The following is a 131,445-nucleotide window of genomic DNA, read 5'->3' on the forward strand; positions in this document are numbered from 1 at the left end:
GGGTCGTTTGAGGTCATTTGAGGTCCTGTTTGGGGTTACTTTAGGTCATAGGGGTTACTTTAGGTCATTTGAGTTCCCAGTAATTAATCAAGGGCTCAGATGAGGACACAGGAATTAATTCTTATGAGCTGGGGCCAAAGGGGAAGGGACACGTTGGTGTCACCCATCATTTGCCCTCTGCCCTCTCAGGGTAGTGACAGGGGTGGTTATTAGCTTTATTAATATATTTATTAATTAGTAGTGTTAGTTCATTAGTGTTTGTTATCATCTCCTGTCTGCATTAGCATCTACAGTATTGGTATTAGCTATTAATTAAATGACCAATAAATTCTAATAGTAAATTCTATTTACAATATTATTTTTTGAGATGCAGTGGTATTGCAGCCTAAAACTAGGATTATGTATTTTTATTACTATTTATTATTATTATCATTAGTATTATTATATATGTAAATATATAAAATAATAATTAATATGTTTCTATTTATATTAGAATGAATAGATTAGCATTGGCAGTAACTAGTGCATTATTAGCAGCCACAGGGGCAGAAATGGATCCTGCTGGAACCTCCATGGGATTATGGAATGCCCTTCCCACCCTTCTGTCTGTGGGAACAAACTCCACCACTCAGCTTTGAATCCATACTTTATTTTCACATATATAAAAAAAAAAACCTTGCAAGTATCGGACAACCAAAAAAAAAAAAAAAAAGAGAAATAAAACTCCTGGAAATGTACACACAATCCAACAAAAATATATATAAACCAAAGCTTTTGCTCGGACACCACGTGGAGCAGGCGGGGACAGCTCCCCTCTGGCAGGGCTGGGACAGCCAGGGGACGAAGCCTTGTGGCCAGCAGAGCTCAGAGGAGGGGACTGAGAGGCAGGAGGGGCTGATCCCTCTGGGGTGAGGCAGGGGAGGCTGGCACAGAAGCTCAGGGAAGGTTCTTGCCCTTCTCCTCTCCTCCCCGTGGGGCCAGAGGTGGCAGCAAAGCACAGAGAGGAGTTTGACCTGGGGCTGGCAATGGCTGAGCGCAAAAAAACCCTGAGACGTCACTGACTGGCCCTGTCCAATGTTGAATTTAAGCCTGTGGGAGCTCTGGGTCCTGCTGTTGCAGCATCCCTACAATAAACCAGATTCAGTGGGGAGAGAGAGCCCTGCCCCTCGAGTCAGCACAGCTCCAAACCCTCCAGCCTTTCAGGAGATTGGCACCCCTTCCTTGCTCTGCCAGCTCCTCTCCTCCTGTGGGATCACAGCACCGCTGGGATAAACTGACCCAGGAACATTCAAAGGCAAAGCAAAGCACTCAAACCCTCTCAGAAGCTGCAAACACCTCTCTAACACACCCCCCCTTCCACTCCTCTCTCCTCCAACCACTACACCTAACTCTCCTCCTGCACCCACTACAGCTAAGGTGCCTCAGACATCCCAAAAACTGAATTTCACCAGCCTCTCTGAGCAAGGTCAGGGTAAAAAGAATGTGTCAAAACCTTCCCACAACATGTACAGAACAGATTACCTGAAAAAGCCTCAAATCCTTCCACCAAGTAGGGATTAATGGGATATAATTCTTCCTAATATTGCTGTGGCTTCTCTGGAGTAGTAAAGCGAGTCCAGCTTTGCTGCTAAGGCAACACCTGCGAGCCCAGGGCTGAGGTAATGGCCAGGTGAGTCAGGGAGGTGTCCCCAGCACGGTGACACTCGGCTGGCCGTGCTCCCCAGGGGCTGGAGCAGGGGTGGGAGAAGGCAATCCAAGAGCAGGAAAGGTTTGAAGGAAGAAAGCACTTAGTAGGTTTCTTCTCTAGTTTCTCAGATCGATGTATTTCTCGCTCTTCAGTTCCGCCAGAAGAGAAAGGGAGAAGGAAAACACACAGTTAGGGAGGAACACAAACCCAACCCTCTGCTGCAGGGGTGGCAGTGGCACACACAGAGGGTTGGGGACAGCTGGGGCCCCCCAGGGTGGCACTCATCCCGAGGGGAGGGGAGTGTGAGCTGTGCAGAGCCAGGCAGGGGCTCTCTCCTGGCCCAAGGCGAATAAAAGCACAGTGGGCTCAGGGCTGCATCTGGTGGCTGGCGTGGACAGTCGTGCCCAGCAGTGACACTGTGAAAAGCTGCTCCACCCCAGGACAGGGGAACACACATGCCCCAAAAGACTCATCCCAAGATCTCTGGCTCAGAGGAATCATTCCTGCAGCCTCTGCTCTGACTTCTGGCCAGACATCTTTCTATTTTAGTTCCTTCCCCTCGGGGAGCCTGGCTGCTGCTCCACGGAAGGGGCAGAGCCCAGCAAGGCACTGCCTCGAGCAGAGCTTTGTCACCTCCCAGAACTGTCCCCTCCCCTCCCTCCCACGGCCCCCCCGAGCGCTGCTGATGGATGATGGAGGCCCGTGCAGTGCCGGAGGAGGGGAGCAAAGCTTTACCTGGGTGCAGCCCCGGCCCCGAACTGCGCCCGCAGCCCCGGAGCGGCCCCGGGCGGTGCCGAGCTCGGTCCTACCTGGTCAGCTGCGGCTCTCTTCTCGCCGTTGGCGCCCTGCAGGAGCCCCTCCTCTTCGGAAAGTTTATCTGACTTAACTTCAACTACAATCTTGTCTTTACGGGCCTCTGGCTTTGTGCTAGAGGAGGGAGGTGACAATTTTTGAGATGCGTTGGCAATACCCAGGAGGGCTCGTGGCTGGCCGAGCCCTGGGGCTCCATCTCAAGGGACCAGAGCGCTGGGGTCAAAGAGACTCCAGCTCACAGAAAGCTTTGGACTGCCCAGGGAGGGGGCCCTTGGCTGCTCTACCACTCTGCTGTCTCCTCCCTGCACGGCAGTGCCCTGTGGGAAGCTGGAAAAGCCACCAAGCCCCCGGCGCGGTGCCCCCGAGGCCGCACTCCCGCCCGGGCAGGGAGAGCTGGAGCGGTGAGATGGGATGGGATGGGAAGCATGAGTGATATCAGGCACCCCCAGCCCCACAGCCCCTGGGGGATAGGTGGCAGTGCTTACATGTCCTGCTTCCCAGCACGGCCACACGGGATCTTGCCTTTCTTGTGCAGGAAGTAGATGACAGCGCCCAGCACAGCCACCACGAGGATGGCCACGATGATGGCCACGATGATCACCCCTTGGCTCTCTGCTGTGGACTTTTGATCTAAACAAAATGGGGAGAGGAAGAAATTAATGTCCCACTGTGACCCCCTCCAGCTTCTCTTCTGTGTTAGGAAAGGGCCCTTCCTCCCAAAAAAGCTCCAGTGCTTCCCCAGCTGCCTGCAGGATGCAGATTTCAGCACAGAAATGCTCTGCTGGGGCAGTTTCTGTAGGAACACAGAAATTCTGCTCTGGATTGCCATGCCCCATGTGCCATGGGAGGGTGGATAACAGGAATTCCTGCAAGGCACCAGGCCAACCCACTCTGCTTCCTTGCCCAGCAGGTTTGGGCTGCAAGAAGCTGCACTTGGTGGCCTGGCTGAGGACAAGCAAGCGGCTTCCCACCGCTGGGGACAGAGCCTCAGCCTCCTGCCTGGCTTGGCAGGGAGAGAAGCAGTGCAGAGCCAACAGCCAAGCTCCCTCCCCAGGCTAGAGGTGAGCATAACTCCTGTCCTGATGGACACCAGCAGCAGACTGACCTTTCCTGATGGAATCATCTGGAAGAGCAGGAAGGGAGGGAAAGACACCGAGCTCAGCCCCCCCAGGGCAGCACGGCACAGCCGGCGCCTGGGCCAGGGGGGACTGACACTGCTGGGGGGGCTCTGGGACAGAAAGCAGGGCCTGACACTCACCCACCACCAGCTGGATGCGCTCCTCGCTGAAGCCCAGCCTGTTGGACACACGGCACATGGCTCCCGCCCGCAGCAGGTCGTGGCTCACCCGCACCGTCAGGTTGCTGGCGATGTGCTGGTTGTCCACGTACTCGTGAGCCTGGGCAGGGCAGGCAGGGCAGGGTTCAGTGCCTGGGCAGCCCCTCAGACATGCCAGGCTGGCCGCTCCCAGCTCTCACCGTGCCGTTGATGCTCCACTGCACCGTGGGTGGGGGGAAGGCGATGGCCTTGCAGGTCAGGTTGATCACCTCGTCCTGGCGCACGTACAGCGGGGAGCTGATGGCCACGATCCGCGGCTTCCCTGGGGGCAGGCAGGGGACATCAGCACCCACAGCTCCCAGGGAATGGCTACAGGGCAGGCAGGGGTCAGCCAGCACCCACAGCTCCCAGGGAATGGGTACAGGGCAGGCAGGGGTCACCCAGCACCCACAGCTCCCAGGGAATGGGTGCTGGGCAGGCAGGGGTCACCCAGCACCCACAGCTCCCAGAGAATGGGTGCTGGGCAGGCAGGGGTCACCCAGCACCCACAGCTCCCAGGGAATGGCTACAGGGCAGGCAGGGGTCACCCAGCACCCACAGCTTCCAAGGAATGGGTGCTGGGCAGGCAGGGGTCACCCAGCACCCACAGCTCCCAGGGAATGGGTGCTGGGCAGGCAGGGGTCACCCAGCACCCACAGCTCCCAGGGAATGGGTACAGAGCAGGCAGGGGTCAGCCAGCACCCACAGCTCCCAGGGAATGGGTGCTGGGCAGGCAGGGCTCTCCCAGCACCCACAGCTCCCAGGGAACAGGGGCTGGGCAGGCAGAGGTCACTCTGCACCCAGGGGTCACTCTGCACCCACAGCTCCCAGGGAATGGGTGCTGGGCAGGCAGGGGTCACCCAGCACCCAGGGGTCACCCAACACCCACAGCTTCCAAGGAATGGGTGCTGGACAAGCACAGGTCACTCTGCACCCACAGCTTCCAAGGAATGGGTGCTGGGCAGGCAGGGGTCACTCTGCACCCAGGGGTCACTCTGTACCCACAGCTCCCAGGGAAATGGGTGCTGGGCAGGGAGGCAGGGGTCACTCTGCACCCAGGGGTCACTCTGCACCCACAGCTCCCAGGGAATGGGTGCTGGACAGGCAGGGGTCACCCAGCACCCAGGCCAGGTCTTACCCTCGACAGCCACGGACACCTTCTTGCTCTGCTCCAGCCCTGGCACGCTCGGGGCCATCACCTTGCAGCTGAAGGTGTTGGACTTTTCGAAGGTGAGGTTGCTCAGGAAGAGTTGGTTCCCTTCCACCAGCTTCTTGCCCTGTTGGGAAGGAATGTCCCCAGCAATGAGCCCTCTGTGCCCACGTCCCAGAGGGGTGCAGCAATCCCACACACAGCGAGGGAGCCTGCAAGCACAGGACCTCCCTGCAGTCCTGGCCAGGAGGTGACAATATTGGGGTGACAATGCAGGTCCATGAAAGAGGGAATCCTTCCCCTGGCCTTTCAGGAGAGATGGAACAAGATCCTGACTCTGTCTGATTTGCTGCAAAGCCCAGGCTGAGCCTGAGCATGACAGAACTGGCATGATAACTCACCTTGTCATCCCTCCATTGGTATTTCAGGCCCACAGGGCTGTGGGCATCACAGCTCAGCATCACACTGTCCCCTTCACGAAGAGTCGAGGATGGCTCCATCTTCACATGGACCCCTTCAATGTCTAGGAGAGGGATGGAGACCAGGGCAGGATGAGCAGAAGGGACAAAACACCCACCATAAGGTCCACAGGGTCTGTTCCCCTCTCTCTTACAGTTCACAACGAGATCCACATCCTCCTCTATCTGCGACATATCATCCAGGTCCAGGGACTGGCACCTGTAGGTGCCACTGTTGGTCTTGTTCACATCGTGCAGCTTCAGGACGCCGCTGTCAGGCTCTGCCAGCCATGTCAGATCCTGCCACTCATCCTCCAGCTGCAGACAGTGGGCACAGAGCAGAGTCCTTAGCCCCACACAGGCCCCCTCCCACCCAGCCACTGCTCCCCCTCCCCAGGATCCTCCGGGCAGGGGACAAGGAGCAACCAGGAGATGTTTGCCAAGGTCCCCTCCAGCCTCACGTTTTTCTTATAGAAGCTGAAGACGGGTTGTGGGTTCCCATCAGCCTCGCAGACCAGTGTCACATTGTCCCCTTCTTTCACCAGCATCGAGGATGGCACCACCTTCAGCTTCAAGTTCTCGGAGGGGTCTGGGGACAGGGATGGGCAGAGTCAGCGCCCACCCCACTGCAGGGCACCGGCGCGGCCCCCCCGGCCCCAGACTCACAGAAGATGTTGACCTTGACCTCCTGTGAGTCCAGGGCGTGCCTGTGTCCCCGCAGCCAGTAGTGCACGGTGCAGTGGTAGCGGGAGTGGCGGTCCTGGCGCGTGACGGGCGCGTACAGCGTGCTGCTCACCGTGTACAGCCCGCTCGACTCGCGCGTCAGCGTCGACGGCATCAAAACCTCTGCGGGGGACACAGACACACGGGAGGGCTTAGACACACTCAGTTCATGAACAGGCTCTTCGTTAGGGTTTTTTTCTCTTGGGAAGCTGAGGAGCTTCAGCTTCTCCACGTTTTGCTGCTTTGGAATGTGATTTGGAGAACTGACCAATGACAGCCACCTGTGTCGAGGCTGTGAGCAGTCACAAGATTTTATTATCATTCTTTCTATTCCTTGCCAGCCTTCTGATGAAATCCCTTCTTCTATTCTTTTAATATAGTTATAAATTATAATTTTCTTTTAATATATATCACAAAATAATAAATCATAGAGCCGAGAGTCTCGTCTCTTCCCTCGTTCTAGGACCCCTGTGATCACCACCACACTGGCTCCCTGGGGTTCTCTGGCTGCCAGCCAGCCCCCAGCCCCTCTGCTGAGCTGGTTGCCCATCCCCACCCGACTCACGGTTCTCCTGGGCGTGCAGCTGCTCCCCGTTCTTGTGCCACGTGATGTTGGGAGGTGGGAAGCTGTTTTTGCTCACGCACCTGGCAATCTGTGGTGGCAGAGACAGCCGTGAGCACAGGTCAGGGTTAGCAGGCAGCCTCCCCGTCCCCTGTGTGCAGCCTCTCCTCACCTCTGGGATTTCACTGCTGTGCACAGGGATGCCTCCTGAGTAGGGCTCAATCTCAGGGGTCGTGGGCACCTCTGGAAAGAGAAACCACCCCACACATGTTAGGAGGGATGGGTTGGGATGGGATCCCTGCCAGCCCCCAGAGCAGCCAGGCTTGCTGCCCTCCCATGTCACTCACTGTAGACCCTGAGCTCGGTGCTGTTCTCGCCCACGCCGTAGCTGCCAGCTCCAACCTGGCACATGAAGGTCTTGGGGTCCTGCAGTGTCACTGCACTGATGGACAGGGACTTGTCCTCCCCCAGTGACAGCCGCTTCCTGTAGTCCGTGTCGTCCTCCAGGACCCCGCTGGCCGTGACGTGGTACAGCCTCACCTGCTTGTTGCTGCGGTCCACCTGCAAGGTGAGGGGCCAGGCTGGGCTGGGCAGCCCGGCAGGAAGCCCTGGGCTGGTTGCCCCCCCAGCCCAGCAGCCAGAGCTGCTCTCCCAGGCCAGCACTCACGTAGAACCAGTCGATGTAGGTGTAGGAAGCATTCTCGGGGATGTAGAAGTTGCACTCGATCCTGGCTGTGTCCCCCACCTCCACCTCCACCACAGGTGGCATGGAGATCTCCAGCTTGCTGGCTGCAGCTGTGGGGCAGAATTTGCTGTTAGGAGCAGGAAGAACAGGGAATGATGTGCTGTCCAAGCACAGCCTGTGCCCATCTCCATCCCCCAAAAGCTGTGGGGCAGAGCCGTGCCTTGTGCTCTACACACTGTGTCCCTGCCCAGCAGGAGTGACAGCCAGGACCCCACTGTCTCCTTCAGCATCCACAGGGAGCCCACGGGCTCAGGCCAGCAATCCTGTACCCAAAGAGGGGACATGGCATGTTGTGCCCCCACCAGCTGTGTCCCCAGGACACAGAAGGGAGGCAGCACGTCCCCAGCCACCACGGCCTTGGCACTCCCAGGTCCCTCCACAAGCTTGGACCCTGCCACCCCAGCAGGAGCCCAGCAGGTAAAGGATCCATCCCTGCAGCATTCCCAAGGCTTCCCCTGGCTGCTGCTCTGCTCCCTGCCCAGCTCTGCCCACCCACGGCACAGGGCCCATCCCTGCACCCCACCTTCCTCCCAGCCCAGCCACCCACAGCAGTAATGGAGCTGCTGGCGCTGCTCCAGGGAGGATGGGAAAGGTAATGGCTATTGATCAGGGCAGGACAGGGCACGGAGCAGCTTCCCAAGGGATTGGGAGCAGAGCAGCCTCAGCCGGGCAGAGCAGACACGAGGGCGGCACCACAGCAAGGCTGGGAGCGTCACTGCCACCATCCCTGCCAAAGCAAAGAGGGGTCTGCAAGCCCTGGGCTGGCACACGGCCCTGCAGAGGGGACAACAGCCTGTCCCCAAGCAACAGAGCCAGCCCAGGTATGGGAGCAGGGGACGAGAGGCTTGGAGGAAGCAGCTGTGTCAACATCTCCCTTGATAGCGCCCGCTCCGTAACAGCCACCACAGGGCGACTTCAAAGGGCAGCGCCGTGCCCACAAATTGCTCTTTGTTTGGAGTGGGTTTGTGGTGGCACAAAGCCAAAACACAGCCAGGAGCCCTTCTGCCACAGCAAAGGCCCCGACACGCAGGACCAGCCACCTCAGAGCTCCCCAACACACAGGGTTTGGCCCTTGCCCATCCCCTCAGCGTGTTGCAGTTGGCACAGAGAGATGAGAAATCACAGCACAGCAAAGAAGGTGCTGGAAAAACAGGTGAAAGTCCCAGAGATAAGCACGCAGCAGGGACAGGAAACTGGCTGAGAGTACAAAGGGAAAAGATAACTTTGCACAGGAGGCAGCTGCCCACCTGTACAGCCACGACCTGGCCGCCTGCTGCAGGAGGGCACCTGCACAACTGGGCAAGCCTGGGGCTGGGGCGTGTGCCTGCTGACCCCACACTGCCTCCCCTGAGCCCTGGTGCTCTGAGCTGCATGCAGCCAGGCCAGACTTTGCCTCTCCATCATTTCAGACCTTCGGCAAGGGCCCCAGGCAGAGCCAGCCCCTGGGAGAGCAGCCGGCCCTCCCCCTGACCCGCTCGGCATGAGAGCCCTCAACCAGGCAACGGAGCAACCGAAACCATGAGCTCAGAGCTGGAGAATGGCTGGCATCCGGGGCTGGCATGAGGATTACAACCCTCCCAGCCATCCACTGCCCTTGAGGAGGCTGACACGGCCGCTGCAGCCCCCACCCCGCCTGGAAAAAGGGCTCACTGCTCCCCACCTCCTCCGGGACAGGCTGGAAGAGGGACACAAGGGGACACTCACAAGGTCCCCCACAGTCCTGTGGACACAAGGCTCGCTTCTACAGCTCCGAGACCTTTTGCTATGTGCGTGGGCAGGCTAAAGAGGCACTGGGCACAGCCAGCCTGGCACAGCAGGCCCCGGGGACTTGGCAATCCTCCCTTGTGCCCAGTGCAGCTGCAGGTTTGGTGATGGAACCTGGGGACATCCATCAGCCACGCGTGGAGCAGCCCAGCTGCAGCACCGAGCTCCATCCACCCCAAGTGCCTGGCACAGCTCCAGCCGGAGACCTCGAGATCTGGAGAGGGCGTCTGCAGGGAGCGAGCAGGGAAGGAAGGAGAGCCCCCGTGCCTTTTCCATCTGGCTGGCGGACAGCCGGCCGGCAGCCAGAACTCCGCAGGAACAAAGATTTGCTTTTAGAGCTGGGGAAGGGGGTGGGGAGCAGCACAGTCCCTCGCCAGCCTCCTGCAGAGCCGAGGTGTGTGGCGAGAAGGCGAGAAGTGCGGCTGCGTTGGCGGCACGGAGCCCCTGGCCCGGGGCAGGAGGAGAGAGAGGCACCGCAGGGCTCTGGAGCCGCACATGGGATGCCTGAGGTTTCCGTGGGTTTCTGTTCCCCTCTCAGGGAAACCAGCTGCGGCCAGATCCCGCCTGCTGCCGGCACAGCCGCACATGCTACCCCCTCCTATTCCTTCAGGAAGATCCACCAGCCGGGGTGCCCCAAAAGAGCATCACCCGCACCCTGTCTTCTTCACTGAGAGAAGAAAGAGGGTGCAGAGCGCCAGCCCCGCAGGAAGCAGCACCACCAGCAGCGCCCAACACCTCCTCACACCAACAGCCTCCGCCCAGCCCGCACCCTGCCCGGGATGGGGACGGGGCCAGGGCTCTGCTGCAGCGGGGACCAGCACCTTGCGCCCCAAAACACTTGGGCACAGACCCAAAACTACCCCACCACCCTGTCAGGACCCTGTCATGTGCACCTGGAGAGGCAAAGCTCTCAACCCCAGCCCGCAGCTGGGTGACAACATGCAGACACCTCTCTAACAGCCAGACGGCGGTGCACAAAGGGATGGGGGGCTCAGGCAGCCCCGGGGTGTGCTCAGCCCCCCATTCCAGCAGCGCTGGCTGGCCTGGGAATGCCTTGGCTGTGGCCCCTTGCGCTTCTGGGAAGCATCAAGCCTTTCACGTGTCTGGGCTTCCAAATAAACCGACGCCGCCAACCATTGAGAGACTCCTGGCTCCGCACATGGGCTGTGGGAAGGGGATCCCGGCACAGGACGGGGGTGGGAGCAGCCTGCTCTAGACTGCGCTCGGAGCCTGCCTTTGGCTCCAACACCTCGGCCTGGGCAGGTTCCCAGCGCCGGGGCCACCTCCGCAGCTCAGCGGGGCAGGGAGCAGCCAGCGCACCGGGACCGCTCCCGGGGTCCCGGCGAGCGGAGGGCAGGATGCGGGGAGCGGGGCAGGGCAGGAAGCGCAGCCACCCCCCGAGGGTGAAAATGGACTGGAAAGTGGATAAAAAAAGAAAGGACGAAAAAAGCCAAGAGAAACACAGCGCTCAGGGGAAAACTCCTTAGAAGGAAAGGGGTGGATGCTTCCTAACAACAACCAGCTCACCCCGGTGCGCGCTGGACGCACGTGGGTCACCCCTCAACCTGCGCTGAGCTGGGGGGCCGCAGAGGGGTCCCGAGAGCGGGACGGGGCACGCAGACCCGCCCCGCCTCGGATCGCGGGGCCGTCCGGGCGGGGACACACGCTGGGAAGGGCCGATCCCACCTGGGCTGCCCCGACCCCGCGATCCGAGCATTCCCGGAGCCGCGCCAGGCACCGCCCGAGGGGCGCAGCGCTCCCGGCTGCCGGCGCCGGCCCCGCCGCGGCTCTGCGGGGACACCTCTCCGGCGGCCACCTCGGGGAGCTGCACAGAGGCGAAGTGCAGCCCCGCACCCCCGCTGCAGCCCGGTGTCCCCCGGGGCTAAGGGCATCCCCGCCAGGGCTCCGAGGGACCCCGCGCGGCACCCCGGGGCGCTCCGCAGGTGCGCGCGTCCGCCCGGCCCCAGCCCCGCACCGCCCGGCCCTTCCCGCAGCCACTCACCGCAGCAGAGCAGGAGGCAGCAGCCCCAGCCCAGGGCGAGCCCCGCCGGCCGCCGCCCCCCAGCCATGCCCGCCGCCGGCCGCCCGAGACTGAGCGGGGCCGCGGTCTGACGTCAGGCGGAGGAGGAGGAGGAGGAGGAGGAGGAGGAGGAGGAGAGGAGAAGGAAGGCGCGGTGCCTGCCCACCGCCTGCAGCCGCTTATCACCCCCAGCAGCAGCCGGGTGGGCGCCGTCGCCGCCCAGCCCCGCAGCGCGGTGTCCGGCCCCGCACGGCCGCGGGCAGCGCTCGGCCCGGCCCCCAGCCCAGCCCGGCCCCCGCCCCGCTCGGACCGGCCCCAGCTGCGCCGGAGGGGCTCGCAGACCTGCCAGCTCCTGCCTGTCGGGGCGTGCACGGGCTGAGGCAGGCAGACAGCCGGGCGCTGGAGGTGGAATCACTCAGAGACCCAGAGAAGGGGGCTGAGGCGTGGGATGTGTTTTTCAGAGTGTTTGGGGAATGCCGGCGACGCGACAATCCCTGAGAGTCCAACGTGCAGGTAGCAGTGGCGATAATCAGAAGTGACCTACTGCCCTGCTCAGCCCCAGCCCCACACTGCCCTAAAGCCCGGCCACAGCTGGGGAGTCACCTTTGAACCCACGAAAAACAAGGACAGACTCAAAACAGGGAGGCAAAACACTCTTTGTCATTGTCTGGGCTCCAAAGGACACCTGGGGGCAGTTTGGGCTGGGGGCGGAGCAGGCTCGTGTCCAGGCGGGCCACCAGGGTCTGCAGAGTTCGCACCTCAGCCCCAGCTGAGCCTCGGTGTCCCCCAGCCCCGCTGGGAGCCCCGTCCTGTCCCCGAGGCGGGGCCCCAGGGCATCCCAGCGATCCGCGGCCCGAGCCCCCGCGCAGCTGTTGTTGAATGGGGCGGCTGTGGAGAAGCTGTTCCCCGCGGTGGCCGGGGCAGCAGCCTGGCCAGGGGCCGGCCCGGGGGCGGGGGGGTTCGCCGAGCTGCACAAGGCTCCCTTTATCCAGGGGTAATCACCCAGCCCGACACAGCCCGGCCCCTCCGGCAGCCCGGGGCAGAGCCGGGAGGAGCACAACAAACCCCGCCAGGTGCTGCGAGTTGCCCACAGCCAGCCACGCAGCACACCCGGCCCCAGCGCCCCTGCCCTGTCACAGCCTGGCTCCGTGCCTCAGTTTCCCCGGGTCAATCAGAGCCAGGGGGGCTGTTGGAGGACAAAGGTTTTCTTCGCCTTCAATGCCGTTTTGCTTCCCCATTCACAGGACAGCCGAAACTCCCTGATTCAGATTCATTCACACATGGGGACAGACCCAGGGCTGTGACAGTGCCCTCCTCTCGCTCTCAGCCCAGACGCTCTGAACTTTGGCACATCCTTTTCTCTCCTCCACTTGCTTTCCCTGCCGCACTCCCGTCCCCCGGCAGCAGGGGCTGCACCCCTCCGACCCGCCCCGAGCCGATCCGCGGCTGGGCTGCAGGTTCCCCCGAGGCACAGCATTCCTCCTGGGAATGCCCAGGCACCTCTCCCTCCTCCAGCCCCCTGTGCTGGCCCCCAGCCCCAGCGCTGCTCCCCGGCCGGTGCCATGCAGCAGCCCTTCCCATGCCCTCCTCCTCCTCCTCCTCCTCCTCCTCCTCCTCTGCATGGCTGACCAGCACCCCCCACAAGACTTTCCCAGCCAAACACACTCAGTGATTCATCGGAAATGATTAAGTTTTTTCCCCAGGAGATCAGTTGCTTAAAATGGCAATGCTGGGCAGCGATAAGGCTGAGAGCCCTCAAGCTGCTGCTGGACAGGGGAGGCCTCCTCCCTTTGCTGGGAAGAACAAGTGCAAGGGAGCTGTGCCATCACCCACGGGATGCTCAGGAGTGGCTCTCCGGCCTCACAGCCTCGGTTTTGGGATGCTCTCACACCTCATGGCAGGAGCTCCCCGTCTCTGGTGGGGAAATCCACCCTGAGTGGGTACCCCGGGCTCAGGGACTCCCTGACAATGTTCTCACTCTTCCCCTCCCTCCAAAGGGCAGGATGCAGCACCGGAGGAGCCTCAGGCTCTGCTCTCCTTGGAGCAGGGAAAGGGATTTTCCACAAAACAACCCTCAGATGCCACCCCTCAAATGCCACCCTGAGAAGGAAGGAGGCCCAGGGGAAAGCATCCACCAAAGTCAAACAAACAAAACGGGAGAACTCGGCTGACACGCCCCTAGTGCATTTTGTTCTGGGGCTAACTTTTATTCTGCGTTAAAAATAAAGCAGAACGTTGCTAAGAAAACCTCTGCAGAAAATTCCCAGCAGTTGGAAAGGGCAATGCCACTCCCTGGGGAAAACAGGCTGGGGAGCATGCCACTCTCAGGCAGCCCCCTGCTCTCTCTGCATGGCTCTGCCTCCAGTTGGTCGGGCTGCAGCCTGCTTAACTTTGAAGAAAACTCGAGCTTTTTTCCCCCTAACAAATGAATAATTCTGGGGAAGAGGGGCAGGATTGGAAATCAAGGCACGAACAGATGGCATGAAATCACCCCGCCACGCTGTGTGTGGCACCCGGCGGGCTCGGGGACTCTGCGTGGGGAGCGTGGCAGCCTGGCCACCTTCATCTTCCCTCCCTGCTGCCTGATCCCACGCCTCCTTGTTTGTCTGCTCGCTTAATAGATTTGGCTGCAGTCCCCACTCGCAGCGATGCACACACACCGTGCATGAGGCTCCTGTGTCGCAGTCCCACGCACACAGCTGGGCTGGGAAAGCCAGGGAGCAGAGGTCTGGACCCACCTGAGGCACAGAGCAGCTCCCACAGCTCCCACTCCCTGGTGCTGGAGGGATTTTGGTGCCTGGGCCCCCACAGCTCCCAGCACTCTCCTCCTCCATCCCTCCTGCCACCTCTCAGATGAGGCTGTGCCTGGGCAGGCAGTTCTGCCCCTGGCAGAGGTGAGGCTTTGCCAGTCCCTGGCACAGCTGCTGGAAATCTGGGATCCACAGGACCCTGCCCAGGGCAGGGCTGATTTCCCGCAGGTTGGGGGAATGATCTGGAAATGTGCAATTTCATTTGCCTCCCTCCTCTGGCTCCTGCTGGGCCTGTCTTTCTGCAGCCAGAGGGGAGTGACGGCCAGCACAGAGCCAGGCCTGGGGCCGTGCATCCCAGCACACAGCACAGCCCCTTCCACCTTGTCCTGCACTCCCAGACGATCCCTGCAGGTGAGGGGACCTTGGGATGCTGCCAGAGGGAGCTGGCCCAGCGCGGGCTGTGCCTGTCCTGACACGCAGCTCGTGTGTCCCAGGTAGGACGGGGCCCTGTGCCTTCCCCGAGCCCTGCAGCCAAGCCCAGAGAAGCTGGGGTGGGCTCTGGGGGTGCTTGAGGCTGCTGTGCCAGCTGCCCCTGTGCACCCTCACCAGTGCCCATGAGATGGGGGCTGGCCCTGGTGCCCATGGGCTGGGGGCTCGCCTGGCTCCCTGCAGGTCTCCAGGGTGGATGGAGGGCAGCTGTGCAGAGTGGAAGGCTCTGGCTGTGTCCAGCCAGGCCTGCACCTCTTCACACAACACCGTCAGGGCTGCCAGGGGCCCCTCTCCCCAGGGAAGGGATGGGATGTGGGCCAGCACTGAGCGTTCCCAAAACGCCCAGGAGCTCCAGCTGCTCTCCTCGCCCTCGGGGCACCTTCTGCCAGTCCCTGCTGCTGCATTTTGGGGGGCTCTGGGGCTTACACAGGGCTTTGCACTCTGGGGTGAGTACAGAAACCCTCCTGGGCTGTCCAGCCTTTGGTTCTCTACTCCCTGGGTGCCATGAGGTCCCTTTGGGGCACCCCTGTCCCATCTCTGTTCACCTCTAGGAGCCCTCTTCAAGTTCTGCATCCTCCAGCTGAGGAAAACGAGGAAAACGCCTCCTTCCAGCCCCCTTCCTCGGCTTGGCTCCCAGTGGCTCCTTTGTGTCTCCTCTCTCCTTCCTCTCCTCTTGTGCAGGGCCTTTCTGAGGGGATTATTAACCATGGCTACGGGGCCTTTGTTCAGGAGGGGCCAGAGCGGGAGCCTGGAGGAGCCAGGAGGGTGGAGAAAGGAAGGACAGGAGCGGAAGAGGGGAAGGAAGGTGGGGAAAGGGGGGGGGGGAAAGGAAGGTGACATCTGGATGCCTGTCACAGAGGAGGAGAGCGATTTTTGAAGCAGCTGTGCGGGGGTGGCCGGGGCTGGGCGGATGCAGGGCAGTGGCAAAGCCCCAAAAAGGAGCTGGGCTGGCAAGGGTCACCCAGCCCGGTGCTGAGAGCTCAGCATCCTGCCCTGCTGATGGTGCTGCTGACAGAGGACACAAGCAGCAGCCCAGGGTTCCAGGAGGCTTTGAGGGCTGGTGGGTGGCTCACAGGGGAGGCAGGGAAGGCTGTGGAGCTTCCCTTGCTCCCTGCCTCGGGAGCTGCGTGCGGGGTGGATGGACAAGGACAGCTGGAGAGAACCTTATCCAGCTGAGAGCCACTGCCAAGGCAGGGGGAGAAGGAGCCCTCTGCCCAGGGCTGTCACTGGGCATCCTGGGGGTGCAGGAGCCCCAGGGCCCGGAGCAGGTGCAGCCCTGGGACAGGGTGTGACAGCCACGTTCTGCCCCGGCTCACACGCCTTCAGCCGGGCTGGTCACGTCCGTGTCCCAGGCTGCTCTCCCGGCCTGGGAGCACTGTGGGCACGGAGCAAGGGGCAGGATTTGGGGATGGGTACTGATGGGGGAAGCCAGGAGCTATTTATAAACCATCCTTTTCCTTGGGAGCACTTCCGAGTGCATCTCCCCCAGCGCCCGGCCGGAAAATGGCCCCATTGTGCTGGCGCCGGCTGGGACGGGGCTGGGCACTCACCCACACAATGGCAGATGATGGGTCCAGGGCTGGGCACTCACCCACACGATGGCAGATGATGGGTCCAGGGCTGGGCACTCACCCACAGGATGGGCAGATGATGGGTCCGGGGCTGGGCACTCACCCACACGATGGCAGATGATGGGTCTGGCTGTGGGGTCTGGCTGTGGCTGCCCATGGGACAGCGAGGGATCCTGGCCACGCTCATCCAGCACTTGCCAACGCCACGGCTGCCCAGAGGAGTGGGCAGGAGGAGCAGCCCTGCCCTGTGCTCCCTGTCACCCGGCTTTTCCGGCTCCCTGCTGCCCAGGAAGGGAGGAGAAGCCCGGATGGGGACACAGCATCACTCCCCGGGCTTGCCTGCAGGGATTTCTTCCTCCTGGCTCTGCCGGCAGGGCTCCCCCGGGGCGGTTCATCAGGATCATCTGCAAGAAAGCCTAAGGAGAGATTAGCCCCGGGCTAAAGGCCCAGCTTTGGGGGACCCCCTCTTGCAGGGGATCCTTCGGAGGCCTTTAGGGAAGGTTCCCTGTGGAGAGGGGTGAGGGCAACTGAGGGCTGACTGTGACAAAGCAGCAAGCAGGGCACAGTCCCACCAGGGCCCTGGGGAACGGTGGGGCTGGGCTGGACAAAGAGGAATTTTTTCTTGCAGGACTTTCCCATGGAAGAGGACTTGCCTTTCCCAGGGCTGTCTGGCCAGGCTCCAGCAGGAGATAGATATCCCAGCTCCCATCGTGGGGAGGCACAGAGCCCTCCAGAAACACGGTGAGCAGCCCTCGTGCTCCTGCTCTTGCACAGGGCTGCAGGGTGAGCAAAGGCAGAGAAAGTTGTGGCTGCTGGGGACAGGGCTGGGCTCCCTGCAGCTCCAGATCCAGCCTTATGGTGTTCCCTGCCCACGGGGTTCGTGCCGTGGGGGATCCTTCAGCTGCCCCTCCAAGGCCAGAGGAAGAGTGAGCCGCAGCATCCTGGAGCGGAGCCCGAGAGGGGCCGGGGGATTTTCCAGAGCGGATGCAGCAAAATGAGCCATTGTTCCCGCCTGGGCGGCGAGCGCGGGGCTGCAGGAGCCCGCCCCGGGCTGCCAGGGCAGGGCAGGGCTGGCCTGGGGGGACCCGAGGTGAGGCAGGGCCCGGCAGGACCGTGCTGCCTGCCCCAGGCTCTCGGGGTTGCCACACGCCCTGAATCTGCAGGGGAGGGCACCCTGGGCATGGTCCCTGCTGCACAGGCAGCTGGGAGCACTGGGAGCACACTGGGAGTGCTGGGAACACACTGGGGGTGCACTGGAGTGATGCCAGCAGGACCCACTCTCCAGAAATTCCCTGGGGATGAGCCCAAGGATCAAGGGAGGCAGGGCGAGATGCTGGGGCTGGGGAATCCCCCCCGGCACGCTGGGCTCCAGGGAATCACTCAAGCCCTGGGACATCCAGCCCTGGAGTCGTTCCCTGTCTCCCTCTGCTTCCAGATCAGCCCAGAAGGGCTCGGGGCTCGGACTGAGGCAGCCCCGGAGCTGGCGTCCCCTGGCTGCTGTTTTTCTGGGATGCGGGGTGAGCTCAGCTGCGGGAAGACGCTCAGTGATGGGGCCGTGATGCAGCAGCCCCGGGCCGGGCTCGGTGCCAGCCCCGGGCTCCCAGCAGGGCAGGGCTGCGGGAGCCGCACTCGTGCAGGGCTCTGAGCAATCAGGGTGGGCTCTGGGGACCCCCGATGGCAGCAGAGCTCTGTGCCCAGTGAGGATGAGGAGGGGAGGGAGCTCACAAGGGGAGTACACCCCGTGCGCTGCCAGCAGCTCCACGGGCACGGCTGGGAGTGCATCCCAGACCTTCAGCAAGCGCATCAACAGCCGGGGGCTGTCCTTGAGAGGAGGGGTCCCATCCCCAGCCTGGCTGCCAGGCACCTTGGTGGGGAGCTCTGTGTCCCCGCAGAGCCCCGGGAAGGGTTTCCATCCAAAGCCCCACTCTGCTCCAGCCAAATCACCGTCCCAGCCTGATCTGCTCCCAGGTGTTCCCAGCCCCCTGTGCCCCTCTCCTGTAGGTCTGGACGCCCAGGGCTGGACATCCTACCGGAATGAGAGCGGGGAGAGCTCCCCTGCATCCCACGGAGCACGGAGAAGCCCTGCTCTGGAGCCACGACCTCTGAACGCCGCAGCCGCTGCCCCCCAGCCCTGCGGTGGGAGCCCACCAGGGTGCCCCGGGCTCGGCAGGGCACGGGCGGGCACCGGGAGCGGGGAGGGCGAGGCAGGTGCACAGCCGGAGGCAGGGAATGAGCAGAGCACGCCCAGCCCTTGGCTCGGCTCTCCTTTCCCTTCTGTTTGGGAAAGCGATGAGAAATCCAAACATTACCATAAATGCTGAAAGCATCCTGCCTCCGTCACTGGCGTGCGCTCCCTGGGGATGCAGGCACCGCTGCCTCGGAGCCACAGCGACAGAGCCAGACAGCACGACAGAGCCCAGGCACGGACAGACAGACAGACACGGATGTGCCACCCCAGCCCCTGCCCTGCTCAGAGAGCCACCTGCAGGAAGGTGACCCCAGCCCCCTCGGGGCTGGTGCCTCGCTGCCCGGGGCGTGGTGCTTCCCCCCGTGGCCCCACGCTGGCTGGAGCCTCCCGGGCTGCACATGGCTTTCCCCTTGATCATCAGGCACTGCACTCACCCTCTCCTTCCTTAAAAAGCCTTGGGCTTCAGGCCTGGATTTTCCTGAACTTGTCATCACCTTCAGGGCGGCAGGGCTGGACCATCCCCTGGGGCACAGCAGAGCCAAGGCTTTGACAGCCCCACGCCCTGGCTGGGGTCCAGCAGGGAGGGCAGGACCTGCTCCAGGGCTGTAACCTTGGTCTGAGCCATGGCTGTGGCTTTATGTTCAAACCTCCTGCAGGAAACTGCTTGGCCGGGTGACCCTGGGCTGACTCTGTCCCACACAGGCCCAGGGGATCCTGCTGGCAAGTGCAGATCTTCCCTGTGCCAGGGCTCAGGCTGGCACAAACCCCTCTCGTGCATGGCACTGCGGGTGGTGCACTCCCCCTGTGCTGTTTGGAACCAGGGTGAGGGGGCTGGTTTCAAGCCCTGCCCATCCTGTGCACCGTGCCTGCTCTGTCCTGGCTCCTGAACCCCATCCCGTCACTCCATCCCTTATGCAAGCTCCCTCTTCAGCTCTCCTGGAGCTTCTTTAGGCACTGGATGGGTCTCCAAGGTCTCCTTCTCCTTCTCTTCTCCAGGCTAGACACCCCCAGCTCTCCCAGCCTGTCTCCAGAGCAGAGCTGCTGCATCCCCTGAGCATCCCTGTGCCCCCCTCTGGGACTGGTGGGACAAGGGGGAATGGCTTCCCACTAACAGGGGGCAGGGTTACATGGGATATTGGGAAGAAATTCCTCCCTTTGAGCATGGGGAGGCCCTGGCACACGTTGCCCAGGAAAGCTGTGGCTGCCCTATCCCTGGGAGTGTCCATGGCCAGGAATGAGCTTGGATCAATCCGGGATATTGAGAAGTGTCCCTGCGCCGTGAGCTTTTCCTCCTTATGTAGTGATCGGGGCAGATCCACTTCCACAAAGAGATCAGGAATTGCATGGACAGTCTTCATTCTGCAGTTAAAACACTGCCAAAACCGACCTGGCGCGCGGTGCAGCGAACGGTCCGGGCAAACGGGCGCTGCTGGCCCTTTAAATCACCGCAGTGGGCGTGGCCTCCGCTGGAAGCCGCGCCCCCGTCGCGCCACCGTCGCATCCTGCGAACCGACCAATGGGCGACGAGTCCGGGCGGAGCCCCCGCCGCTGATTGGCCGCGCTCCGCACGGCGGCGGGTGCCAAGATGGCTGCGCCCATGGCGGAGGGGCCCCGCGGCTGAGCTGCCGTACGGCCCCGCGGGGACCATGGACGTGCTGTTCGCTCTGCTCCGCGGGCTGCGCCTGCTGCTCGACCTGCTGCTGCTGGCGCTCGACCTCAACTTCTTCCTGGTGTCCTCGCTGGTGTCCGCGCTGCTCTGGCTGCTGGCCGCGGCCTCCAGCCTGCCCGCGGCCGCGGCGGCGGCTGCGGCGGCGTGCTGGGATGCGCTGGTGCTGGTGCGCGGCTGCTGCGGGGCCATGGACGGCGTGCGGGCGGCCGGGCACCTGGCGTCGCACCTGGCGTCGCACCTGGCGCTGCGGGGCCGGGAGCTGGCGCAGCGCGGGCTGGGCGCCGTGCTGGGCTGCGGGCAGGCGCTGTGCCGGCAGCTGTGCGAGGCGCTGGCCATCGGCACCAGCCTGCTGATGTACCTGGTGAACAGCCTGGTGAACGTGTGTCTCATCGGCACGCAGAACCTCTTCACGCTGCTCGCCGCCCTCTGGGACTCGCTGGCCGGGCCCGTCGTTAGGGTGGCCGAGCTGCTGGCCGCCTTCCTGGCGCACGTGTCCAGCGGCGCCATCGCCGTGTCCATCCTGCTGTGGTCGCCCTGCCAGATGGCCGTCGAGCTGCTCTGCTCGGCCACCGAGCTCTTCATCAGCGTCTTCTTCGTCAACGTCTACGGCCTGGGCTTGCTCCTGCTCATCGTGGTGGTCAGCGCCTTCGCGTTCAACCCCGGGCTGCTGTGGACGCTGACGGGATACCTGCTGGGCTACCTGCACACGCTGCCCTCCTTGCGCCGCCTGCAGAGGGACGTCTGGCGGCTCTACCAGGTGGCCGTGCTCACCCTGGGAGTGGCCGTGACCTCCCAGCCCTGGCGGAGGCTGGTGGACTGGATCCAGCAGGTGACCAACTGGAGCCAGGGAGGCAGGATGGGGAACCAGGGCAGTGACCAGCGGCGGGCCGTGGGTGCCCCCAGAGCCCCGGCCGCCGGCAGGGTGACCCTGGGCCAGCTGCTGGCCGAGCTGGAGGAGCAGCTGGATGCAGAGCAGGGGCCGCAGCCACGGCCTGCTCTGAGCCGTGCCGGGGCAGGGCAGCGTCCCCAGACAGCCAGGGAGGAGCCGGGCACGTCCTGGTGGAAAGGCCCGAGGAAGCAGCGGCTGAACGCCAGCGCCGGGAACACTGAGGGAGCCCCCGACAACGACCCCTGGGTGCTGCTGAAAGAACAGGAGGAGCGTAAGAAATGTGTCATCTGCCAGGACCAGACCAAGACAGTCCTGCTGCTGCCCTGCAGGCACCTGTGCCTGTGTCAGGAGTGCACGGAGGTGCTCCTGCAGCAGGACATCTACCAGCGCAACTGCCCCCTGTGCCGCCAGGTGATCCTGCAGACCCTCAACGTGTACCTGTGAGCCCACGGGGGGCTTGGGCTGTTTTCCAAGGAGGTCAAGGGCATCACCCTATCTGCACTTCCCAGGACTGCCTTGAGCAGCTTCCAAAGAACTGTGAATGGTGCTGGAAGGGCAGAATTCTGTGGGGTGTCTGCTGGTCATTTTTGCTGCCTAACTAGGTTGTAGCTCTTGCTAGCAAGCACAATACTGATCCCTGCAGCGGGCTGGAAGAGTTACCTGGTTTTTTGTTGACAACTTTTGCTGTTTCAGGGCCTGTTGCCTCGAGCCTGCAGCCTGAGATCCAAAGCAGAGCACAGAAAAATGCTGTGGTCCCTCCTAGCCAAAGCTGATGGAAGGTTACAGGCTGTGCCCTCCTGGCAATTGCAGGGGCTGGTGCAAGGCAAGGGAGGTTTTTTCCCAAGGTCTCACTAGAAAATTACCTGGCAGGCTGCATCCAGGCCTGGAGGAGCTCCGTGGGAAAAGGGAGGAGTGCCCTGTTTGAAGGCCCAGGGAGAGCCAGGGGCACACTTGAGTTTTTCAGTGTTTGCTGAACCTGGCTCTCAGCTGGAGAACAGGGATTTTGGGTACTTACTTCATCATCCCAGGGCTTTGCTTTTTGAGGGATCTCTCTTGCCAGGACAGCGTGGAGCTGTGATGGACTCGGGCTCCCTGCAGAGCTCAGTGCTGCTGCTGCTTCCACGCATCACCTATGCAAGACTAGCGAGCACACGTCAGCTTACCTGCACGGGGAGGCTGCAGGGCTCACTCCTTCTGCAGGGCTGCTGGTCCTGCTTGGGGAACTGAGGAGTGGCCCCCCAGCCAGTGCTCCCAGCCCTGGCAGTAGCAGCAGCCCAGATTTGAGCCAAGACTGGAGAATCCTCTCCAAAACCCACACATCTACAGGCTAAGAGTGCCATGGAGCAGGGAGGGTCACTCCAGAGCTTGCTGGCTCCTTCCCAGGCTGGGCTGGCTAGAGGGAGGAACTCTCTGGAAAGAGAGGGAGCACCCAAAGCTCCTGGGAGCTCACAGACATTCCAGCTCCAGGCACAGTTTCTGCACATCCGTGCTGTGGATCTGCAGTTGTGTGCACGGAGCAGTACCAGGACCACGGATATCTTGGGTTATGGCAGGGCTGTACCTTTGTTTTGTCTTGTTGTCTGTCACCTATGTAGCTATTCCATTCAGAAGTGTCCCCTGGAGTCCAAGGAGTGCATCCCATCCTGGCTGGGGCAGGCCTGAGATGGCTCATCCCAGCTTGGGCAACCAGCACCATTCCAGAAAACTGCTGGGCCTCAAGAGGGCCTTGCACCAAAAAGCTTTTCCTTTTCCAGCTGCTTGCCTGAGGTCAGCCACACGCCACAGCCAATTTTGGCTGGAGCCAGACCGGAGAGAGTCTTGACTCTGGACTGCAAGCCAAGAGCCTGAGGGCAGCTGGCATGCTTCTCCTTCTATTTTCCTTCTTGATTAGCAATTTAAGCCAAAACAGAGGCAGCAGACAGGCCAGGCTGTGCTGGGAGATGCCTCTGGGCTATAAAGCTGAGCTCTAGCAAGGAACTATCTTCTTGCTGAGTGGCTTTGCTCAGAAAGGCACTGCCAGGGCTGGTTGCTCCCACATTTCCTGGGAGCTGGAAGGATTCCTGGCCCAGCCAGGCTCCTGAGCACTAATTGGTGTTAGAAGGGCTCTCAGCTGCTTCCACTCCACTTCAAAGAGATGCAGAGCTCCCCATTGCTCAAGCTCTTGTCCCTGTGCCTCCCCACACACCTCCCTCGTTCAGCTGGCTCTCTCCAGCCACCAACACTTGGGAGCAGCCAAACCCTCACCAGAGGAGTGTGAACCCAGGCTCTGGCTTGTCCCAGGCACTTGCAGGGGAGTCAGGGAGCTGCAGCTGGAGTCACTCAGGAGTGGGACTGTGGGCCTGCTTCTGGCCACAGGCAGCAGCATTCCCTTGGGACCAGCACATGGATCAGGGGGTGCAATGTTCCCTACATGAGTTACAGGCTGGGGGGGAAAGGACACCTCCCCAAAAGTGCAGTTTGTTCCCTTAAGCCCTTTTTTTTATTAATATTATTGTAGCAGTCACGCTTGTTTGTTTAGGGCCTGTTTGCTGTTTATAAGAGAAGGCTTTGCCTTAAGTTTAACTCTTTGCACTATGGACTAGATCCTGAGCAGATTAAAATCTCCTTTACCAAAAGCTGGGCTCTGCCTCATTCTTGGGAAGGGTTTTTTGGAGAAATGTGTGTTTGTGTCTCCTTTATCCACCCCTGGGCTCCATGGAAAGCCCATCACTCCCCAAAAAGGGTCAACATCACCTGCAGGCTCAGGGGTGTTTGCCCTCAGAAAAGCAGTGCTGTGGGATACCCTGGAGCCAGGGAAAATCCAGCACCCAGGAGATGAATTCACACCCAAACCCACTCTGGGTGGGCTTCTTAGAGCTGCAGCCCCCAGCTCCTGCTCTGCCAACCCACAGCAAGAGGAGATGGTTGTGAATACACCTCACCAGAGGACAGGGAGGAGGGGCTGGGGTCTCCCAGGCTGGCAGGAACATGTTTGGGACATGTTCATGCACATATCTGAAGCCTCAGACTGTCCCTGGGATGGAGGCAGCACAGGGCTGGGTCTTGCCTTGCAGAAAGGCTGTGGCAGGCTCAGGGTTACTGTCAGCATTTGCTGCACAAGGAGCTGCTCCCTGGCTCGGATCTGAGCTCCTGACCGGTTGCTTTGTGCTTGTAAGCACTCTCTGCTTCCCCAGCATCCTCATAAATTGTTTGGAAAAATGGCTCAGCACCCTGATGGGCAGAGACTCCAGGAGTCCTGGCTTGCCCTGCCCTGGCAGGGCCATGCCAGCTAAGAGGCTCATTTCAATCAGGATGGAAACCAAGAGAGGGGAGGTGGGAGCTGCTGGGAGGCCAGAAAGAGGCAGATATCTGCTCAGGCACAGTGAGGAGGGCAATGCTGGCAGATGCCTGATAACTGGGCAAACTGACACACTTCTCGTGCTCCTGGCGTGTGACCCGAGGCTGGCTGGGCCCCTGGGGAGGCTGCAGAGGGGGCAGGAGGGTGGGATCAGCAGGAGAATGTCTGCCCTGCCCTGCACAGGCAGGCTCTCCCAGCCCAGCAGCCCGGGCAGGGGATGGGGAGGGTGCTCGGCCACCTCAGGCCACTGCAGCCCAGCTTTCCCAGAGAGGACAGGATGTGCAGGACACAGCCCTCCCCCGGGAGCCATCCTGCACACACTTGGCTCAATCTCTGCTCGAGCAGCCAGCAATTGCAGGAGGGAAATGCAACCACCTCCGTGCTAATGGACGAGTTTGTGAGCTCTGCCTGCCTTGGCACTTCGGGTTTTGGTGCAGGGCTGCACAGCCTGGGCCACTCCAGGACAGGAGATTTGGAGTCCTCGGGGTATTCCCTGCTCCTGAACACGCTTGGTTGGCTCCCACACGAGCCAAGCAGGCTGCTCTCAGCTCATCAAAGCGCCCAGACCCTTCCCCGAGGAGGGAGGAGCGTGATGCTGCCGGGTGACCCCAGTTTAGGAGCACTGGGGTGGTCGGCTCTGGCAGCCCGCTGAAAGCAGGAGCCCCCAGGCGCTGGGAAAATCCCTTTGTCAGCCCAGCTGCAGCTCCCCGTCCCTAATGAGCGGCTCGGCACAGCCTGGGGACAAGAGGCACGGCCCGCCTGCCAGCAGGGAGCGGGCGGGACAGCCGGGAGCGCAGATGTGGCACAGCAGGAGCGGGGATGATACCCGGGCGGCAGGGAGGGAGCAGGTGAGGATCAGCAGCAGAACCACGGGGGGCCTTTGGGCTGCTGCCGGCACCAGCCTGGGCTCTCATTAGTGAGCCAGCACAGGGAGCCACAGCAGCGACCGCGGTGCCTCGCAGGGGACACGGAGGGGCTGCAGCTGGCGGGGACACCGAGGGCACCCAGGCCAGAGCAGCGTGCTCGGTTCTGGGGACAGCAGGGTTCCCAAGGTCTCGGTAGGGGGAGATTCTCCTGCCTCTCTGAGCAGCCTATGGCAGGGTTTGATCAGCACCTCTCACCCCGGCTCGTTGGGATGGACCCGAGTTTGGAGGAGCTGATCCTTGATCCTCCTGGATGCCTCTCCTGGTCATGGGATTCTCCCAAGGACATCCCTGAAGGAGCCGGTGCCTGCTCTCCTGAGCCTTTTTTTTGGTCCTTTGCCCATCCCACCCCCACGTGAGCAAGGACTGTCCCCTCCCCTGCCATTCCCAGGTTAAAGGTCTCCTTACCAGCTCAGCAGTCCTGGAGATGTCTGGGAGTGTTCCCTGCACCTCGGCAGTGATGGGGCCTCTGAAACTGGTCCAGAACCAAACGTTTGGGTGGAGCAGGAGCCATCCTGCTGCTGCCGGACTCACCAGGCTGCCACTGGGGCATTTCCATGCCCTGACACCACGTGCAGCTGTAGGGTCTCAGACATGATCCAGTTGATTTCTTTAATCTCTGGTGCCTGCTGACCCCCTCAGGTGACCTTGGAGTGCCAAGGACACGAGTGCTGCTCTGAAAAGAGGTGCTGACATTTATTTTTGTTTTTAAAAACCCTCAAAGCAACCACAAAAACCTCAAAAGAAACAACAAAACAACCCCACTGCTGCCTCTGTAAGCTGCACTCAGCACCTGAGGGCTCAGCCTGGCTCTTATATAGGCTCCTCACTTGCCCCGGCTGAGGGATGCTGGCCCCTCCCTGCTGGAGCAGGGTCTCCAACCTCATCTAACTCGGGAAAGCTGGCAGAGCTCATCAAAAGCACCTGGAGCTTACTAGGAACTTGTCAGTCTCCTGTGGCTCTCCTTCCCTTTTCCTTTTCCTTTTCCTTTCCTTGCCCTATTCCTCATCCTCCCTAGGCAGCAGCAGACGCCCTCAGGTTCTCACAGAGGGTCCCCCTGATCCCAGACAAAGTGTCCACACAGCCAAGAGCATCCCAAAGGAAGCAGAGCCCAGGAACTGTTGTGGCTGCCTGTGCTGAGCCTGCTCCCCCACATCGTGACAGGGACCAGGCAATACTCCCAGCCCCCACCCACCTCGTCCAGAAAATTCCCTTTCCTCCTCCCAGAACAGCCATCGATCTGCTCTGCGGCGTTGTTTGCCCCCTGAGCAGCTCTGCTTACAGGAAAAGCCATCTCCAACCCAAACAGAGGCTCCCGCTGCAACCCGACCCCGGCGCTGCCTGAAGGGCCCGCGGGGTGGCTGCAGCAGAGCCCCTCTGCCCCCCAAAAGGGGCACGAGGTGTCACCCAGCACCTCCACAGGTCCCCGCGGGCCGGGGGTGGCCCGGGCAGGCTGCAGCGATGTGCCCGTGATCCTCAGTGCCGGAGCAGGGATGCCCTTGGGGTGGCACTGGCCTGTAGAGGGGCACACGCAGTCCCCACGGCTGGTGCCAGCCTGCTGCAGCCCCCCGAGAGCAGTGACACGAGGTTTGCCCATCCCGACGGGCACAGCTCTACTCCTGAGGGTCCATCCGGCACAGATGGGGGCAGCGGGGGATGCGGGGCAGGGGAGGGGTGGCTGTCCGGCTGCGTTCCGGGTTCCTGGGCTGGGGAACGCTGCAAGGTCCCGCTGGCACGGCCAGGAGGAGAGCCGGTCCCAGCTGGCACCCTGCAGGCGGGCAGGGCAGCGTCCCAAGCCCATTAAGGGGCTCGGCCGCTGGCCAAGAGCCCCCTCCCCGGCTGGTCCCCATCAGGGACCTATTTTGGGCGAGGAATGAGGAAGCTCTTCATTCCCCTGCTAAAAATAGCGACCTTTCCCAGCGGCGGGTCACCGCTTTCACACTGGGGCGGGGGGCGGGCGCGGGGGGCTCCGCCAGCCCCATTCGGGGACCGACGGGCCACCCCCGGAGCCGTGGCTCTGCTAGCCCCGGGCAATCCGCTTCCCCCGGGGTGGCCCTGACATCATGGGGACCCTCCCATCCGCCGGGACTCGGTCCTCGGGGGGACCCCGGGGGTGCTCCCGCCGCGCTCCCGAGCCTCGGGGAGGTGCCGGGGGCGGTCGCAGCGCCGCGCTCATGACTCAAGGACGCCGATGCCACCATCTAGCGGCTCTCGCTGGCCCTGCCGGGACATCCCGACACGGTGGCCCCGGCCCGGAACCCCCGGGCAGGGCTGCGCAGCCCCCTCGTCCCTCGGGGGTCCCGCGGCGCACGGGGGCGCGCAGGCAGGCGGCACACGCGGAGCTGAGCAGCCCTTTATTGAGGGGAGGGATGGGGCAGGACCCGCGGCACGGGCTCCTGGCCACTCAGCCCGGCTTGCCCTGCCCTGGGGGTGCCCGAAATAACAGCGAGCTCTGACCCAGCGCTGCTCCAGGGGTGTTCCACGGCCCCCGCGATGGCACTGGGAACGCTTCTGCGTCCCGAGCAGGGCGGGGGTCCCTCTGCCCCGGCTCCCACCGCCCTGGGGGCTGGGAAGGGGCACCTGCCCGGCCCCACCCGCAGCCGAGGGCGGGCTCAGGCGAACACGGCGGAGTTTTGCCAGTAGGAGTAGACGAGGAAGCCGGTGAAGGTGCTGTCCGTCTTGACGCTGGCGTAGAAGCCGATGTAGTCCCCCACGCCCACCTGCACCCACACCTCGTCCTCGGGCTCCAGGCGGACCAGGGTGCCCCCCGAGAGCGAGGTGGGCTTGGGCCAGTTGCCGTAGTACTGGAAGAAGGAGGCGATGGAGTGGCCGTTCTTCATGATGTCGAACTGCAGGCTGGTGCGGTACACGGTGGCGTGCACGGCGAAGTAGTACAGGCCGGGCACCTCGCAGGTGAACTTGCCCGTGGCCGGGTCGTAGTGGCCCTGCTCGTTGATGAGCACCACGTCGAAGAGGATGGGCTGGTCGGCCAGGGGAGGGCTGCGGGACTCGGAGCGCTTGGCGCTGAAGGCGGAGCGAGGAGCCACGGCGCACTCGCCCTGAGCTCCCTTCTCACCGTGCAGCCCGTCCACACCGGGGCTGCCCACCTCCCCGCGGGGACCGGGCACTCCTGGGGCAGGCGGGAGGGGACAGCATCACCTCTAAGTCACCTCCACCCCTCCTGCCCAGTCCCAATTCCACCAGGGATTCCCTGCCACAGCAGGGAAGCAGCACGACTGGGGAGGGCTGGGTGCGTAAGTTAGCTCAGCATCAACAAATCGTTGGAGAAACCCTCACAGGCTGGGGGAAAGCCCAGCCCAGGAGCCAGGGCAGGGATGATGCAATTCCTGGTGGTCCCTCCTAAAGCAGGGCTGGAAGAGAGGGGTGGCATCGGGGATGGGGACAAATGCAGCTTCACCTGTAACAGGGAGCTGCTGCCTTTTACAGAACACAGGGGCACCACGGGCAGGGCCAGAGGGGTGGTGGTGGCATGGGAGGGGCATTTCTGCAGGATCCATTCTCTGGCAATTTGTGCCAGCATGCAGGACTCTCCCCCTGGCATGAGGGTGCTCCGATGGGCAGGCAATGGTAAATCCCCCTCCCCAGCTGGGATCTCTCCTTCCTTACCAGGAGGGCCCATGTCGCCCTTCTCCCCTGGCATCCCCATGGCTCCATCCCGGCCGTCTCGTCCGTCTCTGCCTGGCAAACCCTGCCCCCCGTGCAGGCCCGGGGTCCCTGGGATGCCTGGCTGCCCTGAGCACAGCCCAGGGATCTTGTTGTCTTCGATCTGCAAGGACCTGCTGATGAGCCCGAGGAGGAAGAGGAGGAAGAGCTGCTTCATCTTGTCCTGGAGGGGCTGGAGGGGGGCAGAGAAGGATCACAGCTCTGGGGATCACAGTGAGGGGGGTTGGGAGTGCTTGGCAGGGAGTGTGGGGGGTCAGCAGGGGACATTCCCTCCCTTCTTTTCCCTTTACCTTTTGGGCTGCTCCCCTCAGTGAGGCCCCAGGGCTGCCTGCACCTGCCACAGCATCCTGCAGCCCCGGGACAGCTCAGGACGCGTGTGGGGTGTGGGTGCAGGGCCAGGGGCTGTGGCAGGGGCTTTGTGTGTGGCTGGGGGCTCTTCGGGGTGGGCACTGCCCCATCGTGCCCAGCTACGGGGGAACGGGCAGGGGGATTTAGGGCTGGCAGCTGGTGAGCTGTGAGCGTGCCTGGGCTGGGGTTGTTGCCTCTGAGGGGTGCGTGGTAGGACGGCAGCTCGGAGAACGCGGGGCTGTCGTGGCCCTGCCCTTGGCAGCATCCCGGCTGCCGGCGGCTCCGCTCCACCCCCGGCCGGCTGCAGCATCCCCGGCCGCGCCGGGACCACCCCCCTGCCGGGACCACCCCCCTGCCCGGGCTGCCCCCAGCCCTTCCAACAGCAGCACAACGAGGGCCGAGCCCCGGGGCCAGCGCTGGCCCCCTCCCCGTGGCCTTGACCCAGAAAAGCTGCTCTCTTCCCCCTCCACGACGGCAACAAAGAGGAAAAGGAGGAGAAAAGCGTCTCTCCTCCGCCCAGGCGCCGGAGCCAGGAAGCCAGGGAGTCCCAGCTGCCCCCGGCTGGGTATCCCCACTCACTGTGATCCCGCGGCTCCTGTCCGGGACCGCACCTCGCTGCTCGCCGCTTCGGTGGAAGGGCTGAGGCTCTTCCTGGCCACTTGGCTCTGACGAAGGCCCTAAGAGAGGCAGCCTCTCCACCCCCCCCTCCTCCCCACGTCTCTCCTCCCAAACTCCAAAGGAAATCAAGGGCCTTGGGAGCCAAAAGCTACAAGACAAGGGGAAAAAGAAAAATAATCCCATGATGTCGGAAGTGTTGTAAGCAGGGGGAAGGGAGAGCACTGCAAACAGCTTGGCCTGGGGAGGGGAGGCACAGGCTGGGAAGCACCTCAGCTGGACACGGCTGGGCACCCGGGCAGCAGGATGGAGGGGAGGAAAACAGGGACAACAGGCAGCAGAGGGAAAGGAAACAAGATAAAGGCTGAAGGGGGGAGAAATCCAGCAAGGTGGAGAGAGATGCAATAGCAGAAAGAAGAGGGAGCTCTCAGGGTGTGCGGGTGCCCTGACTGGCAGGGGAGCTGAGGCCAAGCGGATGGCAGAACACACAGTGCCTGGCAGTGCCAGCCCTGGGGGCACACAGGGGAAGCCGCAGGATCCATCTGGGCAGTCCCAGCACGTTGGGCTGAGCGTGCAGGCAGGTGGAAGGGCGGGCAGAGCAGAGCTGTGCCCGTGCCAGGAGGCAGGGCTGGCCCTGGGGACTGTGGAGCACGTGGAGAAGCTTTCGAGGCGCTCCCAGCTTGGCTTTAACTCGTTCCAGCGCTGAGTGCGTCCAAGGGACACGGTCACACGCTGGCCAGAGGGGCGGGACTGCGGCCGGGGATGTCCCTGTGCCCAGCAGCAGCTGGGACATGCAGGGGAGAAGGAGCTGGGTGGGCTCAAACGCCCTGAGCTGGGTGGGGGTGGCAGGTCCGTGCTGGGTACAGGGGCAGAGCAGTGCTGGCACAAGTGGGTCCTGAGCCCAGTGACCCCTGCCAGGCTGGGGATTTCTCCACATGCTCAGGCCAGTGGGAAACACGATGCCACTGCTGGCTCTCTCCTCCCCGTGCCAGAGCCTGCAGTGGAGCTGGGGACATTGCCAAATGTTCCTTCCAGAGCTGGATACCCACGGGCAGGCTGGGTGGTGGCAGGGAGCCACCTCTCTCCTCTCTCCCAAGGTGTGAAGGGACTGTTGTTTTTGGCCAGCTGGACACTGGTTTGTGGCCAGGGGTGTTGCCAGGCTTGTGGCCACCAGGAGAGCCTTCAGCCAGCACAGCTGGCTCAGCCAGCACAGCCAGCAGGGCCACCACTTTTGGTGGAACAGGATCCCTTCCCTGCACCATGGGGCCACCAACTGGATCCCTCTGAGACCCATCCATCCCCCTGAGACCCTGCAAGCAAGCCCCCAGCCCAGTGAGGGCACAGCCAGCTGCCCACTCTCCCCTGCAATCTCCCCTGTGCCCCTCCATCCCTGCTCAGATCCCTTGCCCCATCCCTGGCTTCCCTCCCTCCACCCATTCCTCAGTTTCCCTAGGTTCTGGCAGCACCCACACACAGACCCCAAATGAGTCCCCTGCTCCTTGGGTTTGTCAGCTGCTCACGCTGTTTATTCTGCTGGCTCTGGGGCTGTGGGACACGGGCAGCCCTGGGCTCCTGTCCCTGCAGCCTGGCTCACCTCTGCCCAGCCTTGCTCTGTTTGGGGAGCAGTAGCCCCTTTCCCTCGTGCCCCTCCAGCACAAGCCTTTCCCTGTGGGATATGTCACCTGCTCTCTAGGGAAATGGAGCTGTGGGCAAGCCCGTGGCATCCAGGGACCTAGCCAAGCACTGGGCACAGTTGCTGACCCCAGGGCAGCTGAGGGGCCACCCCAGCAGCTGGGTATTTACTCAGGAGGAGCACAGGAGGGACAATTTCGGGGGGGGGGAAGGGTGGCTTCAGCCCCTGCTGCTCTCCTCTGGCCGGCTCAGGGCTGGAAGCACTCTATGGGGTCGCTGGAGTCGGGCAGGATGTTGCAGTTGATGGGCCAGAGGATGCCGAGGAGGCCGAGGGACTGCTGGCAGCGCAGCTCCGCCGCCAGGCACACGGCCCGGCAGGGCTGCAGCACGCCCCCGTCCGGGGTGCACTTGGGCACGAAGAGGCTGCAGATGAGCAGGCGGAGATGCTGGTAACACGGCAGCTCCATCAGCGTCTGCGGGACAGCGGGGACAGCGGGGACAGCGGTGTGAGCCCGGTGCACCAGGTGAGGGCAGCCCTCAGGTAGCCCCTGGCCAGCTCACCTGGTAGTCCTGCAGCACCTCGGCGGCTCCCTCCTGGTCCGGGATGGCCAGCCAGATGTTGGGGAAGGAGGTGGCGTTGTAGCCCAGCCCCAGGCACATCTCCACCTGCACGGGCTCACAGACAGACCCTGCCACAGGGAGAGGGGTTGTGCCAGCAGCAGGGCTGCCCACCGGCTGTGCCAGCTGGGCTCAGGGGGGCTGGGTGCTGGGTGGGGCACCCAGGGGTGGTGGCACTCACCGAAGGCCGGGTAGGACACCCCGGTGCAGTTCAGTTCATCAGTGCCATCGGGGCAGTCGTGCCAGCCGTCACACACAGACTCCAGCGCCTGGCACTCGCCATTCCCACAGGAAAACTCGGCGGGGTTGCAGGTCTCTGGAAGGAGAGAGGGCAGGGTGTGGCTGGGAGCCAGGGTGTTCCCATGTCTTGACACCCTTGTCTTGCTCACTGGCCAGGGGATCTGGCAGATCCAGCTGGGGAGACCCCAAATTCCCTGGGTTATTTGGGGCAGCCCTCGGGTCATGGATCACGCCTCTGTGCGGGTGAGCCCTTCCAGGTCCCATCCCCACGGCTGTAAGGTTATAGGGTAAATCAGGTGAGAAGGGGACCCAGAGACCTTTTGCTCCAAGCAGGGCCAGCTGTGGAACAAAAGCTGTTTTTCCCAGGTTTTTATCCCATCTGGCCTTGAAGCCCCCCAAAGATGGAGGTGGCACAACCCACCCTGGGCAGCCTGTGCCCCCGCTTGGCTACCCACTCTCTGTGGCATTGCGGGCTTGGTAGGTGGCAAAGAATCCATCATCTGCAACTCCCTCATCTGCCACGAAGAGCACGGTCATGACGTGCCGTGAGGAGGTCAGGGCGGGTGGCAGCTGGTGGCCACAGAACCTGCCGAGGTCATGGCACAGGAGATGGGGTCAGGGGGCTGACCAGCACCTCCCCAAACCCTGCCTTCTGGCGGCTCCTTCCCACCAGCCAGCCCCGTGCCTCAGTTTCCCCAGGTGAGACACGGCCCCAAGGTGGTGCAGCAGGGCTGGGGGTGTGGGGTACCTGCCCATGAGGCTGGCGGTGCCCGTGCCCGCGCTGTCGTGCACCTCCACGAAGTCGAAGCTGCAGTCCTCGTGCGACTCCAGGCTGAAGTTGTGGAAGTGCAGGTCGATGACGTGGCCCAGGGGCACGGAGATCTGCCAGAGGCACAGCTGCGGGCGGGGGGGCAGCCGGCGACACCCGTGAAGCTGGGCAGGGGCACCCTCCAGCTCTCCCCGGGGCCGGGGTTGCCTTTCTCCCTGCCCACCCTCACCCTCACCGCGCTCCCACAGCCCCCCTTCTCTCACCTGCTGGTGCGGGTATGGCTGCGGGTGGTTCGGGGTGGACAAGTGCCCCTCCAAGGCGGTCAGTGGCCCCCCACATTCTAGAGGGACACACACACACGCAGATTTACCCCTGCCCTTCTCCCTTCCCTCCATCTCCCCGCTCCCGCCCATCCCCGGTGCCGCGGGGGCTGGGGGCTGCGGGCGGGGGTCTGTCCCGCCCACCTTTGTGTTTCAGGCTGCAGTTGGCCTCGTCGCTCCGGTCCGTGCAGTCGTGGAAGCCGTCGCACACGAAGCCCAGCTGGAGGCAGAGCCCCCGGTCACACAAGTGCTCGTCCCAGGCGCAGCTCTCTGCACGAAGCCGCAGACATCCAGGCTGGAGGGGGGGTTCCGCCGGGCACCCTCCCCTCCCCGCTGGCTCTCCCCACTGCCCCAGCAGGGAGGGACCCTGGCAGTGCCCTGGCACTCACTCTCGGCAGGGGCCACGGCGCGGTAGCGGGCGCTGAAGCCCTGGGCGCCCACGCTGCTGTCAGACACGAAGGTGACCCGCAGGCGGTTCGAGCCGGTGTTGAAGGTCGGGGGAGGCACGTTGCCACAAAACCTGGGGGCACAGCAAGGGCTGGCACCTCTCTCTGCTCCCCCCCATCCCACGCTCCACAGGTGTGAGGAGCCCTACCTGGTCGGGCTCCCTCGGGCCGGGGCAGGGGCAGTGCCACCGCTGCCCTGCTCTTCGTAGAGCTCCAGGCGGTCGAAGAGGCAGGAGGCCGTGCCCTCCACGCTGAACGTCTCCATCCTCAGCTGGATGGCGAGGCCGGTGCCCACCTCGATGTGCCAGATGCAGAGGGCATTGGGGGGGTAGGGGCCGGGGTAGTTGGGGGAGCTGAAGGAGCCCTCGGGGCCGCGCAGGGTCCCTCCGCAGGCTGAACGAGGCAACAGCGTGGGAATGAGCTGGAGCAGGGCACCCCCGTCCCGAAACGCTGCCCCACTCGGCACTTACCCGGCGCTGCTGTGCGGGCCGTGGGCAGCCAGCTCTCGGTTGGGGTGGCAGCTGTTCTGGGGGCCGGGGGGTCCCTTCGGATGGGGGCTGTGGCGGTGGTGGCAGTGCCACGGGCGGGCAGGGCCGTGGCCGGGGCACCGGGTGGATGTGGGGACGTCAGCTCTGTGGCCAGGGAACAGCGGGGATTGCTCAGCCCCAGCGGGGAGGGATGGCTGCGGTGCAGGGAAGGGGCTCAGGAAGCCCTCCCAGCCCTGTGCTCCCACCTAACCCACAGGTGTGCAGCTCCCGGGGGATCCCACACCGATGGGGCACATCCCACGGCCACGGAAATCCCCCTTGCTCCTGTGCATGGGCTCACCCTTCTCCCCACAGCGGGCAGACCCCGGGCTGTGCTCTGGGTGCCCCTCTCCCACCCTGAGCCGGGTCTGTGTCCCCCACCCCAGGCACAGCCCCCTGCCGGCTCGGCACTCACGGTGGATGACGATGCCGAGCAGGAGGGCGATGAGGAAGAGCAGGATGGCGCTCATCAGAGCCACGCAGAGCCAGGTGAACTTGCAGTCGGCGCGGTACCTCCAGCCCACCTGTGCCCAGAGCTGCTGGCCTGGAGGCGAGGACAGCGGGCAGAGCGCTGCTAAGCCATTCCCCCGGCTCCCGGCACGGCTGGCTCAGCCCTCGCTGGGAGCGTCCCCGCGGGGTCGATGTGTCCCCAAGCAGCCCCAGAGCCCCGCTCCTGCAGCCCCATGGACAGGGGGTGTGTACAAACCCCCAGGCTGGTACCGAGGCCGTCCCGGCGCGGTGCGGGGCCGGTCCCATCCTTGTCCGGTGGATGCTCCGAGCTCGGTGCCGCCCGGGGCTCCTCGCCCTCAAAAACGGGGTTGCAAAACTCGGTCTGTGGGACAGCGAGAGCAGGTGGCACCCTGAGGACCCGCGGAGGAGACACGCGGGGACCATCAGTGGCACCCTGGGGACCCGCGGGGACCATCAGTGGCACCCCGGGGACCCGCGGGGACCATCAGCAACACCCCCACCCCTACCTTGCTGCCGTCCAGAGCCTCGGGGCAAAGCGTGATTTCGGTGAAGTCTTTCATGGCAGCAGGCGGTTCCCTGCGCAGCCTGGCTAAAATCCTGCCCAGTGCCCTGTGCCCCCCAGCCCCACCGCCCGCTCCTCCCCAGCTGCCCCCATGGGCCCCGGGGCGGCGTGGGGACCCGTGCTGCACGCTGCGGGGCGGGGGTGGTGGCAGTGCCACCTCTACACGTGGCAGCCCAGCGCCGGAGCCCACCCGAGGGCCATGCCCGCCGCGCCGGGAGTGCGGGGAGCCCCGGGAGGCGGCAGCAGCCCCAGTCCCCTCCGCAGGCCCCTTCCCCCTCGCCCCGTTAATCCAGCTCAGCTGAGGATGCCGAGGTCAGGCTCTGGCACGGAGAAACAGCGTCTTAAAGGGGAACGAGTGCTCGCAGCCATTCCCCGGGGAGCCCATCCCCAAGGGACCCTGCTGCTGGGGTACCCACACGGCACCTTGGCTTTCCAGCTGCCCGCAGCTCCTCTCTGCTCAGGGCAGCGCTGAAGGGGCTGTGTTGGGGACCCTGGGCTGAGCGTGTCCCTCCTGCCCTCGCTGGGTGCCTGGGCCCTGCCAGCTGCATTCCTGCTGCCCCTTAATGCCCGTCTCCGTCCCTAAGCAGGGGAGAAAGGGGCCATTGTTCAGGGGTTTTGAGGGAAGAGTGTGGGCACCGGGGCTCCGTGGGGCTGGAAAGGCTCCTTCTGCCACCTGCAGCCACATCTCCCTTGCTCCAGGCGAGCCCGGAGCGGTTCTGCTCCATGGCTGCTCCTGGGGCTCCACCAGAGGCAGCTCCCCACCCTCTGCCAGACCACCCAGAGACAAAACACACGCACCCAACGCCCTGTTCAAGCTCAAATTTATTCCTGCACGAGTCTCCCTTGTATGAGACACTTCCCACCCATCTTGCTTACACAGTAAACAAGCCACCTGCCAAGCAGCATCGCTGCCCCAGCCCAGCTCCTGCCGCGGGCAGTCCCCCCCGTTCCCATCCTGCCCCCCGAGCCCCGCTGGGATGCCCCAGGCTGGGCGGGATGCTGGTGCCAGCGCTCAGCCCGTGCCCGCAGGGCATCGAGGGCGAAGCCGGCGGGGTGTGGGTTGGATGGAGCTGCCTCGAGGGCTGGGATGGTGCCCGTGTCTCCTCCCGCTGCACCTCAGGCAAGGCAGGACGGGGAGGAGAATAAATTAAAGGCTAAAAAGGCCACTGGCATTTGCTAGCTGGAGGACAGAGCAGCAGGGCGGGTCCCCGGGCACCCAGGAGGGCTCCTGATCACAGGGAGGAAAAAGCCCCGATTGCAGATGGTCCCGGAAAGCCACCGTCCTCCCCTCCCTCTCTGTGTGACCCCCGCGGCCCCCCCGCTCCCCTAAATGGTTTAAGGCACCGTCGTATGAGGAGGCAGGTAAAAACCTACCCGGAGCAGCCCCGGCACAAGTCCCTGGAGAGGCAGGAAGCAGCGGGGGGCTCCAGGTTGAAGCAAAGTCCATTATAAATACATAGAAATTCCACAAAATATTTTCCTCCCTCCTGTCCGTGAGTCTGGGCTCAGGCTGCTTTGAGGAGTGTGTGTGGGGCAGCTGCAGGGGATGTGCTGCCTGGGCCAGGATGGAGGCCACCGGAGGGCTGGAGTCCTTTGCCAGGAGGTTTGGAAGTGCTGGGAGGAGTTCGGGAGCAGTTCACAAATCCTCTGGGACGGCCAAGCAGATACAGGAGTGGCAAGAGGTCAGGAGGGATGTGTGAGGCTCTCCTGGGTGCTGTCCCAGGGGAGAAGAGGTCCTGGTTGAGTCACTGGGACAGGTGGCCCCATTCCTGCAGAGTCCCTTGCTCAGGATTTTTATTACACACCAAAAAAAAAAAAAAGAAAAAAAAAGAAAAAAAAAGAAACAAAAAGGATAAAAAAGAAAAATAGGAAAAAAAGAAAAGAAACTAAAACCCCAAATGCCAGCAATCAGAAGGTGCCTGAGCTGCCTGAGCCCTGTCCTGTCACAAGTCCCTCCTCAGTTCGGAGCTGGGATGTCCTTGCCCGGGCTCTGCTCCTGGCTGTCCCCAGCCTCCCTCTGCAGCCACCTCGGGGGTGTCTCCTCTTCTCCTCCCCCTTGCTCCGGGGGGTTGAACGCCGAACTCTGGTGCAGCCGGCTCTGAGGGGTGGCCCAGGGCTCCCCCAGGGAGGCAGGGCTGGCTACATGCGGGAGGACGGGCTGGCCAGCTCGTAGAAGAGCAGGTAGGCATCGCTGCTGCGCACGTGGCTCGAGGACATCGGGGTGACGCTGCAGAGAGGGGAAGGGGACAGCTGTGAGCAGCAGGGATGGGATGCCCTGAGCAGGGGGGTCCCTGCTCGCTCGTCCCACCCCAGGCTCACCGGGAGTCGTTGAAGGTGTGCCACTCGCTGGACACAGGGCTCTTGCAGTAGGCTGTGTAGTGTCCGCCCATGGTGGTGCCCGAGTGGTTGGAGACGGCGTAGAGGTTGTAAACGGCGTGGTCTGTGGGGAGCAGGGGGGCTGCTCAGCCCTGCTGCCCCACAAAGTGCCAGCACAGAGCCCCCTCACACCATGCCAGCAGCTCCAGCTGCCTGGATCCCGTGCCCCCCACTCCTCATGCCGCTGCCCCCCACCAGCTGGGACACGAGGAGCCCAGCAGTCCCCAGGAGCTCAGGGCTGGGATTAGAGGCAAGCAGGGGCCGGGACTCACTGCAGCTCTGCGAGGCGAATTCCCGCAGGTCCAGGTCCTTCAGCGGGAAGTTGACGAAGGTGGTGAGTTTGCTGCTTCGTATCCTGGACTCGGAGAAGCGCTTCAGGTCTGGAGGGTCACGTCAAGGAGCCAAAGGGACAAAGGGGAGGCTGCAATAACCCATCTCTGCCCCCCCACAACAGCCCCTGTCCCCATCCCTCTGCCTGAAGGATACGAAGCACCAGGATCTTGGGGAACTTCTGGATGCTGAATTTTTTTGTGCACCTTGTCCTGGTTTTACAGCGACAACACGTCTGTGGGAGAAAACAGCACAATCAGGAGGGTGAGGGCACTGCCCACAGTCCTGGCAACGCAAGCACAGAGGGGAAGGGGCCCAGCCTGCCATGGGAGTCCCTCTGCCCTGTACCGGTTTCTCATCCCCATCCAGCACGTCCTCTTTGGTGAAGAGCCGGAGGCAATCCATGAGCGTCACCTCCCCGTAGCCTTTCTGTGGGAGTGCAGTGATGGTTAGGGACAGGCAGTGTGGGACAGGCAGTGTGGGACAGGGGTCACTGGGGCTCCCTCACCTTGGGGATGGGCAGGGACAGGTCCCAGAAGGGGTCGAAGGCGGTGGAGCAGTAACCGCACTCGCTGCAGGTCAGAGAGCTCTTCAGCTGCCCAACAAAGAGGTCTGGTGGGGTGGGACAGAGCAGGGTGAGAGCCCTGGTTCCCCCCTCGCTCCCAGCCCAGCCCTGTCCTCCCTTCCCCCAGCCCTGCTCACCGCTGATGCGGCTGTCCTCCCTCTCCTGGTACCTCCTCCACATCTGCCGGCTCTTCTCGTCGTCACTGCAAGGAGGGGGACACAGCAGGGCACTGAGCATGGCCTGGGGGACACCAGCCCCGCCACCCAGCCCGGAGGGACCTGTGAGGTCACTGTCCTCGGGCTGGCCTTGCGGGCAGTCAACTCTTCTGGGGCTTGTGCAGTGCCAGCACTTACGGGAGGTGATCCAGGGTGTCGGTGCTGGCCCGGGGCCGCACCAGCACACGGTTCACCTCGCTGTGCAGCCCATCCAGCAGGAACCGCAGGAATTCCTGAGCATCCTGCTGGCTGCAAGACACGGGGCACGGCCAGTGAGAGGCTGCAGGGGGCTCAGCTCCCCCCACCACGCTGCAGCCACCCCTCCTTACTTGTAGCCGACGAAGCGTGGGGCATATCTCTGGATCTGCGTCTTGAACTCGGAGGGGCTCAAACTCTCATTGGGGGAGGAGGTCCAGAGCAGCTGAATCAGCTTTGCAAACTCTGCAGGCAGAGAGGTGGGTCAGCAGAGGAGGTGGCACGGCCACGTCCCCATGGGGACAGCTCAGGGCCACATTCTGGGGTCTCCACTGTCTGGGCAGTCCAAGGAGGAGCATGGAGCTCTGGGTGGGGGTCCCGCAGGGTGTGGGGTGTCGCGGGGATGTGCTGCAGGAATTGCTGCAGGAATTACTGCAGGGAAGCCCCCGCAGCCACCAGGGCTGGGCAGTTACCTGACATGAGCGCCGTGCGCATGCGGCTGTTGTTGTTGAGGTCCCGCAGGTACTGGTTCTGCAGGCAGTAATCCCGCAGCTCCTTGGTGTTGCTCAGGCACTGCAGGATGGAGTTCATGAAGCACTGGGGGAGGCACAAGAGAAAACCATGGCAACGGGAAGCAGAGGGAGGCAGGCCGTGGCAGGGGGACACCTGGGCACAGGACAGGGGAAGCTTCTCCCCAGGCAGGGCCGTGGGGAGAGGGGTGCAGGGAGCTGCCAGGGTGAGGATGGGGTGTTGGGGGAGAGGTGAAGGGACAGGGCTCCCCCTGCCCCACAGATGTGCCCGCTGTGAGCCACAGGCCCGGGGACACACTCACCGTGTTGCCGAGGTTCCGCAGTCCGGTCAGCCCCTGCACGGCCTTGGAGCTCTGCAGAGAGAGGGAACAGTGCTGGGAGGGTGGCGGGCTGGCCATGCCTGTGGGCAGCCCAGCGAGGCCATGGTGCCACAGAGCTGCCTGTGGAGCAGACCCTCAGGTGCAAGGAGAGGCCCCATCCCGCTGTGACATCATGGGCAGAGCCAGCACCGAGCAGCTCCCTGGGCCAAGGACCTGGTGACAAACCATGGCTGGCCTGCCCCATGCTGCTGGCCCAGGACTATGCACAGGGCTCAAAGTTCTCCCTGCCTGGCAATGCTTTTGCCCTGTGCCCTGGATTGCAGGTCAGGCTGGCAGCCCAGGCTGCCTCCCCTGGGGACACCGGGGCACGGCAGTGCCCTGTGCCTGCCCCACGCTGCAGGAGGAGCACAGTGCCCTGTCACTGCATGCCTGCCTCATGCCAGGTGTCATCCCCTCCAGGACACCCTGCACGAGCGCAGCCCAGACTTTGGCACAGCTGTCTTGCAGGATAAAGTCCACCTGGGAAAGTGCAAGCCCAGCCCTGCGGCAGCCAGCCCAGGGAGAAGGGCTGTGTGCCCAGTGGTGCCTTCCCAGCCCTGGCTGTACTGCACCTGTGCCATGGGGTGGCAATTCCAGGTGCTTTTCCCTGAGCCAGGAAAAGCAAAGATGGGCATGGGCAGCTGGATGCTGGGGCTGGGAACCATCATCACTCTTTACTGGAGAGACCAAGAGCGCAGAGGGGTTTAGGGGTGCCACCACCTCTCTGCCAGCGTGCAGGACAGGATGCTGGTGGGGGGCACTGGTGGGAGCCCAGGGGTCCTGCTCCCCAGCCCTGCACAGGGGAGCAGCAGGTTGAACAGGAGCAGGGTGGGGGTCTGGCAGGGCCTGCAGGGGCAGACTGCTGATGGTGCTCCTCCAGATGCCCAGGATTTAAGGATCCTTAGGCAAACGCCCCAGCTGCCCACCTGAGGCTTGAGGAGGAGGAGAGGAGGTGAGAGGAGGGGAGGGGGCCCAGCAGCTCCGAAATAGCAGCAGCTGGTGTGTGTGTGGGAGGTGCTGAGCACCCAGCCCTGACAGCAGCCCAAAATAACCCAGATCCAGTTACATGTGCTCCTTAGCGACGGCGCAGGCATCACCCACCGCGGCAGGGACCCGCACCAGCGGGGACCCGGCCGCCCTGCGTGGGCACACGTGGCTCTGCCAGACTGACCGGCTGCCCTCTGTGCCATCAGGTGCCCCCGCAGTGCCCAGAGTACAGGGATGTCCCCAGATGTGGCTGCCCAAATGCCAGGGGGCTGTCCAAAAGTGCCAGGCAACTTCTCAGTGCCTTCTTGGGCTGGGGACAGGCTCAGCTGGGCACACGGCGCCAGCAGGATGTGACAGGTCAGTGCCACGCCACGGCTGGAGGAGCTGGCCTGGCCCTGGTCCCTGAGCAGATGGCAGCAGGAGAGGTGGGCCTGTGTCCCAACAGCCTACATGCATCCCTTGGAGGATCTGAGCCCCAAGGCCCTGCTCATGTCCCCACCACTACCCCAGGGAAGGTCACGGTGCCAGGGTTGAGCAGCAACCCCTGGGAGCTGCCCCAGAGTGCCCCAGCCCTCCCCACCAGGACATGCTTGTCCAGTTGCCCTGGTTGGCCAGGAGGGACCAGCCAGTCCTGCCCATGTGGGTGCGAACCTCCCCACAGATGCTGCATTCCCCCACAGCCAGGTCCCAGGCTGTCCTCCCAGAGCCTGGAACAACCCCAGGGGAGGGCTGGGGCTGAGGAGGGGCTGCCAGGTGCTCCCCTAGCGTGGCACAAGCCCTGTGTGCACCGAGGTGTTATTTCACCCTCTGGATTTCCCTCCCCTGGGTGACTCAACTCCAGCTAATCCCCCTCTCCCGTACAGGGCTTTATCTAGGACACGACATGCTCAGAGGTGGTGAAGGAGAGCCGGCTCACGCGGCGTGGCTGGGGACTCCCCGAGGCTGCACCGCAGGACGGGGACAAGGGACAGGCGACGGGGACAAGAGACAAGATCCTGACCGTCCTGCCCCATCCAGATCCACATGCCAGGAGCCTGTTGGGGCAGCAGGAGAACCAGAGCAGCCAGAGTTACATAAGTGCTCAGACCTTGCCCTCCTTGCCCCTTGTTCTGCCATCCCTGCAGGAGAGATCTGTCCCGGTACTGTGGCCCTGGGGACAGCCAAGTTCACTCCGATGGCACTGCCAAGGGGCTCAGCGTGGCCAGCAGACCCTTCCTTGTGGTGGGACACGGGGACCTGGCCAAGGTCACCGCAAGGGCAGGGCTGGAGAGGAAACCAGGTGTCCTGACACGTGCAGTTCACCTGCTCCCTGCCATCCTGTGGGACACCGGGACACGCCGTCCCCACGGGCAGCTGGGAGGGCACCCACCCCCAGGCACCCCATCCTCGGGCACGGGGGATGGCACAGGGCACTCCACGCTCCCCAGGGCGGGCAGGGGGTGCCCCCTTCTCTGCCCCCAAGCTGGGGGATGGGGGCTGCGGGCATCTCCTACCTTAGTCTTGTTGAGGACGAGCCCGACAAAGGTGGAAACCAGCAGGGACCCTGGCATGGAAGTGCGGGGCCGCAGGTCCTTGTGAAGGTCGGGAAGCGCGGGGGGCTCCTCGGGCAGCGTCACCGTGTAGGAGTCCCTCATGGTGGCCCCGGCGGGCACCGCACGACGGCGGGGAGCAGCCGCGGGCAGCGGGGTGCCAGGGGACACCGACCGGGCTGCCCTCGCCCGGGGCCGGCTGCAGCCGGGGGCGCGGGGTCAGGCGCGGAGCCCCCCGTGCTGGGCGTGCGGGGCCGGAGCCGGTGCCGGCTGCGGGGCTGACGGCACCTGAGCGGCTCTGACATCAAATGGGTGGAGAGGCGGCAGCCGGGCTCGGTGACGGCTCGGTGACGGCTCGGTGACGGCCAGCCCCCGCGCACCGCGTGGTACAGCGCGCCGGGAGCCAGGGGGGCCCGCGAGGGGCGGCTCTGCCCCGGGGACACGCTCCGGAACGGGGCGGCGACACCTCCCCGGCTCTGGGGGGATGCGGGGGGCCGCGATGCCCCCTCGGCATCTCTCTTAGCGGGGCTCCTCGCCCTCCCGTACCCCGACACCGTGCGCACACCGCGGGAGCAACGGGGAGCCGGGGAGAGGCGGCAGCCGGAGCAGCGCCTGCCCCCCCAGTGCTCCCCCCGTGCTCGCAGCTCGGCGTGCCCAGGGCTGGTGGCACCGGCGGTCTGGCCCCGGGCACGTTGTGCTCCGGGCAGGCACTGAGCAGGGAGCGGGGCTCCCCAGCTGGGGGTAACTCGCCAAAATTGTCTTGGTAAAAGTGGGACAGTCCCACAGTATGTGGGTGCAGGGGGTGCCTGTACCCAGAGAGGGGCTGCAGGCTGCCAGACATGGTTGTGGGGCTCCTGGGCATGTGCCTTTCCTGCAGCGCCAATGCCAGGTTTCCAGGCAGTGACATTTTGGGGGAACCCCCCTCTTTGGGGGCTGCATGAGCGTTGAGCTCAGAGGATATTTCAGTGCCTTGCGCTGGGGAAAAACTCCCCGCAATTCCTACGTGGAGCAAAGACCCCACCTGGTGTCTCCCCTCGGTAAACTGAGGCACGGCACGGGCAGGGCTCCAGCTCTTCTCCTGCAGCAAGGGCAGATGCGGAGACTGGCAGGGAGCCCGGGTGTCCTGCGTCCTAGTCCTGCGTCTCCCGCTGCTTCACCCCTCTGACCGCGGCAGGACGAGCGCCGGAGCCCTGCGCCTGCTGTGCGTGCCCAGGTGTTTCTCTGCCTGCTCAGGGAAATTTCCATGGGCAACCAGGGCAGGGAGTGCGGCTGGGCTGCTCTGACAGAGGCACAGCCTCCAACCTCACCGAGAGGGCTCTAAGCAGAGCCTCCTTTCCTCCTCTGGAGCCCCCAAAACACCCCCATCCAGAGGCAGGAGCTGCTGAATCCTGCTGCCTGCAGATGCAGCCTCTCTGTCAAGCGGAGCTCGGCACAGCCAGCAGAGGGGCTGGCTGGGGACGGAGGGAGAGGAGGGAGGAAGGGAGAGAGACTATTTTTGGCACCAGCAAAAATATCTGAGGAGGCATCTTGCAGCGTTATTCATCTGCAGGGCTCTTTTGCATCACAACGGGAGGGCTGTCGTAACCGTGGCCTGCGCGTGCTCACACGTGTGTACATGTACACACCCCGCACTGTGTATGGCATACACACACGGGGACACAGTGTGCACGCCGTGGCACACGCCCTACTGCCCTGCCTGGGTGCCCTGCCTTACCCAGGGCACAGCCTGGGCCTCCAGGCTGTGGCACAGCTCCCCAAAGTCCCGGGCTCCTGCCAGCCTGCCTGGCAGTGCAGGTGGTACCACAGGGGCAGGATGGGCACAGCCAGCCCCGAGCGCTGTGCAGGGAGCTGGGGCAGCTCTCCCCGTGGGGATGCACCATGCTGGCCGAGCCGGTTCCACGGCAAGAGGGCGGTTCAGCCACATCCCGTGTTGAACCTCGTGCCCCTGTGACATCGAGTGCCCTGGGCCAAGGACCAAATTCCCCTCCAGCCAGAGAGCAGCACTCAGGCTCTGTGGGCAAGGCTGGAGCAAGAGAGAGAAGGAGAGACCTGGTGGGATGGCATCACCCAGAGCAGGTCCCTGCCCTCAGCTGGCCCCTCCGCAGCGGTGACCTTCTGCCGCGGGCAGAGGTTGCCACAGGCCCGGTTGGCACCGCGGCAGCAGGCAGGGCCAGCCAGCACTGGCAGCGGTCCAGGGACGTCAGCTGCTCAGGATGGGACTGCAGAGAGCTGCTGGCGGTTTTGTGGGTGGCCCTGGCCTTCTGACCCTATGTACACCCGGGGTGGTTAATGGGCCGGCACAGCTCCAGTCCTGCCCCTCACCAGACTGCCCTTCCCAGGAGCCAGCATGGCCCTGCAGCTCCGCAGGCACAGCCCCTCACTGGAACCACACCTTCACACACCTCCCTTTGCCCACGGGGTAAACTGAGGCACGAAGTGATGGTGAGGGGAGGGACACATGGAGACACCCTCAGTCCTGGCTGCAAACCCCTCTGGACGGTGGTTTCTGTGGCGCAGAGGCAGGAGGCGGCGGTGGAAAAAGGGATGGGAGGAGGCGTGGGGCCAGCCCCGCTGTGGCCTGGCTGCGTCAGGAGCGGGTGCTGCTGACACTGCCCTCGGGGCTGGGCAATGGGGCAGAACGGATGGCAGCTCCGGGGCTGCAGCCTGTGCTTGTTTCCGGCACCTGGCACGGCCGCAGGCAGCCAACTCTGGTTTACGACCGGGACGTTTGCGTCCCGGCTTGGGAAAGGGAGGGAATAAACCACAGCAGTGGAAAATAGCAGGTGTGCCCATCAAAGCACCAAGGAAACCTAAGCCAGTGTCACTGACCCGGCCTGCCCTGGCATGGGTGTCTGTCCCAGCGCCCTTTGCCACCTTTGCCACCCATCAGCCCAGGCTGTGTTCACGTGCAGACTGTGGGTTGGGCTTGCACAGTCCCTGCTGCCCCACAGGCACCCCATGGGAGCAGGCTGGCACCCCACACAGCAGTGTGTGGCCACATGGAGTGGGGACTCTGCAGTGGCAGTGTCGGCTTTAGCGAGAGCCAGTGGCTGCAGCAGCTGCTGGATCCCCCCTTGGTGCCCCCCAGCAGGGCTTGGTGTGGGAGGGGGAGGCAGGAATTCCCTTCCACTGCACTGATCCTCCACTGCCCTGACTCACCAGCCCTCTCCCTCACCCCAGGACTGGGGGCCAGACATGAGGCAGGTGGGCAGAGGGGGTCCCACACCACAGCAGGGCACTGCTGAAGGTGGTTCTGTGGGGGAAGGCACTGGGGAAGGGGCACAGGGAGGGATGTGGGGACACTGGCTTCAAAGGGAAAAATTGCTGGGGGATTCTTTTCTGCTTCCCTGCGAGCAGGACAGGATTTCTTGTGGTTCGGTGGATGGCAGTGGGACAGAGACGCAGGGAAGCAAAGGGCAGGTCAGACCATGGGGGAATGGAGGGTGACTGGAAAGACAGCGGGAGACAATGCAGGCAGAGCCTGGCCAGATCTTGGAAGGAAACCTGAGTGGAAAATTACCAGGCTGCTCCCCTGTACGGGCTGTGTGAGCGGTGCCTGCTCCCGGCCCGGGCTGGGGCTCTGGGGACGCTGCAGCACTGATGGGGACACGGGCACCGAGTACCTGCCACCACGTGTGGTGCTGCCCAGAGCAGCACTGCCATGGGGAACCCCCTGCTGACACACAGGCTGGGGCACAGGGCCCCAAACTGGCAGCAGTGGATGGTGCCAGGGAACTGGCATTGCTGTGTGTCACTGTGGCAGAGCCAGCACCAGCCAAACCAGCTGTCCCAGCAGGATGAGTGCCCAGCCTGCTCATCTCACCTTCCCTATCTGGGATGAGGCAGCAGGAAATCCTCGTCAGCCCCACATGGGAGCCATCACCTGCTGTCACATGCATGCAGAAAGTGCAGCGGGCACAATCCTGGGCACAGGCTGATCCTGCCTCCTTGGGGAGCATGCCCTGCAGCACAGCCCCTCAGAGGACACCCGCCCGCCCGCACACGGCTGCCTCAGCAGCTCCAGCAGGGACTGCTGCGCCAGCAAGGGCATCTCAGAGGGTCACACGTAGAAACTGAGGCACAGAGCAGCACACCCAGGTTCCCAGGCAGAGCGCGGGTGCCTCGGGAACCTCAGCTCACCACAAGCACAGCCCACATCCCCCCCAGCACGGCTGTGTCCCCCACCCCAGGCAGCCCCGCGTACCGTGGCGTCCTGGGCGGACGCGTCGCACTGCTCATCGCTCCTCTCGCAGGGCTGGCTGGCACAGCGGGTGCCCGACGGTGGCAGGCTGGCCTGAGAAGGGCTGAGGTGGCCGGTGGAGAGGCTGCCGTGGTGGCTTTTCCTCCCGTAGCTCTCCAGGTAGCCACGGACATAGTCGGAGTGAGTGGCAGCCTGGTAGAGACCCTGCAGGTTGCCGGGCTCCGGCCGGGCGCGGGTGCTGAGCGCGCCGGCCGCGGGCAGGTAGGCGCTGTCTGACGTGTGCAGCCCCGAGAACTCCCGCGCCAGGTCCGAGTGGCTGATGGATTTGTGGCGGCTGAGGGGCGCTGCGGAGGGCAGGTAGCCCGTGGGGCTGCCGGCGAAGGTGTAGCAGGCGCCCCCGCTGAGCCCGGCGCCGGGCGGCCGCGGCTGCGTGCGGAGGTACGAGGGGCTCAGGCGGATGCTGGGGTCGGGGTACAGCCGGCCGCTGTCATAGCCGCTGGTGGGGGACAGCCCCCCAGCGTGGTGGTAGCGGGGGGAGGGCAGGTAGCTGGCTTTGAAGCCGATTTTGTCGCTGTCTGCGTAGGCGGTGGACAGGGTGGATCCATAGGAGCTGTAGGAGCTGTAGCCGCTGGGCACTTTGCTGTAGGTGCTCTCGGCGTAGCGGGAGGAGTCCACGTATCGCTTCAGGGTGGAGGAGAGCTGGGACATCCTGCAGGCTGGGGCTCAGCAGGCTGTCCTGGAGGCATCGGCTGCAAGGGAAGAGCCCAGGGATCAGTTCCACAGACCAACAGCACAACAGGGCGCCCAGCAGCTCCCACCCAGCAGCTTCTGCCTTCCCTGGAGATCCTGGGAGACAGAAGGCATCCAGGGGCTGTTGGTGACAGTGTGGCCATGGCTCCTGCCACCTGCCAGCCTTCCTGGAGAGCCTGGGACAGCAGGACCCGTCTGGCACTGCCACCTCCAAGTCCCCAGGCACCTCAAACCACAGAAGGGAGCCCCAGGGCACCCAACGTCCCCATAGACGCCAAGGAGCTGCAGGAGTTACCTCTGTCCCAGCTCTGGCATCCCTGCCACACCATCCCAGGGCTGTCCCACTCTTGGGCCTGGAGACGTATCCCCAGTGCCTCCTCCAGGTGGGAGGCAGTGCCCTGGTCACAGGATGATGCTCAGGCCCAGCTCTGGCTGAGACAGGAAGCTGGGGTGGGCTGATCCAGCCAGCACCTTCCCCTGGTTACTCACAGGGAGCGCTGGGGCTTGGCAGGGGGCTGGCACTTCAGTGAGAGAGAAACTGAGGCAAGGCCAACATCTGAGCAGCTTTCCTGTCTGCCTGCCATGGCTGTGCCCTATGTGCCCCCATCAGTAACTCAAGCCGAGAGTCCTCCTGGTGAGGTGGCAGCCGTGCTCCTTCCAGCCGGGCAGAGCCAGCACTCCGTCCCCACAGAGAGCTGGTGGCTCCCACACAGGGCAGGTGAGGAGCACACAGAGACAGAGACAGAGGCCCCCAGAGCACACACAGAGCCAACCCGGAGCAGGGACAGGGCAGTGTGACAGCCAGCAGTCCCCAAACACGGGCTGTCAGGAGCTGGAGGAGAGTTTGTCCTCAGCACCCCGGCTGCCAGGCTGATGGCTGGATCCCTACCTGTGCTGGGGCTGTGGGTGGCACTGGGGCAGGCAGGACCCAGCCGAGCTCCTCTGCCCTGGCGCTGCTGGTGCTCAGCTCCCGGGGTGACTGGTGTCCCTTCCCTGGCAGGACAGTGGCTCATGTGGCTCCGAGAGTCTCCAGTCACCCGGGAGATGACCCTGATTCAAAGGCTTTTCCCAGCCCAGCCGGGGCGGGCTCTGGCCCAGCTCCAAGCCAGGAGGTGCCGGAGTCTGTGCCTGGCCCGTCCCTTGCAGCACCGAGGGTGCACCCGGGCTTGGGGACGGGCGCTGGATCGCGGCACGAGGAGCCACCGCGGGTCACTGCCAGCCTGGCCCTGTGGGGACAGCCTCCTGCTCAGATCCCCGCATGGAAACGCCCCGGGAACGCTTCTAGCAGGGGGCGGTGAGAGACAGCAGCCAGCCCCCGTGGGCTCCTGGCGGGCAGACTGGCTTTGCAGCCAGCCGGCTGCATCCCAGGCGCGATTTTAACTGCCCAGGGAACAGCCATCCCACTGCGGAGAGGGAAATATTTACAAGCAGCAGCGAGGTGGAGCGCACAGACCTGTTTGGGGATGGAGGCTGAAGGGTGAATAATCTGCTCCCGGGCAAGGGAGCCACGAAACACCCGGCTCGGCTTTCCCAGCCGGGCTGCGGCCGCCCTCACCAGGAGCGGGGCTCTGCCAGTCAGGATTTGACATGGACAGTGGGGAATTTCGCTCAGAGGGAGTGGGACCCCTGCCAAGAGACTGGCACTCGAGTGCCAGGATGGGAATGACGGAGCCCCTGGGCTCCCAGGGAGCAGCACATGCCTGGCTGCCTGCCCTGCTGGGGCACGGAGCAGCCTGGCACAGCGACTGCCCCTGCTCCCCCATCCTCCTCGCCAGCAGAGATGATCTTGGCTTGGGACAGTGCCAGGACAGCCCCACGCCATCATCCCCTGCCAGGTGCCCACGCTCTCTCCTGGCACTGGCAGCATCAGAAGAGCACCAGTTTGGGAACAGGAGGGCAGCAGGAGCTCATGGCACCAGGACAGGTATACACAGGGCAACACCTGCCCTGGGGATGCGGAGCAGCCAATGGAGGGATGCAGGGTCAGGAGCCGGCACCGGCCCCAGACATGGGAGCTATCTCATTCCTTGGGAAGAGAGGCCTTACCATGGAGGAATGTCACATCTGCCAGGCTTGCCTGTGCTTCCAAGTCCCCATGTCACATCCGAGCAGACCCCAGGGCGGCGGGAGAGCAGAGCGTACCAGGAGCCAGAGGAGCTGAGGGGGTGTGAGAAAACCCCGGTTCCTCCCAGCGCTTCCTGGGCTGCCTGGCCCCTCCCTACCCGTCATTGTGCTGAGCTTTCCTGCTGCCTGGCAAAGCCCTGGGGCCGGCACGGCTGAGTCAGGCCTCCTGCACCCTCATCATCCTCCCGGGGTGTCAGGGGAAGCTGAGGCACAGGAATGTCCGGTCTGCGCTCACGGGGCCAGGCAGGAGCGGTGCCACCACATGGGAGAGGGACACCACGGGGCTGCTCTGGGCGCTAGGGAGTCCTGCCCTGGCCTTCCCTGGGAATCTCAGCTCAAAGTGAGGAGGCAAAACCTTCACTCTGAGGCAGAGAAGCAGAGCCCTGATCTGTCTCCAGCTGCTGTCCCGCCCGTGCCCAGTGGCAGGTGTCTCCTCTGTCCTGCCCATGCCTGGTGGCAGCTGTCCCCCTCAGTGGCCACAGAGCCCCAGAGCGGGCTCAGCTCAGCTTACACAGCGCTGGCTTCATCCAAGGTGTCACAGCACAGCTGCTTCTCGCTTACGCAGGCTCAGAGCCGTGTCCCCTGTCCCCTGAGACAAAATGTCCCAGCCTGGAGGTTACGTGGGAGCTCCCAGGATTCTGCCGTGGTGGAGGCAGAGAGGGGACCCTGTGTGAGGCACTTTGCACACTTCAGGGTACAAGTGCTTTGGGGTTGAGGGGCTCTGTGTCCAGCTGAGTGTGCCAGTGGGGTGGGACAGCCTCCTGCCCATACCCCAAGGCACAGAATCCCTCCTGGTGTCCATTTCCCTCTAGGAAGGATGACCCCAAGCAGCCCTGGGGGGAATGTGCCACAAAATGTTTGCTTCCTGGAAGGGACTGGAGTGACCCTTGTTGACAGATGGGGACTGCAGTGCCTCTGTCACAGCCCAGCTCCTGCGTTGCCCCCCACGACTCCCACCCCCCAAAGTGATAGGCACTGCCCAAGGTGACACACCCAGCTGGGGCCAGCCTGGCCAGGGCCCTTCCCCTGCCAGCCCAGGGCCTGAGAACCCCCCAGGCTCACCCCACACGGCCGGGAGTCACCGCCCTGGCCCCGCTCCGTGCTGCTGACACATCCCCATCCTGCAGCAGAACCTGCTGCTCGCCGGTCCCGGGCCACCCCCCGGGCAGCAAAACCCCAAACCCACCGGGGACCCTGACGTAAGACCCAGGGCATCAGATACTGCTTTGAGGTCTGTGGGTGGCAAAAAAAAGAAGGGACCCTCGGGCAGGTGCTCTGCCCACACCGGGGGACGAGGAGGGTGCTGGGGAGGGCTCAAAGCCAGGATTTTGTGTGTGAACTCAGCACCTTCTCCCTGAAGAGAAAGCTCTCCCCCGTGGTGTTATCCAGCTGAAGGAAGAGGGGGACAGTTTCTTCTGTCTCCGTGTCCCCCTCCCCGGGGCGGTGTCCCCACCTGCACTCACCTGCATGTGGCGCGGGCGGCCGATGGCTGCTCAGGGCACGGCGAGGGGCCACCAGCCAGGCATTTGGTGATGCCCTCGGGGCTGATCCTGCCTCCCTGGGGAGCTTCTCCCGGCGCCGGAGGTGGGCGATGTGGAGATGGGCAGCAGCCGAGCCCTTCGCAGGGGACAGGACACCCCCAGATCAGCCCCTCCACCCTGGGAGGGAGCGCAGTGGCCGGAGGGGGCCGAGCCCGAGGGCTGTGGGGCCACGTAAAAACACCACCGCAGAAATTCAGGGCTCAGGTTACCAGCCAGATAAATATAGTGTCTTTATCTGACCTCACAGGGCGCTGAAATGCTCCTCTCGCATTCCAGCTTGGGGAGGCTTAAAGGGGACGCGAACCCGGGGGCGGCGGTGGCCCACGGCGAGGGGAGGCTGCGGGGGCAGCGGGGGCCGTGACAATGGAGAAGGAGGACTGAGGGTAAGCGTGAGGAAGGGGAAGATTTGAGGAGGGAGGCAGAGGTCCAGGAGGGAAAGGATAGAGGGAGGGTTAAGGTAGGGAGCCGGCAGGGGGAACACGACTTGGTGTGTGAAGGGCAGGGAGGCACAAAAAAGGGGTGGTCGTGGCTGCCAGCAAGGTTTGGAGTAGAGCATCAGGGTGAGGGGAGGAGCTGGACTGGGTTTTGCCCCCATTGGGGTGAGCTGTGGGGAGAAGAGCCCGCTAAACCTTCAGCAAAGGTGGGCATGGGGCAGCTGGCATGACGTGGTGATCCCTCATGGATCCATGGGGGCACCGCTCCGGGACGCCTGACCCGCCCAGCCTACGGCACCTGCGTGGCCGTGACTCAGCGAGCACCTGCCGGGGATAATGGGAGGGATGTAATTAGGGTGGCATCTTCCTCCCTCCCTCCTTCCCTCCCATCTGGCTCCAGCCCTTAAACAGGGAGGGACGCGTCGGGGCGTCGCTCTGGGAGGTGGCGCAGGGTCACCAATGGTGTTAGGGGGTGGTGGCAGGCTCCTGCTCGTGACTCCTGGTGCCAGGGCAGCGTCTTGACCCTGGGCAGGGCAGTGTATAGCTGCTCCAGAGGACACAGGGGCTCTTGGCATCCCCCCAGGGCATGGGGGGCTCCAGCAGGACCCTGGTGTGATGGGCACAGGAGCTTTGGGGCACATGCACGCCCAGGCCCCCTCCCATGGCCACTTCCATCCCTGGCAATTCTCTCCCCAGAGGATGGATGGGCCAGGACCAGATCTGGTCCCCTGCTTTGCCTCCCTGCTACCACCGTGGGCAGTAGGCAGCCTCTGGGGTGAGCCAGGGGTTTAGAGACAGGGATGGGGACAAAGGGTCTGGGTGCAGGGGCCACGCTCCAGGTGGGCGGGGGGGGTTGTCCTGCCCAGGAAAGTCAAGTCTTGCCCCTCTGCCTGCTTCTCTCCCGCAGGTATTGGGGTGCTGGGGGCACAGGGGGGTTGCCTGGGGGGCTGTTCCCCTTGGCAGGGTCCTGGTGCCCAGCCCCACACAGCCCCTGTCCCCACCGCCGCACACACGGGCGCCCGTGGCTCCAACACACAACCTAGGTAGGGTTTTATTGTGCAGACAGAGGAACACTCCTGGATGGTAAGGTGTTTTTTGTGTTGTTGTTGTTGTTGCTTTTCATAGGGTTCTTTTTTTTTCCATTTTTTTTTTCCTTTTCCCTTAACAGAATTTCTCTGACGACAAGCTGTGGAAACAACTACAAATGTTCACAAAAAAATGAGACTCGAGCCGCGTCCGCGCTCTGCCGCTGGGCTCTGTGCCTGCCCCGGCGCTCACCAGCACGCCCAGCGAGCTGGGCACAGCCAGGCCTCTGTTGGGCACGGCCTCAGCAGCACTAGACAGCAAGCAAGCAGGCAGGGATGGGCAGGGGACGGGCACGGGGGTCGGCAGCAGCTCTGGAGAGGAGAAGGAGTGGGGAGCAGCTGCTGTGTATTGCTCTCAGCCGTGGTGGCACAGCCCGGGCTGCACGGGTCGCACAGCTGGGGTTCACCCCATGCACCTGGATGCTCCTGCCTGCCTCTTCCTTTCCCTGTGCCCTCCCCTGGGTGAGGCTCCTCGGGGTCCCGTGGGCATTTGGGCAGCCCTGGGCTGGCAGATCTGAGCTGTGCTGGCCATCCCTGTCCCTGCCCTCGCCAACCCCTGGCACCATCCTGGCCTTACGGAGGTTGTGGGCTGCTCTTCGGTCCTTTGCTGCTATTAAAGGGAGACAGGGAAATGCTGAAGGTAGGAGGGAGAAGGGAGGGGGCACATGGGCTCCCCCAGGAGCACGGTGGGATTTGAGGAAGACTGCTCTTCCTCTCCATGAGGAAGGATTGGGGTCCCCAGATGTTCCCTTAGGGAAGACAAGGAGCCAGTGCAGGGAAGTCCCTATGGGGACCCTGGGATCACACTCCCAGAGGGGAACCTCCTCCTCACCAGCCATCCTGGGTGCAGCTCTGAGGGCCCTGGGGAGGGCAGTGGGGCTGCGGCTAGCTCAGAGAGGCTCTGCTTGCCTCCACTGGTGCTGGCAGCAATTCTCTCGTCACAGCTAAGGGCTGGTCCCCAGGGAGAGCGAGTGGTGTCTGGCTCGGGCAGCCCAAAGGTACCAGATGGTGTCTGGAGGAGACCTCACTTCCAGCTCAGCTGTAAGAAACAGATTAGGAAAAACTTGTTGCCAAAGCACATTTGCACTGAGCCTGTTCCCAGGGCCCCAGAGGAGCCCTAAGGAGGCAGGGGGGGTTCATGGTGTCTCCTAGACCTGCTGCCCTCTCTCCTCCCAGCCTGCCAGGCCCAGCAGCGTCCCATGGCTCCTCTGTCCACTGAGACAGGAGTAAATTTGTGCCCTCTCCCAGCCATGGCAGCTGAGGCTGAGAGGAACAGGGTGAGGAATCAGTCACCTGGGTGGCAGGCAGGGCGGCTGGGGACACCAAGAGCCCTGTCACCTCCAGGGGCCACGGGCACAGCACCCACCACGGGCACAGCACCCACCACGGGCACCCTCTGCATGCTCTCGCATCACCCCTCTCTCTTACCTGCCGATCCAGCTGTCTTTCCCCAGTTGAGAACAGGCAAACCCCAAGAGTTAAAGGGATGGGACAAGCGAGGCTGAGGCCTCCAGTGCTCCCAGCACAAGCAAACCAGCCAGCCTACGGAGTGGGGAGGCGCGATGGGAGAAGCAATGCTGCCTAGCAGAGCCACCATGCTTCGGAGCGGGGCGCGTGTGCGTGGGATGGTGGGCCTCGGCACGGGACGGTGGTTAGCATTAATATACGGCTAAATAGAGATAACACAGAGAGGTTTCACGGCTTCCAGGCGCTTCAGCTTCTCTTTCCAGGGGCTGCGAGGAAGGCGGGGTGGCTGGGGTGCTCGGTGTGTGCGTGCGTGTGTGTTTCGCCTGTCACAGGGACACGAAGTCCACGGCTTGCAGGAGAGGCAGGGAAAGGAGCAGCAGCAGGAGCCACGAGGTGTTCTGGATCAAGAGGCTGAAGCCGGCGCATTTCTCCAGTTTGTCTGTGAGGAGAAGGAATGGGGAGGGAGAGAAGAGAGGCAATGAAATCTCTTGGGAATGGGCCTCAGGCTGGGAGTTCTAATGGTACTGGAACAGAGGTTCTTGCCTTTGCTCCGTCACAGAAATGCAGCATGCCCCATCCTGGCCTGTTTCCCTCCCAAGGTGTGGTAGCAAAGATTTTTTGGGACCCTGAGAAGCATAACCCTGCCTGTGCCTGACTGAGGTGACAAGTGGATGGGCACCAGGTGAGACAAAGGTCTCTGCATCTAGAGGAGTGCTCCTGTGTGCTGTAGGTGTGGAGGATCCCCACTGTCCTCTCCATGGGAGGATATCTAGGCAATGTGCCTGAGGTTGGACCCAAAGAGAGGCAGGAAAAGTGCTGTGAGAGGGGGTAGAGTGAGTCCATCTGTGGGATGAAACCCACCTGAAGGGCATACAAGGGTCAGGACACATTTATGGAGCTCAGGGAGTTGTGGTGCTCTTTGCTGGCCCTGCCAAGCCAATGAGCAGGTGGGAAGGGCTGAGGCCAGGTGCCGCTGCCTGTCTCACCTTTGATAACAGTGATGTTCTTTATCTGGTTGCCAGTGTAGTCGTTGGTGGCCCTCAACTCGCACATGTAGATGCCCTCATCGCTGGTGGTGAAGCTCTGCAGGTGGAGGCACACCAGGTTCTTGTGCATGGTGACGTTGGCTCGGCTCCGGTAGATGTTCTCAGAGACGCTGATGGTGCTGTGGATGACGTGCTTCCTGTTGTCCTTGGTGATGCTGAACTCGTAGGTCAGGGGGTTGTCGGTTTTGTTCTCATAGCGACAATCCACGCGCAGGTTCTGGCCCAGCAGGCAGGCACTCAGGTCCTTGATCATCTGGCAGTGGGCGGCCTGGAGGACTGGGAGAGGCAGGAAGGGTTGGGCAGGGAACAGCGAGCTCGGGGAGGCCCATGCAGCCTCCAGGCTGCTGTGGGCCGAGCAGGGAGCAGGGAGGGATGTACCTGTCAGGATGACAGCGATGCCCACGGTGGGGTTCATCTTGCTGCTGAGGTACCCGGTGGGGGCTGTCTCTGAGAGGGGAACCTGGCCAGGGGGAGAGAGAGGCAGTTAGTCAGGCCACTGCCCCATGGGTGTGGGCACTCGGTGGTGCAGGCTGCCCTTCTTGCACAGATGATGCTCTAGTGTCTGCTCCTCCTCACCAGTGTCTGATTCACTGCACAGAGCTGGCACGGCATCCAGCTGGGGAATCAGGCACTGTGTGTCTGCCCAGCATCAGCTTTGCACATCCCCAGGCAATGCCCCATCCACACTTTGTTTTCCCTGTCCAGATCCCCCAGCAGACATTAAATGAGCATGGCCAGACCTGCAGCAAGGCCTGCATGTCCAGCCTCCTCCCCCTTTTGCCCCATGGCCAGCCAAGGTTTGGACAGGTGAAACCAGGCTGCGCCCCAGTGCCTGCACACCTTGACCAGGGGTCTGTGGCTCACAGTGAGGGGGCTGCCAGCTGAGGCACCCTCTTTGGGGGCCAGTGAGCGCCTGCCCTGCCAGTCCTCCAGCAGCTCCAGCGGGTGAGCTCAGCAAGGATGAGTCATTGCGATGCAGTGAGGGAAAGGGGCCAAGAGCAGTGAGGAAGAGGGACACAGCAGCTGGACAGCGAGCCAAGACCACTGAAGGATGGCATGAAGCCTCCAGGAGCTGAGTTCAGCCTGCCTGGCCACGGGCTGGAAGGGGTTTGGGTGGCACCATCCACTGTCTGGGTCCCTGCCCGGTGCCTGTCTTTCTCCAGGCTGTGTGTGTGGGTAAGGGGCCCGTGATGTGCCATCCAAACACCAGGGCTGCTGATTCCAGTCGTCCCAATGCAGCCACAAGGAAACAATTAAAGGTTTGCAGCCTGGCCAAGCGGCTGCATGGGGAATCCAGCCGCAGACATGCGGAGTGGAGGGACAGCGTGGGGGAGCAGCGAGGCAGCCAGGCTGAAGGACACACCAAGCATCCTGCAGTCAGCCTTCCAGGCTGGCCATGTAGGGCCAGGTCCAAGAGGGGGAGCTGATAAACCAGCCCTTCGTGAATCCAGGCTGGCAGAGGGGACAACAGACCCTCAGTTTGCTCCCTCTGAACCTGGCAAAGCATCCAGGGAAAAGCTGGGAATTGCCTGTACCACAGCCAGCTGCATTTTTCTATTTCGCAATTTTTGTGTGTTTCATATAACGTTCTGAGAGGAAATACCAAACCCATTTGCTCACCCTGAAGCTCTGAAAAATCTCTTTATCCAGAACCCTAACCCTTGGCCAGGAAGAAAAATTCCCTTCTCTTTGATCTTGACAACCAAGAGGTTGCCAATGGGGTAAATGCTTTAACCTCTGGGTTCCTAGAATCTGTTCCCTCCATCCCTTGCTTTGTCATTTCCTAGCACCAACCTGCTCCCTTTTGAATGTCCTGGGACACTATCTAGGTCATAGCCAGGCTTTCCTCCAGAAAATCCATGCAAAGAAGCTCCCAGAGAGCAGGTTTCCCCCCCATCTATGTGCCCAAACACTCAGATTTTCTAGGTTTTGGGTTGATAGCCCTTGGACCCCTCTTCTCCTACCAGCAGTGCTGGGAGCAGAGCAAGCCAGGTAACTCTCACTCCTGATCCCAGGGTTTTGGCGTAGGGACAGGGCTCAGGGGGACAGCGGCATTCGAGGGGGTCCAGCTCTTAGAGGGCAAAGTCCCAACCTGCTTGGGGTCACACCACGGCGGTACCTACCCCCTTTGCCCACCAGCGTGACAGGCTCAGGGTGGCAAACGAGCTGCGGGGATGGGGAGGGGGGCGTGCAGAGGCAGGCTGGTGGGCTGACGGAACGCAGAGCCGCAGGAGCCTGGCTGCGCCGGGGGGCGGCTGCCAGCAAAGGGGGTGCATGGGGACGCGGTGCGCAGAGAAGAGCGATCGGGCGACCCTCGAGAGGGGCAGGAGGGCTCGGGGTGGGCGAGCTCCCCCCTGCAGCAGCGCGGAGCGGGAGCGCGGCTGCGGTGCGGGCGTGCGCGCGGGCGCGCCCACCGGGAATGCCGCAGTCCCGAGCCGAGGGTGGGGGGCACCGGCACCGGGGCGAGAAGCTGAGCCCGTCCCCTCCTCCAGCGCGCACCGTCCAGCCGAGCATCCCCCGGGCGAGGGGCGAGATGCCCCCGGTGGCACCGCCGCGCCCGGCGGCTGCGGACCCTCCCCCGCCCGTAGCCCCGCGCTGTGCCCCGAGCCCGGAGGCTGCTCCCGGCCCGGCAGCGTGCGGGGCGCTGCGGGGCTCTCGGTGCCTACCTGCGGGCGCTGTCCGGTGCTGCCCGCTGCCTGCGGGGCTGCCGGCGCTGTCCGGGGCTGCCCGGCGGGCTGTGGGCGCGGCGCTCCCGCAGTCTGGGCAGGGCTGGGCGGGCGGACCCAGCGAATGGGGACCAGGAGGCGTCACTGAGGCTCGGCCCCCGGCCCTGCGGCGGGGGGCGGTGCGGGGGGGCCCTGCCTCTGCGGGACTCGGACGCCCCCGCCCCGGACAAGGGGCGCGCACTGATGCGGAAGGTGCGGTTCGCCCCCCTTATGTTCCCCAGGAAGGGCGACGCATCCCCATCGCCATGGGAACATCATTTTGCGGAAGAGCTGCCAACCTTCATCTTCCCCAGCAGCGTGGGAGGTGTTTTGCTGGGAAAGGAGGATGGTTGGGAAGGAGAAAAGGAGCTCGGTGTGGGCTTTGCTGAGGAGGGGACAGGTGCCATCCTCTGCCACCAAATGAGTGCAGCTCAGGTGCTCCAAGAGGCCACTCTGAACCAGGTCACCACAGGTCTCCTCCAAGTGGGAAGTCATTGTGAACCAATGATTCACAATTCTGAAACAAAGAATCACACAATCAGTTAATTTGGGAAGGATCTTTAACACCATCGAGTCCAACTGCTAACCCAACACTGCCAAATCCACTGCTAAGCCATGGCCCCAAGTGTCACATCTACAGGCTCTGTCTGTGATGGCACTGGACACAGACCTTCAGTTTTCAGCCCAGGTCTGGTGACAATGAGGACACAGCAAGGTTTTGCTCCCCAGAGGCTCCCATCAGCATGTTTGGGAAGGGGATAAGCTGCTTCTGCCCAGGAAAAATAGCTTTGGATCCAGAAAGCAGCCTGGGACAAGACCCCTTCCCTGCTCTTTGGCAAGGTCATGGCAGCAGAGGAAGGCAGCAGCAGGGAGCTGTTTTCCCTGGAAGTTTGGGTCCAGAGATATCCCAGGAAGGCACAGAGACACACGGGATGGCCTGCCCCTGCTCTCACCTCCTCCCACAGCCCTGGCTGGGCCCTGCTAAAAGGGCTGACACTGGGAAAGTTGATATAAAAGTCATGTTCTCCTCCAGCAGAACCCGATCCCAGGTGACACTCAAGTGCTGAGGTTTGCAAGCTGGTTGTGCAAGGGGTTTTGCTAATTCTACAGAAGCTTGGCTCTGGCTGCTCTCTCACCACATGGGCTGCAGGTGTTCTGGCCCAAACAGGGACAGCCCCCCAAGCTGGCCAGGGGGCCTGTGGTGCCCTGGGAGTGTTCAGCAGGTGTGCTGCCATGAGGAGGGCAAAGAGATGACCCTTGTGGCAGTAGGGTACTGAGGGCACTGTGGCAGCCTGACACACCATGCTGCTGGCTCAGGCTGGCAATGGATGGGAAGGGAGGCATGGCAAAACAGGGAAAGATACCGAGACTGGGAGCAGATGGATGCAAGGCAAAGAGACAGACACAAGGCATGCTGCAATGTTGTCAGGGGGGAAAAATCACAAGCACAAGGTCTACATCCAAACACAGCTGTGATGTGGGGCAGCACATGTAACCACACACACACACATCGGTCCTTTTCACATTTATCCTCACATCTCCACAAGCTGTGTCTCCTCTGCATCCCCACCCTCAACCACAGCTATTGCACAGTGAACCAGGGAATTCAAGCTCCAACAACTGGCTTCTAGAGGCACGCAGGGGCCCAAGTCCCACTGTGAGAGATTTGGGCTCTCTTTCAGTCTCTGGTTGTGGAGACAGGAATGAGTGTGCAGTATCTGGGCAGTGCTGGCAGCCACTGTCCTGCCTAGGTATTTGCAGGAGGATCCTTGCAGAGGTTTTCCCTTTTGCTGCAGATTGCAGCCTGGCTGCTGTCCCTAAACCAGAGAAAAGCACCTAAATCACACCCAATGCAGAGGCCTCCGGATAGCAGCCAAAGGAAAGGGGTGGGGAGGAGAAAACCTAATGGAGAGGGGGGCAGGCAGTGTTTGCAGTGGCAGGTGTCAGTCAGGGAGACAGACAGCAAGAGGGACAAGGAGGCAGCCAAACAGGCACAGTGCAGCACAGCAGTGCAGACACCAGCAGGAGCGAGTGGATGCGGCAGGACAGACAGACCAGCAGGGAGAAGCAGGGCACAGACAGCTCCCCTGGGAGCTCAGAGCAGCCAAACTGCCCCTGGATCCTCTCTGGAGAGAAAGCCAGGGCATGTGGGGGTCCCTGGGGGGAAATTCACTGCTCCCAATAGCTCAGCAGCTGCAGGAGGCAGGCTGGGAGCAGAGGCTCTGAGGGGCACCATGACTCGGGTGTCTGGTGATGCTGCAGCAATTAAAACCTGGCCTTGCCCAAGGACATCCTGCTGCAGGAGACACACTGCTAGGAGAAAGGTGGATGCACATCCTTCCCAAGAGGAGCATCTCTGCCCTGCCCTCAGCCTATCCCAAACACAGGAATTGGAGAGTCTCTCCCTTTTCCTCCTGCTCATGAATCACAGCACAGCAGCACACCCTGGGTCCTGCTCATAACAATGCCCACACACCAACCATTTGCTCCTGCATTGCCAGTTGCTGGGGAGAGGTGATGTAAGGACATGGACCACAGGACCTGGGGGCAGCCGTGCTGTGGAGAGACCCCTGACACCCTCCCCAAGGCCATTAGAGCTGGGGAGTTGCAGCATGGAGGAGGTAAGGGAAGGCATCCGGGAATCGGTGGTGGAGCTGCAGAGATCACAGCCCAAGGAGTGACTGATGCTCACCTGCCTCACGGCTCAGCCCCTGCCCCAGAGACAGGAGGGCTGCAAAGAGTTTGCTCCTCTCTGCACTAAGCCAAACCCAGGCCCTTCCCACCCCACCTTTGAGGGACAAGGAAGGGAGGCTACAGAAGAGCTGTGCCCTTGATTGGAGGGACAGAACGGCCCTGGGGAGCCCAGCAAGGCCCCACAGATGCTAAATGTAGCACGGCCCAGATATGAAGCCCCTGGGCTTTGTGGCAGTGCTGCACAGAGCAGGGGTGGAGGAGACTGTGCTCCCCTGCTTCCTGCAGGCAGCCCAGAGCCAGGGAAATCAGGGGCAGGCAGGACTCCTGCTGCAGCACTGCTTGGGGTCACATCAGCCTGGCAAAGGAGAGGGCTGGCACAGAGCCCCAGCCTTGGTAGCCTGTACCTGCTTTGTGCCTGTGTCCTGCATAAAGAGAAGCCCCAGAGAGTGAAGATCTCTAGCAGTGATCAGGGCTAGGGAGTGCCTGTGAGCAATCAGCTCCAGCCCTGCACTGACACACTTGCCAGCAGGAACATCCCTCCCTTCCCCCTGTTTGCTGCACACTGTATCCTGGAGCTGCCTAGCAGCTCCTGGCTCTGTGCTCACAACCAGTCACATGAGTGTCCCAAAGTGGGAATGTTGTCAAGGGGCTTCTCTGGGAGGCTGCCAGCACTGAGCATTCCCTACAGTGTAGGATCCTCCCCAGTAAATCCTGCTCCACCTGCACTGCTGCCTTCCCAGCCTGCTGGGATCCACCAGACAAGACACAGCAGTGGAGCTGTCCTGCCCAAGCAGAGCAGAGCCATTGTCCCTGCAGCCTGATATCCATCTGGAGAAGGGGGTGACTATCTCTGCCTCCAGCTAAAGGCCACTAAAATATCTTTGCAAGTCTTAGGAATCTTTGTGGGAGCCAGCCAGCGCACGAGGAGCCAGCTCAGCCTGGAAGAGGAGGTTGACTGAGGTAGAGAGCTCTTAGTTTGCTCCATCTGCTCTCCAGACTGAGTGGGAAGGGTGCTTGGCTGCCTGCTCCAGCCTCCTCCTCACCGCCTCCCATCACATCCTGTTAATTCTCGGCAGGGGCTGGGTTTTTTTGGGAGAGCTGCTTTCTGCACGGTGCCCTGCAAACCTGATCTCTGCTGAGCTGCGAGGGAGACTCATCCCTGCAGGCAGGAGAGGCATTTCTGCCAGCTGAGCAGGGCAGGTCTGGCAGGTAACTCCTGGCTCGGTTTGCAGGGCTGCAGGGTCAGTAGCCACAGGACCCGTGTTCCAAGCTCTCTGCAAGGTGCCACATCCCACGGGCTCTTTGGAGGGGAGTGAACCTGGACAGAGGTAGAATTGGGAAAAGGTGTCACTTCAGATGGTGAAACTCCCCTCTGCCACCTGCTGAACACCTGTGACACCACCACCCTCACTCCCTTTAAAATGGGGAGTACCTGTGGGACTGATACAGGATGTGTAGCCCTGGAAGCTCCAAGAGGGAACTGATTCCCAGATAAACCTTAAGACCCTTTGTTTTAGGGAAACTTACTCATGTTGGTCAAGGAGAAGATGCTGGGGGCCTCCAGGAGGTGCTGGACAGAAAGAGGTGTAGAGCACAGCACCATTCCTGCTGCCCATCCCCAGCCATGCTTTCCCCTCTGTCTCAGGAGGGATGACTAATGCAAGTTACAGAAAGTGGAAATAGCTTCCTTGATTATTCTCTTCCTATCTGCTGGGCCTTAAGGAATAGAGAGTATTTATTAGCATTCCTTATTTATGAGGGAACCATTAGGCCAGGGTGGTTAACTCTCACCACACAGGTTCCTGGGGATAGCACCACAGAAGAACCACAGGAAGCAGCTGCCTGCAGGATCCCCCAGTGCTGGGAAGCCCCAAACACTGGAGAGAGGCAGGTTAAATCCAGTCCAGTTAAATACAGTCTAAACTTCCTCCTGAGGGGCAGCACCAATCTCTCTGCTCTTTGGTGACCAGGGACAGGAGGTGCAGGAATGGCTGGATCTGTGCCAGCAGAGATTTAGGATGGATGTTAGGAAGGGAGGGTGGTGGGGCACTGCCCAGGCTGTGCTGGGAATGATCAGGGCTTCAAGGCTGGCAGAGCTCCAGGAGTGTTTGGACACTGCTCTCAGGGTGGGACTGTTGGAGCTGTGCTGAGGGAACTCAGTGACCCTCCCCACTCAGGATATTCCAAGATTCCATAAATTAAGGCAGTATTGCCCTGTCCTAGCACTGCTCAGGGCTCAGTCCTACCCTGAGACTCAATGACCCTCCCCACTCAGGATATTCCAAGATTCCATAAATTAAGGCAGTTTTGCCCCTTTCTAGCACTGCTCAGGGCTCAGTCCTACCCTGAGACTCAATGACCCTCCCCACTCAGGATATTCCAAGATTCCATAAATTAAGGCAGTTTTGCCCATCCTAGCACTGCACAGGGCTCAGTCCTACCCTGAGACTTAATGACCTTCCCCACTCAGGATATTCCAAGATTCCATAAATTAAGGCAGTTTTGCCCCTTTCTGGCACTGCTCAGGGCTCAGTCCTCCCCTGAGGCCGTGAGCCCTGGCTGTGACCCGGGCAGTGCTGGCAGGGCAGGGCTGTGGCTGCACACACAGAGCCTCCCTTGAGCAGCCACCAGCTGCCCCTGCCCTGGGGTTTGTGTCATCGGCTCCAGCGCTCCCTCCTCTCCCCATTGTTAGCAGGGACAATGGCACATGTGCAGGGCGGAGGGAGAAGGGGCTTCCCCTGCTCCGAGGAGCCCTCCTGCCCCAGCCCCAGCCTGGAAGAGGAGGAGGAGGCAGCCCTGCCTGCCCACATCCTGGGCTGGGGCTCCTCCAGGCACTCGGCCAAGCCTTGCTGCTTCCCTTCTCAGCATCACAGCCCAAACACCGGCAGCCCTCCAGCCTCATCTGCTGTACATGATCACTTCAGGGAATTCCTCCCAGGCCATAATGACAAATTGTTTGGAGCAGAGGGGGATTTTCAAGTGCTTCCCAGGCAGCTCAACACCCCTTTGTTGTCTACTGCAGCTTAGGCTGGAGAACCCACAAGTGTCTGGGCTCTCACAGCAGAGAGCCCAGACACTTCTACTGTCGCCTTCAGGGACAGCAAGTGGGTCACTTCACATCCTTGGGGAGCAGGTTTGCCACAGGAAAAGACACCCTTAAGAAATTCCTTCCTTTTTTTTAAAAGTCCAGGGCAACCCCTCTGCTTTGAAATATTAGTGTAGGAGAGACTGTGGCTATAGACAGCATTCCATAAAGAGGCACTGAGCTTTAGAAAGGAGAATCCAAATGTTAGAAAAAAGTTAGAAATGAAAGGGGGAAAAAATCCAGGATTGTAGCAGTGAGAATTTGCCCAGGCACACAAAGACTGTGCTGGTGAGTGCTCATCTCTCTGAGCTATTACTTCTTATCCATTACCATTAATTATTTATTATCTATTGTTTTTATCAATTACTTACCTTTTTATTAGCTATTATTATCTACAGAACCTAAAACTCAGCAAGTGGAGGTTCTACCACGTGGAGACTTCTTTACGTTTGGCCAAGAAGCACAACAAACATGAGTAAAACCAGGTTTTGCTGAGTTTGCTCTCCTGTTGCTGAGGAATTCACAGCTGGGAACACTAAGAATAAACAAGAAAAGGCAACACATGCTTAATAAATCTCCCTTAAATGTTGAGATCTTCATTGCAAAGAGCAAACACCTCCTGTCTGTATTTTATGGAAGAAATGTCTCCCTGTGGCTGAGGGAGCTCGAGCATGTTCCAAAGCAGAAGCTACACAGCATCTGCTGTAACATTTATGCCTAAGGGGTTTGAGATCCTGCCAGTCAGCACTTGATTACAACTCACTCTCTTATTATTTTCAGATAAGCCACAGAAATCTGCCCGTAAGATGCCAGCTGTAGCAGGGCAATGGCACCTACCTGGACACCAAAATGTGGTAACAAATCTCATTTAGGAACACCAAGGATGGGTAAACACCTCATGACATCACAATCTGCAGCTGCAGGGGAAAATGCTAAAGAAATACAGGACAAATGCAAAAGCACGAGAGAAGGAGGTGCATGAAGAGGCTGAAAAAGCATTTTATTGAGGGAAGAGAAGACGGAGGAAGAGAAAAAAAGAAAGTGACAGCTGCTGCTCCTGGGGAGAAAAAAAAGAAGGATTTTGTGAATGCTGAGACAAAGCAGGTTGAGAGACAGGACCACCACAGCCTTTGTAAAGTTGGGCTTTTCTCGAGCCGCTCGGAGCCTTCGGCCGGCTCAGCCCCGACTGAGCGCTCCGAGGGCGCTGGGGGAGCAGCGGGTGGCGCCCCCTTGCGGCACGGGAAAAGCGGCGCAGCCTGGCCCCGCCCCATCGATCTAACTAACCAAACATCGATCTAACTAACCAAATATATATCTAACTAACTAACCAAACATCGATCTAACTAACTATCGATCTAATTAACTATCGATCTAACTCTTGATCTAACTAACTATAGAACTATCCATCTAACTACCAAACTATCCATCTAACTAACTATCCATCTAACTATCCATCTAACTAACAAAACATCGATTTAACTATCAATCTAACTATCGATCTAATTATTGATCTAACTATCAAACTATCCATCTATCAATCTAAAAATCCATCTAACTATCGATCTAACTATCCATCTAACTAACTAACCAACCAAACATCTCTCTAACTATTGAGCTAATTAATGATTGATCTATTGATGTAACTATCAATCTACCTATCCATCTAATTATTGATGTAACTATCGATCTAACTATTGATATAACTATCAATCTATCGATCTAACTAACTAATCAAACATCAATCTAACTACCCATCTAATTAACTATCAATCTAACTATTGATCTAACTATCAATCTAACTATCCATCTATCTATCCAACTATCCATCTAACTAACCAAACATTGATCTAACTAACCAAACATCGACCTAACTAACCAAACATCGACCTAACTATCAATCTATCCATCTAACTATCAATCTAACAATCGATCTAGCTATCCATCTATCAATCTGACTAACTCACCAAACATCAATCTATCGATCTAATTAACTATCGATCTAACTATTGATCTATCAAACTATCGACCTAACTATCCATCTATCAGTCTAACTAACAAAACATCGATCTAACTAACCAAACATCGATCTAACTAACAAGTTACTGTTAGCTGTACCCAGCATTAGACATGTAACATTATCAAACAAAGTAACTATAAATTTATTGTTATCTTATAGTTATGAATGCCAAAATGTTAAAAGTGTGCGCTGTATGAATTTATTAAAATCCAGTGAATTAATTTATAGAGGTATTACAAACTTAAAAGAGAGAGTTAATTACTTACAAATAGATAACAAATAGAAATATTTTTTTCAAAAGTTTAATTAAACATTATTAAATAATTTAAAGTTTTGTTGAAAACTGAATTGTTAATTTTGTTAGTAATTGTAATTATTATTTTGTTGGTTTTTTGTTTGCTTGGATTTTTGTACTAAACTTTGATAAGACCCTTTGGAACAAGTATGTTTCTCAGCTTTTTGCCCAAGGATTGACTTATTTACTATGCTTATTTACACACAAACATAAACTATATTTATGTAGTTCTTTACTGTTGGAAGAGTGGAAGGTGTTTGTGTGAGCCAGTTATGACATGATTTTTCATTTTATTCTTTCCACAGAATAGAATTTTTTATGCCATGGTTTGGTTTTTTTTTAATATCATGAATCTGTTTTGAAGAGATTCAGATTTCAGTTAAAAAATGTTGGGCAAGATAATCCAAAAAGCAATGTTTTTTTAACTTGAAGGACATACTGATAGCACTTACTTATTTCTGAGGTTACACATTAGTAAATTTAAAAATAAATTTAAAGCAAGTTTTTTGTAACCAAGGGAAAACCTGAAAATTCTGTTGGTGTAAATCAGAGGCAGGGATACAAAGAAATAACAATAACAAGAAAGGCAGGGAATAAATGAGATGAAAACATTGCTATTATAATCATGCTGCACACACACACACGGGGGAAGGCTCTTCTTGCAAAACACACACTTAAGAAAGCGGGGATTTACTCAGCACCACAAACAACATAACCTGCTGTTTACTACAGGAAGAGTAAACAAACACTAGGAACCAACCCACAGCTTCTCTCCATGCAATTCCTCTCCGTGCTGCGTTTCTGAAAATATATTGGAAATAAATCACAAGAAGCTCCTTTTGGATGAAGCAAGGCGTTGTAAATATGAATTAATCATGTGTGAAGGGCCAACAAAGAGAGCCCGTGTGTCCTCCTCACGCAAAGCAATGATTTGATGGAGCCAGCCTCTTCCTCTTAATGACACACGGATTGCTTTTGCTTGGGAGAGGACGAGGGAATCGGAATCCCGGAATGGTTTGAGTTGGAGGGGACATCGCACTCGCGGGGTGTCTCCATCCAGGGAATTCAGAGTGAGAGCAAAGGCAGGGCGCTGATCCTGCTGGGAGCCACGAGAGTGCAGCATTGCCCTTCGCTAGGATGGGGATTCCTTGGAGCTGGACACGAATTACACAACCCACAAGGTGCAAAGTGGAAATACAGAATACCGGCCGCTGGTAGGGCGGGTTTTGGTTTATTTTTATGTTTTAATGCTTTTTTCTTTTCAGAGCTTAGCCTGGTATTCCCTGGTGGAGTAGAGAGAAGTGAGCTTTATGAAATGCACAGCTCTATTTTGTATACAAACTCTTAGGCCTGACTTACCCAAGTGGGGCTTTAGTGGAGATTTCAGTGGGGAGGAGAGCTCCCAGCTGTCTGGAAAGTAGGTGGGAATTAAAAAAAAAAAAAAAAAAAGTTAAAATCTGCTGATCTCTCAGCAGCTTAGTAGATGAAATGATGAAAACAAGTTCTGAATTCTGGCAGTAGCGTGCAGGGAGTGTGCCAGGGGCTCCTCCAAGCTTTATGGTTGCATCAAAGGGGTGGGAGACACTCTAGTGGAGAATGCTGGCAGGGAAAGAGAATAGAATCACTGAAAAGCCCGACTGGTAGAGTCATTAAATAACAGAAAAGTCTTCTTTCTCTGTCCCAGACTTTTCAGAGTCAGCAGCATTGCAGGCACATCTGTGTGTGGTGTGAAGGAGTGAGCGGCTTAGACCTGGGAACTCTGCTGGATTGTTTATCCAATGCTAATATGTCCATCCTCTGCAGGTGTGGACACCTGACCCTGTCTGAATGGCAGTAGACCTCAGTGTTGTGCTTCCTCAGTGCTTCCTGCCTGGCTGCAGCTCAAAGTACCTTGAGCTACAAAACAATTTCCAGCCCCTTGCTAAACACAACAAAGAACTGTCCATCGATCACTTAAATGTTTTCCAGTCCCCCATCTAGCCAAACTCTCTCTCTTTGGCACCACTTACTACTCTGTAGACCTCAGCCAGCAGGGAAAAAAAAATTGTTTCCTAGTTTACAAAATAAAAAGAAAAGAATGATTCTCTGCCTCAAAGGCCTGGGGACCTTGTTTACCCTCCAGGCTGGAGTGAGTTTTTATGGGCAGGTTTATAAAGCCCAGCTCTGTGGCGCTGACAGACCTTTCAGCACAGCTGCTTTAACACCTCTGCTCTGACAGGAGCACCACTGTGGATCTCAGCAGAACAGACAGACATTTTTGGCTATTGGCAGGCTCCTCTGTACTGCAGAGACCTTTATCTTGCTAAGGGAGCAGAGCCCTTTTAGTGTCTTGATGGGGAAGGGGCAGGAATTCGACATGAACAAGGCCAACCCATTCCAGCCCTGCCAAAGCTGCTGTTTTGCCCTGATTTTTTGAGGCAGAAACCTGGTACAGTGTGTAAGGGAGAAGTGTTGGGATGAACCTTGTTCTAGAGCTGTCACCAGCAGTGTTCTGTCACCAGTGTCACAACAAACTGCAAACCCCTCAATGTTCCCTGTGCCCCCTCTGGCATGGGCTCTTCTGCAGCCTTTGGTTCTTCCTTATCATAAATCCTGTAGGATTTAACTTCTAGCTACTGATCCTTTTGACAGTAATGGACCATTAACTAACTAGACATAAAATTGAAAGTGTAAATCCCTCTGCCTTGGGGAATTAGAAAGCAGGTTTAGGATGCAGGCCATGAAATGCAGGAGTTCATTGTAATGGCAAATGAGGCCTGATTAACTCTGCCTGCCTGGCACCCTGGTCTGTGCCAGCTGATGAACAGGAGACCAGGAGCTGAGGCTGGTGCTACAGAACATTTGCAAGGACCAGGGGAAAGTCTTTAGACTTGGTGCTTGAGCTTCTTTATCCCATTGCCAGAGCCTTCCCTGTAAGACAAGGAGGGAGTCTGGGCTGCTGAGGAGTTATCTCCAGACACTGATGCTGCTCTGATTGGAAGTTTGGTGTGTTTTCCTTTGTTGGGACAAGGAGAGAAGGGAAGGACAGAGGTGAGGGTGCCTCTGCCCCCAGGGAACAGCATCAGGGAGAGGGATGAGGTGGTGGAGCAGCTCTGCAGGCTGGTGTGTACCAAGCCCAGTTCCCAGCCCTTCCTGGGGCCTCCAGTGATTTCACAGGGCTCTGCTCTGAGTCTGTGGGAGCGAGTTTGCTTCTCTCTCTCTTTTCACTAGACCTTCAGATCAGTGCCCACTGATTAAAAAAGTTAATTACCTTCCTCTTGCAGAAATCACTCTGCTTTCAAGGTCTCCCAGGCCCTTAATTGAGCATCTTTCTTTGACAGAACTTTTGATTGAATTGCAGTGAGTCACCATCAGAGCCAGGACAGCCAGGTCAGATGAGGATGTCTTCAGGGAGCCAACGGGGCTGGTGTGCTGAATGGAGGGGTCCCAAACTCCTCAGGAATATGAATGGAGAGGTCCCAAACTCCTCAGGAATAAGTCACTGCATCAGAGAGAAGAGAGGGAATGAGGTTCAAAAGCAGGGCTGGGTGGAGGCTGCATTTCTGTGACCTCCTGGGAAGCAAAGTGCCTGGTGGCCAGTGGTCCCTGCACACCACAGCCAGCCCCACCACCTCTGTGTGCTTCTGCATTCCCCTCCTTACCCTGGATCCCGTGGCCACGCTCCTGAGCTGAGTGCCTGTGCCATTCATCATGCCAGCAGCACAAGAGCAACTGGAAAAAGTGTCTGGAATTTATCACCGATGGCAGGAGCTTTTGTCTGTAATAAAAAACATTTTCTCCCTCCTCTCTTCTGGAGCTTTTCTCCTTCCCTTTTCTCATTATTATTATTATTAAGAAGCTTAATGCCATATGTCTTGCTGTTTCATAAATAACCCCTGTAATCAAACAGCACTGGGTAAATGGGCAGTCCAGCTTGTGCAATTTGTTTGACAAAATGAATCCAGAAGAATATGAGTCTGTGGAGGAAAGACAAATAGAGCAGCTTGGATGAATGTGTTAACCAAGAGAAAAAAAGGCTTGGCAGAGCAGCTGATGCTATTTTTATCCATGCAAATGAAGTTTGGGGCTAATTCATTAAAAATACAATACAGAGCTTGCCAGAATGGTCAGTGTCTCCTGGGATGGAGAGCAAGAAAGGTTCTCAGCCTCCTGAGGGGGTGCAGCTAACAAAGGAGTGGAGAGCAGCCTGGAGTTTGCTTAAGCTACCAGGAAGAGGGCTGGGACTGGAGCATCACCCAGGTGGCAGGAAGGGAGGAGAAACTGCCCTGTGCTGGTGGTGCTGACATCCATCCATCCATCCATCCATCCATCCATCCATCCATCCATCCATCCATCCACCTCAGATCACAGGGAGATCCCAGAGCTACCTGAGGCTCAGGAGAGCAAGCTCTGGGCTGGGTGTGACTGTGATAAATCCCAGACAGCCAGGGTTAGATCTGTGCCTTCCTGAACAACTGGGCTGCTGCTCCCTCACCCTTCTCAAGATGTACCTGAGTATCCATGTGGAATTCCTTGGGCAGGAAAAGCTGCAGGCGGCTCCTGCAAGGCTGCCTCTGCAGTCTCTTCCATGGGAAATCCATCCCAGCAGACAGTGAGAGCCTGTCTCAGCCTGGGAGGTGCTGCAGCCTAGAGGAGAAATCCCTTCATTCTGCAGCAGGGCCCTGCCTCTTCCTCACCATCAGGCGGCAATACAGGCTCTGGTGCCTGGCTGGGAAGTGCAGATGAAGGGGAGCATTTTTCATTGAGAAGTATCTCAGCTACTGCTGCCTGCAACTCACCTTTTGTGGATCTGCCCCGCGGCCAAGGCAGCTGAAAAGCTGAATTTTTAATCAAAGCAATGAATTTGTTTCTAGGGAAGTAGGGATTGTGTAGAGGAGGATGTTTCCCTCCCTCCTTCCCTCAGAATACCTGAGATGTCTTTGCTCGGACTTTGCAAGCACGACATTGTCCTGTGGGCTCGAAGGGAAGCCTGTGGGATGCAGGAGGCAGAAGCAGAGGCTGGGCCTGAGCTGTGTGCTGGAGGCAGCCAAAGCTGCAGTGCAGGTGACTCACGTGTTGGACTGCACATCCACAGCCAGGGATGCTGGCTCATTAGTCAAGGAAACACCTCTCTCCTTCCTGGCTGCTTCCCTCCCCCTCCTCCAAGTGGGAATGCAGCCCCCATCCTTTTTCCCCATTCCTGGTGTGTATGAGTATTCTTTTTTAAGTGGCAAGCTGAATATTTTAAACAAACACCGCTTAAAATCTATAATTTATGGGCAAGGCTTCAGAAGAGGAGATCAGTCATTTCTTGGTGCTGAGGGTGTCTCCATCTGCAGCAGCCCCCACAACTCTGTTCCCAGTTAACTGGCACAGCATAAGGGATTAGGCTTGGGCATGGCAGCACTGAGCAGCACTCAGAAAATCCCCAGCTCTGAATGAAGGAAAACAGGATTGTTTTCTCTTGCAGGCAGGAACAGCTCCAAGCCCTCCACCAGTGGACAGCCCTCCTGCTGGCCTGCCTGGAAGCAGCTGGCTGGGCTCCACATTTGGCCCAGAGCTGGACTGCCTGGCACAGCCCTTGGAATGGGTGTTAGGAATCTGCAGCCCCCCTTCAGCTCCCAGCTCACCCCTTACCTAAAACCTGAGGGAGCAGGGTACAGGTGAGCAGTCTGAGCTCCCAAAGCTGGCAGGTCAGACATGATGAGGAGCTGAATCAGGATCTGAACTTGAGGTTACAGGCACTGCTGGGCAGGGGGAAAAGCCAGGTCACTGGGAGGAGGCCCTCCCTCTGCCGTCCTTCTCCTCTCTGTGCCCCTGCAGGTTCCCCAAGCTGAGCTGCATGAGGGAGAATTCCAGGCTTGTTCGTTAATGGGAGCAGAGAGACTTTTGCTTCAATTAATTAATTTGCTGCTCTTCCCCATTTTCAGGACCATCTTTTATTCATGGCCAAGTAGCTCAGACACTGCTGCTTGCTGCCTGTTCAGGATGCTGGCATTAATATTTCATCCCAGAGCCTGCTTGTGCTGAACAGAGCTCCTGCCCCACGTTCCTGCCTCTTCCCGATGTTCTTCTGCCCTGGCCCAGTTCATATTCCCCCATCCAACCCCAGGCTGGGTCTCTCTGTCTCTTCACCAGTGGCATGGATTCTCCAAGGATCCTATTCCCCTGGGGCTGGGAGCTCACTGCCTTTGTCTCCTGTGGCTCTGGGCAATCAGCCCTGCGCAGAGGGTGTTGTGCTCACTGTGGGAATAATGGGTTCTGGGAGCAACTTGTGATAACAAGCAGCAGGGACAGGGGAGTGACTCTCATCCCGCTGTCCCCTCCCAGGAAAGCAGGATATATATTTCAGTTGCCAGAGGAGAAGTGTGGTGCTGTGGCTGCAACCTGGGAGAAAAGAAGGCTGCTGAAGAAGAGAACCTGGGCTGTACCTTTCAGGGCAGCAGCAGAAATGAGGAAATTACACTCTCCTGCTTCTTCACCTCTCTCCTGGCTCCTGTGTATGCACTTTCCAGCATTCTTTGGTTCTGCAGAGCTCCAAGGCCAGGAACAGCCTTTGCCTACAGCTCTGCAGCCCCAGCAAGGCACCGTGTCTGAACGAGGGCAGGCCACAGTGCAGCTGTTTGGAGTGGCACTTCATTTACTGAATGGCAGCTCCATAATCCTCTTCAAATAAAAAGACTGTGGAGTCTCTGTACTGGGAGCTGATGGAAGGCTTTGCTCTCAGGCAGGTGGCACAAAGGGAGTATCTCCTTGCTGCATGTAGGAGTTCCTGGGTTTTGCTTGGGCTTTGTTATTTGTTCTCTCATTTGTCACTGGGGCTAGTGGATATTATTCATTCTCCCCAATTAAGGCACTTGTTTTGGCAGGGAAACATTCCCCAGGTCTCATGGGATGGGATGAAAGGCCTTGCAAGGCACAGTCTGTGCCCTTCCCTCTTCATCCCAGAGCTGATTCCTGGTGCATCTTCTACCTCTTCAAGAACAAACCAGCGCAGCAGCTGATGAAATGTCTGGCTCCAGCCCCCTGGCTCAGGCTGCAGAGCCACCAAACCAGAGCATCACCTTGAAAGAGGTCTCCAGACTGGATTGGGAAAAATGTGGAGTTGAGAGGAAAGGATGGAATTGTTGGAGAACACGTGCACATGCCTGTGCATCCAGAGGTGCAGTGGGGACACATTCAACTGAAGGAATGTGACTGCAGGTTGCAGGATGTTGGAGGCTGCAAGTGACAGAATCTCCACAGCCTCATTAAACTCTCATGTCCAAATTAAATGTCAGATTTGCATATTGGTTCTGTCTTTTCAGGTCCATTATGCAGCAGCCAGGAGGAAGCTGATCCTGGGTGGGGGTGCTGCTGTGGGTATCCAGATTGCAACCTCACTCCTGAGAGCCCCACAAAGCCAAACACCTGAAATTTTAGGGGGAACTTGGGATTAAACTTGGTTTTGCAAGAGTCAGGGCTCTGTGCCTCAATTCCTGCAGAGTTCAGGAAGAACAGAGAACTGCATGTGGTGGGCAGTGTTGTGTTGTCCAGGTTCCCAAAGCACCTTCGGTGGGTTTTTCATTACCCCCTTTCTTTCAGAAGACAGAGGAAGGGCAAAGCACTGCCTGGACTCTGGTTGCAGTTTCACCTCTGGGAAGCCCTTTACAATTTTCCTCAGGCTAGATTCCGGTCAGGTCATATTCTAATCCAGGTTTAATTACCTGTGAGGACAGACAAGCCCCTTTCTTACCTCTTGAGAAGCCAAATCAGCAGGCTAGCACTGAGAATTGGGACAAAGCCAAACTACAGTCCAGGTTGGTGAGCCTCTGATGTGCACAGAAATGTCCACTGTGGCTAGAGACAGATAGGGACTGAACTAAGCAGCACTGAGAAGCAGTGATCCAGCATCTGAGAGAGGCACATCCCTGCCTGTGGGTACTGAGAGTTTTCCCAGGCTTTGTAGTGGAATGCTCATTATCCATGGAGAACCCTGCCAGTGTTTTGGCTGCAGATCCATGGGTGGCAGCAGCAGGAAGGTGCTTCCCAACAGCATACTGGAGAAGCTAAAAGTAGGAAAAAATTCCTTGCCACCTGGGTACACTGTTGGGTTCTGCTCCAATATCCCTGCTGGGACCTGAAGGAGCCATGCAGCCCATATGCTTCAGTCCCTGGAAAGAGATGGGAAGCAAGGAGGAAGAATGAGGTCACTGTTGCTCTGGGAAGCCGGTGCCTGCTGCCCTGCACAGCTGTGAAGCATGCCACATCCCTGATGGGCCAGATGCTGAAAGATGCTGAACATCCTTAGAAGGTCAAACTCAGAAGGCAGAAAACCCTCCTGGCTAATTCTGAGACACAGCAGTGACGGGGCCTGCACGACAGAAGACACCCGGGAGGCAGAGCAGCTCTGAGTCAGCTGTCTCCAGAGAAAGATTTGTCAATGGCTGGACCAGTTTTCACCAGCTCCACAGCTGGTGGCAGTTTCTGCACTTCATTCAACAAGCATCTTGTGTGGCTGACATGCTGCTCCCTGGAGGGGAGCCAGGGGATGAGACCCTCCTTTCTCACTGGGGCTCAGTGCCTGTGAGCTTTATCCAAGCACTCTTTGCACTGCAGTACCATTTCCACAGGAGGAAAAGGGGCACAGCTTCAGGGAGAGCCTGCAGGCCTGGGCTGGGGAAGTGGAGGGTCTGAAGCATCTTCTTTGGCCACCTTCCCAAGTGCTGCCTGTCTGTGAGCCCAGGCTCTGAGTGCAGCCCACAGCCCACCACCTTATGGCAGGCTCTGGGCAGGTAAGGACAGAATAATTCCAGGGGAGTTGCTCCAGATTTACATGATTGTAAAGAGAAAGGATGCAGGCATAATTCAACTTGTGAGTCCTAGGAGGGGCTGGAATAAAACTCTGAGATCTGCCACAGGCTGCCTGTATGTCAGTTGTATAATTCCTCCAGGTCACCATTCTCCTTATCCATAAAAGCTGGAGAACCTCCTGCTGTGGTTCAGAGGGTTGCAAACCTTGCAGGGCTGAGAGTGTTCCTGCCAACCATCCAGGAGGGTCGTGATGCTCCAGGTGCTGATCTGCTGACGGCTTCATCCCTGACCCAGGACAGGCAGAGCTGCCCTGGGAGCTAAGCCCACACTTCCCTCCCAAGTCCCCAGATGGGAGACAGCACCCAAGTTGGAGGTGGAGGCAGCCTGGGTCTGAGAGGCAGGCTGTGCCGTTCTGAAATTCAGGAGGCGGCCATCCTCTCAGGACCACGGACCCCTGAACAGCAGCACCACCCTTTTCCCTGGGAACCAAAACTCACCAGCCAAAGTTCCTGATGGCAGACTGCAGGAGGCACGTGGCACTGCCAAACCAGCCCGAGTTGGCAGTGGTGGCAGCTTGGGTCTGGGAAACATCGTACGCCATGTGGAATTTCAGCAGGAAGCCTGGGGCCAAAGAGAAGGAGCCATCTTTGGGCAGTTCTATGTACACTGTGGGATGATGTTCAGAGCTGCAGCATGCCTGGAGATCAGGGAGTGTGGAATAAAGAACCCTGAAACCAGGAATAAACATAAATGCACACAAAATCCAAACCATAGGAAAGCGGGCAATGCGTGCACGGAGATGAGTATGGGGTAGAGAAAAAGAGTGGGGAGGAAGAATTATTGTGGCACTTTGGTATTCTCCTTGGCATGCCTTGGGCAGCTGGAGCTCTGGGCTTTGTGGTTTAAAAACCCTAACCCTAGGCAGCAAAAGCAGCCTTGGGCTAGGGCTGGTTCCAAGGAAGGAGCTGTGGAGGCAGCCAGCTTGTGGCACTTTTGTGTTCTCCTTGGCATGCCTTGTGCAGCTGCAGTGTGCCTGGAGCTCTGGGCTTTGTGGTTTAAAAACCCTAACCCTAGGCAGCAAAAGTAGCTTTGAGTAAATAGCTGTGAAGGGAACCATCTTGTGAAAGTTTTGTTTTCCCCTTGGAATTCCATACCCAGCTGCATTTTGCAGGGAGTTCTGGCTTTTATGCTTATTGGAATGCTAGCAGGGGCACAGCCACAAGTACCTGAGCAGTAATATCGGCCCTTTCCCCTTGGAAAAAACACTCACCTGCCAAGGTTCCTGATGGCAGTTCACAGATGGTGCTTGGCACTGTCAAACCAGCCCGAGGTGGCAGTGGTGGCAGCTGGGGTCTCGGAGGCATCCTGCGCAATGCGGAATTTCAGAAGGCATCCGGTCACTCCGGACCAAAACCCCCGTAAAACCAACGCTGGCCATTTTCCCTAGGGAAAAAAACCCTCATTATTCTGAGTTCCTTCTGGCAGATTGCAGGAGCCACTTGACACTGTCAAAGCAGCCTGAGTTCAAGGGGTGCCAGCTTGGGTCTGGGAGGCATCCTGCGCAATGCAGAAGTTTACGAGCCAGCTGGCCACTCCGGGCCACAGGCCCCTGAACACCAACACTGGCCCTTTTCCCTTGGGTAAAAAAACCTCATCATTCCAGGTTCCTGGTGTCAGTTTGCAGGAGCCACTTGGCACTGTCAAACCAGCCCGACTTGGCACTGGTGCCAGCTTGGGTCTGGGAGGCATCCGGTACAACGCGGATTTTCAGCTGGCCACCTCCCCGCCCCGTCAGGCTGTAGTGGTGGCAGTTTCAAAGCCCTCTGTGCTCTCCAGGCATCCCTTGGTGCCCTCCCTTCCCCCAGCAGAGTGCCATGTTCTTTCTGCGTGGAGATGACTGCCTGTCTCACGGTTTAATGGAAGGAGCGAGCCTGAGGCTGCTGCAGGCTGGAGAGCAGGCCATGATGGACAGCTGAGGACACGTGGCTCCAGACAGGAAATGTGCCCAGTTTTAACATGCCTGGCCTTTTGTGTTTGCCTGTATTCGTGCCAGGAAGGAAACTTCTGTCTCTCTGTTCATCTTCCTGTCAGAAAATCCTTAGCCTCCGAATAGATTTACTCTCCAATCTGTGAGCTGGTTAGCAGCAAGCCTGTCTTGTGGGAAGAGGTGAATGACTCTGGAGGGCTTTATTGGCAGGACAGAGCTCCAGAAAGGAGGCTGGCTTGCTTGTTACCAATGGGATCCTTCACCTGTGTAGACAGCCTTGGTGATGAGGTGCTGAACAGTGGTGGATAGTCCAGGATTCCAAAGCTGGCTGCAGGCTTGACTCTCCTTTCTGTACCCACAGGCAAATCCCTGGTACGCACTTTATTTCTGTAAGAGTTGCCTGTCTGTAACACACAGTGAAGTGTCACTCTCTCCATGGATGACAATGCAGTAGTCTCCTCTTGTGTTTCAGGCCCAGAGCTATTTGGAAATCTATAAATAAGCAGGCAGGTAGGCTGTGAAAAGGACACCACCACAGAGTGCTTGCTCAGCCTGTGCTTTCTGTCACTGCAGGGATGGTGCAGACCATTCCTCAGCTCCTGTGGCTGGGTTCCCCTGGGGCTGTTGTTAATGCTGCTTTCCCAGCTCTTCCACTGAGCTGTCTCTGCCCGCTGCACTCATATAATCAGGAGCTGTAAAACCACTGACAACTCCAGAGACCAGAATGGAGATTACATGCTACATTAAAATTAAAAATGGGCCAGAGTCACCAAGTTGTCTTCATTAGGCAGCTCTGTTTTATTTGTGGCTTTTACTGCCAAATAAATAACCTTTCAGGTGAGTTAGTTAAGCTGCCCTCAGGAGCAAGACAAGATGGGTGAGGAGAAGCAGTTCAGCACAGCCTCTGGGATTCCTGCCACACATCAGCCAGTCTGGAAATGGCAGAACTGGTGTCAGACCAACATGAAAACCTTAAAATCCCATCAACACTCAATGCAGAGCAACACAGAACAGTCCTCTCCCCTGAGCCAACGCAGAGCTGGCTTCAGTGCTGACAGTGAATTCAGCCATTCGAGGCTCTGCCTCTCTCACAGCCACTCTCTGTCATCTGCATCCATTTGGTTCCTCAGGTTTTTCCCTCTCCCTTTCTGCTAGTCTTCTAGCAGAAGAAGTCCTTCCTTTCCTGAGGAAAGCATTAGGGGGAGGCAGCACTATGGATACTCAAGCCAATTTTAAAAGGCAGAGCATGCTTGCCCCAGAATATTCCAGGATTTTCTATGGAGAAAGTGCACTGGTCATGCACTCACCAGGTGTCAGTGCTTGTGGATTGTGTTCCACATGGATTGCTGATAGAAACTGCAATGCATGAACAGTTTGGTTTGACTGCATCAGAACCAGATGAAGCCTTGTCTTTGCTTTGTTTCCTCTTTGTACTTCTAGACCTTTTCAAACCACAGGCTTGAAGGGCACGACAGTTATTCCCCCAGGGATCAAAAACTCTCTTGCAAACCAGTGCAAAGTCACAGCAGTGATGCTGCTGACACTGCAGACAGAGGAGAGGCAGGGGAAAGGTGCTAAAATTCTCTATTGCTTCCTTCTAAAATTCTCTGTTGCTTCCTTCCTGCTGTGGGCTAGGATCCTGTCTCCCCAGTTACTCCTTGAGTCCTGGCCAGAATCATGGCAAACACAGGAATCCAGCCCTCCCACTCCTGCCACTGTGTCACAAAAGCTCCTCAGTGCTAACAAGGGAAGATGAGACACACCAGGTAAGGTCAGGTGTGCTCTGATTATCTGCTTCCTCATCAGAAAACTGCTTTAATGAAACTGAAATTCTTTGCAAGAAATGCTTCCATAAGTAAGTCAATTTTTACAAGAAACATGATAGCAAACATATCTGTAGGAAAGAATGGTAGATATGGTGAATCATCCCATTTCAACACTTTAACATGAAAAAAAGCCACTTTATATTTTGTTCAGAAAAGTAAGTTAACTGATACTGCAAGAAAAAACACCAAAAACACAAAGGCTGAACTTGTGTGGGTGCAGATAGTGAAGGAGTTCTTGTCCTCCTGCTCAAGGAGTCCAGACTGAGCTCAGCTGAATGAACTTCATCCTTTTAATACCAAACACATCTTTTCCCAACCATCCTTTGCCTTTTAAACACCCTTTGCTGCAGAGCCAGAGCTGTGAGCAGGCACCTTGCACAGTTTGAAATCACACCTGCTAGAGGGTGAAAAATAAATAAACAGTGTGGGAAATGGTGAGATTCTTTGTCACATGTCCCCAGCAGTTTGGGGACCTTTCCCTTGGTGTGGGACATGGTTTTGTCAGCACTCATCCCCATGCAGGCCACCAATTGTTGGTGTCAGTGCTTGGCACCAACCAGCAGTGGATGGAAGCTGACTATCATCACCAGTTTATTATTAACTTACTGTAAGACTTTCATACCTTCTCTCTGTGAGCTCCTACAGACAGCTCCTCATGATGCTGACTCCTTTTCTCTTTCTTCAGCATGGCCAGATGACTCCTTCTTGTTGGTAGCACAACAACCAAACCCTTCCTCCTCACAGCCCAGCCAACAACCTCCAACTCCCCTCTCAACCCACTCTTTTATAGCACCTATCCTTACTGGACACAGGTTTGGCCTGTTGAGACCAGGGCTGTTCCTACTCTGGTAATTAGTACAGCTGCAACTCCTCAGGGGTGAGATTGCCTTCAGCACCATCTCTGTTCTACAATCCATCCTCCCACGTGGTTCTGCCCCCTTTGGGTAAGGGGAACTGTCAGGGGGCTGTCATGGTCCATCAGGAAGAATTCAGGAAGCACTCAGGAGAATTTCTTTATGGAAATGATTGTCAGGCATTGCAAGAGTCTGCCTAGGCAGGTTTGGGGTCCCCATGCCCAGAGGTGTCCAAGGAACATCTGGATGTGGCACTCAGTGATCTGCCACAGGTTGGATGATCTTGGAGGCCTTTTCCAACCTTAATGATTCTGGATGCTGAGTGGCACTGGTGCAGATGTGCTTCCTGGCCCCAGCTTTGGCATTCACATTCCTCTGTGCTTCTCATCTCACTGTCTGGGAAAAAAACCAAACCAAAAACATGAGAAAAGAGAAAAGCAGCTCCCAACTCCATTCCCTAAGGATGTGTGAAGCTGGTGAGGAGGAGGTCCTGCACAATAGCAAGAGAGGTTATTCAAGCCTTGGAGATGGGTCTGGTTTCACTGGCACGGATGTTAGACCATAATAAATCCTCCCTGCTGGGCTCCTGCACGTCACAAGTGACAGAGGGACAGAGCCCACGGGCACGCTGGCAGTGCCTGAGTGTCCCCTCCCTGCTGCAAACCCTGTGAGCACGAAGGGAACTCCCTGTCCCTCGGCAGGAGCAGTGGCTGAGAGCTCCTCTGCTCCCCGGGGAGGCGGCAGGAGAGCGTTCCTGCTGCGTGCCTCTGTGTGTCTGCGTGTGTTTTTTTCCCTGGTAAAATCAAATTAAATCTTCCTTGGCTCATCTGCCAGAGTGTGAGGGAGCTCCCTGCTGCCTGTGCCATGAAAGACTTGTCACCCTGTGACTCCAGAGGGGCACAGCACCAATGGCTGAGCCTGTCCCCTGCTGTGCTTTGAAGGAGCTGGTTCTCATTCCTGTAACGTCCTGTTGTGAGGGGATTTCATTAGCTGTGGCTTGTTCGCTCAGCAGACACAAATGAGGTTTTAATTTTTTGTGTACAGGCGTGAGGTGGTTTTTGTTCATGGCATCGGGAGCTCTCGCAGGCCTCCCACGTCAGAAGCTGCCTCTGAAAGGGTGGAGAGGGCCAGACAAAACAGGGATGATATTCCAGAAGTGGCAGGATAGGCTGCAGCTTTAATGTGAGCTGGGATTTTTTTTTTTGTCACAAACACATGGCACTACAGTGTGCCCTTCCTCTGCACTTGCAGTGTTCCTGTCTCCAGCAGAAAGCCCCAAATCCCAGCAAAAGGAGAGTGTGTAGATGCTGAGAGGGCTTGGGAACAAAGCTAAGCCTCTCTAAATCTTTCCAGAGCCTCATTTCCTTCTGCTTCTCATTGTCTCTCTCCTCTCTTCCAGCACCCAGAAGCACAATGGCATTTGCTTTCTCGCTTAATGTCAATATTTGCTTTGCTTTGGAAGTGTCTGTTTAATAATAATAATAATTCCTGAGCACAGAGGAGAGATGAGGCCTCTGTAGCTTCAGGCTGGGAAGAGCAGTCCCAACACTCTCATTTTCTCTACTTTCTCCTGGGGTTGGAGCAGCAAAGGGAACATTCCCAGGCTTCAGGATCCTCACCCACAGACAGCTGATTTCGGTGGAATGCCAATGCATCAGGTTCTTACTCCTGCATGTTTTCCTTCCCTCCCTTCCTTCTGTGATGAATGCTGTCTCTGAGACAGGCAGCTGCAGAGGGAGATGCAATTTTTCTTAGCTTGCCAGACATCAATCTCCTGAACAATACCCTGCTAATGAAATGGCAATGTTATCACACACCTGTCACCAGCAGCAACGGGGCGGCCGCTCCAAACTCAGACCAGGCAGAGAAAGAGCAAGGAGAGCTCTGGAGTTTGTCTTCAAGGTGTGATTCCGCCTGAAGGCTTTTGACAAACTCTGGGCATCTTCCAGTGCAGAACTGAGGGCCCCCAAGTGAGGTTTGCTGGCCACCTCTTCCTGCTTTACAAGGACAGAAGTGTCCACACATGGTCAGCCACTGTCCTGTAGGACCATGCTGAGTTTTCATCTGACTTCACCGTGTGGGCACCTGTGGCCATCCAAGGAGCCAGTTCCTCCTGTCTCCTTTGGGAACTGACATCACCAAGTGGGCAAGAAAGTCCTTGATGCTGCTTCCTTTGAAAATCGAGTGGTTTTTAAGTGGATAGACTCTTCCTGACCCATTCCTATTCTACCTCCTGCTTTTTCCCTCTTGGAGCCCTTCAGATCCAACAGCAGAGAGCTCATTGAGTGGCATTTTGTCCCTGAGGCCCTTCTGTCCATGATTTCAGTGAATCCCAAGGCACAAAGCATGATGACAAGGCTTTCTGCTTTGCATGGCTTGTTTCTGTGCTGAGAGGTTCGCTGCAGCCTGCTGAGGTGATGGGGACACACCTGGAACTTGCAGGAGGCGTTGATCAAAGCAGAGGTGTTACCTGGGCTGTGTGTCATGGGGCAGGCTCTCCTTGAATGCTGAAGGACTTCCACTTGAAATAAAACCCCTGGATGTGTGAACAGATGGTAGCAGCTACTTGGAGGGAATGAGAGATGAGGGGAAGTTAACAGAGGGACAATCTTTCTAAAACTTAGCGCTGCCTCCAGACGGGAAAGGTGAGCTGCCCTGCTTTGGATTATGCTGAAAAAACGCCTCTGGTTTCTCTGCAGATCAGCAGGAGAAAGCCCAGCTCATTCCCAGGTCACCCACAGCCAGATGAGGCACTGGGAGGCTGAGCAAAACCTGAGCCCTCCTTTTTCTGAGGCTGATCCCTGCTCAGCATCCTGCAGCAGCATCCTCCTGCTGCCTGGGTGAACACTGGGCAGGTGGGTGACAGCTCCTAACTGTGGGAAGTGCCAGAAAAATGGTGTTTGGAGCACTGCCTTCTGTGGCTGGCAGGAGCAAGTGAAGCTGAGGGTGCCAGGGGGTGCAGAAGTTGAAAAACTTGTGCAAATCTCAGTGCATCCAAGGTCACTGAGGTTCCCTGGGTTTCTCTAGCAGGTGGATGAAGCCTGATTGTTCCATCCTTTAGAAATCATAGTTTACATTCTAGGTCCTGGCTTGAAAAATTGTTCTTTTTTAGTAATAATTGTCACTGAACGCTGAAAAACAGCCATGAGAAATGACCAGAATATAACCTCTTGAGAGTGCTGTAAAATTTTTTGTTGTTTATTTACTTTAGGAAAAAAAAAAAGAAAAATCAAAGAGAAGAGTAAGAAATCTAAGGCTTTGCGATGAGAGAAAAATGCAATTTACTTTTTAAAGCTCTTTCTGATTTTAAAGTGATATACAGAAAAATATAAATGGTTCTAGAAAACTTCACCAAATAATAGAGAGAAGAGAAAATAACTACAGTGAAGGGCAGTATATTGAGGGTCATATCTGCCTCCATCTCCCGTAAAACAATATTTGCTGCAACAAAACAGGGGTATTTTAGTTATTTATTGTCGTGTCAGCTCCAAAATATTAAGGAAGTAAAAAAATTTTAATTTATCCTGGATGAAGTCTGGTGGCCGTGAGACTGCCCAGGAGCATCAGACTTGAATGCACAAGCAAGGAAGGATGAGGAGAGCAGGAAAAGCCTCTGCAGAGGGAAGTGGGACTGGTTCCTTTCCTTGAATTGAAGCTGGTCCAGGGAGTGACAGGAAAAAAGGTGAAATGTCAGACAGCACCTGCTGGGAGAGGGCTGAGCTCCCTCAGACCCCATCACACCACAGGTAGACCATGAAAAGCAAGGTTTAAGTGCCAGAAATCCACCACCTTTTAGAAATGGAGTGGTGTCAGCTCTTCCTCAGCCAAGTCTGTGCACTGAGGGTTCAGAGCCTTTTACAATCCAGCCCACGAATCATCTTGTCCCTTTTATGTCTCCTCTTCACACAGCTGGTATTTGTCATTAGCACATTTTATTAGTCTTTGTTCCCCACCCCCAGTAAAAAAAAAAATCTTAATAAAATGCCAGAACACATACCGAGCAGAAGAACAAATTGTTAATGCAGTCATTAAACAAATACACCTTTCCTCCGGTCTTTGGATGGAAATTAATTACCCTGCTGGAACTGAAACCTGGATGTGTGCTCTGACTGACAGCTGGGGGCTGTGTCTGGAGCCTTTTTTAGAGGTTGAAATGAGAACTGGCCCCTTTTTCAGTCAGGAGGAAGGTGGTGGCAGGATTCTAAGGGACTCTGAGGAGGGGTGGGACACCAGATGATGGGAGCTGGGATCACTGTCCAAGGGCAGCAGCCAGAGCTGGCTGAGCCCCACAAGCAACATGTGGGATTTCTTATAGGCTGGAGGCAAAATCCTGGGCTAGCTGAGTCTTCTGCCATAATTAACATCATTTTCCTCTCCCTGCCTCCCACTGCTGATGGGAGGGCAGGATTCCACTTTGTCTGGAAATGAAACACCCTGGAAATGAAATCCCAACCAGGTGCATCATCCCATGAGGAAACAGAGCCCCACGGGGCCAGAGGTGCCTGCTGCCACCAGCTGGGTGGCTTGGGGACACTTGCAGGGCATGTAATTGCTCTGTCCCATGATCTGGGTGCATTACTAGGGCAGGAGCATGAGATAATGAACCTTTTAGCTGGGAGTAAAGAGAGGGAAAGAAAGAGAATGAATGAGCTGGGCAAGAGAGAATGACTGAGGATTCAGTTAGTTAATAAAGGGATTGCAGAAAGCAAGGTGAAGAGACAGTGGTAATTTTATGCACTGCCAGTCAGGCCCATTTGTCCTGGGAGCAGCTCCAATTTCTCTCTGAGCTGTTCTTTTTTCTTCAGAAATGGAGCTGTGAAAGGGGAAGGAAAAAAACCCTCCCTGATTAAAATCAGCACCCAAAGAGACAAAGAAAAAAGCCATTTTAATCTCCACATCCATAGATGGATCTTCTCCCAAATAAGTGAAACAAAAGGGAACTTAGAATATTGGCCAGTCTTACACAGCACAGGCTGAAATCATCCAGACTCTGATGGCAGTCTTGTCATATCCCAGCCCTAACCACAAAACAAAGCCAAATTTCATCTTTACAACTGTTAATTCCCACTCATACACGAATCTCTCTGCTCCTCCCTCATCCACTCCCCATTCATTCATGACCATTTAAGAGTAAACCTCCCTCAAACCCCTAATTAGCGCTGCAATTTCGATGTTTTAGCTCTACAACTGGTTCAAATCTTCCTCTTGTTATTAAATATTCCTAGTCCTGCATCATAACTCCTAACCCCTGAGCTGAGGCCAGGGAAAGACAGAACTGGGTATCTATTGCTTTTCAACTCAGCTTTTATCAGATACTTGAGTGAGATCTACTTGTCCCATAGAACTTTAATTTCTGATCCAGGAGAAAAGAAAGTTATTGGGGGAAAACAGCAGGGAAGGGCATTCCTGTGTTTAAAAACAGGCATGGATTATCCCTTGCAGTCAATGGGAACTTGTGAAAAGGTTGGTTTTACTTCAAGATGAACAGGAAAGTGTGAGTGTTAAATTCTGCCTGGGTTGTCCTTGGATGGGACATCAGGATCTTTGCACCAGGTCTCTGGGCAGGTGGATGTCTTCACCTATATTGCTAAATTCACTTAAATTCCGCTTCCCTGGCCCAGTGTCAGGGCTGCTGAGCCTTCTGATCTCCACAGAAATGCCCTGACCAGCCATGGATGAGTGGCACTGAGCACATAAATCCCAATTTGTGTCTGTGTGCAGGTGCAAGCTGCCAGCACAGGAGTTTTTGCCCGGCAGGAGCCCAATGCCTTGTTTTATCCTGCCCTGTCCATCCCCAGCTTGGCCACTGGTCAGTGTGGATGGCAGCTGAGGCAGGGAATGAGAGCACTCAGGGCTCTTAGAGAAGCTTTCAGGGCTTGTCTCCAAGGGAACAAGCAGAAAGGTCCAGGAGCAAAGCCAGAGCAGCTCTTAAGGAGGATTTAATCTGATGTGGGCTGCCCCTAAGCACAGGGTCGTGCACAAAAGGCTGAGAGTGCTCCTAAATCTGTTTAACCTCTCTTAACTTCCCTGCCTTTCCCCCTTTAACTGGATGAGCACAACTGCCTTGTTCTGGTCCTGATGGCTGGAGTGCAAAAAGAGGGGTGGGATTTTCCTCCAGGAAGGCACCAGCAGTGTGTGCCCTTTCCTCAGGGCCACTGAGGATGTAAAGCACTCACCAGCAAGCCAAAGGCTGCTATTTTTGTGTCAATATACTTGAAGATGAGATGTATGGAGCCTAGGAAATGCAGGCAAGCAGGATTTTGTCCACCAGGAGGATGTCAGTGTGAGGAGCAGCAAAATCAGGGGGTCTGTGTGATGTGGTTCAAGTTCCACATCACTTTGAGTCCCCTCTTTTATCAGCAGTGGTGTCCTTGAGTGGAGACTGTGGCTCAGCTCAGCTCAGTCCTGGCACTGAGGCCCTGTGATTGCATTACAGGGAATTATCAGGTGGCTGCACCTGGCTCAGAGTGCTCCAAGAAGGCACAGGGGTGCAAAAGGGAAGGCAAAGCACCGGTGGTTTATGAAATTAAAAAGTTCACGAGTGCCAAATCCACATGCTAGAGTGGAACTGAGAAATGGAAGAGGTCTCAGCAACACCTTATCAGGAGGTAGGACAAGGAAATTGGAGTTGAAAGCGCTGTAGTGCCTGATTTGCTATCTCTCCTCTGCACCTTGGCTGCAGGTTCTGCCTTTAGGGGTTTCTTAGGCAACTTGGGGAGAAATATTTTGTGTGTATTCAGTGGGTTCTGCTTGCAGAGACCTTTGTGTGCGTGAGGTGGAAAACCTGTCTGGAGAGATGGGATCCAGCATCCCTTGTACCCTGCAACAAACACAAACACAGGAGAGAAAAGGACAAAAACTGTAACATGGGCTTCACACAGCTTTTTTTGGAGATGGAGGATAAATTCTCCCCTGCACTTCCCCCTGAGCCTGTGTGCCTGTAAACACAACTGGTATTTGCATTGGAAATGTTGTTGAGGAGAGCAGTTTGTGTTTGAAGGAGCCTTGGCAGCACCTGGCTGCTGCCTCTGTGGGAGAGGGGCTGTGCAGGGGGCTCAGGGGGGGTTTCTTGTGCGTGGGGAAGGGAAGGAGAGGCCAGCATCCCTCTGGAGAACAAGATCCTGCTCTTCCTGGGAGAAGGAAACCGACAGAATCCAACAGATCCGAGTGCCTGTGGTAGGTACCAGCTGATGGGGAGACCTGCTGGGCCAGAGCTCAGATGCTGTTAGTGCAGGAAAATCTGGTGAGGTCAAAATCCTTCAATGATGCTGCCAGAGAAACTGAGATTTCACTTCCTGTACCATAAATATGGCCCAGTTTCCTGCTTTTACCTCGAGACCGTGCTGCCTGTTGGGTCAGGGAAGCAAATCAGGTTCTCCTTTTCTTTCCTCTATCCATCCCCACTCTTTCCTCAAAGGAAAATCCTGGAAAACCTTGACATTGTTGCATTGTCAGACTCTGGTTGGCAGCACAGCGTGGGCCTGCTCCTGTAGCTGCTGGTGCAGCTTGGAGATGCTCAGCAATAATATCAGGACTTGCTGGCAGTGGCACAACAGGAAATTGGAGTAGTAAAATATTTCCCTCCCATTTACATGCTCATAATGGAGGTTTTTAAGGCCCTAATGACAAGGAATGCTCATTGCTGGGAGAGGATGATTGAAGCAGAGCCGGGGTGATTGCAGCAGCGAGGGAGGGATGGTAATTACATCAAAGGAAGCAGGAGGACAGCACAGCTGGCGGTGGGGGCTGTCCTTGCCCTGCTCCTGGCACAGATGCGCTCACCCACCCTCTCCAGACCTCAGTGAGAAGGAGAAAGCAAAGGAAATAAAACCCAAACAAACAAAAATCTCCTTCCAGCTGCAGCCTGCAACAGGAGCGAGCTGAATTTGCGCATGGAAAACTGCTGGAGGATGGAGCGGCGCTCAGAGCAAGAACAAAGATGCTCAGGAGAGGCAAAAAGAGGGAAAGAGCCCTGGAGACATGGTTGAGGGCTCAGCCTGTTCAGCGAGGTGGGCCGAGGAGGGAACTGATGTGGTGCAGATTAAGGAGCTTCTGTTGGGTGCATATGAATGAGAGGCAGCCTTTGAAGCCCTGCAGAGGATGCTGTGGTTGTTTCATCTCTGGCAGCCAAGTCGTCTCCAAATTCTGCTTTCTGCCACCTCGCTGGTGGAGCAATGCCCCCGGGAGCTTTCTCCTTGGATGGAAATCTCCATCTGCATTCCTGGGAGATTATAGGGCTGGCTACTGCAGAAGAGGTGTTTGAGGAGTTGAGCACTTGGTGACAAAGGAGAGAAAGAGATAAAGGAGAGCCCATGAATATAATTCAGCATAACAAAAAGCAGCAGCGAAAAGGGTTAATGGAAGGGTGCATAAAAGAACAAATGAGAAAGGAAGTCCTTAGTAATCGCACAGAGCCTAATTTAAGCAGAGCATTCCCGATATTTCCTCTTTAAATAAATAAAACAGCAGAGCCCAAAGTGTTTGAGTTTTTCCCAGTCAAAGCCTTGGTATCAAACTTTCATCTATTCTTGACAGAGCAATTAAAGGGAGGGATACAGGCTCTGAAATGTAGCCAAAAGGAGTAGACTGAATATTTAATACAGTTCCAGGCTTTGAAAGTCCCAACAAACCAGTGGAATGGGGAAGCTGGTGACAGTTTTATCTTAATAAGGAAAGGGAGGGAAAAAAACCCTTTATTCTTGCCAGCAAGGATGGCAGGGAAACACACACTGGATGAGAAACAGGCAGCACCTTTCCAGATTGTCTTCTTGGATGTCATAATAGCATTTCTCAACTGGTGTTTGATGGAGAGGGAAGTGGATCTGCCCACCTCTTTTATTCCAGCTTGTGGTGCTGGAGAGACAAGTGTGGGGCTCTCTGAGGCACCCTCTGAAGGAATTAAAAAATACTTTAGGGCTGAGGACAATCTCTCGTTCTGCAGCTTCTGCTCAGCAGCTGGGAGGGGGTTGAGGGAGAGCTGGGGAGTTGAACACGGAGTTAAACATGCGGGTTAGCTCGGCTGCCAGGGCTAAACCAACTCATTAAAGGGATTAGCCAGCAGCCCTGACTGGATTTAGGAGGGTGGCTGCTGCTATCAATAAGTAATCCTGCCTCCAATCCTCTCTGGTGGCTTGGGGAAGACAGGGAGCAGAGGAAGGGTGGGAGGGAAGGAGGGACACGAAGGAATGAGAGGGATAATTTAAGGGAAATGCTGGAGGCACGGAAAAAGTCCTCCCAGAGAGGGCATGGCTTGCTGAGGAGTGAAATATCCCTTCTCCCTGTGCTCTGGTGAGGATCATGGAGCTCTGGAATGGGGCTCCAGCTCCTCACTCTGTTCAACCCTCCAAGGCAGAGCTGCTGGAGCAGGATTGTGCTGTTTGATGACAGGGAGATTGAATTTTGATTAGCTCTGACACAGTCTCTTATAACCTTTTCATTAGAAAATTGCCTTTAATAGAAATTGTTCTGACACCTCAGCAGCGTTCCCCCTAATACATTACAGACTGTCGTGGTGGGAAGGGAGGGCAGGGGAATGGAAAGGTGCCTCTGTTTTTTCTACTTGCATATTTATTAATCCATTTACAGCGTAATCCATCCCCTGTTTACCTACTGACCTACTTGCTGACTTGTCTGTTCCTCTGCCTGCAGTATCCATCCCAACAGGGGATGTCAGCTTTCTTACTCTGAATTAAAATCTACTTCTCCTTTTCCCTGTGAAATGCAATTTTTTGGAAGAAACATTGTTTTGGGGCGACTGCAATATTTCTTTCCAGTTTTGCCTTGAGAAGATAATAGTATAAAAGTCATGTTGTGACTTAAAATGAAAAATGAAGGTGTTCCTTTCTAACAGTGTTTCAAAACTGTGTTTCTGCTTTATCCAAGGCATCTCTGCCTAATTTCTAATCAGAATTTACAACTCAGCTGATGGATGGATGGGTGTTAGAGGCAAAAGAAGCAGAGCAGGGATGGAAAATGTCTCCATGTTCTCATCTAGTATCAAAAACCAGCTGATACCTTGTACAACACAGAGCAAATCGTGTCATCTCAGCCTCTTCCCAGATCTGTGTGATGGAAAGGAAGACCCGGTGTGGGAACATGAGGAATAATAGTTATTTGCAGAGCTCTTTGAGATCCTAAAAGGGAAAACCCTGGAGAGATGTAAAGTATTATTAAAAGGGCTGCAAGTTCTTTTCAGTTTAAGGGATAATAAAATCATTGCCCAGGAGATCTGGTAGTCAAAGTTCTGTGCAGAACGTGGTAAAAAGGAAAGACTTTGGGAGACTTTTGGGCACTGAGCAGGAGGACAGTAAAGCCAGGCTTATCAAGTTAAGTCTTATCTTGGTTCTGGGTTAAAATCGGTTTTGTTGTTTCAGCAACCATTTCATAAAGCACTAAATGTGTTTGGATCTTGAGAATTTGAGCAGGTTTTGGTATTTAATCACATTTCAGTCAGGCATTTGGGCCTAATTTCTCATTTGAATTTCTTTGGCTTCATCTTGCAGTCATTGGGCTGTCTCTCTTTTTTTTTTTTTTTTTTTTTTACCCTTCCCAGATTAACGAGGCCTTCAGTACCTGCTATTGTCTCCCCACAAAGGCTTTTATCTGCTCTAGTCAAGTCACTTCTCAATCTCTGATAAACGGAAAGGATTGAGCTCTCTCTGCCTCTCTCCAGGGAGGATGGATCAGTGCTCTCAGCGTGCTCTGCATTTGCTTAGGTCTTTTCCAGGGAAAGCCCTGTCCACACGCCAGCCCCACTCCACTGAATTCCTGTTCTCTCCCGGAGCTATCTCCCCCTTTTTTGCCTTATTCCTCCCCTTAGATCTTCGGGCTTCCTGCAAATTTCATTAGGATTAATTTAATTCTTCATATCAAGATCATTGCGGGGAGCTGAGTCCGAGGCTGGAAATGTGTTAAAGCTCCACTTGTGCCTCTCTCTCTCTCCAGTGTTCTCTCCTCCATGGACAGTCCCTTCCATCAGAAATAGGATTCTTAATCCATTTACCACGTGCTTCACCGATATCATATAACACTAATTTTTTAATCAGAAAGTTGTGAGATACAGAGTCAAACATCTTACAACAGCTAAATATATTATATCTTTGCAGTTACCCTTATCAACCAAACTTGTAATCTCATCAAAGAATGAAATCAGATTTGACTGACAAGACCTATTTTCCATAAAACCATGTTGACTGATGTTAATTATATTCCTGCCCTTTAATTCCTTATCAATTGAATCACATATCAGCTTTTCTGATTGCTTTGCCAGGGACAGATGTTGGCTGGCCTAGATTCCCTGCTCCAGCTAGGAAATCCAGGCAGCAGCTTTGCTTTTCCTGCTGCAGTTCCCTTCCTTTCCCAGGGAGGTGGGAAGGTGTGAGCTCTCACCGATCGACCATTCCCAGCCCATTTTCACTCTGCCAAGAGCACAAGGGCTGGGATCTGTGAAGTCGGGGTTTGTGTAAAGTTGTGAGTCCCTTTCCCTGGGAGCAGGCACGTCCCTGGAATGCTCTGATGCTGCCGCAGCCTCTCCCGTGAGTCTGCAGACATCAGAAGCAATCAGCTCTCTCCTGCTGCCTGACACTGTCGGATTTTCTTACATCTCCTGATAAGAACTAACCTAGCATTTTACAACTGTGTATCTGAAATTAGTAGCAGCTTAATCTCCCTCTGCTGGATCACTCAGAGGTGTAATTGTGCAGAAAAAAGGGTATTAAAATGCAAAACGCTCTCCTATACTTCTTCATGTTAAATCCCTTCTTCCTTCTATTCTTTTTTTTTTTTTTTTCATTTTACAAGAGGGCTTTTGCTTTTTGCCTTCCCCCCATGTGTGTGTCTGTGTGTCTTCATAAAGAAAATGAGCTGGGCACGCAGTGAGAATAATTTCTATTTCTACATAAATCTCAGAAATGAATACTTAAATTCAAGCAAAAAATACATTCTTACACCTTTAATTTCCTCTCTATGAAGTATAATGAAAAAGCCTGATTATTTTTAATTCTTCCCTTTAATAATTCAGCAGTGGAGTGATTTAAAGCTGGGGACGATAATTACCTTTTCACTTTCCTGGTAAATGGAGTTTTAATAGAAATGGAAGCTCAAATGCTGGAATTAATTCAAACAGGTCAGCATCAGGTCATCCATAGCATCTTCTGTATAAATCATTTATCTGAAAAATGGCCTGCTTCTCAATTTCCCAGGAATCCCTACCCAGAGGCTACGTTTAAACAGAAGACTCAATGTTTATATCCTGCAAAGCATGAAGGGGGGAAAAAATGTGCAATCCACATCATCTTGGAAGGATTTTTTTTTTTTTTTAATGCAAACGAAACTGCTGTTTGAAGGACAGGGAAGCAGGGGCTTGTCTAGATTAGGGAAATTCAGCTGTAGCTACAATGATAGTTGGCTGTGGAAGCTTTCCCAGATCCCATTATCTGAGCAGTTTGTGCTGCTCACTCTATTTATCTTCATGCTACACCTGCTACATCTGTTTTAGAGGTGAGGGATGGAGGTGAGCAGTGTCATCTCCAGCTGAGAGCAGACCCCCGAAATAAGGAGTAGGCTCTAACTGCTGCCTTGTGAGCCAGGAAGGTCTGTCAGGGAGAGAGGAAAATAAAGAAAAATATCTTTTCAGCCCCATCCGTGGAGGTGTGTTTTGTAAAAAACCAACCAAGGCAGGTTTAGCCAAAGCTGCTCCTGGCATGGGGAGGGTGGTGCCACCAAGGGCTGATGTCCCAAGGATTTTCCTGGCACAGGGAGAAAGGGAAAGGCTCCACTGAGGTCCCCACACGCTGCACCAAGGTTCTACTGTGATGGAGTCAACCCCAAACCATCCCTGTGGGGTCTGAAACTGCTGGAACACCTCCCCTGAGCATTCCTGGGGCTGCTTCCAGCTGGGATTGATGTCCCTGGGCTGGGGTGAAGTGGAAGGGGCTGGGCCAGCAGCAGGGTTTGGCTGGAAGCAGGCAAAGCGTCCGGGGGGTTAAATTTTTCATGAGAGCTAAACATAAACTGCCTCGTCTCTAATTAAGCACTGGGACATGGAACTTTCAAGCACTCCAGCTCTGATTCGCCACAAGTGTGTGGTAATGATTTCTTTTCAAATGTCAAGCAGTTTTGTTTCTATTTCCTTTTCATAAATAATTGGTGCTGAGCCGGTGGCAGCACCAGCATCCAGCTGGCAGCAGGAGCCTCGTGATGCACTCCCTGCATCCTGCCAGGCATGGGGCAGTTCCAGCAGATCCCAGGTGGGGAGAGAGGTTTTCCTGCTCCCAGAGCAGGGAAACCATCACAATCTCCTTGAGGTTTCTGAATGGATTGTATCAGGTGTTTTGTTTTCATTAACATTAACCCAGCATTCAGAGGGTGCTGGGAGAGGGGGCTGCAAGGGTGGAGGATGGCAAAAGTGATTTTCTGCAGGAATAAGGGGGCATTCAATGCCTGAGGGCTGGGATGCACCTAAAGAAGTGCATGGGCAGGTGTTCTGTTCTAGTGAGGGATGCAGGTGAGCCCTCCCCTTCCTTTCTCATCCTGCAGCCACCCCTGTGTGTTTTCTCTGCACCTCACCAATATTTCTCTATCCATTACTGCTTACAGCCACATATTATCCACCCTTGCCTGGGGAACTCAAGCAAATGATTGCATTGCTGGGATCCCCAGCCCTGTCTGCAAATACAAACACAGCTTCCAGCAATGACCCACCTGTCATCAATTCAAGGGGATCAAACTGATGGCTTTTTCTAGGGGTGCTGCTTAAAATGCTGCAGGAGGGTTGTATTGCATGAAAATGTTCATGGCAGGTCCATATTTACTGTCAGATGCCCTAATGAGAAATTAAATATCCTTTTTGCTTTCCTTCCTTTCTGCTGTATTGGCAGTGCTGTAGGTAGGTACAGTAAAAAAAAACAAAGTGTTTCAGAAATGGATAAATTTTGGGAATAATGTATAAACTTTGGGAATCAGATCTCCTTGGAGGAACGTGACCTGCTAAGGGACATCACTGCAGTGATGGAATTGATCTCCTGTTTGTCTTTCAAAGGAGTTTTTCAGATTTCCCAGGCCCATCCAGCCAAGGAAGGCAGATGTTTAAACCCTGATTTCGCTTGCCTCTTGCTGCATTCCATATTTAGCCCCAGAAATATCTGAAGTGGTCATGCTGCCTATCTCAAGAGGGAAGGAAGAAAATAAATCAAACAAAATAGAAGCTGGGCTGTTTGCTGCAGGCATGTTAAAGAAGCGTGTGTGTGTGTGTGGCCTTCTGCCTCAGCTGTGGGCAGTGCCAGGGCTGATCCCTGTCCCTGTCCCCCATGTGTCACACGGCCCTTGGGGACAGCCAGCCTGCACTGTCTGAGGTCACCAAAGGCAGAGCCCTGTGTCACAGGAGTCTCACTCACAGATGCCCTGTACAGAGGTTGAAATAGAGCTATAAATACAGATCCCCTCAAGTGTGGAAGGCTCTGCATGCCCTGTTTGTAGCTCTGTCCCTCCCCTGCACACGCGCCTGTCCCATCCCATCCGCCCCTTCCTGCTGGGAGCCATGCAAGGGATGTTCCTCTTTCCAGAGCCTTTCCCTCTGCTCTGGGCTCCATCCTCCCTGGCTCACAGCTGCCCCTTGCACAAGCAGCCTTTTCCCCTCTCCCTTTCAGGAGTGATGTTTGTGGAGTCTCACACTCAGCCACTCTCCTGCATTTTTCATGGAGCTGCTCTCTGGGGGCAGCGCAGGCTGATAATCAACAGCACCCGAGCAGAGATTGCTGCAGCTCCCTGCACAGCTGCTAATCACCCTCCTGTCCCTGCAGCAGCCCTGACAGCTGCCACCCCCTGGTCCCCAGGCACAGATTTAAATGCCCTGTGCCCTGTCTGTGGGCTCACACTGGCTCTGGGTGTCCCCACCTGCCTCTGAGCAAAGGTGAGCCCCAGCTGCATGCAGCACTCAGGGAGGTGCCTCTGCTGGGATGAACCAGTGCTGCAGACACCTCACTGCTTGTGTTCCATCCTCCTCTTCCTCTGGTCACCCCAGGGCCTGGGTTTTTTATGGCTGGTCTCAGATAGAGGTGGAGCAATCAGAAATAGAGACCAGACCATGGTGCCTTAGGGCTGCCAGCGCCTTGCAGGGCAGAGCTGATGTTTATTTCTTGGTGTGTTTTCCTAGATCAAGGCAAAGCTGGCTCCAAGAACTTCTCACTGTCCCACTCCCTCCAACACCACCTTTCCCAGCCCTTGCTGTACTGACACTGAGCATCCCATGGCCTCTGTGCCAGGAGAGCTGTTCCTGGCTGTAGGGTGGGAGAACAGCTGCTGGAACTCCTTCATTCCACAGGGTGAAGTCTCTGGAATGCTGTGGGAGACCCCCGGGGCTGTGGGACTTTGTGGTGTGAAGAAGAGAGGAGCAGGCTGTGAGCTCTGAGAGAAACAGGAGCATCTGTTATTCCCACCCCTGGCTAAAGAGTTGCCCTTCGCTTTTTGATTTTATTTTTGTGATGAATTGAATTCTCTGGATGAGAAGAAATGAGCTCCATGCTATGGAAATTAGTGAAGTCTGAAAAAAATGTATTCTTGGTCCTGTCTCCCTGCCTGAAAAAGGCATGGACCTGCACACCATCAGGGCTCCTGGTCATACCCCATCCCCTCATCCCTCCCCTGACATAAAACAGGCAGTGACAAAGAGAGGTAATTTATGAGTACTGAATAATTCAAGCGACTTCCATGCCCTGCTCCTTTTTTTGTTGCTGTCCCTTGGGAGAATCCACCCCCTGGCACACACATGGGGCCTGGGAGAGGGGGAGCCTCTCCTGGGACACACAAACATTTCACATTTCCTTTCATCCATCCTTCCCCTGCCCATCTCTCCCTCTGTACAAACATCTCCCTTCCCAGCAGCCCTCTCCACACTTTGTTTTCCCTGCCTTGCACACACACCTCAGCCTTCCTGTGCCATTCTCCAGCCTCCCTCAAGAGCACTCCATTTCAATAGGAGATGGGACCTGGGAATTTGGCTTTAATATTTCATAAGCTTCCTTCTAAAATGTAAAGCATATTTATGTTATTTGCATCAACCACCAAGAAAAATACTGCCTTCGATTTTGCAGGCAGATCCTAACCTGCTGCCCACTTTTCCATGGCAGAGCATAAAAACCACAATTTATTCAAAGGAAGCCTTTCTCCTATTTACATTTATATTGAATAATTTAAACCACCTTTCTCCACTTCCATAAATTCTTCCTTGTAGGATGGGAGAACCTGTCCATGTCTAAGGAATATTGTTCCTAAGGAAACCTCAGAGCACAGAGATTCCTGCAGACCTGATGGCATCCAGGGGATCATCATGCTGGGCTAAAAATCACCTGTGTCTTTCCAAATTCTGTCCCTGTCTCTTTTGCTGTGTCTGAAGGTGGGGTAGAAAGATTTCAGCACAAGCTGATGGGGGAAACAAACCCAGTTCCAACCATTTTAACTCTGGAAAAAGCTTGAGGAGAGTTGGAGCTGAGCTCATGATGGAGGCAGCTCATCAGTGGTGCCAATCTGTGATAATCAGGGAGTTCATTCAAACCCACTGAACACCACTTCCCCACTTTCATTTCCTCTCTCCTTGGGCATGTTTAGGCTCTTTGTCTCTTATCTCCTTCTAATCATTTATATTTTCATCCCTTTCCCTTCCTCGGGGTTTATTTGGCAGCGTTTTGGGAAGTTTGGTGTTTTTGCTGGATCTAGAGTTAGTGTTGTTTTTCTACACTGGTGTCCAGGTGCATTGTCCATCACTTAGGCATGACAGCAGGGAATTGAGCCAAAAATGAATCGAGCTCTCACACCCCAATGGATGGGTGAACATCCCTTGGAAGCCCAGACTGGAACAACCAGAGAGGAACATCTCCAGTGAATCTCAGCACAGCAATGAATCCAGATTAATCACCAACACAGAGAGTGGAAGCTTAAATAATGTCTCATTTCCTAATTTCAGAACTGTCTCTATCACTCTCAAGGCTCCAAGTTCTCTCCCAGCACAGAGAATGACTCAAATCTTACCATGTGCCTGGAACAGCTGATTTTTTTTTTCCAACCCTATTTTAACAGATTATTATTCTCATTTCTTTAATCTGTGCCAATCTCAGGCTCTCAGTGCAGCAGACACAAGCTGTGGAGCAGGAGCTGGATCTCCTGTGGCTGGAAAAACCTCCTGATGCTGAGTGGTGATTGTTAATTTGCCCAGGGGAAGCCGAAGGAGTGGAGGAAGGTGCTTGAAGCAGCCAGAAAAGGGGTGGAAACTCAGCCCCGCACGATCCACAGCTCCTCTGGGGCAGGAACCTGCAAGTTTCAGGCACATATTATGTGTTCTATATATTCCATAATCCAAACAAGCTGCGGGGAACGCCGTCCTCAAATTGCTGCGAATTAGGAGCCATTCAAATGCAGCCCAAAGCACTCGTGAACTATTTGGGTAAATACTCTTTTAATCTGGTGCTGACTTCATTAGAAACACAAGAACCTAATTTCTGCTTGCAGGAAAACCAGAGCGAGATGTTGGCAAATCAAAGCTGATGGAGTAACAGAAGTGCTCGTGTTTTAATTGAATGTGGAATAAATCCACCTGTATTTAATACCTCCCCAGAACATTCTCCCTCAAACATAGCTTCCTTTTCTATTTTTTTTTCAGTCATTACTAGAATTTCAAGGTTAGAGATTAATTATAATGGTAATATTGCCATTTATTTTACTGCCAGCTGTAGTGGGAGAATAAATCTAGCTTGAAAATAAATTGTGAGCACTGTCCACACTTAAAAAGCTTGTGATACCGTCTGTGTTTTAATGAAACATTATTGACTGATTCTATTGAATTTGGCAAAACCCCCTCCCTTGCTGCTTCTACTGCACTGAGGCACAAATCTTGGAAAAACAAGATCTTGTTTAAACAAGAGTTCAGCTCCTGGCATCTATCAAAGTGGAGCATCAGGAAAGAAAATGAGCACCAATCCTTCCTTTATCTTAATCCAAAAATATTTCCATTTTTCCTTTTTTTTTTTTTTTTCCTTCTTTATTTCTGTGAAATCCAAGGAATGCTGCAGGTACCTCCTGGCTGTGTTTTATGTGTAAGGGCACAGACACCCATTTAATTAACTCCATAACTGTGTGGTTAATGCTGGCCTTGGGATTGCACAGTAAGCAGCAGAGATAGATTAAGGCAGTAATTTCATGGCTATTTCTGTCTTTCCCCACTGCTGGTCTCTCAGGGACAGATTTAGATGTCCTTTAGGAAGTTTAAAATTAGGGAAAACCTTTTTTTTTGGGTCAAGGAAGGATCCATCACCAGTCCTGATGGAGGAACAGAGGGTGGAAGGTGCCTGGTGCTCCCGCAGGGGACAGGGATGGAGGGATATGATCAGAAGGAGGAAAGTTTCCCAGTAAACCTCGGCCTAGGGAAAGGAGAAATAACCTCTTTATTCCCTGTCTTAGCACCTCTTTTCCTCCTTTCAGGATCCCTGCTCCCATAATTGCCTGCTCACCACAGCCCAGGTGGAATTACCTTCATCTGAATCCATTCTCAGAACCAGAAAGAAACTTTCCCACGAGCTGCTGGCACTTGGAGCTGGGGTCCACAGGCAGGCTCAGCCTTTCTGCAGTGAGCAGATCCCACACAGAAGGGCTGCAGAGCACCAAGCTCTGGGCTTTATTCACTCCAACTGCTGACATGTGATGCCCACATGTGGGAATGCTAATTATTAGAAGCTGGAAAAGTACTGTGTTTAGCCTTCTGATCTGAGTTCTTGCACCTGAGAAAATACTGTGTCCTTGGACATCTCTAAATGTGATAACAAGGAGTCAGAGAGACGTGGGAAAGTGGAATGCAAGACTGAAAAAATGAAGAAGAGTTGATGTTTAGCTTAACGAATAGAATGCTTAGGTTACAGAATATGTATGAGCTTATTAACACTATTATAAAAGTATGTAACCTGATCAATAAATTAGAGACCAATGATCATCACCCCTAAGATGTGCACGTCTCCCCTTCGCCTCCTCAAATGGTGACTCCATTCCTTAAATGGAGTATTTCCTTAAATGGTGTATTTCTCCTTAAATGGTGACTTTTCTTTTAACACCCACAGAGCAAATTGCCCATTAATTGGGTAAATTGTGCTGGGAAATGACAACTTCTCCTCTCCCAGCTCTCCTGGTCCACCTCAGCTGGTGCATCAGGACCTTGATTGCAGTTTGAGTGGTGTCAGGACTTAAAATAAAAAGGCAACAAATAGGAGAAAAATGAAAAGCTGGGATCACTGGGCAAACACTGCTCTTTGAATGAACCTGGAGCAAACCCAGGATGAAACTCAAAGCTGAGACCCACTGGGGGCTTCCACTGGCTCTTCACTCTCTCTTCACTTGTGAGGACATCTGGGATCCATATGGCACCGATGGCACTTGCCACAACGCTGGAAATTCTGTTCCAGCAGCCAACATAAAATCTTCTTTCTGGATACTCCTCACAAAGACCCAAAGTGTGATATCCTTCAAGCACCAAAGAGGGGCCCATTAGAGCACTTGTGTTTGAGCATTTGAAGCAATTATTCATGTTCACCCAGCTCCAAGCAGCTACCAAACACCATGTGTTTTTCCTCAGTGTTAATAAAATCCTAAATGATTCTTCATTAAGAAGCCCATTAAGACAACTGCAGTTTCCTCGAAGCTCATTAGAGGATATTCTCACCACTAAATTATCACACTGGAGTTTTATAGGAGGCTGAGGAAAGATGCCCTATTGTGATTAATTCATGATAGATTTTCCTCTCCTCTGCTTGCAGTCTGCTCCCCAGGCTCAGCTTTGCTGGTTTCCCAACTTTGGGAGGATAGAATTGATCCTTGAGCTTGGCTTTGTGGGAGAAACAATCCAGATCTGAGCCTGCCATCCCTATTTGTGCAACTTTCCTTCATCTCACGGCCTGTCCTGTGCACAGAGAGTTCCTGCCACTCTGAGCTAGGATTAAGATCAAGGGCAGGCCTTGCAAGGCAAAAATCTGAGGACAAAGTGGTGAAAAACAACAGCAGAAAACAGAATCATTAAGCCCATGCTGGATCAGTGCTCTCCTCACTCCAGGTCCTCCTGAACCCAGTGGGAAGCTCCAAGAGCTGGGGATCACTCAAGTGTGGGAACAGAGGCTGCTGTGGCAAAACAGAGCTGCTCACATCTCCCACTGAGTATTAAAATCTCATTTTATGGTACATTATACACTTGGCCTTTTCAACAATCAGTGGCCATAGATGGTGTTTGCATCCTGGAGCCAAATGTGGGGAAAGAACAAGAGATAATCCTTCTGGCTGGGAGGATGGAGTGGGAAGGGCCAGCACTGCACGATTATTTATGTCCACTCAGAGACAGAGGGAAATGAAATGCATTAAGGAGGCTGCCAGGCCCTCCTGAGAATGGGGCTTTAAATGATATTGATGTGGTGCTAATGGGTGCTCGGTTTGTCTTCTCTGTGCTACAGCTCAGGGCATGGAGCTGGCACTTGGAGAGCCAGCTTGGGCATAGTTGGTCTCTTTAGGAAGATTTATTTCTGGGGATTTGGAGCCTCAAAGAGCTGCAGGACCTGTTTGACCCAACAAGAGGATCGGGGAGGTGTCAGCCACAGTGCCACTGCTTTCACTCACACCTCATTCACCAGCCAAGGGTCAGGAATCCTTAAATCGGGATTTTTTTTCTGAATAAGAAATGAAGAATGAGTCTGAATAATATCCCTGTCTGAGGATGACCCTTGGCCAGGGGCTTTGAGGCTGGCAGGGTGTCACACACTGCCCCAGAATGTCACACATTGCCCCAGCAAGGCTTAAAATCCCCAAGGTTTTGAGGCAGAATTCCTTAGAGAAGCCTCATTTTTCAGGTGGCAGAGGAAACTTTGTCCGCTCCTCCAGCCTGTGTGGCTGCCTTGGAAATCTCCCACCTCCAGATAAAAACTCCTCAGATGTGGCCTATTCCTTTCAGCTTTAATCTCCTCTGGAATCAGCTATTAAATCAAGAGTGTGTGTGATTATCTTCGGAGGGAAAGGTGCAGGGTGCAGGGTTTGGAGGCAAGAGCTGTTTATTCATTCCTCCTGCAGCTCCTGGCATGGAATTAAGGGAGGAAGGGCAGAGCTGCGATTTGTTGGCTTGATCTGACAGCCAATTTTCAGATCTGGATCAGAAAGTTATAAAGGAAGTTTTAAAAGTGCCTGCATTTGGGTTTAGCTCTGTGGAGGAGAGTGTTATTTTTCACTCTGCTTTCAAAGAAGAGTTTTTAATGTGTCAGGGCAGTTTTTAAGGATTCAGTTCATTGTGGCACCGACTAAAGGCAGCTGAGAGCAGAGAAATGTGCAGTGCAAACACAGTCCTCCCCCAGAGGGCCCAGAGATTCTGATTAATTATTAAGAACAACTGAGGAAATCAGAGAATCCCAGGATGAAAACCTGGCCTTGGACACTCCCAGGGATGGGGCTTCTCTGGGTAACCTGTGCCAGGGCCTCAGCACCCTCCCAGGGAAGAATTTCTTCCCAACATCTGATGTAAATCTCTCCTCTTCTGGTTTAAAACTGCTCCCCCTTGTCCTATCACTGCCTGCCTGTGTGAGAAGCTGCTCTCCATCTCTTTTATATCAACCAGTGAGTAATGAATCACAGCAAGGGATGTGAGGAATGCTGTTATTTCCCCATTCTCTTCCTTCTGGTGCAAACCCACCCCTGAGATCAGCGGAGTGGGGATGCTGAGGTGTCAGAGGAGCTGCTGGGTGAAGGAATGCACTCCACCTGTGCCTGGGGGAGATTCCAGCCTCTGTTTCTTCAGGGAAAACCTTCTCCAGGTGTCCTGGGCAAAACACAGCCAAGACTATTGGGTGGCAACACAGAAATGCAGGCAGGAGCCAGCCAGGCTATCTGGGCATGCTGAGTGTGGGGTATTTCCCCCAATCTCTCTCTCCCTACGAGCAGAGATAATTCTTTCTCCAAAATGAACATCCCCGATAGGAGCTTTTCCTCTCATCACTGCAGCTGCAAAATTGCTTTTAAATTGTTCCACAGTTGGGTTTTGTGGAGTAAGACATGGGAAAAACATTTGGGAAGGAGGGAGCAGAGAGGAGGGAGGCTAAGGGTTGGAGTTGGGGAGAATGAAGGGTGAAGGGTGGGGTGAGATATCCTATTTTCAGCAGGAGCTCAGGGGTCACAGCAGAACGAGAGGATCCCTTGGCCTTCCAGAGGGAGAAGCAGGGCCTGGCTCTACAGGAAGGCCAAAACCTTTCACATTCATGGTTAAAATAAGATTTTTTTGGGGGGGCACACCCAGCCAGGTGTCTTTTCTCCAGCAGTCAGAGCCAAAGAGGCATCACAGCCACTGTGCAAGTGTGGAACGGAGAAAGAAATGAAACCCTCCAGGTGAAATTGTGTCCTCTGAGAAGTGAAAAGTAATTTTTCTACTGACTGCATCTGACCACAGCTCTACTCTCCCCCATCAGCTGCCAGGCCTTGGTTCACTCTGCTGCCAAGGTATCTCCTTGCAGTGCAATAAAAATAAAATGCTCTCTGATCCAGCTTTCCTGATAGCAGTGACTTTGTTTAAGCAACTTGATAATGAACCCTAGCTCTCCTCCCAATAGGTGCCTTTGCTATAATTTCCTAGAGTAACAATGGACTAAAATAAATCAGCTTTTGCAAACTCATAAACACAAAGAAGGGAATGTAAACCAATTTCTGGTCTAGCTGAGGTGCACTGAGATTTTACAGAGTGGCACGAAGCTTGAGTGGATTCTGAAATTGCTCTTGAGCCTGAGAATTCCTCTCTCCTTTCTCTGCTCTGCCAGCAGAGATGTTGCTCTTAACCCCTTGAAGGCTGGCCTTGAATTCACCTTTTTTTTTGGTGTCTACAATTCATTTGTATGTTAGTTCTTGAGATATGGAGAATTCAAGGTGCTGAATGCTCAGAGCCCTTCACTGATCAAAAATTTGGCAGTTCTTGGGAGAAAGGGGCATCTGGGACAGAGACATTGTCCCTGGTGTGAAACACCTCAGGGCTGGGGACACAGCAACACTGCTGGTGGCACTGAACGTGGGGGAAAACCATTGGAAAATCAGAATTATTGCAGAAATCAGAATTGTTGCGAAACCTGGTGGCACTGCCTGGAAAATACTGCAGGTTCCTGAGCCCTGCTGGGAAAAAGAGACCCATCCTCACCATCCTCCCTTCAACAAATGCCCATCCACTGTGTAATTAACCCAGTTAGCAGAGACACTGATGCATGCTAACTCCATGAAACCAGCTTATTATCTGCACTGCTAATTAGCCATGGGAAAACAGGCACGGGGTTTATGAATATCTGTTTAAGAAGGGGGAGGACGAAAGGAAAACCTGTTGAAATGGGGGTTTTAACCCTGTTATTGCTTTGCTTTTTAAAGAGGGATGAAAGCAGGAACAAATTAAAGTGCAGACATCGAGGAGGGATTGGTTTGGCAGGCTCGAGCAGGGGACAGGATGGAGGGGGAGAGTGATTTTGGGAGTTCAGGATGAAAAAACTGTGGGGAAATTGGTTTTACCATCAATTCCCGGACAGGTTTGGGTCAGGGTGACCTCTCTGCCTGCCTGGCTGTGTCAATCAGTTGTGAGATCTGCTGAGATTGTAGCCTCACCTGGCTGGAGTGGCGCTGGAAATAGCCCTGAGCAGGGACTGAGGAGAGCAGCAGCAGGAATGTGCCTCCAGAATGTGCATCCAGAATGTGCATCCAGAATGTGCATCTCACCAAGCAGAGCTGTCACTCTCACAGGAAGCTCCTTCTGGAGTTTGCTGCTGCATTTGGTATTCGGGGAAGAGCCCAATTCGCTGATTGTGCTGATGGGATATGAAAGGCAGGATGGAGTTTTATTGCAGAGCAGTTGACCTTGCTCCAGAGATATTACTGATACACAGCTGCTATTCAGCGTGGCAAAACACTGGAGTCATTATGGGAATCTGGCTGCTAAGAGAAGCAATTAGACTTCAGAGCTTTAGGATTTGCTTGAAAAAAAAATAAAGTAAAATAAAATTCAGGCATGTTCAGGTGGGAGGATGGGGCAGCTCCCTCTCTGGGTCAGGCGGTGGGATTGCTGTGGAGGAGCTCAGGGGTGCCTTGTGTTCATTGAGGGTCCAAGCAATGACCCTTCCCTGTTTTAAAACTGAAGATGGGTGAGAGTGTGGTTCTGCAGCTGCTCAGTGGGATTAGTGAGGCTTCTCTCAAAGGCTGTGAGAATCCCTGAGGTTGGAAAAACCTCCAGCATCCCTGAGCCCAAGCTGTGACTGATCCCCACATCCCCTAATTCCTCGGACACCTCCAGGGACTGTGACTCCAAACCCCTTTGGGCAGCCTTTCCATGAAGCAATTCCTCCTAATACCCAACCTGAACCTCCCCTGGTGCAGCTTGAGGCCATTTCCTCTCACTGAGGACAGGATATATAAAACACAGGCTAGCTCAGGCGAGGCAGGGAAGGTTTCTGTGCTTCTGTTGAGCCGTAATTATGCTCAGAGCCTGTGTCAGCGATTACACTTGTTCCACTTGTACAGCACGGGGCTGCTGCCTTGTTTAACAATGCACAGCTCATTGTTCTCGCTGCAGCCCTCAACGCCACCAAATTGATATTGCTTTTCCACGGGCAGGCAGATAAGGCACGTGCCCAGGACGCCGGGAGAGCCGCGATAGCATCGCCACACGCGGGGAAATGAGAACCCGCCACGAGAGCACAGCACCTCTTCCTCACAGGGAGGATGGAACTGCCAGAGCTAGGAAAATTCACCCACAAACACCAGGGGTTGATGTCCCAAAAGGAGCAGAGGAGTCTTCTGGCTTTATTCCAATAAAGGAGAGGCCATGGGGTCTCTTCGATTTTTGGAGGATGCAGCCTCCTTTTTATCCCAATTTCCAGCCACATTTCCCTTCTCTCTTCCCCATTTCTGAGGTACTTCAGAGGTACAGACTCCCTGATCCCAAAGATTCCCCTCTAATGTACAACCCTCCCTTTGCATTTCTAATTCTTATGGAATTTAGGGGTTTTTTTCCCCATTTCTGAGGTACTTGAGAGGTTCAGACTCCCCAGTACACCTGATCCCAAAGATTCCCCTCTAATGTACAACCCTCCCTTTTAATTTTTAATTCTTATGGAATTTAGGGGTTTTTCTTCTCCATGGTTTCTTTCATCTTTCGATGTCTAATTTCATTTCTCAGCAAACCTACAGTTTGTTTGTAAAAGCAAATATCTTTTTCCATTCATCAATCTGTGGAATCCTTCCTATTGTTTCTTTTCTCTCCCAGTGCTGGTTTTATCTACCAGCAGACCCACAGCTCGTTTGGAAAGACAAATCCACTGTTCCTCTTGCCAGGGAGGCAGGAAGAGGAATTTTGCCCATGAAGGGGAAAATTTCTGAATTTTCTGAGTTTGTCATCTCTTTGGAGTGGCCAGAGGTTTTTTTCTGCTGGTAAATTCCACCTGGTTTGGTCCCCAAGCTGCTGTCAGGGATGATCCCACCCCATTCAAGTGCCTGGGATGCTTTTCCCAGGTCACAGCCACCTGTGACCTGTCACAGCTTACTCTGAGATGTCACACAGCCTCCCATGCATCCTCCAGCCTCAGCTGGAATTACACTGAGAGGGAAGTGGCACGCTGAGGCTGTGGAGGAAGGAGGAAATCCTTCTGGGTGGGGTGGGAGATGAGGAAAAAACAGTGGAAACACAACTGCAGCGCTTATTGGGGAGGTTGAAGTCACACCTGAGGTTAGGATTTAAAATGTAAATTTAAACCTTTAAAACAACAAGGTTTTAATGGCCAAAATACCCTGCCTTCAGCTGGGACACAGGGAAGGGTCGTTTCTATGGCAGAGGGTGGGAATCTGTCCTAAATCTGTCCCAAATCTCTCTCGTGTTGCATTTGGGAACGAGGGGAGATTAAGAAGCAGGAGAGAACTGGAAGGAGAATGGTGAGCATGAGATTGCCTCTGACAGGCAGACACAGTGGCAATTTTTTCCCCGAGATGCATTTTTGTCCTTCACTGAAAAGTGCTCATTTGTTGTAGCAGAACTATTCAAGATTTGGAAGCGTTCACGAGGAATTTTCTGAGTTGGAAAAACATGGTTTGAAATTATCAAGGCACCCCAGTCTCATGCAATCAGGACACAAAGTCTGGGAAAGTCTGAGTCGAAATTTACCCTTTCACTTGAAGTTTAAACTTGAATGCTTTAAAATACCCTAAAGCTTCAAATCAAAATGGAACAATCTAAAGTTATTGGAGGAAAGGAATAACCCAATCTAAACTGTATTTCTACTGGTCATCTGGGGAAAATTGGCAACACATCGACACTTTGCTTCAATTTGAGACAGATTTCTGTCAGTCAGGAAAAATTGTTTTCTGCCCCACTCTTTTTCCTCTCCTTGTTTGGTGCAACGTGAGCACGCTGGGGGACGTCTGCAGGACGTGGGTGTGGGGGAATCTTTGCACCCAGAACCTCTCAGGGGCAGCAGCTCTGGTGCTGGGCACTGTTCACCCCAAAGGGAAGAAATGATCCTTTTCTCTTCCTCATCCCCAGAGAATATAAGTTTTCTCTTTTGAATTAAATTTACCTTTTTTTTTTTTTTTCACCCCCAGCCTGGAGGAGCTCTGAGAGGGCAGTGGGAAGGGGAATCTCCAGCGTGGGAATGTGGGATGCTGTCCTGGCTGGATACAGGGACAGTGTCAGGGCCTTCCTCTCCTCAACCCAAGCCACTTGGAGAAGACAAGCAGTTTTCCAGAGCTTCTGCTTTATGCCAGTAACAGCCCTCTGGAGTATTCCCATTTCCATAGATTTACTGGCTTAATGCTTTGTTAGAATGATAAAAGCCAGTTAATTATCCCTTATGAGATTCTGCCTCCCCACCTGCCTTCCTCGGCCCCCCCAGCCCGGCTGTGTGTTTATCTTTTGTTCATCCATTGGATTTGGAGGGGAATAAATTGGGAAAGCTGCAGTGATTCATGTACTGAGGATTGCATATTGATCTGGCACGCTCTCCTCCTTAAAGCCCCCATTAGTCACGGGAATCAATGGCTCCTTCTGGATGGCAATCCGAGCTTGTGGGGCCAGGATGGCAAGTGTGAGCTGCTGCAAGGTCTCTGCACTTCACAGCCCCTGCCCAGCCCCTTTTATTATTCTTTTTGCTGCTGTTCTTGCCAGAAATTCGGATCCTTACAAGTTCTCAGAGGCAGGATGGCTCTGCTGCACTCCCAACCCCTAAGACCCTTCCTGAAGCAGTTTCTGAACACTTCCAGGAGCTGCTGGTGATTGTTTCTCTGCCAGTGAACTTTTTCTGATGGGTATCAAAAGCCAGGAGGTGAAGGAACATGTTGTTTTGCAGGCTGCTGGAGAAATATTTCCTCCTACGTGGAACAAACACAGAACAGGGTGCTCCCAAATCAGCGTCGCTCCACAGGAGCCTGGCACGAGCTGCTCTTCCAGCAGAGCTCATAAAACACTTCAGTGAGGCACAGCAGCATCATCTTCCCCAGAATCAGACACAGCCAACACCTCCAGAGCTGAATGGGGCTATTGAAACAGCCCTCAGGGAGCCACCAGCACCACCAAATCCTCCTGGCTGCCTGCTCGGTTCCTTTTCTTATTCACTTCCACTGGACTGGGAAATTCCATGCAGGAATTTCTTTGCTTCTGGATTTTAGCTGGATTTTTGCAGGAGAGGCCACCAGGAATGGATTGCCTGGGAGTGTTCAAGGGGACTCAGTCAGGGTGTGTCACAGGGCAGGGGCACAGGACTCTGCTGGGGTGTGCAATCTGTGAGAAATGGATTTGTAAAGAATTCTTAAAATTTGATAGAAAGCTTATATAATTTTGTATATTCATATGGAAATACTGAGGTAAGGTGTGTTGACTTAAGAAAGTTATAGAATAGAGATGATATTGTTGAGAGAGAGACTAGAAGTAAGTTTTAATAAGTTTTAAAATGTAGTTTCACAAAAAGATTAAAAATTTTAGGAAATTAGAACTGTGAAAGATGCATTATAGCAGGACTATATAGAGGAAAAATATAAGTGATTATTGTTAGAAGTAATAGAAATATTGTTAAGTAGTAATAGCAGAATTGTTATTGTTACTGTATTATTACAAGTTAATAAGCTGAAAAACATTTATAAAGTATTATAACTAAGAAATGGGTTAGTTTCTGGTAGAATGGTGTTGAGTTCAACATTTCTTGTATCTCACTATTTATCAGGATTAATAATGGAATAAAATCTTTCTGAACACCTCTCAGTTATCCCATCTCTATAAAAACCAAGAAAACCAACATCAATCCATCCCCACCGAGGAAGAGGAGTGCAGATGTTCTACCCAATATCTGATTGCTCCTGTTAAAACCCAGAGCCAGGTCCAAATCCAGCACCATTTTCCTCTGCTCCCCTGATTTTGGGTTCCTCTCCCAGTCCCCATCTGCATCCTCACCTGGTGCATCCCTGCAGATTTTTGGCTCTCTGCTCTCCCCAGCAGTGGCTGCTTTTCAGGGCAGCTGATCAATGGCAATGTTGTACAAAATCTCAGCTGCTTTTTTTCCCCCCTCCCTTGCTTTGTATATAATTCACAATTTTGTCTTTCAGGAAAGCTCACGTCAGTGAAATATGTCTCCTCTGTGAGATTTCGCCAAGCTGAGGGTTTTCCCTGCTGAAAATATCTGAAACTGCAAGTGTTAGAGGTTTTGGTACAGATCTGCCTTCCTGAGACTCACCACTTGGAACGGATTCAAGATTTCCTTCATGGCCACATGATCTTTCACATAGGCTAGATTTGAAAACAAACTCCTTTGCTCTGCCAAAAAGGGAGGAATCCTTTCATGAAAACAGGATGAGTTCCAATTCAGCAATGATCCATGTAAACACAAAAATATAGGGTGCCATCTTTCATAAATCCTGGGCATTAAAAGATCAGCTAACAGGAAATGGCACGATTGCTTTGAAACCCACATCATTTGTGCTGCTGGATGGAAAAACATGGACACAGGAAATAAAACCAGCAGGACACAAATGTTAATTGTTGGAGAAACAGTCTTTTCCTAAATTGTGCTTGTGTCTCTCTGCCTCTCACTCTCTGCTGGCTGGAGGAGGTTTGGCCCAGCCCCACAGGGATTGGGAAGAGGAGACACAACCCAGCAGCACCTTCTGACCTTTCTGCAGTCCCATCCTGCCTGTGAGCATCCCCAGCTCCTGTGCTGTCCCTGGGGTGCTGAGAACATCCCCCATGACCCAGGAGAGGGGTGTGAAATAAAACCCTGCAAGTTTCTCCAGCCCCAGCAGCCTTTTTTTTTGCAGGAGAGGTTGGAGCAGGGAGCGTGGAGAGGCAGGGGAAGCAGCCTGTGGTGTGATGCTGAGCAGCAGTGCTCACCCCCAAGCCCCTGCAGGCTGCAGAGCCTTCTGTCAGCAAGGAGAATGTCCCTGCTGTGCCCCCCTTTCCTGCTCAGGGAGCAGCACTGACCTTTCCCTGTCCCCACCTCTGCCAGCCCTAAGTCCCCTCCAGAACTCAGGAACCCTTTTTCAGCTGCAGCCAGACTCTGAGGGCTCTGTGGCTCCATCCATTTGCTTTCCTAAGAGTCATTTCAGTAATTTTGTGAGTGCTCGGAGCCCCAGAAACCCCCTTGTGCACTTCATGCCCTTTTCACAGGTCCTTCCTGTGGCACCAAGCTCCCACCTCGCTCAGGGATCACCATCCTCCAGGAGAATTCCTTAGGGACAAGAGCTGATGCTTTAATCTGCAGGTGAAGCTTTTCCTGCACTGTTTTCCCCCATACACATTTTATTACAGTGGAAATGAAAGTGTCTGTTCATTCCCCACTCAGCTTTTCAGGTGGTGGAATTGCTGGAGGGGGAGAGAAGAGAAAGGAGAAAAATTCTATTTGAAAAGGGAGGGAGGGAGGGAGGGAGGGAGGGAGGGAGGGAGGGAGGGAGGGAGGAAGGAAGGAAGGAAGGAAGGAAGGAAGGAAGGAAGGAAGGAAGGAAGGAAGGAAGGAAGGAAGGAAGGAAGGAAGGAAGGAAGGAAGGAAGGAAGGAAGGAAGGAAGGAAGGAAGGAAGGAAGGAAGGAAGGAAGGAAGGAAGGAAGGAAGGAAGGAAGGAAGGAAGGAAGGAAGGAAGGAAAGCTTTGATCCCACCTCTGTGCATACTGGCTCTGCATGAACACCTTTCCTTTTTCCATGGTCTCATTTACCAACTTAACCTTCTCTGGTGAAAGTAGCTTGGAAGAGATGAGAGCAGAGGGACAAAGAAATAAGGTTACACATTTACCAGCCTGTTAATATTTATGAGGGCTATGAACCAGATTAATCTCCATGCACCATTTCACCTGCAATGCTTCCCTTCCATATTTATGTGAGGGGGAAATAAATAAACAAACAAAAAGAAATCCAAATATCTACCAGCTTTTAAGCAGTGTGTGAGTCACCTGTCATTCAAACAGGATAAAAGAGTTTTCCTCTGCATCTTTTTGGGCAGTGGGATCATTTTCCAAGTTTCAGGCCATGGGGTCAGTGCTCTGCAGGAGTTCAGGGGTTCAGGATCTGGGGATGGTGCTGTGCAGGTGTGTGGGATTCTCAGGAATGGGTGGGAAAGGGGCACAGAAATGCCCAAAGCAGGGCTGGGGCTGGAGCCAGGCACAGCCAGGGTTCATCCACCTGCACTGCTCAGCCTAAATCCCAGGTGCCTCCAGGTCTGCTATCCACAAACCCAGCTGGCTTCTCCCAGTCCCCCAGGGAAACATCTCTGCCTTGTCTCCAGGAGAAACACAGTCAAGCTGTTTATGAAACTAGTTATGGGGATGAATTAACATTTAAAACCTTGCACAGTTTACATTTCCATTTATAAATTCTCCTGTTAGGATTATTTGATAATGCAAATTCTCATCTACTGTCTTAATAGACCCTTCAGTGTTGGGGTGAGCTTGGAATTCAATTGCTTTTTTTTTTTTTTTTCTCCTCCTAGTAATAGGATCTGCCTCACATATGACAGATTTGTCAGTGAAATTTTAACAAATAATATTAAATGAACTTTAAATGCCATTTGTATCATCAGTTTTTAATTTCAAAAGTGTCATCCCATTGTATTTGGGGAATATGTAAATGAACAGTTCACCTAGTAGATTTTATGGCAGCCCAACGTGTCTGGAATACTTTCTGCTGATATTTCTGTTTATTTAATCCTTGCAATATAAGGGAGAGATTAGCTCTGCATATTCTGTATATTTGCTTTATAATGACTTGGTTGTTTTGTTTTTTTTTTCATTAATGAAATGATTTACAGTGATGCAAAACAAGGTACAAATTATATTGGAAGTTGGCTATGAAATAAACAGCTCTGGGGGGAGAAAAGCACCCAGATTAAGGAAAAAAGAAGTACAGTCCTGTGCCACTGCATGTAATGAAAATATTTAACCCCCTGTGTTCACCTGGATTTACAATGAGATGTGATAGAAAAGAGAAATGTTACACCTGAAGTGGAAGAAAGAGCTAATTTGGGCACTCAGACTCTGCTCCACTGCAGAGCTTTAAATCCTGGCCAGCCACTGCTCCTCCTTGAGAGAGAGAAATTCTCACGTGGTCAATGCTTAACTCCCTTTTTGTAAGTGTTGGAGGACATTAAAATGATGTTGTAGAGATTAAAACCACTTTTTCGTGGGAAACTACATTTTTTAATTAGAATTAGAAAAAGGGGATGGGAAGGAAGGTCCTTCCAGGTGACAGGAATGACACAGGACTTTCACAAAGCTCTGAAGGGGGAGGTGAGGGGAGGATGGAAAACTTTGTGGTCTGAAAAGTGGGTGAAGTGTGCAGGAGCACAGCCCCTTTGCAGCAGCACAAATAACTCCCTCTGGATCGTTTTCCTGCACCATTTCACTCTGTGCTCACACAGGAGACAGGGTCGAGGTGCTAATTGCAATCCCCTCGTTAGGCAAAGCCATCAGCAGCCAAATGCAAATGTCCTGTGCCACCCCATGCCAGGGAAGCCAGGATGGGCAGAGGGTGCCTGGGCAAGGCTCAGACCTCGTGTTCTTGCTGGGGTTGGTGCCTCTGGCTGGGCCAGTGTTCATGGTGAAGGAGAACAAAACACTCTCCTGCAAAACCTCCTTTGCTGCTCCGCTGCTCCTTCACCAAATCTCCGTTTCCTCCTCTCCCACTGGTGCCTCCCGAGCCCATAAATTCCTCATCCTTGCCCTGCACTGCCACCCTTGGAAGTTTTCAGGACCAGACTGGACCAAATCTTAAAATCCCAGGATGGTTTGGGTTGGAGGAACCTTCAGTTCCCCCCTTCCCACTCCTGCCCTGGCAGGGACACCTCTCACTGTCCCAGGCTGCTCCAACCCGGCCTTGGGCACTGCCAGGGATCCAGGGCAGCCCCAGCTCCTCTGGGCACCTGTGCCAGGGCCTGCCCACCCTCCCAGGGGAGAATTTATTCCAGATATCCAACCCAAATTCCTCCTTCTGGGTGACCTCCTGTGACCCCACAAAGCTCTGAGCAGAAGATTGGGTAGAGCAGCCCCAGGCTCCCTTCCCACTTGAACTCCTGTCAACACAGGTACTCCCCTGGCTGGAGATTGCTGAAAAGAGCCACACCAGAGCTGCTGGCAAAAATACCCATTTTTGGCTGGGTGTTTATTTTCTGTTGTTGTTTATCTCAAAAGAACTGGAGGGTTTATTCGAGTAGAAACATCCGGGTGGGATGAATTACACTTGTCTGTGGTGTTTTCCAGCCCCAGCACTGGTTCCTGGTGGGGGTGGCATTCCCAGGAGGATGATTTGACTCCTGCAGGCAGCTTTTGATGTGTTGTGCTGGAAGGAGGAGGAGGAGGAGGAGGATGGAGCCCAAGCAGCCGCCTGTGACTGAGGGAAGCTCAGGCTCTGCTCTGCACTGCTGAGCTCATTCATTCCGGGGCTCTGGGAGTGACACTGATATTAAGTAAGCAAAGTGCTCTGCTTAATCACAGCCTGTGTGTGCTCCTGAGAGAGATGGAGGCAGCAGAATCCCCCCTCACACTCCGTACTGAGCATCCAGAGCAAGACAACTCCATCAGGATCCTGGGCACGGCTGGTCTGAAGAGGACAAGGAGAGGAGTTGCTCTCAGAGCTGCCCTGAAATGGAGGTAAATTTGGAAAAGACTACCTCTTGTTAACAGAGAACAGCCTCTTCCAGCCCCTTGTCCCTAAGTGACTCAGCTGAGCCCTCTGTGGAACCTGCTGTCACCTCTCATGAAGAATTGCTACTGCAAGAGCACTCTGAGAGAAAATAATTCAGATTATTGGTCCAGAGAGATGCCCCACTCCTGCATTTCGGGCAGGATGGTGCTCAGATGAGCTCTCTGGGTTTCAGTCAGAAGCTCTGGTCAAAACACTGCCTGTGGCACACTGTCAAGTGTCACAATTGCCGGGGAAGTGGCAGGGCCAGCTCAGCAAGGCTGCATTTCAGTGCTCTCTTCATCTCTCAGCTCTCCAAAACTGGTGGCATCCCAGAGGGATGTAGGAGAGAGACAATTCCCTCCCTCCCTTGGTCCTCCCCTCCTCTCCCTGCTCATTTCCACCTGCATTTCTTTGTCTCTCCTTCCCTCTGAACCTCCCTCCTGCTTTGTCTTTAACCGTGGCAGCAGTTGGGTTGTGGGAGCCTTCAATTTCCTATTCAGTTCATCACGGAGCAGTAATTTGCTGCACTTCCATAATTAGGGGAATTTTAAGCAAACGACCCTGTGGATGATTGCAAGCCGGATTCAATCTGGGTTGCTTTGATCACCAAGAGGATGAAGACACTGCTGGAATATTTGGTGGTGTGCTCTGCCTGAAGAACCTTGTGCCAGCTGCTTCCTCCCTGCCTTTCCCTCTCCCTCTCACCACCCCTCCCTGCCAATCCAGGGATTGTCTTTTCAGATCAAGTGGAAGAAATAAATGCTCCTTCCTGGAAGATGAAGCTCTGTTAAAATCAGTTTTCCCAGTGAAGAAGCAGTGAGGCCTGATTGTTGGAGCAGGGCCTGGGGAAGGCAGAGTCAGGGAATTAAATTTCCAAGCCTGTGCCTCGGTTTCCTCGTCTATAAAATGATGAAATGAGGGGCAGGGCATTAATTTGCTGTTTTGCTTTGTAAAAGTTCCTCTAAGCAGCATTCCAAGGGCAAATTCCTTGGGTCTCCAGGATGGCTGGGGAAGATCTGTGACAGAATCACAGGTGGGAAGGAACTTCAAAGCCCATCCAGGGCCACCCCTGCCATGGCAGGGACACCTTCCACTGTCCCAGAGTGCCCCAAGCCCTGTCCAAGTCCTTGGGCACTGCCTGGCCTTGGGCATCACGGTGCCTCTGAAGTGATAATTGGTTTTCCCAGCTTTTATCAGCTTTAACACCCAGCACTGAACAGGAGACCTTTGGCCATCACCTTTTTGCTTGGGCTATCTCTCTGATTATCTCCTTTCTGCTCCAGGGAATGCACCCAGCAGGGAACAGCTCATTGCAGCTTTGATGCTCCTGGTTCCAGGGAAGGGACAGTGACAGCAGGGCTGAAGGGACACCCCGAGCCTGCAGGAATGTCTGCAGGGAGCAGGAGATGAATTTCAGCACTGAGGAAGAGGACAGAGCAAAGGTTTGGATGATCAGCAGCTTTAGGAGCACGGTGGCTTTATTCCAATTTATACCCAAAGATTGTGGCAGGAGCAGCTCCAGCTCAGGGAAAGGGCAGGATTTACCTGCCTCAGGAATCTCTGCTCAATGGGAGGTCACGGGAGGAGGTTCCTGTTCCCAAATGTGAGCATGATGGGCTGTCAGCCCCGGTGTATTAATAGACTATTAATGCTTCCAAGTTTCCTGAGCCACGTGCATGGGTTTTCGATAGGTTAATTAGGCCATATTTCAGGATAATTACAGCTGTATATTTCTACACTAATTAAGTGGCTTTAAAACATACCCACAATGTGGCTCAGTGAATCATAATTAAACTTCCTCTGCCTCCTGCTATACACTATGGAACTAATACCCATAAAAGACCCGAGCGCTGCTCCTTGCCAGCAGCAAATTGGAGCTTGCAAAAAAAAAAAAAGAAAAAAAAATCTTATGGAATGTCTGCCTTTTTTTTTTTTTAACAGAACCATGTACAAACTAATTCAAAATGAATATTACATGAGTCATCAAAATGCTGCAGCTTCCCTCTCTTTATTTATATTTATCCTCCCACGTGAGCTGTCACCTGGAGGAGACGGCGGCGCTCCAGGGCGAGGGGAGAGTGATTCATTCTTGCAAAGTCTCTGACAGAGATGGGCTTTGCTTTTCCCTCCCTTCCAGCTGGGCAAGGCTTAAAATCCATGGAGAGTGATGTTGGAATCTCCCACTTCTGGCTAGTGGGGAAAAGGAGACAATTCCTGGCTGCTGCCTGCCTGTCACTGCCCCCTCCTTGGTCCTGTTTACCTGGAGGGCTGAAATTCCTTTTTCCTCTGCTTTTTCCTCCTCCCTTTTCCTCTCTCTTTTCCTCTCCTTTTTCGTCCTCCCTTTTCCTCTCTCTTTTCCTCTCCTTTTTCCTCCCCCTCTTTTCTCTCCTTTTCCCTCCACTCCTTTGGCACCTGATGCCCTTTCAGTCTCCCCTTGACAAAACCACCAGTGCCTTGTCTTGTAATTTTGTCACTCCCTGAATGATCCCAGCAATCCTTTCCCTGCACAGGCTCCCTGCATCCTTCTCAAGATGATTTATCTCTTCTTCCAGTGCCCTGTCCCCAGGTATTATCACACCTCCTGCCTCCTGAGTTAAGCTGTTCCACTCTTTTCCCTGGCTGCTTCCAGGTTTAGTGCCCTGACATTTGTCTGGGGGCTCACAAACTTTCCTACTATAAAAATAATCACCAAATTCTTCTCCTTTCAATCAGGTTTTGCCATTTCTAGTGGAATTTTGTCTGAGTGAACTTAAATGTCCATTTATCTTCATTCCCCTGCCTCCCACCCCTTCCTGGACACGTGAATGTTGTTCAAAAGTTTAAAAGGGCTTGGAAAACTGGGATTAAATGTAGGGAAATTCAGACTATATCTGGGTTTTTCTTCATTTTTCAACTGATTTACTCCAGTTGTATCTCCAAACTTCTGATGGGAGCTTGCAGCAAGCATTCCAGTGAGGAATTAACAATTAGATGAGGAAGATTAGATTGAGGAAGAGTGAGTAGTGATGGGTGCTGTGGAAATAGAATGATACAGATGGACACAGAGATAGATCAGCCTGACAGAGAGAAGCGAATTTTAAGCAATGTTTTAGCACATTTATGGAAATCCAGTGTGATATTCACCCAGGAAACTCATTCCAGGGGTTGAGTTCAGCTGCTCAGGAGACAGCCAGAGCCATGTGAGCAGCATAACCAACACCAACACAGCTCTCATTTCCCTGCTGGAATTGTCCCAGCTAATTCCTGATGCAAAGCAAAGCGAATTCTAAACTTCCACTCGGAGCAGGGCTTCCCACCCGGGGTCCCTCTGCCATTTTTATGAGTTACCTCACCTAATGAACAGATTCTGGGAGAGACAGAGCTGGCAGACAGGCAGGGAAGCCAAATTTGAGGATTATTGATGAATTATTCAGCCCTCTCTGCCCTAACACTGGCATGTGAGCAGGAGCTTAATGCCCTCAGGCACTGTTTCATTGTGGGAAGACAGATCCAGGTTTATAATCAACATCTTGCATTAAAGCCCCTTATTTACATTTTTTTCTGGGTCTCAAGCCTTAATCTCAAGTGTCTCCTGTTTGGGAACAAAAAATTAAGTTCTGGGTGAGGTTCATTTCCTATGGACCATGTGAAAAGCTCTTATGGAGCAAGGGAGGCAGGAAAACTGCTTGGTTCATCACTTATTTATTTCTAATGAATGGGAGAGGAAAAATGCAGCAAGACAATCCAGGTGAAGTCAAAGGGAAAGGTTTTTAATGAGAGGAGCAAGGAACAAGTTATCCAGGAGAGTCATTGAATCCCCTCCATCAGAGGCTGGCAGGAGGTGTTGGATGTCTGTGATTCTGCTCCAGTGAAAGGCAGAGGGATGCAACTGCACAGGTCTAAGACAGAAAGGAAGAAAATTAAATTACAGGTCAGCTGAGACAGTTGTGATGAAGACATTTCAGAAGCATCACTGATGTGGGAGCCTTGGCAATGTGCAGATTCCCCAGGATGGATAAAACCTGATTTAATTCCAGCCACAGGCACCTTGTCCTGCCCCAGCCATCAGTGCTGAAGGTGACTTTCTGTTGAAAAGCAGCAGGGACAGAAGAGGAGGGAGTCCAGCACATCTTGGGAGGCTTTCTCCTCTCTCCTGCCCTTGGAGTTCAAGCTGCAGGTCCAGCAATTGCTTTAGGGGCTGCTTCCTCCCTCAGCTAAATTAAATCTGCCCCAAGCCTTCCCCAAAGCATCCAGGAATTACAACAGCAATGCCTTAAAAAAACAAACAAACAAAAAACCCAAACAAACCCCAAACCAAAGCACTGAATTTATGCCACTTTTAGACCTGCAGCTGAGTTTTTTAAAGCTGTTTCAAGTGCCCTGTTCCAGCTCAGAAGGAAGGGAGTCAACCTGCCCCTCTGCTTGCCCTCCCAGGTCCTGCACAAAGCTCCCACATGCCACTGACCCAGCTCAGGTTACCCAGGGGACTCTTTTCCTGTCTCTGGAGGGACCCTGGGGCTGTGTTTTGATGCAAGTGCCCTGCAACACTCAGACTGGAAGGCTCTGTACAAAACCTTAACCACTGCCATCCATCCCTCTGCCCTGCTGCTGCTGACTCTTATGTGGCAGGAACTGCAGCCTGGAACGAGCTGCTGCTGCTGGAAAAACATCTCTGCACAGGGAAAATATCCCTGCTCTGGAGGGCAGAGCAGAAGGAAAATCAGGGTGTGAAGAAGTTGAGAGGGATGGAGGGGATGCTGGAAGGGGAGAGTCAAGGCTGGGTGAGTCCTCGGGGCTGGGATGTGCCAGGCAGGGCTGGATTTGCTGCAATAACTCCATCCCTGAGTGCAAACACAGCAGGGTTGGCTCTGAATGCTGATGGGAGAAAAACCAGCCCCACCTTCACCTGCAGGAGTCACCTCAGTCCCCAGCAGGCACCACAGGCACTTGGGGTGATGTTCAGCTAAATTCTGGGCAAAAAGGGTAAAAGCAGCTGTGGGACACTTGGGTTTGAGGGCTGAAGGAATGGGCAGGGGAGAGCAGGGTCCCCTTTTCTAGAGGAGATATGGAACAGGAGCAGGGGGTGTAAAAATGAGGTGCAGGAGCCCTTTGGGGTGCAGAAGGCAGAGGGTCCCTGCCAGGCAGGCTGAAACAGAGCTTCAGGGAGTCACCACACGCTACCAAAGCGCTCTCCAGGATGCAGGTGAGCTGAACAAATGGAAATTGAGTGTGTCCAAGGCTGAGGAGAGTGTGACAGCTACAGCTGCTGCTTCTGGGGACAGCCCTTCCTGGCAGGCAGCTCCTCTGACACTGGCTTGGCCGCATCCCTGTGCTCCCACCTCCTGCTGGAAAGTGGGCATGATCCCCCTAAAAAGCCACAGCCACTCATGTTTGTCATGCCTACAGAGCTGGTAACAGATTAAAGGATTTGTTCAAGGAGAAACGCTCTCACCCCTGGCAGTTTTAATAAACCAATAATCAAATAAAGAAGCGACTACAATAAATTAACATCTTTTACCAGAAGCCAGGCAAGACTATCCTTTTAAAGCCATTGTCAGAGCTGTAACCGGTGAGACAAGGGAGGGAGGGGAGAAGAAGGAGCAGCAGAGGGGAAAAGCAGGGGAAAAAAGGGAAAAAAAAGCGTTTAACCCTGGTTGTTAGACATGCGAATCCCACGTCTCATTTCCAGTGGCCTTACAGCGTGTGTGAGTGCTGATAAGGCCTGTGTGAAATTGCCAGCTCGGGCCGAGGCGTGGATGTGCCATAAACCATTTCTTTATTGAGCAGATAAAGGAGCGAGGCCGGCTGAGCATGACTGAGCCATTAAACTCTGCAGCCGAGCGGCAGGGGTGAAGAAAGACACCCATTCCTATTAGGAACACCATTAGTTAATGAGGGTTTGTGTGTGTGATCAGAGAGGGCTTCCACACACACACCCGGCCCCAGGTTCTGGGGTGGAGCAGGGTGTGGGGGAAAGGCAGAAGGGGTTGGGGGGACACTGTGTGACCCCTCGGAGAGGGGTGCAAGGAACTGAGGGTGAGGAGCAGGTAAACAGGGAGAAATCCAGGTGAGAAGCACATTCCAGTGGGTGTGTGAGGAGCCAGAGGACTGGGCCATGCAGTGCTGCTGCTGCTGCCTGCTGGAGTGTCCAGCTGAGCCGGGCTGTGCTTTGGGTACTGACATTTTTTCAGCTTTGCTGGATGTTTTTCCAATGCCTGGCGTGCTCCCTGCTTGTGTTATCCCTGCAGTTTCCATCACAGAATTGTAGAATTGTGGTATAGATTGGGATTGGATTGGATTGGATTGGATGGGATGGGATGGGATTGGATGGGATGGGATGGGATGGGATGGGATGGGATGGGATGGGATGGGATGGGATGGGATGGGATGGGATGGGATGGGATTGGATGGGATGGGATAGGATGGGATGGGATGGGATGGGATGGGATGGGATGGGATGGGATGGGATGGGATGGGATGGGATGGGATGGGATGGGATGGGATGGGATGGGATTGGACTGGTAGGGACCTTAAAGCCCATCTCCTTCCACCCCCTGGGACAACTTCCACCAGACCAGCCTGCTCCAAGCCCCATCCATCCTGGCCTTGGACACTTCCACGGATGGGGCAATGCCTGGCCACCCTCACAATAAAGAATTTCCCCCCAGTATCTCATCCAAACCTGCTCTCTCTCAGTTTGCTGCTGCTTTACATGGAACCCCACCCCCGGTGCCCTCGCTGGTGATCAGCAGGGCGAGGAAAGGAGTGAGATGTGCAGCCCTCAGGCTCTTCCAGATAGGATTCCCATCCTTTCCCCAGCAAGGGAAGGTCCCATCCCAGCTCCTAACGTGGTGGCACCGTGTGGCAGACAGCTCCTGGCCCTGTCCTCACTGCTGATGGGAGCAGCGCTCCGGGGAGCGGGCGCTGAGCGGCCGCGGGGCTCGGGGGCACTTGGGCTGGAGCAGACCAGTCAGAGCGGAGCAGATGGCCACATTAGCCCTGCAAAAGAGCAGCCTCTCACTCCCTCTGCTCATCACTGGCCCCCCATCCTGCCTCAGCCTTCCAATTTTCTCAGCGAGCCTTTGACAGCTGCTCCGGGGGAAATTGCGCTGCCGGGGCGAGAGGAGCGCGCCGAGCCCTCGGCTCCTTTTCATTACCCGCAGCACCAACTCCCTTTGTCTTCCGAAGCAATTTCATAGCCCCTGCACAAACACGGAGCCATCAAAGGAGCCTTTCACAGGGCTGGCACGGGAGACAATGGGAAGCAGATACACCTCCATCAACAAAGGGCTGCATTTCCATTTTGATAACAAACGTGCTGGCTCCCTGTCGAACACACCGCCTTGTTTTCCCTCTGTTTTCCCTCTCCTTCCCCCTGCCAGCCCCAGGATGGGGTGTACAATAGCGTTTCCCTTCCCTCCCCTTGCCACTTGTCGTGCTGACAGATCTGATAGTCCTGCCACGCTCTGCATTTCCTTCCAAAGAGCAGAGACAGAGAAAAGCAGGCCTTGTTTTCCTCCCTTTCAGCGTTATCTCCCTCTTTCACGTCCTCATCAGGATGCCACCATGCAGTGATGGGACAGCAGAGATTTAGGAGCTGCCAGAAGGGTGTTTTCCTTCTCCTGGGTGTGTGCACTGGAGCATCCCCAGGCTTGCAGCAGAGCTGAGTGTGGCTGCCCAGGGTCCTTATTTCAGCAGGATGCAGGGAGGGGAGGAAGGAGAGGGCTGAGCTGACACGGGGCTCCCAACCAGCTGACACCTGCCAGGTACAGGGATGCTGTTCCTTTAGGATCCCAAAATATGACCCTAATGGGACAAGCAGCCCACTGTCATAATTAGAGCACTCCACCCATGTTTAAATTATTCAGCCATTTTACCTCTTTCCCAAGCTGATTATCTCAGCCATACTGAGAAGATGAACAATGCTGGTTCCTCTTGCTTTGGCCAGACTGAACCAGGCACTGATTCTCCACCCATCTCCATCTTTTCAGCCTCAGCAGAGGAGCAGTTTCCTTTTCAGGCTGATCCTGGGAGGATGAACTGGATTGCAGCCATGAGGTGTCTCCACCAAGACCAGCACCTCGTGCCTGTCTGCGCTGGTGATGAGGAGTTGGATGTTGTGTTAGAGGGGAATCAGCAGGACATTATTTCATCTGCCACCAGCTGACAAAATTTTCAGTCTCAGCAGAGGAGCAGTTTCCTTTTCTGGCTGATCCTGGGAGGATGAACTGGATTGCAGGACCTCCTAGTGCCATGCCACAGAGCAAGGGCTGGGAGAGGAGCAGGGGTGAGAGCTGAGGCTGATCTGGAACAAAAAAAAGAGAGAAAGGGTGAAAGACAGCCCAAGGAAACACAGAGTGGGGTGTGAAGAGGGTGAAGAAATACACAGAAGACCTTTCAAAAGGAATGGGAAACAGAAAAGGAAAGAAGCCTGGCGTACAGTGGATTGTTCACCCAGATCAAAATGCCAACTAAATTAGGATATTATAGGTCACTGAACAGGGATTGCACAATGGCTGAGTCTCTAACAAAGGTTAAAACACAGAACAAAGACAAATAATGACAGAACCCAGGGCCAGTGACCATAAACTCCAAACAAAAGGGAGGGAGGCGCTCACAGGATGCGAAAGCAGAAGAAATCGTTGTTTGCAATCAGTGCTCAGTGGGTCAGACTGAAAATAAAATGGCTTTGCAGAGCCAGCATCCTAGATGGGGGCACAGAGGCAGCTTTGACAAGGTCTTTCAATAAAATTAATACACTTCAAGCGCTTGGTAGGAATGAGAAGCTGACATCAGCTCACAGACAGACAGGAACATGTTTAAAATGTGCAATATATGAATGGCAGAATGAAGGAAAGAAACCCTGATTTCTCTGAGCTGTTCTGTACAGCTGTCTGGGAAATCTTCTGTGAAATCTTTGGTTGGAAAATCACTATTTAGCTAAATTGTAGCTATTTGCATTGAAAAGGGTAGTTTTGCTAAACTTCTGGGTTTGAAAACATTCACAGAAAAGCACTGAAATGGTTGGAGTGTGCCAGTTCTTGCCTGATTTTCCAAGGAAATGGAGATATGGGACTACACCACATATGGCATCAGTGAGAAAAGGTTTTCTGTCCCCTTCTACAACTCCTGAACCCTCTGAGAGGTTTTATTCAATTGTGGCAAAGGGACAGGGGCTCTCAGTGTCATTAAACTCTATATAAGAGGGATTGATGAAGGAAAAATAACAGGGAAGCTCCTCGCTTGTGACAGGAAACACCAGCACCCATTTTCAGAGCTGGTTCCTCTCTTCTGTCCCCCCACTGTCCTGCCTTGGTCCCTGGGCTCTCACACCCTCCAGCTGGGGCCAGAACCCCAGAAATCCTGACTTCTGCCTGATCTCACACAGAAACCATCCCTGCTCTCCCAGACAGGCAGCCCTCTAGGTGACTTTTGGGGTTGCTATGGCAGCAAAATTGATAACTCTCATCTAAAAAGGCAATTCAGTGTTGCAGAGGATGATCAGCAGCATCCATCACGCCCATACCCTGTAGCTGCTGGGCTAAATGACCACCACAGCTGCTCAGATGTATTTTTCTCAAGTCCTCGTGGCTCTGTGCTGTCACTTGGGCCATCCCAGTGTGTGGAAAGTGAGTGAAAGACACAACATTCTTGCTTGGCCACAGATGTTTTACTTCCCCTCAGGTCAGTCTGGGGAGAGGGTGGGGATGCTCTTTGGGGATGCTTTGGGTGCTGGCTGCTCTGATGGATGCTCCCTCAGCTCCATATCTCGTTCTGCTGCGAGGCTGAGATAGCAAAGTCTTTGCCAGATTTCTTTAGGTTCCTCTTTTTAATACCTCAGACCTGCCTGGCAGCCGGGCAGGGCGTACAATCAGAGGAATGTGGGGATGCAGAGGATGGAAAAGGCAGGGCTTGTGGTCTGTGACATCCAACCAGTCTGTTATCGCTGCCTCCAGACTGAGGGCAGAGCTGGGGGCAATCCATCCTGCAGCTGTCTGCAGCAGCTGGCTCCAGATCTGAGCCTGACAGCTCTCCCTGCTCCTGCAGCGACTCTGAATTTGTCCCCTCAGGCTGTTCCCTTTCCCTGGATCTGGGGATGAGCTCCTGGCAAAGCTGAGAGCACAGCCTGGGTGTGAACCCAGGAATTCAGGTGACAGCAGCACGGGGAAGACCCTGTTACTGCTCCAGACATTTCCAGGGTCGCCACATCCCACCTCTTTTTTTGACACAGTCGTGTCCTTGTGAAATCACGTTCAGATGTTCATTTTTGACAGTGATGTTCAAACACTGCTCCTTTCCCCTCTGAAAGCCCAGGCAAAAGGACAATGATGAGATCCAGCTGCTTGTACTGCAGCACTTAATAAAATGCTGCCATTTTTACAGGGAGCACCAAGTGTTTTGTTGGTGTTAATATGATCTACACAGAATTAATAGGACCCCCCAAATCGTTCCCTCACCATGCAAATAAAGGCAGATTTGCTCTTGCATCTTATTTATTATTGATTGTGCATCTCTTTTCCTTTGACCCCTGCAGCCCCCAGACCTGGGGAGCCTCTGTCCCCCTCCCTGCCATCAGGGCAATCACAGCAGTCACTGCTCTCCCTCCATTTCCCATTTCCCTTGCCTTTTTTCTTTTTTTTCCCCCCTTTTTTTAGGCTGTTCTCAGAGCTCTCTGAGCCACACATTTCCTCAGCTTTGATTGTAGTGGCTGAGGTAGCAATAGCAAGTGCAATTTTCGAGCTGTGTTTCATGGATGGTTTAGAATAAAACCCTGCATTAGCCTGAGCAGGCTCCAGAACGCTCTCAAAGCCACTGCTTGTCACACACACCGTGCCCTGCCTCCTGTCCCCAGCTCACAGGGGTGACACTGTCACCAGCACTGCCCAGGGCTGCTGCTTCCCACCCCAGCATCTTCCTCACTGACCCTCAAAGGGAGAAAGCAATGGATTTGTTGCTCCAGTGATGGAGATGAAGGCTCCTGCTCTCTGTCCCTTGTCCCTCGTGGGTGTCACACCCCCAGGTCCCGTCTGCCAGGTGCTGCAGAGTCCCTCCAGTCAGGGCATGGGCTCTAAATCATCACTTATCCCTCTGAGGATTTTCCAGCCTGCACCTCAGCCCTGCTTTCTGATGGAGGGATAAACAACCAGGACAAGCCCCAGGATGTTCCAGGCTCCTCTCCTTCCCTCCCAGGACTCATCCATGCAGCTGCTGTCACCTTGCCCGCATTACTCCCATGGCAGCCCAGCAAATTTCTGCTTCAGCACTGGGAAATCTCTCCCTGGCTCACAGCTGGCTCATTCCTGGTTGGAGCAGCTGGGATTTGCCGCTCCATAAAAGTCTCTGAGCACCCTCATGAATAACAGCACTCAGTATGGAAATGATCTGCCTGGGCAGGGGAGCAGGCACAGCCCCTGGGCTGCCTCTGCTGTCACCTGGCTGGGGGCACCTCTTCCCTCTGGTGTCCCTGCCACCCTCAGCAGGGATGGAAAAGCTTCACTCAGCCCACAGAGATGAAGGGCAGCGTCTGTGACACGTCCAGGCACATGACAGGGTGCAGAGGGAGGGGATAACACAGCCCCCAGTCCCCACCTTCGCTGCCTGCCCACAGCCAGGCACAGCCCGGAGATTTTTCCCTGCCAGCCCTGCCGAGCTGTTCCCAACACGTCCGGCACAACTTGTGCTGTTCCCTGTGACTCACTCCCAAGATATCTGGTAAATACACACCAAAAAAACCCCTCCTGTGTCCCCGTGTTACCCTGAGCCTGGGGGAAAAGCTCTGGGAGAGAGCAGGTTCCAGTCCATCCCTCCCAACCTGTCCCTGCTTCAGCAGCTCAGGTCTCCTCAGTGTTCCGAGTGGATGAGCAGGGAAGGGTTTAGCCAGGACCTTATCAAAGCTGGAGCCAGGGAAGCAGTGAGCTCTGCACCTCATTAAATGGATTGAGGAGGTGTGGTGGTGCCGAGGGTGCTGCTGGTCTGCAGGAGGAAAAGTCTTGGCAGCAGAGAGAGAAGGGTTTTGTACTGAGGAGTAGCAACAAAACACAGCTGAAGAACAAGGCTGGCTCTATCCGTGGCCTCTGAAGATCTCTGTGAAATTGGGACAGCTGGGAGACCTTGGCCCCAAAGCCACGGAGCCAGCCCAGAGGGCTGCTCCCAGTATCAGGATGGTTTCTCCAGGAACTCTGCCCGCCTCGGGATCAGGCGGCTGAGCCTGAGATTAACTGGCCCCAGGGCTCCCCAGCAGCCCTGGCACCACACCTGCCTGCCTTGGCACCTGGGGCAGCAGGACAGGCTGCTGCTGCTGCCACCAGGTCACACATTTTGGCACTGGGTGAGCCTAAAGGGGACCTGGCAGCTGGAGAGGGGCTTTGGGCCAGATGGTGGCCAGGATTAGGGGTTTTTCAGGATGCATCAGAAACCTCGATGATCTAATATTGCTCCAGATGTGAAATGCCTTAATCCACAGGGAGGAGGTCTTTTTTTTTGTGGGGGGGAAGGGACAGACCCTGCCAGATCCCTTCCTGGAAAGGAATTTTCTTGCCTGGCAGGGGGTGGTGGTCTGGGAGTGTATTAAAAACTGACAGAGCATAGCTGGCTCACCACTCTTCCCTGGCAAGCCCCACACAGAACCTCCCTGCACAGCAGCTCCCATAGCCCTCCACGCAGCCATTCGGGCTAAGGGATCTTTTAAAAATGCCTTTATTACAGGGATTATTATCCTAAGTAGGTTAAACCATCATTGACAATGCCAGCTACCCTGAGGAGAAAAAAAATAGTGACTTGGAGGCTGGTGGTTTCAAGCAGCTGCCCACCTCCCCTCCCAGCCCCACTCTGACTAATTCAGACCTCAGGCAGATGCCTTTTGGCTATGATCTCCGATGCACGGAAAAAGCCTTATAAATAACCACCATTGTCCCGAGATTGCCATCTCTGCCTCTCCTTTGTCCCCTCTCCCCGAGGCAGAGTCGGAGGCTCCCATTTGTGCTGAGGAGAAGCAGGGCAGGGCTGCTCTGAGCTCTCCTCTCTGCTCAGAGCTTTTCTCCCTGTGCACTTGGGTTTTTCTGCAGCACAAAGCTCCTGAAGTGAAAGGGGGAGGGAGGGCTCAGGTTTGGGGATCTTCACTTCCCTCCTGCATGAATTGGTTCCTTCAATTTTTCTGTGTTGATGTCACACCTGGGTTGGGTTCATCTCTGTGTTCCCAGGTGAAGGAGGATTTTACCATTCAGGGAAAAAATGTGCCTGAGCAGGGTTTGCAAATAAGGACCGAGAGGCTCAGCTCCACTTTGGGTGCCCAGCTGGACTCCCAGAGATTTTCCATGTTCCTCCCTGTCCCTGATGTGTCCCTGCAGCCCTCAGGACCTTCATGTCCCCTTTTAGGACAAAATGTAGTGGAACACCAACCCCAAACGATGGATGTTGAGGGAAACTGAGTGTAAAATCCTGAACCTGAGCTGGGTGACAGCCAAACCTCTCCCTCCCAGATTATTTGTGAGAGATTAGGCTGGGGCAACAACACTGTTACAGAGGGTTTCCTCTCTGAGATAAACCCAACCAATTAATTATCCCAAATTGACTTCATCCCTTCTGGCCTGAGGGGTTTGACACAGATGGAGACCCCGATTCCCTGCTCCCCTCTGGACACCAAGGAGGGAGGATGGAGCTGGATTCTCCTGTGTGAGGGCACTGCAGCTCCTCCCAGCCTGATGGGGAAACACCACTGCCAGGGGGTGTTCTCCAAGAACAGATAAAGGAAGCAGAGCATTTCCTGGAGCTGCTTGATGGTAGTTTTCACACTTACCAGCTGTTTGCACATGAAATTGTTTCACACGATTAGGCAGGTAACAGCACCTCTAAGCCCTGTGTCAAATATTATTACGCAATAAAATAAAACCCGGAGGGAAATCGTCTTGACACACACCCTGATTTACACCCTGCACCGTGAAGATAATTACATTTCAGTGTGATATATAAAAGGCAGCAGAGGAAGCTGGTGGGGAAGGTGCAGCTCTCTGCAGTACCTGCTCAGTCAGAAGTGTCTTGTTAATCATTGTTTTACAGGAATCAAAACCCTGCTGGAACAAAGAGGGACTAACAGGGAGTGATCCCCAGGGTGGCTGTGAGGAGGGCTGGAGCTGGGGCTGGCTGGGGAAGACAGCTCTTGCTGAACAGAGAGGGGGAGCAGCCTGACCTTTTCCTGCCTCTTCATTCCCTAAACAAGTGTAGAACTCTGATTATTACAATCTTCTCAGCCTTGCTCCCAACGAGAACACAAACATGGCTGAGGGTGAAGCTCATCTTTAAATACATATTTGGAGATGTATGAAGCTGGTAGAGAGAGGGGCCTGGAAGGATGGACTTGGGAGGGAGTTTAATATCTTTGAAAATGGAATGTATCCCTTTTCCCTATTGCCAGGATAAGGGCACTGGGCTGTCTGGAAGCTTTGTTCTGCCTCTGACCTGTCCATGGAAGAAGTATTGGATTCAGTGGTCACCAGACCTTATCTGCAGTCCAGTTTCACTGTGCAGACAGATTTTCCTTCTTTCCCAGTTAAGGGGAAGGCACTTCATGGGGAAATCCCAGGAAGGAGTGGGATTTAACCTGTCTCCTTGCCAAAGTGATCATGCTGGGAGTTGAAGAATTTGAACTTCTTTTTTCCTTCTCTTTCTTGGAGGTTGGTGAGACCAATTTTTTCATGGGGTGAAGGAGGGACCTGAAAATCTCAATTCCCACCACCTTTCCTGGTAAGAAAAATTGTGGCCTGAAAGTGCAGCTCTGAAGGTCTGTGGAATTTCCAGGTGAAGCCTGCAATGGGGCCAGTGGATAAGTTGAGGGGAGCAGCTGAAAACTGAGATTTACTGGACTTTGCAGCCTTGAATTGAGTTCTGACCCACCCTCACACCTTTGCCTTTCTGCTTGTCTGAGCAGAGGTGAAATCAACACTCAGTGATTAGAAAAAGAGGAGAAGAAATTAATTACTCCTAACAAACTTTTAAGATCATGGGTTCTGCCTTGTGAAAAGTCTCCAAGTCCCCCTGAAAAGCCAGGTCTGTGCAGTGCACTTTGCATGCCAGCAGGGTCTAATTCTCTGCCTGATAAAAGCAGAAGGAAAGATAAAAAAGCCAGCGGGCAAATAGGATTAATTGTGTGTCAGAGGTGCCTAATTAGACAGAATGATGGACTGGAAGGCAACACACAGGAGGCACCAGCCAGCCCAAGCTGCTCTCAGTGGCCTCTTCTGGTTCCAGGAGCAGCAGCTCTGGGCAGTGTAAATGCTCCAGAATCAGCAAGTCCCTTTTTCCCCATCTGTGACCTCCATCAGGGGTCTGGGAAGCCTCTCCCTGGTACCTCTCACGTGCCAGCCTGACCCTGGGATGATTTCATCCATCTGCATGTTGATTTATCCCATTTACCTTTCCCCATGTGTTGAAGAACCCAGGTTCCTCCTCCCTGCTCCATTTCAGGGTCTGTCCTTCTGAGCCTTCTCTCCTGCAGGGATTTGGAGCATCTGGAGTGTCTGAGGCAAGTTGTCATCTTAGCACGAATTCTAGGGTCATTATAGCGCAAGGGATTTTATATCTCCAGGGCCTCATACCTCCTTGGAGTTATTTCACAATGCAGCTCCTCTATGTGCTGCCTGTCCCAGGTCCTTGCAGCAGTCACCTGACTCCTCTTCTTCACAGGCAACACATCCATCTTGCTTCACAGTGCAGCCAACAAACACCTTCTCTCTTCTCAGCTTGCTAGCAAACTGCAGCTCTCTCTTCACATCTGGCTAGCAAACTGCAGCTCTCCTCACAACAAGCCAACCTGCTCTTTTGTAGCACTTGCCATTATTGGATACAGGTATGGCTTGTTAAGAGCTGGGCCTGTTTAGAATCTCTAGTAATTGGCTCTGCAGCAACTCCTCAGCTGTGAGATTACCTGCTGCACTATTTTCTTACATTCCATCTCCCCACAGCAAGTGTTTCTCCTTGCTTGGAACCTCAGGGACCCTCGGAGTCCCTGGACACAGAGTTGGCTTTGTTAGGATTTCTCTGTGCCCAGAGACAGAGCCTGGCTTGCCATCCTAAATGGAAATAAATGGCCAGCAGTGTTGTACTGGAATTTTCCATAAAGAAGAGCAGCTGGAGGGGATCTGGCTATTACACGTGATGGGAGGGTGCCAGCCTCCTCTCCTGCTTGGAGGCTCAGAGAGCATGAGTGGGACTAATTTCATTTCACCTAAAGCATTCAGCGAATCCTTTTCACCATGTAAAATCCATTGCAGTCTTCTCATTAATCCTCCAAAGTACAGACACTTACTCCAGGCCTAATCCCACTCTGCTATTGTGTTTCTCCACTGCAGCCTTCCCTCATCAGCTTAACAAATTCCCTGATTTCAATAGAAGATCCAAAGCTGAACATGCTGGGCATTAAACTGAAACCTTCTCCCAAGGGCTGCTCCACCTTCCTCGCTCCCCAGCCTGAGCAGGGATGAATCCTGCAAGAAGGCAGGGGAGGTGGAGGTCATGAGCTGTGACATTTAAAAATTGCTTCTCCCAGCCCTTGTCAGGTGAGACAAAAAAAGAGGGACGTGTCCCAGGCGAATGAGAATCGATCGCAGGCGGCTTTGGGGTGAGGCTCTGCTCTCCCCTTTGTGTCTCTCTGGGAATGATCCCAATTCATGCAGGGAAATAGATGGAGACTCCATGCTGGTGATAAGGTGCTGGATCTAATTAACAACTTTGTCAAAGGGCTTTGTTTCAGAGGCTGGGCTGCCAGCACCCCCCATCCATCAATGCTGAGCAGCCCTGTGTGTGCACAGACAGTGCTGAGGAGCTGCTGAACCTCCAGCTGGACCAGCCACCCCTCACACAGAGCTGCTCTTCCTCCAAAGACTTGCCTTTCTTCTCTTCTTGCTTTCTCTCATCTGTGTTCATTTTGTTTTCATTCCCTCTCTCCACACAGACTCAGTCCCTCCTTTCCCTTGGCTGTTGGTTCAGGATCAAGTATTGCTTTGCCACCTCTGAAACGGGGAATGCTGACCCTTCCATCTGCTTGGGGCTCCTAAAGGAAAGGCTGAAAGATGGTTATAATAATATTTTCATCTCCAACTGCTCGCCTTTGCTCACCCGTGTCACTTGAACAGCTGTTTCCTTAATTTACACCATGAAATCCTTTTGTTTCTCCCAGTCCCTCTCCAGTGTGAGTTGTAGCAGGGAAGTGTTGCTTTGTCTTGGGGGTGATTCCCTGACTGGGGTGGAGTTACAAAGGATTTCCAGCCAGGGCCAGCTCAAAATCCCCCTGCTCTGGGTGTGTCTGTCAAGTTTTAGGCTGCCAAAGCTCCTCTCATGGCTGTTTATCTACAAACAAGTGACTGCAGATAAATACAGATAAATACCTGCCATTCCCACCGACCTGACCTTTCCCAGCTATTCACCCACTCACAGCCCATTCCCCCTTCCCTGGGCACCCCAGTGACCTCCACAGCTCATTTCTCCTCCTCCTCCTGACCCTGGTTTGCTCTGAGGATGCTCCAAACACCTGAAAAGGTTCCTGAGACACATCTGCCCTTAGACCCCCTCGACACTAATCCAGGCTGATGCCATTTGCTCTCTTCCCATTTATAAGGTCTGATTCCCATGTAAATGTTTCATTTGCTTCCGCAATTACTTTGATCTCTTCTGAATTTTTTATCTCTTTTTATTGCATCCTGGGATCATAATCCTGCTTTATGTCCTGCTATCTTTTGGAGAGGCCAAATGCCTGCGCTGCATTTGTTTTTCAGCCTGGCATTTTCACTGTGCAATTGGCTACATGAGCACACTTCTGAGGGAGAGATTCACAGTGGAAATTAAGCATAAAAGACTAAATGCTCCTGTTGAGCTGTGAGCTGTTGTGTTGCTTTGTTAAATTTTTAAGAGTATTTGGATGGAAATGGTCCTTCTTTTTGGTTTTTAGTTTTTACAAATCTCCTCTGAGAAACCATAGCAGCCTTCTGGAATATGCAGGGAAGAGTTGTCTGTTTTAATAAAAGTGAGAAGGGGAATCAAAATAAACCCAGAAACAGTGATAGATCCTCTAAAATTAGCAGCCTCACAGGCATCCTAGGAGAACTAACTTGGGAATGATGGTGTGACATGCACAGAAGTGGGGGAGAGGCTTTTTGATCTCCTCAGCCAAGCTCCAAGCACGATGTTGGGTGGGAAAGCAACGTTCTGCCTCGAGTCAAAGGTGTGATCTCCTGGGGGCAGAACCTGCAGCACCCCCATGCAGGAGCTCCTGCAGTCTGGGGGAAATGGGCACTGCTGGCACAGAGCTGGAGCCAAGAGAAGAATCACAAGGAGCCAGAGGGGTGGGAGGGGGAGCATGGGTGAAAAGCAGGCTTGGAGGAGATGAGCAGGGTGCAGAAGGGAGGTTTTGTTGTGGGAGAACAAGGTTCTCCATCTTCAGTTTGTAAAGTGAGCTCACCCGGTTTCTGAACAGAAAGAAAACAACCAGACCTGTCCATAAAGTCTGAATTTCCCAGCATTAATTGCTTGGTGCCTCCCATTCCCATCCAGGCTCTCCTGGGGTTTATTCTGTTCCATTAGTGAGCCCCTCCTGCTGCCTTGGGTTCAGGAGGGGTTACCCTGCACTGCTGATGAGGTGGTGCCGGTTCCATCTGCGCAGCATCCTGGTGTGAGCTGAATTTCCACATCCAGCCTCTGATCAGCTGGCCCCGAGGCACTCCTGGCACACAAAGCACAGGCCAGGCCTGGGGAATCCTAACAGCAAAAGCCTGGCTTGATCAAACCCTCTTCCACTTCAATCCTGGCCGCCTGCAGATCTCCCAAAGCAAAGTGCAGCCAACAAGACAATCATGGCCTGAGACACACGAGGCTGTCCCTGAACAAAGAGTTGGATGCTGATGCAATATTTAAAAGAGAAATCACTTTTCCTCAGCCCCAGCTGGATAAAAAACCCACTGGGAAGATGGGGTTGGCCCAAAGCTTTTTTTCCCTTTATCACTGCAGCAAGTGAGGTGTTTTCAGTGTGAGCCCCAGAGTTATGGCTGTTATTAAGTTGGA

At 55.2% G+C, this 131,445-nt stretch overlaps 6 protein-coding genes and 1 long non-coding RNA gene across 12 annotated transcripts; 2 read left to right on the forward strand and 5 right to left on the reverse strand.

Annotated features, from left to right (window-relative positions):
- Positions 1–628: 628 nt before the first annotated feature.
- Positions 629–11,430, reverse strand: MCAM (melanoma cell adhesion molecule). Of its 2 annotated transcripts, XM_084221441.1 has the most exons (15): positions 11,220–11,429; positions 7,376–7,503; positions 7,056–7,269; positions 6,881–6,951; positions 6,712–6,799; positions 6,090–6,269; positions 5,885–6,012; positions 5,579–5,741; positions 5,367–5,488; positions 4,954–5,092; positions 3,977–4,098; positions 3,759–3,897; positions 2,986–3,130; positions 2,497–2,614; positions 629–1,833 (listed from the first exon to the last, which is right to left on the reverse strand). In XM_084221441.1, the coding sequence occupies exons 1-15, from the start codon at positions 11,284–11,286 to the stop codon at positions 1,804–1,806; spliced, it is 1,854 nt and encodes a 617-aa protein (XP_084077567.1). In that variant the 5' UTR covers positions 11,287–11,429; the 3' UTR covers positions 629–1,803. The 2 variants fall into 2 exon arrangements, with proteins under 2 accessions (XP_084077567.1, XP_084077568.1); XM_084221442.1 differs by lacking the exon at positions 2,497–2,614 and having other exon boundaries at positions 11,220–11,430.
- Positions 11,431–19,881: 8,451 nt separating this feature from the next.
- RNF26 (ring finger protein 26) lies at positions 19,882–23,309 on the forward strand (the record flags this gene model as incomplete). Its single annotated transcript, XM_084221554.1, has 1 exon — positions 19,882–23,309. The coding sequence occupies one exon, from the start codon at positions 19,882–19,884 to the stop codon at positions 21,235–21,237; it is 1,356 nt and encodes a 451-aa protein (XP_084077680.1). The 3' UTR covers positions 21,238–23,309.
- Positions 23,310–27,469: 4,160 nt separating this feature from the next.
- On the reverse strand, positions 27,470–29,770 carry C1QTNF5 (C1q and TNF related 5). The gene is made up of 3 exons (XM_084221496.1): positions 29,665–29,770; positions 28,681–28,909; positions 27,470–28,183 (listed from the first exon to the last, which is right to left on the reverse strand). The coding sequence occupies exons 2-3, from the start codon at positions 28,892–28,894 to the stop codon at positions 27,666–27,668; spliced, it is 732 nt and encodes a 243-aa protein (XP_084077622.1). The 5' UTR covers positions 28,895–28,909; positions 29,665–29,770; the 3' UTR covers positions 27,470–27,665.
- Positions 29,771–31,580: 1,810 nt separating this feature from the next.
- MFRP (membrane frizzled-related protein) lies at positions 31,581–35,283 on the reverse strand (the record flags this gene model as incomplete). The annotated part of the gene is made up of 13 exons (XM_084221427.1): positions 31,581–31,805; positions 31,894–32,021; positions 32,132–32,266; positions 32,646–32,776; positions 32,939–33,087; positions 33,223–33,299; positions 33,424–33,549; positions 33,669–33,799; positions 33,875–34,118; positions 34,196–34,357; positions 34,668–34,796; positions 34,973–35,084; positions 35,230–35,283. The coding sequence occupies 13 exons, from the start codon at positions 35,281–35,283 to the stop codon at positions 31,581–31,583; spliced, it is 1,803 nt and encodes a 600-aa protein (XP_084077553.1).
- An 812-nt stretch (positions 35,284–36,095) lies between these two features.
- USP2 (ubiquitin specific peptidase 2) lies at positions 36,096–51,160 on the reverse strand. 3 transcript variants are annotated; one of them, XM_084221644.1, is made up of 14 exons: positions 50,910–51,160; positions 49,369–49,479; positions 46,576–47,321; positions 39,799–39,849; positions 39,440–39,563; positions 39,101–39,212; positions 38,910–39,020; positions 38,694–38,758; positions 38,500–38,603; positions 38,340–38,420; positions 38,148–38,226; positions 37,934–38,041; positions 37,605–37,725; positions 36,096–37,512 (listed from the first exon to the last, which is right to left on the reverse strand). In XM_084221644.1, the coding sequence occupies exons 3-14, from the start codon at positions 47,278–47,280 to the stop codon at positions 37,425–37,427; spliced, it is 1,749 nt and encodes a 582-aa protein (XP_084077770.1). In that variant the 5' UTR covers positions 47,281–47,321; positions 49,369–49,479; positions 50,910–51,160; the 3' UTR covers positions 36,096–37,424. The 3 variants fall into 3 exon arrangements, with proteins under 3 accessions (XP_084077770.1, XP_084077769.1, XP_084077771.1); XM_084221643.1 differs by lacking the exon at positions 49,369–49,479; XM_084221645.1 differs by lacking the exons at positions 46,576–47,321; positions 49,369–49,479; positions 50,910–51,160 and adding an exon at positions 42,336–46,373.
- A 119-nt stretch (positions 51,161–51,279) lies between these two features.
- On the forward strand, positions 51,280–55,111 carry LOC311162973. 3 transcript variants are annotated; one of them, XR_014616745.1, is made up of 5 exons: positions 51,312–51,370; positions 52,329–52,504; positions 52,590–54,414; positions 54,573–54,655; positions 54,996–55,111. It is a non-coding gene; the product is annotated as an uncharacterized lncRNA (long non-coding RNA). The 3 variants fall into 3 exon arrangements; XR_014616746.1 differs by having other exon boundaries at positions 52,329–52,464; XR_014616744.1 differs by lacking the exon at positions 52,329–52,504 and having other exon boundaries at positions 51,280–51,370.
- THY1 (Thy-1 cell surface antigen) lies at positions 54,274–57,784 on the reverse strand. Its single transcript, XM_084221609.1, has 4 exons — positions 57,686–57,784; positions 55,398–55,479; positions 54,960–55,295; positions 54,274–54,412 (listed from the first exon to the last, which is right to left on the reverse strand). The coding sequence occupies exons 2-4, from the start codon at positions 55,432–55,434 to the stop codon at positions 54,300–54,302; spliced, it is 486 nt and encodes a 161-aa protein (XP_084077735.1). The 5' UTR covers positions 55,435–55,479; positions 57,686–57,784; the 3' UTR covers positions 54,274–54,299.
- Between the last annotated feature and the right edge of the window lie 73,661 nt (positions 57,785–131,445).

This window comes from Fringilla coelebs (assembly GCF_963513975.1).
Source record: "Fringilla coelebs genome assembly, chromosome: 25".
Classification (NCBI taxonomy): domain Eukaryota; kingdom Metazoa; phylum Chordata; class Aves; order Passeriformes; family Fringillidae; genus Fringilla; species Fringilla coelebs.

Bases quoted from the DNA above. Each gene is read 5' to 3' on its own strand.
- USP2 (XM_084221643.1), bottom strand. From the start codon at position 47,280: ATGTCCCAGCTCTCCTCCACCCTGAAGCGATACGTGGACTCCTCCCGC. The intron at 38,604-38,693 runs GTGAGCAGGGCT...CCACCCCACCAG, and splicing joins GGAGGACAGCCGCATCAGCG to ACCTCTTTGTTGGGCAGCTG. The intron at 38,227-38,339 runs GTACAGGGCAGA...TTTCTCCCACAG, and splicing joins TGGATGGGGATGAGAAACCG to ACGTGTTGTCGCTGTAAAAC.
- C1QTNF5 (XM_084221496.1), bottom strand. From the start codon at position 28,894: ATGAAGCAGCTCTTCCTCCTCTTCCTCCTCGGGCTCATCAGCAGGTCC. The intron at 28,184-28,680 runs GTAAGGAAGGAG...CGCCTGCCCCAG, and splicing joins GGGCGACATGGGCCCTCCTG to GAGTGCCCGGTCCCCGCGGG.
- THY1 (XM_084221609.1), bottom strand. From the start codon at position 55,434: ATGAACCCCACCGTGGGCATCGCTGTCATCCTGACAG. The intron at 55,296-55,397 runs GTACATCCCTCC...TGCCTCTCCCAG, and splicing joins CATCGCTGTCATCCTGACAG to TCCTCCAGGCCGCCCACTGC. The intron at 54,413-54,959 runs GTGAGACAGGCA...TTCTCCTCACAG, and splicing joins GAACATCACTGTTATCAAAG to ACAAACTGGAGAAATGCGCC.
- MCAM (XM_084221441.1), bottom strand. From the start codon at position 11,286: ATGGCTGGGGGGCGGCGGCCGGCGGGGCTCGCCCTGGGCTGGGGCTGC. The intron at 6,013-6,089 runs GTGAGTCTGGGG...CCCTGTCCCCAG, and splicing joins GGTCAAGGTCAACATCTTCT to ACCCCTCCGAGAACTTGAAG. The intron at 2,615-2,985 runs GTAAGCACTGCC...TCCCTCCTCTAG, and splicing joins CGTGCTGGGAAGCAGGACAT to CACAAAGCCAGAGGCCCGTA.